The 121,896-nt window shown below is 37.7% G+C and overlaps 5 protein-coding genes across 10 annotated transcripts in view; 2 read left to right on the forward strand and 3 right to left on the reverse strand.

The window, feature by feature from the left end:
- Positions 1–2,701, reverse strand: part of LOC113058403 (delta-like protein C) — a 4,880-nt gene extending 2,179 nt beyond the window's left edge. Inside the window, exons 1-6 of the mRNA XM_026226270.1 lie at positions 2,407–2,701; positions 2,063–2,293; positions 1,909–1,966; positions 1,568–1,825; positions 900–1,261; positions 588–804 (exon numbers count right to left, since the gene is read on the reverse strand). Of these exons, the coding sequence (XP_026082055.1) occupies positions 588–804; positions 900–1,261; positions 1,568–1,825; positions 1,909–1,966; positions 2,063–2,293; positions 2,407–2,457 (1,177 nt within the window). The 5' untranslated portion in view covers positions 2,458–2,701. The remainder of the gene's footprint in view (positions 1–587; positions 805–899; positions 1,262–1,567; positions 1,826–1,908; positions 1,967–2,062; positions 2,294–2,406) is intronic.
- Positions 2,702–7,023: 4,322 nt separating this feature from the next.
- timm50 (translocase of inner mitochondrial membrane 50 homolog (S. cerevisiae)) lies at positions 7,024–33,166 on the reverse strand. The gene is made up of 11 exons (XM_026226271.1): positions 32,963–33,166; positions 31,812–31,971; positions 31,137–31,168; positions 23,777–23,798; positions 15,704–15,762; positions 15,490–15,609; positions 13,058–13,162; positions 12,090–12,188; positions 8,106–8,262; positions 7,899–8,005; positions 7,024–7,815 (listed from the first exon to the last, which is right to left on the reverse strand). Exons 1-11 carry the CDS (start codon positions 33,164–33,166, stop codon positions 7,717–7,719), a joined length of 1,164 nt encoding a protein of 387 aa, XP_026082056.1. The 3' UTR covers positions 7,024–7,716.
- Positions 33,167–33,801: 635 nt separating this feature from the next.
- On the forward strand, positions 33,802–38,167 carry LOC113058405 (BTB/POZ domain-containing adapter for CUL3-mediated RhoA degradation protein 2-like). 3 transcript variants are annotated; one of them, XM_026226274.1, is made up of 8 exons: positions 33,907–33,929; positions 34,044–34,074; positions 34,906–35,248; positions 35,335–35,504; positions 36,839–36,922; positions 37,041–37,093; positions 37,206–37,401; positions 37,475–38,167. In XM_026226274.1, exons 3-8 carry the CDS (start codon positions 35,008–35,010, stop codon positions 37,691–37,693), a joined length of 963 nt encoding a protein of 320 aa, XP_026082059.1. In that variant the 5' UTR covers positions 33,907–33,929; positions 34,044–34,074; positions 34,906–35,007; the 3' UTR covers positions 37,694–38,167. The 3 variants fall into 3 exon arrangements, with proteins under 3 accessions (XP_026082058.1, XP_026082057.1, XP_026082059.1); XM_026226273.1 differs by lacking the exon at positions 34,044–34,074 and having other exon boundaries at positions 33,802–33,929; XM_026226272.1 differs by having other exon boundaries at positions 33,870–34,074.
- A 698-nt stretch (positions 38,168–38,865) lies between these two features.
- Positions 38,866–86,063, forward strand: LOC113058406 (small G protein signaling modulator 2-like). Of its 3 annotated transcripts, none has more exons than XM_026226275.1 (24): positions 38,866–39,556; positions 43,592–43,667; positions 59,781–59,949; positions 69,004–69,168; positions 69,703–69,770; positions 69,986–70,134; positions 70,249–70,383; positions 71,161–71,285; positions 71,675–71,742; positions 71,947–72,110; positions 72,537–72,669; positions 73,752–73,889; positions 78,540–78,702; positions 79,708–79,772; positions 79,878–80,023; positions 80,138–80,266; positions 80,983–81,165; positions 81,421–81,786; positions 81,943–82,067; positions 82,264–82,346; positions 82,978–83,087; positions 83,177–83,273; positions 83,376–83,543; positions 84,959–86,063. In XM_026226275.1, exons 1-24 carry the CDS (start codon positions 39,497–39,499, stop codon positions 85,045–85,047), a joined length of 3,174 nt encoding a protein of 1,057 aa, XP_026082060.1. In that variant the 5' UTR covers positions 38,866–39,496; the 3' UTR covers positions 85,048–86,063. The 3 variants fall into 3 exon arrangements, with proteins under 3 accessions (XP_026082060.1, XP_026082061.1, XP_026082062.1); XM_026226276.1 differs by having other exon boundaries at positions 38,867–39,556; positions 73,755–73,889; XM_026226277.1 differs by lacking the exon at positions 73,752–73,889 and having other exon boundaries at positions 38,868–39,556.
- A 3,020-nt stretch (positions 86,064–89,083) lies between these two features.
- LOC113058407 (protein-tyrosine sulfotransferase 1) lies at positions 89,084–121,071 on the reverse strand. 2 transcript variants are annotated; one of them, XM_026226279.1, is made up of 6 exons: positions 120,695–121,071; positions 110,921–111,933; positions 101,600–101,798; positions 90,749–90,799; positions 89,990–90,055; positions 89,084–89,796 (listed from the first exon to the last, which is right to left on the reverse strand). In XM_026226279.1, the coding sequence occupies exons 2-5, from the start codon at positions 111,751–111,753 to the stop codon at positions 90,020–90,022; spliced, it is 1,119 nt and encodes a 372-aa protein (XP_026082064.1). In that variant the 5' UTR covers positions 111,754–111,933; positions 120,695–121,071; the 3' UTR covers positions 89,084–89,796; positions 89,990–90,019. The 2 variants fall into 2 exon arrangements, with proteins under 2 accessions (XP_026082064.1, XP_026082065.1); XM_026226280.1 differs by lacking the exon at positions 90,749–90,799 and having other exon boundaries at positions 120,695–121,068.
- Positions 121,072–121,896: the final 825 nt, after the last annotated feature.

Raw genomic sequence — 121,896 nt, forward strand, 5'->3', positions numbered from 1 at the left:
ACTGTGTGTCATTCCAGACACTCACTGATGTCTGAAGGTTCATTTTGAAATGGTTTTAAAAAAATATGACTCTTTTAAATGCTGATTTTAGCTGGTAGCTTGATATGAAAACCATCTCCTAACTTGGATAAACTCCACCTTTGAGCATAACCACTCCTCTAGACCCAGTTGGCCCGCTTAGGCCCAAGGTGGGCCAAAAATCCCTGGCTGTTGGCCCCGAGGAAGCAACGATGAGGCACGATCAAGCCCCGGAAGTGACAGTGGAAGCACAACTGGCCCTAGCATGCACTGGGACCCTCACTTTTGGTCTGACTGTGGAAACACAGCTAATAATGGCAAGGGTGTAAACCAGGGCTAGTAATCATAACCCATGGGAAAGCAAGTCCATTGCTTTATGACAGTTCTATCTCGCCATTCATATCAGTGTAAAAGCCTCTCTGGCGTCTGTTATATCATGCAAGAGTAGTATGTCACGCACAGTGGATGCATCTCAAAACAACAAAACTGAAGGTTCAGCATTTTGATGGTGGGGATGACACTGGAATGTTTTGCATTTATGGGTAAAGATAAGGGAAAAATATGCTTACCATTAGCACAGGGGTTGCTGCTGCATCGGTCGTTTTTCTTGTCACAGTTGGAGCCCATGTAACCAGGAAGGCAGAGGCAGGAGTAGCCAGAAGATCCCTTCACCGTGCAGGTCCCTCCATTGAAGCAGGGCCCGTTGGCACAGGTCATACCGCTGACCTCGCAGTTTTTCCCATAGAATCCTTGAGGGCACGTGCAGGTGTAATCATTCACCAGATCCTAAGAAGAAGAAAAAGCACAAGCCATTAAAATTCCTGCTCCAAGGACAAGAAAGAACAAGACTGTAGATAGTAGTGTCACAACCGGTTGCTTACATTGCAACTGCCTCCGTTCTTGCATGGGTTGCTGTCACACTCGTTGGTCTCGAACTCGCATTTTTCGCCATTGAAGCCAGGCTTGCAGATGCAGGTGTAGCTGCCCTGGCCGGTGTTGGTACAGGTGGCGTTGTTCTTGCAAGGCTTGTGATTGGTGCAAAAATTCAGATCCTCATTGCAGAACAGACCCCCCCAGCCTTCCTTGCAAGTGCACTGAAAGGGCTGGTTGCAGGTGCCATGCAGGCATCCTGGGTATCGCTGGCACTCGTCACAGAGGGGGCCCTGCCACCCAAGGCGGCATTTGCACTCACCAGGGGCCTCACAAGAAGCATGCTCCTCTATACAGCCAGACAAGCAGATGGCTGTTTAAAAAGAAGAGGGAGAGAAAGGGGGACATTAGAATGGGCATTATAAAACAACCCCCCTTATGGAGGCTCAGGCAAATCAAGTATTAATTACTAAACTAAGCAGCTGGGACGCACACAAAAGAAACATAGGTTTTAGCGCGTGCTTATTAAATTGTGCTCTTTGCTTCTATTATTACAGTAAACAAAAGCAAAGTTTTATGAGCCCGCAAGGAGCCTTTGAACTTGCCCGCGTTATTTATTTACTTATTTTCCCGCGATTGTTCTTTTATGCAAGCGCCAACAACATTCAAATACACTTACGTTTCATGCAAAAGTCGCCTTCCCATCCAGGCAGGCAAATTATGTTACCAGCGGCGTCACAGTTGTAGTGGCCGAATGCGTCGTTCCGTGGGCGGCAGAAAACCGAGCATTCCTCGCCATGGTAGAATTCATCGCACACAACACGATAAGAAAAGCGCAGCTGGCTTTGCTCTGCGACGTGCACGTCCTGGGACCAGTCCTCGCTGATGGCGAGTCTTCTTTTGGTGGCCAAACGGCTGACCATGTTGTTGATGTTTTCTGGATTAAATAAAACATTAGTAAACATATTGATCTAGAGGTAACAAATACTGTTGTGGATGAAGCAACAGTAGGGCGCATACTTGTTGACTGATCAGGGGACTCTGCGTTCCAGGCTTCGATTATCAACGAGACGATTGCCTGTAATGTCAGAAAATTCTGTTTAATATTACATGCATTATATGTGCATACATACTTAAATGTGAACTGATAATGAGTAGTATTTGTGTTACTCACCGGCCACTTGAAATTATAAGGCAAACGGATATGCGCACTGCTGGAGACGGAGTCTGCGTTGAACAGTCCTGTCTTTCCAGTGCCGTAATGGCACTGTGGCTCTGGTAGTATGTCTTGTGGGTGATTCAGACAAACGCGGAAAAAGATCTGGCAGTCCCTGGACCGTTTACATACACTGCTTGCACTAGTGAAAGAGTGCACTTTCAACTCAAACACTCCGGATGATTCCGCCTTTGGGAATAAAACAGGACTAATATTAGGACGCTGGGAATCAACCACTTTTCAAAGACGCGGCTTACAAAAGCCTTACAATAAGTGTGTCATAACAGGTGTGAAATACTCACCACATGCGCTGATGACACAATTAATAAACACGTTACTAAAACACGAGCCATTGTGGATCTTCCTGTCTGCTACTCAACGATAGCAGACTGCGAGAGTAGTCCGATATGAATGTTTGTAGTGGTGCCCAAGATTTAAGAAAAAAGAAAAGCAGTTAAAAATATCAGATTTCAAAGCAAAAAAAACGACTTAACTATTTTTAAACCAAAAGAAAAAAATTCTTAATGTCGTCTATGTTGGAGCATACAGAGCAAAGAGAAACAGATTTCTAGCTCCAGGGGACTTCGGACCTGTTACCTTTTGTGGAATATTGCCTGCGTTTAAATAGCAGCCAAGAGGAGGCGTGGCCAATGCGAAACTCATAAATGTGCTTTGATGGATTTATCTGATGAGTGCCTGAACATTATGACACTTATAAAGTCAATTTTATAGTAAAAGAGATATTAAACCACAACATAAACTCTACATACTAACACGGGCATTTGGAAACCTCATAAAAGTAGGTTATATGTTGACAACAGCCAGCATTTAATTAAATTTAAACATTATTACATTCGTTTTTAAATTAATAATAATAATAAAAATCAGATCACAATATTGGACATTGCTCCACGTTGTGTTCCTAAACATTATAGGAATAAATGCTAAAATATATTTAGATATGTCTGGGGCGTAATTAAACGTGCCTCTTGTCATAGGCTAGCTATTTAAGGATGTGCAGAGGGTTTATATCAATTTGTTCTAATTATTCTTACCAACTACGCACACTTGGTGTTTCCTATGTCCCGTGCCATGTAATATTCTAAAAAAAGGTGTTTTTCGTCTTGAATGGTCGTCACCGATCGTGGAAAGGGATTTGTACATCCCCTTTAATTCAGCCCTAAAATCTGTAATTGTTCTGACGCGTGTGAGTCGATGTACCGGCAAGCGCTTTATTGTGCCCTGGAAAGATCCGGAGGGCTCTTTTGTTATTTTGGGTTTGGATTGTGGGTCTTTGGTAAAGATGATGAAATGGTGGGGGTTGCGCAGGGCATTAGATTGCATATAATTGCTTTCTGTAGTAAGAGTGTGTGCAGTACGTGTTCGTGGAGGGGGCTCTCGATACAGCTGTATGATGATTACACCTGCGCACTTCTTGATCTACTATGTGTAGCTAAACACACCTTGTCACCAGGTCATGATAATATGCATACAGTACAATATTCCTCATCATCTTCACTAATTTCATTATTTTAATTAAGTTTTAATAACCCCTTTTTATATAAATTACATGCCATTTTATTAATAGGCTGAAATTAGAGCATGCAGCAGCAATTGCTGAAATGTTATTACACGCGAGTAGAAACTCAAAATTAGGAACTGTAGGTAAAAATTATTTTGAGTTCACTTAAGTTTTAAAGAAAGTTTCTGTCTCATTATACTGGGCCATGTTAAGGGTAAACAAAGGAGACACGCGCGAACAATGCGAGGCGATCCAAACTGTTGCTCGCGCTTTAGTGATTTTCTATTGTGATTCTAATGAGAGCAGCGCGTGCCTCCGCTGGCCCCATCTTTACCCCAGGCACGCTTTGCCCACTGGAAGGCACCATATTTAGGGGGGTTAGAAAGGGCTGCTATTGTTAATTTGTTGTCGGGCAATTATTTAGACAATCTGGTTTCTTGGCTTCTGGTGAACACAAGGATGAATATATAAACAAGAGTTATTATCTGTGTAAACAATCAGCAAATAAACAACTGGAATCTGGCGTTTGGTTGAATTCATCCATTTATCCACTTTAAATTAAATAAGTTATGTGGTTTAAACAATATAACAGGTAGAGATAATATGTCATTCAGTTATATAATGTTGATATGGGCTACCAACCGATTAGAGATATTAAAATCTGATTAGTGAAAACATATTGATAACAGGTGGAAGGCGCACAAAAAAAGACTTTCCAGCTATAAATAACATAAAATTATAACAATGATAAATTAAAAGATAAACAAGTGTATAACATTTTAATAAGCTATGTTCTCCATAAATAAGTCATATGCGGCCTTACATATCATATCATATCATAGGGCCTATATAAAATTTGAAATGTATATTTTTTGACCTGTCCCAGTCCCATGTTGCGCGCCCACGCTCGTTGATGCGCGCTATGCATGGGGTAGGCCTACATGTTCAGCAAAATAGGTGTCGTGTGCTCATTGTGTCCATTCGACAAAGAGAGTGATGAGGGGAAAGCGGGGGAAAGTCACAAAATCAATAGCCATCTGCCTCAATCAAATACGCGCATGGTGGCATCTCTGATGTTTCCTCAAATAGGTGAATGATTGAGAAAACTTACACGAACCCCCTCTCCCCCGGGACGTTAATAAGTGTAATAAAGTTAATAAGTGTAATAAAGTCTCCACTGCAGTTGTTTCATTGCCTGCTTTTGCGGTTTACACAATTAAGCACTAGATGTTTTGCTTTGCGCGCCAGTGCTTATCACTTTCCCATCCACGTGTCTAACATCCAAACGGTGTGAGAGCCGTCACTTTGGCTGGGATACAGCGTGTGGGGGGAGAATTGGCACATGGGAGAGAAAAGACACATGGCGACAGTTATGGTGAGGTGTTAACCAGTGGCAGAAGGCGCGCCCATAAATGTGAATTGGTGTCCCTCTGCCAAGGTGTGAAGCGCGACACGCTGTGCCCCACACGCGGTTCCCGGTGTTCCTGCGCGTGCTTGATGCTCCGAGGCGTCACTTTATTCGCTGCCAATTGTTCATACCTTCGGGAATCAAGTCTGTTGGGGTCAAGCTGTGGAACTGGCGAATTCATTTAAAGGGTCAGCGAAAACAGTTCCAACAGTTGTATATATTTTCTATCCGACAGTGTTGCCAAGTCCGCGGTTTTCCTGTGGAATTGAGGTACTTTATTACTGTTGCCGCGGGTTTTTCCTTGTCCGCGTTTTTTAGCGACCAGTAACGTGCTTGTTAGCCCCCGAACGCGATTTTTACCGGGGGACCATCTCGTCTGGACTAGTTCACTCAGTAACACGGTTTGGTTTTGCTGAGAGCAGTCAGAGGTTCGTGCTACTCAAAGGTTACATGAGGCCATAATGGCACTTGTCAAACGCAAAGGTGTGACATTGACAAAAGTTTAACACCGTGCATTTTGTGACTCTGTGGCACTAAATGAACGACCCACCCTCCTGTAAGTGTATATGCGCCCCCTGAACGCATATACACTCACAGACCAGATGAAACAAGATTACTACATCAAATGTAACTAACCAGTGAGAAAACTTTATATCCCAGTTAGTAAATTTACAATAACATGAAGGAAGGTGAGGTTGTTGAGGTTTGCCTGCAATTCTCGCTCAGTCTGCACAGCGTAAATGGTTTGTCTGCGCAAATGGTGCGCAGAGGTATGGAAATAATACATACATTGATAGGCAGGTAGGAAAGCCAATCAATATTGGACGTACCTGATCATATGCCTTCCACAGAACATGTAAATACATATAAATTCATTTAAAGCACTTAACTGAATGATTGCTATTGGGATATGAAGAGACATTCAATTAGCATAAATCAATAAATATTTCTTAAGACAATCACCTATTGCACAAAGCTCAAGTTAGACTGCTGAAGTAAATGATACAAATAAATTGGATTAAGTGCTGGATTCTAATTCACACGAGACAAACGGAGGAACACAAACATTTACAAACAAACAGCTTTGAAAGTTTTGTTTAAATGGTTCCAATTGAGTATGTTATGATTTCAAACTCAGATTTATTATATTTGTTAAATGACACAATAGAAATAGCAGTAGTAAAATTCAACCATTTAATTCCTATTATATTATTAAAGCAATGTGAAATATTTAAGCTAAAGCCGGAATACCATTGTTACATCAAAACCCTTTGCACAGAACATTATTTGCAAATGGAAGGAAATTACAATTTTGTCTTAACTGAGCATTTTAATTTGTTCTCTGAAACAAGTACCACAGCCCCCCCAAAAAATTATAACAATAATTCATCAGCTTTACATAAAACAACTGGGCCATAATAATGCGCTGGTGAAAAAAACAAAAACACACACACACACAAAAAAAAAAACTTTGGTATTAACGATTTATACAACTAAAAATGCATAGTATTTTAAGAAAAAGAAGAAGAAAAAAAAGAATTCAAGTTAACATATTAACATTTCACAATTTAGACCGTTTTTCCTCAAAATTCACAGAATTGCAAAACATCAGACTATATTATAGTCAGAACTAAGAGATAAATATAAATAACAAAATTCTAAGAAAAAAGTCTGAATTGTAAAATATAAAAAAGAGCAGCTAGATGTAAACTCAGAAAAGCAAGTTTCTATCTCATAATGGATCCCCCCCCCCTTAGAATTGCAAAACAGGGTTCCATAATCTACCATGTTGCACTTAATCTACAGTTTCTTCTTCTATAACTATCCTCCGCCATATAACAAATTATGATTAATAATAATAATAATAATAATAAACAACTACAAGTTCATAATTTAAAGCATCATAATTCAAGTTGATTTGCTCTGGATGACACCTTTAAGCATAGAAAAATAAAAAAATAAAAACCATGGCAAAACATTACACACACATTATGTTATAGTTTGTTTATTGGGGATATTCTGGGTGTTTCACAACAAAAGCAATACAAAGAACGTTCCACGAGCACATCCTCAGACATGATGGGCCATTTCGACCATGAAGAGAAAAAATAACCAAATTGACCTCGTTGTTTGATAAGTTCTCTTCAACACTGCAACAGTATCACCATGACAGTCTCACTGGCAGCATGAACATAAATCCAAGGTTTTGTGTCATGCACCGTGTCTGTTGAGCAGACATTTTTGTAGTCTAATATCAGGCTATTGCCTACAGCAACAGTTATGGGTTTGACATAGGATCTACTTGCTGGAAACAGCATCAGTGATTCAGTTCACATGGTGCTATGCAGTTCTTTGTTCTTGCAGAGATAAGGGAGTCTAGAAGTTGACAGGAACTGGTCCAACCACCCTAAAACATTTTCAAATCAGTAAGATCACATGTTATGGCATCATATCTGCATGTATGCTGTTCACAAAGTTATTTCCACAGGAATGGGACGTCTTTTGGAAGGTAGCATCTTCTCAGTGCAGCTGACTGAATGTTTTTTGCACAAATGCCTTTCTGCTCCCATTCTTCCCTCCCTAACACATATACTGTCCACCTGATTGACTATGAGCCTCATCTCAGTGGCTGGTCACAGTCAAGGTGGGACCGTTTCAGGTGGGTGTGAGCAGGACGAGTCCTCACTGCTGCTTCCGGGACCAGAAACGACTTGTGATGGTACCTAAAGAAAATCCCTGTTTCTTCTGTTGCGCAAGCTCTGAAAGTCTCTGTTCTTCTTCCTGTATGTGCGAAACATTCATGCAGTATTAGTAAACACCACTAAATATGGCATCTGACAGGGAAAAAGAAATGTCATGAGTACCTGTGCAAGCTGTGCTTGTCTTCTTTTGAAGGCTTCAATGGGGTCTTCCTCATGGGCATAGTTCTCTAGCACTGAACGTACATCCTCCACTCCGCTGATGGCTATAGCTACACAACATATACAAGAGGTCAAATGATTTGTACAAATGAACAATAATCCATCAACTCTCATTTTCCCAGAACTCCTTTCCCACACATGCACACTCACTTTTAAGGAAAGCAGCCAAGTCATAGAGTGTGCGATCTTCTGAGTTGCCATCCCACTTGCGCAGTGCCAGACCATTGAAAGGCTGCAGACCGAAGGCCTCTCGCTTGCAGTCCACCACAATGACTTTAGAGGAGTCTCTGTTCAAACAAGACACGTCCTGCAGGACAAACAATTAGTGTCATTAGTGAATATCATTTAAGCACATGCACCATATACAGATTTTTACCAGCAAGGTTAAGAAAAAAAAACTTGATTAGAAAAAAAAGTTTTAAATGTACAAGATGATCTGACAAGTAAAAATATCCCAGATTTAAACCTTTAAACCTAAAACTAAATAAAAAAAAAGTTACAATAAAATATCAAATTAAACTAAACCAATGGTTTAATACATAATTTCTTAAAATATTAGATATATAATATAATGTACAAAAATATACATGATTAAATTAATATATCATTTGTATTATTATAGAGGTTTATTTATATATATATATATATAGTTTTTTTGTTTATAACTTAGTACCATGCCAGAAACCACAGCTTTATTCAAGGCAAGAAAAACAGACAAAGCACAAACTAAGATGTTTCTTTTTTCTTAAGAATCAACCAAAAAGGAGTTGATCAAATTATGCTTCAAAGATAATGTACTCGAAAAACTGATTTTTTTTTTTTATGATTTAAATGATAAAAACTAACACAATTAAGAATATAAAAATATAAATATATATGAAACCATACAAATTATATTATATATCTAATTTATTTGAATTCTTTATAATCATATTACATATGGTAGAGCACTGCGTTATCAAGCGCAAGGTTGGGGGTTCGATTCCCCGGGAACACATGATATGTAAAAATTGATAGCCTGAATGCACTGTAAGTCGCTTTGGATAAAAGTATCTGCTAAATGCATAAATTTAAATGTAATTTACATTTTACTTTACATTTTTAGACTTGTTCTATCTGTATATGTGATGAACATAGCAGAATTTTTTTTCTTATTAAAACGAATGTTAACAACAACAACAACAACAACATGATAAAAGTCACTCTAGGTTGTGTGGTACAGTAATTTTACTATGGTTAAATCTCCAAAACACCCTTTACCCGTGGCAAGATCACCACTCGGCCTACTGCTTCAATAGCTAGTAAACAAGTTCCTGCCTATACTTATCACAGCTATGCATACAAATTGAGGTTAAATGTGACCTCTCACACCCCAAACGTTTCTGTGACACTGATGCAAACCATATTTACACCTAGACATTTGTGGAGGGGTGCAAAGACTTAACACCAGCCCATTGGCCCCGGCGTTCACCCGCTTGCTTGCTCACACACACACACACACACACACACACACACACACACACACACACACACACACTCTCTCTGGGACAGCTGTCTCAGTGGTGTCCTACAGAGCAGATGGACAGGGACGCTGCACTCTCTCGTTCACGGAGGTCATCAGCATCCCCCAGAGAGACCGAAAGAAAAAAAAAATGCAAAATTGTATGTGTGAGAGATGGAGGGGCCCCAAAAAGAAAGCCCTCTTGATGGTGGCACACTCTGTAGCATTTACAATAAATAACCCACATCTGCCTTCCCTATGAGGGACGCCCACCGGGAATGAGAGTGTGTTTCACTGTATTTGTTATTGAGTGTATGAGCGTGCATGTTTAAAATTATGCGATTTTTATTAATTATTGCATCACGTGACCTTAAATGGCATCTCAATCAGAATGTGAAACCTAATGATAATTAGTATGTTTATGCAGCTAGCGTGTATTTGATCTTAAATGTGTGTGTGTGACCAGAGCCATGTAAGCCAGCTGGGCGTAAGAGTGTCATATTGCCGAGTCAAACAGTCTCTCCAATTCCCAGGTGAAACATTGGAGCACGAGCCGGAGGAAGCGTGCCGCTAACTATAAACACGTGCCACGCTGCGCACCTGTCAATCAAATCCGTCCCGCCCCCCTTTCTGTGTTGGGGGTTGGGAGCAGCATCTACTGGCGTCATAACTATCCCAAACGATTCACAGAAAGGCCATCTTGGGAAACTGAGCACAGTTGTGAATGTTACATAAACACCAGGGAACCTTTCCGTCATGCTTCGCTCAAAGCGATCAAGTTCATGCTAGTCCAAAACGCATTATGCTGCTCTAGCGTTCACTTTTAGTATCAATCTTGTCATCGCACCAGTTTTCTTCACACTTCTCATTGCTTTCCCTAAGCGTATGAGTTTTTCTTTCAAAGTTCTTTAGAAGAGACACTTATCCGACTTGTTTGCTCCTTCCCCCACCCGCTTCTGAGAGCCAGATGGGAGGTGAGGGAGGGAGAGAAGAGTGAAGCCGAGTGAAATAAACGTGGGTTGGCAGAAGGTGGATGGAGAGAGAGTGCTGATGGGGGTCTGGTGGACAAGGCCAGACAGGCAGTGGTAAAATATGTGACCCAAGCGAAGACCTATTGCGCAAATACACACACATATTCTCATGTCTGCTTCCGCACGATCCGAAGCAGCTATGAAGTAGCGTGAGTGTATTAACTGGAAATCATTTCAATTCAGCACATTAAATTAAAAAACGCTGTTAAATGTATTCTTTAGCAAATCTCAAAATGAATATATATTTTTCATACTATGCACTATAAGACTGTGTAAATTTACTTTGATTTTTGGCTGATTTTTAATTTTAAGTTCTGTTTTTTTTTTTTTTTTATGTTGACAAAAAACTATATACTTTCATTAATATCAGTTATCCACCATAAAATAAAATGTATTTATATTATAATTATTTTATAAAACACAAAAAAACTAATTGAGATCAAAAGACGTTTGCTCTAATATGTTACTAGCAAACATGTTCTACAAATTTAGCTAATATTAATAGTAATATCAAGTAATATATTGAGATCGATAATAGTACTTTAACATGCTTTTTTTTTTTTAAAGATGCCTTGTATTCTCATCATTCGTCATAATTTCTCCTGTCTTTAGTGTCACGTGATCAGAAATCATTCTAATATGCAGATTTGGTGCTCAAGAAACATTTCACATTATTATCAAATACCGAAAACAGCTGTACTACAGTTTCTACAAAAATATTAAATTGAATCTATTTTTTGAGAAATAGAAAGTTCAAAAGAATTGAAAAGAAGTGGATGCATCCTTGTTGAATAAAAGTATTAATTTCTTTAAAAAAAAATGTAACTCCAAACTTTTGAAACCTAATGAGAAGAAAGTTTAGGTAATGACGGACCGCCTAACGAAGGAAAAAGGAGGGGGCAGAAAGCTAATGAGGCCTGAGAAGAAAGATGGGAGGAGGAGGAGGAGGAGAGGAGGGAAAGAAACTACTATTGTCTTGGGCTGTTGAGAAAAGAAGAAGAAAAAAAGAATAAGGCATAGCAGTGGGGAAATCAATGGGTGAACAGAAGGACTGCATGCAGAAGAGACACAGGGGGCATCGTGCCATAATGTTGCCCGGGTCAATCAGGAGAGGGGGTTCATGGGGCGGGGGCTATCTTGAGCAATAAGATCAGACCATACTGCATTACATACACATAGAGAAGCTTTACTCATAGCCATCTGTAAGAAATTAGGAACTTAAGAATGGTGCGTCTGTGAATCAGGATTGTAGCATGAGAATGAACATTTCGAAACTTCACAGTTCTACGGAACACTTGTAATTTGGTGAAACCAAACTATCAACATCTGTACAAGTAAGCATTACAATTTTGGTTAAATGAGCGGCACCTATCTATAAGCCCTGTGAAATATTTCAGTGTTCTGCGACTTATGGCTTATCTCAAAAGACTCGTGACCATGTAGGGGTGAAATACCAGACAGCTGAGTTTTTAGGGTAAGTGGCGGACACAGTTTACAGGAACAGAGAAGTGTTTTAAATACTGAGAGCGAGTTTGCACACACATCAACAAAGCATGATATCAAGAAGCAGATGTAAAGACAAGCAGATTGTGAAGTTTTTACCTTAACATGGTGGCCCTCCATGTAGCGTGTGGCATCTCTGAAGAGCCGGTACATCACAAATCCTTGAGGGTCTATACTGTCAATCAGGGGGTATGCAGTCTGCTCACACACAAACATACAATATTATGTGTTCAGCAATCACTTTTATGCACATTACCCAGCCTTAGGTCATCCAAGACGTAAATAAGTTTGTTTCTTCCTCTAAGCAGATCTGGAAAAAAAAGGCTCTTGCTCACCAATGGATCCTCTGCAGTGAATGGCTACCGTCAGAATGAGAGTTCAAAATAGCTGATGAAAACATCAGCATCCATTGATAAGCAAGGGATGTAATGCTAAATTTCTCTAAATCTCAAAATGATGAAACAAACTCATCTACATCTTGGATGGCCTGAGCGTTGAGTAGATTTTCAACAATTTTTAATTTGGGCGAACTATTCCTTTAAGTAAAGTAAAACATAATATAGTGGAATCAAGACTAAAATCTAAAATGACTCATAACATATTTAGCCTAAAATATTGTCAAAAGCATAAATTACAAATGGTACCAAGACATTTTTACACAGCTAAAATGGTGAATTGACATTTGCATGCATTAGAATAAAACAAAGCCGCCGCAGCAGCAGCAAAAGGCTGTTCAATCAAAACAAGGCTCATTTGCATGACTTTACAAGTGTGCCACTCCAACAAAACAACAACAGACACACACAAACACTAGCAGACTAAAGGTCTCACTGATGGCATTCTTTAGGAAACTTTATATTTAAGCACAAGAATGTGTGTTTGTTGGATCAACAGACAATTAGGTGTGCCACTGTACCCAAAATAGCATCTATTGTATGCATGTTCAATGCTAAGCAGGGTTCAAGAAATGTTTCCTTTCAACTGCAACTGAAACTGTGTATGCAAAAACAAATAACAAGCGCTCTGCACTTGCATTATTGTGCTAAATAGTCAGTGTGGCTCCTCACCATGCCCGTCTCTGATGTGAAGATGACTATCTCATAGAGCGGGGCCAGTTGCTGAAACAGGAAGTCAATGCCAGGCCTCTTCTTAAAACGCCAACCTGTGGCCAACTAGAGGGGCAGAGGAGATCCAGAAAACATTCAAATACAGCATAAACACATTTCATGCAAATTATTTTAATAGATCATTTTTTTATAATATTTATTGTAATTCATATTTTTTATATTTGCTATTTTTGTTTTTAACTGATCAATCTGCAGGTAAATACACATTACCGTTCAAAAGTTTGGGGTCAGTAGCATTTTTTGAAAGAAATATATTTTATTCAGCAAGGGTCAAAAGTGAAGTGAAGTGAAGACATTTATCATTTCAAATAAATTCTGTTCTTCTGAACCTTCTATAAGAATCCTGGAAAAAAAATTGTTTTCAACATTGATATAATAGTAAGAAATGTTCCTTGAGCAGCAAATGATGTCCGAGGGATCATTTGACACTGAAGACTAAAGTAATGGCTGCTGGAAATCTGGCTAAATTACATTTTTATATTAAAATAGAAAACATTATTACAGTTAAAAATAACTATTTCACAATATTACTGTTTTTCCTGTATTTTTTAGCAAATAAATACAGCCCTTGCAAACAAAAGAAATCTTTCTGACTGTAAACTTTCGAAAGGTAATGCATTTTTGCATTTATTTTTACGCATTCAGGAAAAAAAAGGAAATAATAAGTAACAGATTTTTGCCATTAGCAGCCCACTCCTGGTCTTCTTATGCAATCCATGACGTGTTTTGCTCATGTGTGGTGTTTCAGATTTCCTGTGCTATTTAATCTCAAACATCTTTAGACGTCCCATCTGGAATGCATTTTTAATCAAACATGCTGTTGGACAGCCTTTCTCGATCATTTACTGGAAAACTAGAGCTTGACTATTGCAGTCATCAGTCTGTAGAATAAAGGCAGAGCAAAGAACCATTTTTCACGTCAACTGATTGTTTTAAATATATGTCAAGTAAGTTGCATTTAAGCAATCAAACTCAACAAACTCTTCTGTACTTTGAGACAGAACATGTACTGTTGTATAGTTTAGAGTAACAGATACTTTAACCAGGCTTTTATGTGACACCGAACACCTAGACCCGGGTATACATGTCAGACAAAACCAAAAAGTAAGAGTACAGTCTCCAACAAAAATCACTGTGCCATGCGCTACGGTAACAGTCTGCTGAGGTGTGTCAGGTTACAGGTCGGCTATGCTCCACCTGTCACCTGTGTGTGGCCCTTCCCTCACAGCTGGCCAGGTGGAGGGAACAAATAGGCGGAGGGAGCAGGTAAGGGAGTTGACAGGTGGTTGGCCCATAACAGTGTTCCAGATGGCCTCATATGATCAACAGAAATTGATAAGGATAGTTCGTAATAAACTGATAAGCTAAGGGTTGTTTAATAGCAATTCAAACCGCTCAAATGGAGACATTTTATTGCAGTCTGGATCGGAGTGTACAAACATACACATTATACAGCACTGCATGTAGAGTGCATATACAAAATATACAAGAGCAGATGCAGCTGGGTTTAGTTTGGAACAGCACAGGGCATGTAATTAGGAACTAAACGCCCATGAAAAGTTGACCAGGGGAATCAATCTAACCAATCATGTTAGATCTATTTATATATTGGTCTGAGAATGTGAACCGTATGTTCTGCAGCACTTAGATGGGTAGTTGACATGGCCTGTGGTGTGATCCACTTCAAACTATATTAAATAGCATTTTATAATTAGAATACATGCAGTATGCAACCCTTTTCCAGATAAAAGGTCTTTGAAATGACAAAAAGTAATTTCATTACAAGAAATAAAAAAAAAAAATTCAATTGGAAAATTACTTCCATTGAGTTTATTTCCTCATATAAATTGTACTTCTCACACTGAATTTCCATAAAAATTGAATAAGCAATAAAATCTTATGCTCACCAAGGCTGTATTTATTTGATTTAAAATGACAGAAAACGGCGGTAATGATGTGAAATATTATTTTCTATTTTAATGGTAAAGGTATATGGTGATAAAGCTGCAGTTCCAGCATCATTACTTCAGTGTCACATGATCCTTCAGAAATCATTCTAATATGCTTTTTGCTGCTCAAGAGAAATTTCTATTATTAATGTTGAAAGCAGATGTGCTACTTTCTATTTTTGGAAACCTTGATGCATTCTTTTTCCTGGATTCCTTGATGAATAGGAAGTTCATAAATACGGCATTTAAAACGAATCTTCTTAACTGTCAGTTCTGATAAACATGTAAATAAAATTATTTCCTAAAAAAAATATCTTGCTGACCCCTTTTGAAACTTTTGAACAGTAGTGTGCATTGGGGTTTCCTCGGTTCTCAAATACAGGTGCTCTCGTGATCGGTTATTTTGGTTGAGCTGACACCTACCGACCACTCTGGATGGAGGAGGACATCGGTGAGCTCCAGCACGAGAGTGTATGGAGGCTGGTAGTAGGGTTCTCTCAGAGGGTCTGGGAGAAGCTTTGGGCTTGTGGGCTCGATGATCATCTAACAGAGAAACAGTAAGAGAAAATTGTTATTTTATATCTTCAGTTCTTTCTTATGCATGAATAAATGGGGAACGTTTTCTGTATGCTCTAACCTGTCGGTAATCTTTGAAATATCTGAAGGTTCTTCTGAGCTGCTGGATGACAGGAACATCTAGAGAAAAGAGAAATCATAGACTGGTCAAGCCAGATGCATAAAATATTACTTGGATGTCTTCAGCTTACTCTATACAGTCATTTTAAGCCTTTAACAACTTGCTGATAATATCTACATCACCACATCCTACAATAATGGCCACTTCAAGACAATTTACAACATCCCCACATCATTCAAACTGAAGTTATTAGCCCCATTTCATGGCCTCAGCTCTTTCCAGGCACCACATGCCATATGCCACCTCAAGCAGCAGAAAGGACAGATAAAGTGGCAGCACAGGTTCCACGCGCCTCCTGCCTGGCTCGCTGTGCATCTGTTAAGGCATCCAGCCCGCCAACAGGCCCCATCAACAACATCAGGGCAAGAGGAAGCATGTTGATTGGGAGACACTGGGGGAGGGACAGTATAAACTGCTTAAACACCCTCTCCTCTGGCAGCTTGAGTCCTTTCCCTCCTTTTCTCCCATTTGATTAGTTCGGAGGGGGAGTTTTTGTGCTCTATGAGGGAGTATGTGCGTGTTTGGCAGCCTCCAAATGGAAAAAGCTTTCCCTTGAGACTAATGAGTGAGATGAGATTGACGTCCCGTCAGTAAACTCATACTGAAGAGAGACAGTGGTGGTGTTAGTAGGTGACACATATATGGTATCAGCAACTCATTTGTTTCAAGTAATGAATTGAAGCTGTGTCAGACCAAACACTTGTTGAACAATAAATAGTTCTCCCTAAATGTTGTCACTTCCTCACCAATATTTTGCTACAAAGACAAAGAAAGATCTTCAAGAACCCTCAAGCAGTTTTTCCCCTCAAATGAAAAACAATAAAATGACTTAATGTATACAAACCCGATTCCCAAAAAGTTGGGACACTGTACAAATTGTGAATAAAAAAAAAGAATGCAATGATGTGGAAATTTCAAATTTTCTATATTTTATTCAGAATAAAATAGTGTGCGTATGTGGTCGGCATTGTCATGTTGGAAAATACAAGGTCTTCCCTGAAAGAGACGACGTCTGGATGGGAGCATATGTTGTTCTATAACTTGGATATACCCTTCAGCATTGATGGTGCCTTTCCAGATGTGAAAGCTGCGCATGACACATGCAGTCATGCAACCCCATACCATCAGAGATGTAGGCTTCTGAACTGAGCGCTGATAACAACTTGGGTTGTCCTTGTCCTCTTTAGTCCGGATGACATGGTGTCCCAGTTTTTCCAAAAAGAACTTCAAATTTTGATACGTCTGACCACAGAACAGTTTTCCACTTTGCCACAGTCCATTTTAAATGAGCCTTGGCCCAGAGAAAACGTCTGCGCTTCTGGATCATGTTTAGATATGGCTTCTTTTTTGACCAATAGACCTTTAGCCAGCAACGGCGAATGGCACGGTGGATTGTGTTCACCGACAATGTTTTCTGAAAGTATTCCTGAGCCCATGTTGTGATTTCCATTACAGTAGCATTCCTGTATGTGATGCAGTGCTGTCTAAGGGCCCGAAGATCACGGGCATCCAGGATGGTTTTCCGGCCTTGACCCTTATGCACAGAAATTGTTCCAGATTCTCTGAATCTTTTTGATGATATTATGCACTGTAGATGATGATAACTTCAAACCCTTCTCTGAGAAACTCCTTCATTGTTCCACTATTTTTCACTGCAGCATTGGGGGAATTGGTGATCCTCTGCCCATCTTGACTTCTTAGAGACACTGCCACTCTGAGAGGCTCTTTTTATACCCAATCATGGTGCCAATTGACCTAATAAGTTACAAATTGGTCCTCCAGCTGTTCCATATGTACATTTAACTTTTCCGGCTTCTTATTGCTACCTGTCCCAACTTTTTTGGAATGTGTAGCTCTTATGAAATCCAAAATGAGCCAATATTTAGCATGACATTTAAAAATATATCACTTTCAACATTTTGATATGTTATCTATATTCTATTTCAAATAAATTATAAGTTTATGAGATTTGTAAATTATTAAATTCCTTTTTTACTCACAATCTGTACAGTGTTCCAACTTTTTTGGAATCCGGTTTGTACAAAGCAAATATATATCTTTAGAAGACTTATATGGACTTATGGTGTTTTGTGACATACCATAATTGGGAGCTGGAAAATCTCTTTTTGGAAGAAAAAAAACTAAAAGTACATGCTTTTTGAACAACATAAGGGTGAGTTAATAATGACAGTTGGTTTGTTTTCACACTTTTTTATGATTATCAATGTTGAAAACGGTTATGCTGATACACTTTTGTTTTTTCAGGATTAGTCTTTAAATGGTATTGTAGGGTAACCATTTCTTTTATTTTCTGTATGATATCCAAAGAAGTGTTCAGAGAAAGTTTATCCTCTTCACATCGATCTTAGTCATCTGTTTAACTCCATCCAAACTGGCACATCTGTCCCGGCATAAGTCCTTCCTTCTCCACTCGGCAAAGATCAATACCTGGGGATGAACAGTTGCTAGAACCGTTACCAAGACTGATTCAAGGCGACACTGGAAAAGTGCAAAACAACTGGGTGCGCTTTGAAGAGTCTCTTGTGCTAACATTGTTTGTCAGTGTAAACGCGAGGAGTCCCATTGTTGCTTCACAGAGGGCCTGTGGCTTTCTGGAGGGATGTCCATTGAGTCTCAGGCAAGGTGGTAGGGACAGGAAGATCGATGGCTAGGCCTCTGGATACAACAAAGGCCCCCTTTAATCCTGCACTGGGTTAGCATATGCTTCGCTAGTTTGCCAAGGGCCATTACTCAATTGCCTTTATTCCATCCCTTTCTTTGGGAGCCTCTTGCTTTTTTCCTCCCTGTCAATTGCTCCTTTCTCCAGCTGTGAAAAGTGGTCTTTATTTGCAACCTCTTTTTTGTTGTTGTCACATGGGGATCTAACGGTCCCATGGATAGCGTACCAGGCCCCTGCTCGTGTTTTCCTGGGTCATTTTCAGCTCACTGTTTGTTTTCTTTGAGTATTGGAGGCGTTTTTTGCTTGAGGATGAAATCACAAATCTGACCCACTAATCTGTTACTCCCTATAACCAGGACAACTCTACAGTCTAATTATGTTGCTTGAATTCTGTGCTTTTCTCCAAAATGATATAATTAGTGGCTGACCAATATATCTTTAAAGCATTCCATAAATGTGTAAACACCCATATACTGTGTGTATTAGACCACTCTTCAAATATAAATTCAGTAAATGCTTAAAGAAAAAAAATTTGGTTGAGCACACAAAATGATTTAAGAAACTGATACTAGTACATTTGTTAAACAAAGATGCATTAAATTGATCAAAAGTAACCGTAATCACATTTCTAATGTTAAAGATTTGAAATGGAAATCTTTACAATAAGATACATTTTTTTCCCTTGAAGATTTACACAATTTCCACATTTTCCTCAAAATATTGAACAGCACAAAGTTGATAACAAGAAATAACACATTACAATGGTTTCTGAAGAAGCATGTGACACTGAAGACTTGAGTAATGACTGCTGATAATTCAGCTTTGCTATCAGAGGAATAAACTACATTTTAACATATATTCAACCGAAAAAATAGTTATTTTAAATTTTAATATTTCACAGTATTACTATTTTTACTGCATTTCTGAACAAATAAATGCAGCCTTGTTTACCATAAGTTTTAATAATTATTCTAATTATATAGGAATAGCAGAGTCCCCTTCGCAATTATAATGATTTTGACACGGAGGAACAATAAAGTTTAATAAAAACTATTTCAGAATGATTTATTTATTTATTTATTTATTTTTTTTTACAGCTGATTACTGATAAAATCATCGACAGCCAATCAGAATTTGAGAGTTTTAAGAACTTGCCTGATGACAAAACCACAGCACACTCTTATAATAAACCGAAAGTTATCAACTATTGGTCTGGACGCTAATATAGTTATTGTTACAGATGTGAATGGGCTGTAAGATTATATACTTTTTTAATTTCTTTTCTCTGAATTTTCAGGTTTCTGAGATAAATTCCTGGCAGACTAAAAAGGGTTTATTAGAGATAACAATAAGCATAATGCCTTAAAAGAAAGTGAGCTTTCACACCTGAGCATTACACAAACCCTCCTCTTTTTATTTCCTGATTATTGTTGTTATATGTTGTTTCTATCAGTTGGTGATGAAATCTCTGTGTGTTTAAGCCCAAGCTAAAAAAACAACCCCTCCTTCTGACACATTTGCATCCACGCGTTACCACTGCAAACAAGACTACACTTGTCATTTCAGAAATTAGACCCAGGTGATTGGTAAACCAGTCCTTGAATTTCACTCCACATACCAGTAACACAAGTACGAAACCATGTGTTTTCCAAGTTTTTAAACAAACAGACATAAAGAACTATTCTTTGTTGTTTCAGTGACCCGATCTAATTAAAACAACAGTTTTGTGACTCCATAAATTATACCACTGGCCAGCTGCCATCTCGTACAAATTAAGAGATGCAGGTTTTGATAGAGGGCGGGTTGGCCCAGGATGTGTATACTAACGTCTTCCATTGAATGCCGTCACTTGGCAAGGCAGAAAAGGTTTTTTTGAGGCACACCGGTTTGCCTTGTCCCCTCTCCCTGAGGATGGCGCCTATCAAGGGTCCGCTCTTCATCCCCACGCTGGCCTTCTGCTGTGTTAGGGAGGGTTAGCATGGGTCCAGGAGGCAGAAAACCCTCTTCTCCACTCCCTTGAGGGAGTAGGTGTTTCACCTCGGTCCCTAAAGTAATCATTGCCCCTCGTTATAGCATTAAAAGCTATAAGAGCATTAGTGTTGGACAGCAGCACTCTGGGCTCAGAGGTAATAAATCGAGGTTGGGGTGGGGGAAGGACACTTCAGGGAATGTGTGGAATTAATTACATAATTATGACAAGTGTGTGCTGTGCGATCACGTAGAGGAAGAAAAAGCAGCCTGCTATCTCCATTGACATCAACAGTGAATAAAAAGCGCAAGCGGTCTGTGTTTACCACTTTTAAAGTCCCCGTGAAACGGAAGTGGCAAACGGCTTTTCTCCAGTGTTGTGACGTATTTCCGAGAGAAACGGAATAATAAATGATGAAAAATAGTGGGCGTGGCTTATTTTCCAACTAGCACCTGATTGGATCTAGATAAGTAGGTGTGTTCAGTTGCATAAGACATGGTTAATTTGAACTCACCGTCGTCTAACTTTGTGAGGTACCAACGGTGTACACTGACGGGACAGCGTTATCTGTTAATGACAGATATCTCACAAACCCCATTTCGTGTTCGGTCCAAATTTTGAAGTATTCGCACGTGAAGTGCTTCGAGCACATCCGTGATTGTGAACACTCTGTTATCCCTCCTTCCTCGAAATGTAATAAAATCGATCCATCTGGACCGTAACGAGGGAATTTTAGGGAAAGGGAAAAGAGTTCCGTGAGTTCCACAACCAAAAATGCACCTCCTCGCCATTTCTCCTTTCACGCGCTATCAATGCTCGCGAACACACAGGCAGCCTGTCTACTGTCAGTTGGAGGGGCGTGGTTACGGATTAAGCAGACACCCAATTCCTCAAGCCTACGTCATCAGTGAAGGTCCTCCAATGCAGAGGGGAGGGGCATTTTCAGATTTTGATTAAAGATTATGAAGCCAAATTTTTTTTTGTGTGGATTGACTCGCATGGATGAATTGTTCAGCACAAAACGATCAATGTAGGCGAACAAAGTAAATATAGTCAATTTTGATTTCATGTGTACTTTAAGTGGCGTCTCTACTATGGGTGTGGGTTATGACAATTTTTTTTTATCATTGACGATAAAAATGTCTCCACGATCTGCTTTTGAAGAAATGTCGTAGTATTGTGCTACAGCTGCAGTTCTGGTGCCGCCGTCATATACTGTACAACACCACATGCATTCACAGCAGTGTTAGCTCAGCGCTAGAGTTACTCTCTCATTATTTGCATGTGCTTTTAAATGTTTCCTTTGCGCGCTGGTCTAACCTGTGCTTTTTCTGAGTGCTGCATACAACCAAAGCGTGCACACTAAAACCTGTCAAACAGTGCCTGATTAATGAACTAAGTTATCTTTTGCAATAATACTGTCAAAACACACAAGGTTTACATGTACACTCAGTTGGTTTTGTATAAATTAAAGTAAACAGCTGAGATAAATATGTATACGTGTCTGTATATTAGATGCATGCAGGTCTTAAAGGGACAGTAGGCCTATTAAACATGCAGCCTGCTGTCATTACTGTCAAGGGATAGATCACCCTAAAATTTAATTTCTCTCATTATTATGTACTCACGTTGTCCCAAACCTGTATTTTATTTGTTATTTTTTTTGTGTTGAACACTAAAGGAGATATTTTGAAGAATGATGGCAACCAAACAGTTGCTGGTCCACACTGAATTTGGTAGCAAAACATACTATGGAAGACACCGTGGATGAGCAACTGTTTGGTTTTCCACATTCCTCCAAATAGCATTTATGTTCAGAAGAAGATAGAAACTCATTCAGGTTTAAAACCACTTTTGAGTGAAATAATTTTATTAAATAATTTTTTTTTTTGTTTTTTTGGGGGTGAACTATTCCTTTAACATTAATAAAACAACAAAAAAAGAAAAATCACTCACTGCTCTTGACTGTAGAAATTCAATACAGTTGCTTTAGGAAACAGTTTATATAGTGTTTTATTTTTATATTTGTTCATTCAATTTCTTGAACGCTCCTACTAAATACACCTATTGTACCTGAAAATAAATTTGTTTTATTTGTATATGATGTGTAGCAGTAATTTGTATCTTTGTCATTCTTATCTTTTTTTTAATAAGATTTTTATCTTCACACTCTTTGGCCTTAATATCTGCCATTCTACAGTTATATATTTTTTTCCATATTGCCCACCCCTAGTCTCTACCTTTATTATATTAAAGGCAATGCTCTGAAGATGGCATATCTGTACAAATAAAAACATAAAATCTTTATAAAACCGAAGCGATTTTACTAATAGTTTCTTTATTTTTATTTGCATTAATATTTTGCCAAATTTTTTAAATAAATGTCAGTAAAACAATAATAAAAAATAAAAAAACTTCCTGACCACAAGCTTTTTAAAGGTAGTCAATTAAGTGAAACAGGACAGAGTTTCAAAGTCCCCCAAAAATATTACATTTAAAAAAAAAAAAAAAAAAAAAATGTACGTGTTAAATTGAAATTCACAATGTGTGTTTCACATGTAAAAACAAAGGCTGGAAATACTGGTCTGGAACAACATAGTGGTTATTAAATAGAGACTGATTTTCCATTTTTGTGTGAACTATCCCTTTAAACCTGAAAAAAGAGGCACAAGCCTCATACTTCAACAACCCACAATTAAGAGTCAATGTAGCGTGAATGAAAGCAATGAAACAACTGCCAATACGAACTTGCACATGTGCTACATGCCACTGGTTAAAGGGCGATCCGGGTATGTGATAGCCTGATGCTTGTAGGGGCCATGAGCGGGGGCTCAGTCCCATGAATCATTGAACCATGATTTGGTTGTGAAGTGGGCGACACCCACTGGCACTTGGTAAAAGGTGCTGCATGCCACCAGACATCCATCATGTGCCATGCTAACCTGACAGATGAACAAACACACAACATGCAGGCCAAAAGGGTCCTCATCTGCTAAAAAGGGCCATATGAGGGGTGAACAATACTCTGCATTCAAAAGGTCGGGAATGACAGCATTTCACACTTGTAGACTGAAGGTCTACAAATAATGGAGTTCTCTATTTTTGTCATGTCAACTTCCTCCTGAGATTTGAGCTATGCATTCAGTGCCTTTAAACCCACTTAAAGTGAAACTAAGCTGTCTTATCAATTAGATGAACATCTGTATGTAGGAATACAATTCCCACCAAGACAAACCCTCAGCAAAGCTTATTACAGTTACAGTTACCTTTTAATACAGCGTGAAAATATTAAGCGCATTAAATTTCAGATCATTTCAAAACTGCCTCAGGGCCTTACATGCGTTCAGATGAGGGGAGGACTTACCATTATCAAACTCATCTGGAATCTGAAAAAAAAAAGAAGAAGAGAGGTGAGATACAAGTAAACATGTTTTCAATGCACACTGGCACATCAAGTCATCACATGTGGGTATGAGGAGAGTTCCTGCAAACAAACTAGAAATACTACAACGACAACAACAAAAAAGTAATAAAAAGTTTTTAAATTTTTTTTTTCTTCTAATGACAGGTTATTTAATAACATTGCAGTAATCTTGCTTTGCATTTTTGTTATTTTGCTTCTTTTCTGTGTCTATGTTTTTTATATTAAAAAATAATTTATATTTTAGTTTTAGTTGTAGTGCATCACATTAAACTAAATGAAAATGAGAAATGTGGCTTTGGCAGCTAGCTAAAAATGGTTTTCGTTTAAGTTTTAGTTTAGTTAGCTATAGTAACCCTGCTCCACAGGACCACAGATCTATAACTGAAAATGGCACACCAGTCACAGTTAAAACACCTTTTGGCATATTACTGTCAGAGATTAAATGTTTTAATGTATTTATTTATGTTAGGAAGACGAACAAAGGTGTTATGGGTTTGGAACAACATGAGGGTGAGTAATTCATGACAGGACCCCATCCTCTTGGGGTCTAGGACCACCACATGCTGCCTGCTGAGAATGGTTCACAGTACAAGGTGGGCAAAGGGGCTGTTTCTAACTCTGTCATTCTCCTAATGCGTTCAATAATTGTGCAGGAACAGCTCTGACGCCCTCCACTGGACAAAACTGCACACAGTGCAGTTCAGCGTTCAGAAACAAAGGGCTAAGTGCTTTTTTTGGGCTGAAGGGGAAAAACTCAGACTCAAGCCTCAATTTTCTGGTTCACCACATGCAAACCTCGCTCAGTTATGAATGTTTATAAATAAATGTTTTCACAATTATAAATGTGAAAACAGAAAGTCTAAATAAATTTAATTAAGAACAAGTTCAAAATGAAGAACTACATTCCAAATGTCTTTGACTTTCTTCTACGAAACTTTCTTCTCTGAAAAGGAAATTTGAGAAATGTCTGTGTATTTGTTTGTTTTTTTTTCCTCCATGCACGTTAAATCAATGGTTACCAGAACTATTTGGTTCCTGTAAATGTTGTAAAGTGTCCCACAGAAGAAAGAAATTCAATCAGGTTTGGAGTGAAATGAGGATGAGTAAAGGAGTTTAGAGTTTACATTTTGGGCTGAACTATCACTTTATGTTTCAGTCATTGCTTGCAAAGACATAATGACGACAAATAAAACAAGAAGTTATTGTTTATATTAATAAAGCCATATAAAAATAATGGATAAACTACATGGTGTATGCAAGTGTGCTTCTATCAAATGAGGATGCACGCAAAAATATTTTATTAATTCGCTATGACTAAGTTATTTATATTACAAGCGAATCAACAACCACTTCTGTAACCTGCAGAATGCACGTTGTTTTTCATATCTATCTATCTATCTATCTATCTATCTATCTATCTATCTATCTATCTATCTATCTATCTATCTATCTATCTATCTATCTATCGACTGCACAGATTTGAACAGTTATTTAAATAGCATAGCATACAGCCATTGTGGTCCACAAAAAAAGATTCAATGCTGTTCTATGAGAAGAGGATTCAGCCTTTGGTCTCACGCTTTCACCTCTCTTAAGTGCCCTTCAATTAAGAACATTGGTTGTAAAAAAAGGCACCTTAAAGCCTGGCACACTCCATCATATCTCCAACAAGGTCTTAACTACATGTGAAGTATGCCCAGTTAGATCACTTGTCCAAAAGGCAGGCGAGCCAAAAGGGTCATTAAATCAAAGAAGTGTAGACACCTGTGTTACGTGTGTCCTTTAAGTCACTTGTACCTATAGCACATTATTAAAAAGGTTTAGTTCACATGACAAATGCTGGATAAACAGTCTGTTTGAAGGTTATGGCTTCGATGAAGGTTTCGGTTTTCAAAATAGTCCTTGAGCTAAACTTTAGCATACAATCTGTTACTGCCCACTGGAAATTACAACAGCCAACCACTTGTTTTGTAAACATAGAAACAAAGTAACGTGTGCTAATGTCAAACGTGTTACCGTGGTAGATGACAAACAATCTATTCACAGCGGGCTTTCCCACACTTTACCGGTACAGGCTGAACTGGTTGAATGTTCTTTTGAAAACTTTCAATAACTAAAAGACTGCGGTGCGAACAAAATCCAAAACACAGTCTGGCAATGTGACAAGACCTTCTGGCATTAAGTCTAATTAGCAAAGTCTCGCCGTTGTCTTTTACATGATAAGCGTGATTCAGCTTTGAAAGGCCTGGCACACTCCATTCACAACTCTTGCGAAATCTCAACTGCCTGAGAAGTCTGCCCATTCAAAGTGATTCGCAGCCTACAGGGTCTCCAGTGACAGACGTGTGTGGAACTCAAGCAATCTTTCCGAGGAAATGCGTGGGATTTCCCCCTTTCTGGTCAATGTACCCCTGCCTCTGCTTAACTATTTTTATCCCCGGTGCACTCAAAAAAGTCAACTAGCCACTTGTTTGATTTGCAAAATACAAATATGTCTGATTAATAAGAATATAACACGTTTACTTATGTTAAATGATTCATTCTTGTTATTTGTAACTAAATTATTATTCGAAGCAGTGCAAGTTTACTTGATTTGATTAGATGCATAATGGGTGCTACGAATAAATCATGTTCATTCAACAATTAATTTTTTTGAGTGTGGGGATAAATTTATCCACCCCTCAAAGTGATCAGTGCTATTACACTAGTGGCGAGACGGATCACAACAGTAATCATGGATCCGTGGTTTGATTAAAGTCAATTTTATTTAAAAATGCGTTACTTATAGCTGTTGCGCAGCCTCTCTTGTATTCACCACTCTGCAGACTTTCTCAATGTCCCGCCCACGGCGCTATCTGATTGGTTACACCTCACGAGTAATAGCCTATCAACACTTCCGAGACGGTTGAAGCTGGGTCCGCTGGGCACAATGGAGTTGCCAACTTGGTGACTTTGTCCCTAGATTTAGCGACTTTTTTCCAACAAAGAGACTAGTGACAAATCTAGCGACTTTTTGGACAATCGTTAAATGACTAACACAGATAATGCATCTGTCTTTTTTTTTTTTTCATTTCACTGATTTAATTCTTGCATGTTTTTTCATTTTGCATGATCACAGTTCACATATGTGGGGAAAGATAAGCTATTAGAGTAAAAATATTGCGTTAGGCTGTTTCATGAGTTAATAAAAAAAAAAGATTTTACAATTCCTGCAAATGCAGTGATGAAGTTCATGATCTCATGATTTATTTTTATGAATTAAAATGTTTCAACCCCCCCCCTCCCCCTTCTGTTTTATTTTCACAAATCACACTCTGCCCCTTTAGAGAAAACCCCACCAAAGCAAATCAGTAAAAAAATGAGCTCAAAAGCAATTTACACCATGAGTCAAAGAACAAACAATAAATAAAAAGGTCTTCAATGCGGTCGCATGCACATTTTAAAGTGTGCCCTTTGAAATAAGAGAAAGAAAACAGACCAGCAGATGTGGACCCAGCAAACAAGATGGTTTTCCCGTGCACACACTTTAGCAGCTGTTTAGAGAGTGTCTGAAAGCTGTGTAGTTTATAGAGCACAACGGCAATGAGGTGACACCTGTGATATCCCCCAGCATGCTGTGAGAAGTGTGTCTTTCCAGTCGACACTAAACCAAATAGGTCCGAAAATGAACACCTTAACAGTCGGGTCCAAATTCCATGGTTAACAGAGCTGGCAATCTCTTTAGCCTCTTTCATACAGTAATTCGCACAGAAGGTACTCCGGTATTTTTCCGGGACCAACATGCAGTGTGAAAGGGGCTTTTGTAACCCAATTTTTATGTACTTATAGAAGCTCACAATACTGAATAATTATTTGAGAAATTGCTTTAATATTTTGCAAGGAAGACTATACATAAAAAATATCTGCATAAGATGCAGATTCACTCTCTGCCAGCAGGTGGCGCTTAAAGCGCTTGCTTGGTTTCCGCTGTAAACAAAACAGTGCTGCAGTTATGAACTTCTAATATGCATTATACAGAGGCAAGATGAAAAGAAAAAATACCATCTAAACTTTTCTAAAGACAGTAAGTTCTCCCTATAAACTCTGACCCATAACTGAATCGCAATTTGTTTTGCTTCTTAACCGATTTTAATCATCACATATTATCAACCGGCTCGCAGTTATTCGTTAGATCCCTAAAAGAGAGTAAATTTTATCATTTACTTAAACAAGCATTTTAATTTATTTTTTCACCTGCATATCGGTTTGTTCATCCAAGCATGCATTTACATATGTCAACTATTTTATTAGCTACTTTGAGTGGTAACTAAAAACAGTTATGTGCTTTACATGAGAGTTAAAATTAAGACCGTAAATAAAACAGGTTTTTGGTCTGTTTGTTTAAAGTTGCAGTGTGTAAATTTTAGAGGCATCTAGCGGTGACGTTGTGAATTGCAGCCAACATCTCAGTCCCCCGCTCACCCCTCCCTTTAGAGAAACTACGGTGGCTGACACAGGTAAAGGTGTCATAGGTAAAGACAGCAGAGAAACATGAGATTTCTTAAAGGTAAATCAAGGAATTATGTTTACTTAATTATTCAATAAATCAATGTTATTGTGAATCTTAATGTACTTGTTCATCATTGTGTAATGTACTTGTTCATCATTGTGTAATGTACTTGTTCATCTTCATTGATTTATTCGCAAAAACAACAAAGTGTTGAAACGCGCTCTGTAGAGCAGTTTGTCCGTTCAGGGCTACTGTACAAACATGGTGGAGACTTCCATGTAAGGGGACCCGCGGTGTACTGTATGTAGAACTAGCTCAATCCAAGGTAATAAAAACATAATGGTTCATTAAGAAAGGTTACATCTGAAAAAACAAACATGAATTTACAACTGAACAATGGTATATGCAGTATGAATAATAGTAACTGAAATTAACCTAATAAATGCTGTCAAAAAAGATGTTCATTACTAGTTGAACTGGGTAAACATGATACCCAGTGCATTAAAATAATGTTAACTAATTTAATCTTATTTAAATAATCTCAGCACTAAATTTAGGTTAATGTAATGTTGCTCATAATTTGTCTATCCACAACAATTTTGCAGTCCATTAACAGGTGTAAATAAGAGCTAACATATCTTTATGACAGAGACTGAGGCATATAATTATATATAAAAACACATAGTAATAAACCACAGTTCGGAGTAATTTTTTTTATTTAATTTTCTTAAAACCCCTTAACAGTCACTCATATTTTTGAACAATGACTTTGTAGTGCACGATCCAAACTTAAATTTGTATTATTCATGAATGAAAACATTTTGTAACATGATATTGATGTACCATTTACATGGTCATGCAATGTCTGATTTTAAAATTAGTTTTAAAGGATGAATTTTGAGATTTTAAGTTTTCAGTTATATAATTTCTCATGATTTCTAAAATGTGATAGAGAAAAAGGCAACAAAGTTGTCTTGTTTTTTCAACAAAGGTCAAAATTCCTGTTATAATGTAGATTTTTGAGGGTGCACGCTTGTCATAAATTAATCTATTACTTTTCCTACATATTTTTTAACAAAAAACATTGATAAAATATATATTTGGGAGTCTTAGACCTTTCCAACGATATATAGTTTGTCAAGATTAGATTAGATTTAATTGTAATATAGTGAAGTAAATGTAGGCGTCCCACAGAGCGGACGGGTGACAGTTAACAGGTTCAAATTAATACTTTTATTAAATAAGGATGCATTAATATACTAACATTCATCAAAAGTGACACTTATAATGTCTCAAAAGATTTCTTTTTTTTTTATAATTATTATTTTTTAACTTTTTATTTATCAAATATTCCTGAAAAACTAAATATATATTTACACAAAAATATAAAGCAGCACAACAGTTTTCTTGGCTGCTGAAAATTCAGCTTTACCCACACATGAATAAAGTACATTTTAAAATTTCTTAACATTTTAATAAAAAAAAAAAGCTGTTTTACTGTATTTTTGATCTGCTTTGGTGAGCTTTTCGATCTTTCCGATCACAAACGTTTGAATGGTATGTATATAAATGTACAACTGTTTATGCTATAAAGGTTTACTCACATTCTCCATTAATCATTTCCAGAAAGATAGAAAAAAACATGTCAGACTGATCATAAAGCCAGACCCTTAGATAAAGGTAAAATTTACAGTACAGGTCACAAAAAGATCACAAGTGCTGAGATCAGTGAAACCCAACCAATATATTGGATGAGGTGTGTGATCAGACACCAACGGCCCTCTGAACTCCAGTGAGATCACACTGACCTGTGAAGTGTGCCCTTACAAGTGAGCTCGAACTTCAGCAGGTAACACAACAAAGGTGGAGGTGCGCTCTCTAAAGTGACCACCTTCTTAAATTCACACCTCTGGCACATGCCTCCAGACTAGGTGCATCTGGCATCTACTTGTGAAGTGTGCCTCTTTAAAGGTGGGTGGCTTCCAGAAACATTACACAACCTTGCTATTTTGAGCTTTCAAACAAGATTAAATGCTCATTTACAAGCTCCAAGGCCTTTAACAGCTTAAAAAGATACGGGTTTGGAAAGGTAAGTGAAAAAATCATGACAGAATTTTCTTTTTTGGATGAAGACATTGTGATAAATAACAATATATAATACTAATTCATTATGAATTGATATAATATATAATACTACTTCACTATTTAGACATTTAAAACTAAATGTTGGTTCTGGTCACAACATCATGGTCTAGCTACGGTTAAAGTAGCACAGGTCTGTCGCATAGAAAAGAGAGGTACAAAACGCAGCACCAACAATCAAAGCACATTTCACTCCAGCTTCCTGTGAGACTGTCTTTGGAAAGAGAGTTGTTTGAAGTGGGCCACCTCGAGAGGTGCTAGAAATCTGCATGCTAAAGAAAGGAAATTCACAGCACTTTGAGAAGTATGCCCTACAGAGTGAAAATATTCACACGGACACCTGAATGAACTGTGCCAGGTAAAAGAGCCTGATGGGGAAGTGCAGGTGAGAAAGTGTGCCATAGGAAATAGTGCGGCTTAGAGCGTGTTAAAAATACCATTTTAGAAAAAATGGAGGGAAAAGACCAACAGCTGGGAAGCGTTATGGTATAAACCATCACCATTAATATACTTTTAGACTGCTTACTAAATCTATTCAGCTAATTTCTCTTTCTTTCTTGATAGATGATGAAATGCATAGCTCATTAGAATATGTATTGGTCATTTCAAAACATTTAAGTGTTAAACTATTAAGTCTTAAAACCTGATTTTGTGAAAGTTCATGCTTACCTTATTTCCTTGTTCATCCACAGAATTACTACCTAGAGACCAGAAACAAAGCAGAACATTTGTCATGATTTCAAACATTAAATGAAATATAAAATATCTAATAGATGTTACAAGCTTATCTTAGCTTATCTTAGCTTTTTTTATTATTTTTTTTACACATATTCGTCTTTAATTGAAAATATTGCAACTCATAAACACGTCAATATTTTACACATACATTTTTAAATAAATATCAATTAATTATTTTATCTAAATAAAGACAGTTTTTAAGTGAAATAGTTTGAATTGAAATGCAAAAACATGTTAAATTGTTGGTTATACATAAAACCACATAAATTAATATAAATAAATGATATGAAAATAAGAAAGTTAATAAATATTTACCATTACCACAACGTAATCCTACAAAGAGTATTACATTTTTTTTTTAGCAGAGTAGAATTTTTTTATACAAAATACAGTAACAATTGACATCCAAAAACCCTCATAATTCAGAACAATCCAAAGTGTAATCGAACAATGCCAGTTAAATATATGTTTTGTATAATCCAAACACGACGCCAGTCACAAAAGTTTCAAATAATCCAACAATGTTCAAAGAAAACCTTCAAACGTATAACATCCCAATGCACTGGTGCCCAGCCCTAAGTGAAAGATAGCACCAGGCAAACTCACCGAATATGTACATGATGCCGACTGTGCCTCCAAGACCCATAATTCCTGCTAACCGAAGGACCATCTTCTTAGCATATGCCGTGTTCTCTTTCTGTTTCTTTTCTTCACCCTGTTCATTTTTCTTGTGATCAGAGTCTTCTCCGTCAGGAGGAGGTTGGTCCTGTGAATGAAGTGTCAAAAGCATCCTAGTTTACAGCTGTCTGGGATCATGAGCATTAACTGAAAAACCACGAGTTTTAAGCCAATTGTTTCTCAACAAGTGTCCCAAATCTTACACTTGGAATGCTACACAGCAGCAAGTTTGAATATTTATTTCTGTTAATATGCACCAATTCCTTTATTTTTAATGTTCTTTGGAGCTGTCCCATTATCCTTTTACAGACATTCATCCTTCAGCCCTTCTCTGCATTCAACGGTCAAAAGTGAGCCCTGACCTTTCATTACACAGCTCCAATGTGAAGGTCATAGAAAAAAATACATTAAAACCACTCTCACTTGAAATGTTGCATTTTTGTTGCATCATTATTATTATTTGCATTATTAAAAATAAATCAGTTTAACCCTATAAAGCATGCATCATATTTGAAACATGAATTCTGAAGGCCTCTAAATTATCAACATGACAAACACAAAAGCCTGATGTATCAAATATGATAAAACACGTATACCTTTTAGATTTCTTACAAATATAATGTCTAAAGCATAAATAAACTGTTCTATTCAATAATTAATTAATAATTTATTTAGTCATAAATGTTTCTGACTATTATTTTAAATGGCAAGCTTTACATAAACTCAGAATCTCTATATATAATTATCATTTGTAAATCCGATTTGTCCTTTTCAACCATTTATAATGCTAGATATTCAAGAATAAATGTTATATAACGCACTGATGATGTGAGAAAACTATAATCAATGTTATTGCTGTCATACATAACACAGACTGCCTGTCTGTCTTCATTCAAACCACTACCTGTCAAACTTCACTAACCAGAACGAACCATTTGACAATTTGCTCTTTTTTTTATTCATCAACATAGTCAATGCCTAAGTAATGACATGTAAGAATGTAAATATTTGTCTATAACACGATAACTGGCTGTCTAACACCCTGTCATGTGTGAATGTCAGGCGGTCATAGCTCTCACCTGGCTTTTCTGCTGCTGCTGAAGCCTTTCTTGCAGAATTGCCTGGGCCAGTCCTCCTGTGCCACTGCTACTAGATGTGTCAGTGGAGAGAGACCTGACAACATCCAACGCAGCAGGGGCCGTGGAGCCGCTGGTCCCCTGCCTCAGTCTGAGGAGGCCCCGGCTCGCCCGCACACACATGGGATACACAGACACCGCCGACATCTTGAATATGATGCAGCTAGTACACGGAGCACGAGTGGAAAGGACAAACGATTTCGATTGGTTACGTCTATTGTGATTGGCAGGCAGAGAGAGCCAATCGGATCTATGAACTGCAGCGCGGAGGCTGGTCTTGGAATGTCGTCACTGTCAGCTTAAAAGGCTGTTAAAAGTTCCAAATATTTTAACTACAAATATCATAGTTAAATCCAATACTTGGTTTCTTAATAAAAGCATATCGTGTATAATGACTACCGTATACAAAATAATACAAGGATGGCATCTTATTAAATCTAGAACATTCACTGTGATATTGGTACACATTTCAAAATAAAAGTCTTGATACTTTAGAAATTTTATTATTATTTTGCTTGTTTTGTAGGAATACACAAAAGAAAAAATAAATACATTATTGAATATCTATTAAATAAAAAATAATATCTATAAAATATTGAGTAAAACACGAAGATATGTACAGCATTTAAAAAATAAGTGGTTAAATTGACTGAGAGTCTGGGTATGTAACGGTTAAAAAGCCTGTTATAAATCATTAATAAACATGATTTCAGGACATGGACATAGATATAATCATAGACATCATGATGTCTATGGATATAATGATAAGATGTAAATGTAATGTAAGAGTAAAGCACGTTGACAATCCCTGATCTAGCCAATAGGTGCCAGTAGATCTTAAACACGGTTTAACCTGTTGCTGTTGTTCTTTCCAAGAAGAAGAACAAGCAACACCCTGTTATCTCCGAAGGTACAAGTAAAAAGTGATTTTGCTTTTTTATATCTTCAGATAGACCTGTTTGTTTTCTTATTATCAAAAATGATTGAAGTAGAACTGTCGAACTGACCAAGCCCTCGGTTTCAGTTAAACGCACACAAGGGAATGCAGCAGAGGGGTGAGTTTTCTAGCTGGGAAAAGTTTCTTCACGATAAACATACAGGTGCATCTCAATAAATTAGAATGTCGTGGAAAAGTTAATTTCAGTAATTCAACTAAAATTGTGAGACTCGTGTATTTAATAAACTTAATGCACACAGACTGAAGTAGCTTAAGTCTTGGTTCTTTTTTTTTTTTATTGGTCTTATGAAGTATTCTAATTATTTGTTGAGATGAGTGAATTGGTGGGTTTTTGTTAAATGTGAGCCAAAATCAACACCATTAAAAAAAAACTAAGACTTAAATATCTTCAGTCTGTGTGCATTGAATTTATTTAATACACGAGTTTCACAATTTGAGTTGAATTACTGAAATAAATTAACTTTTCCACCACATTCTAATTTGAGACGCACCTGTAGTTTAACTTATGACCAAATTAAACTAAATTAAATTATACTAACAAATTAAACCAATTTCTAGCTTACCATTAAACTTAACTAAAGTCCAGAAATGTTTCGTCATGGGGCTTTTTGCGACATATTTTAACATATGAGCAGACTAGACACGTTTGTTTGATAGCATTGCCTTTTTGTAAATGCAAGTAGATACCTCTACGTTAGTTTAGTAATATTTCAAATAACATCATCTATTAATTGTCAAGAAATATCAATATCACTTTAGATAGTCTTTCAATCAAGTATAAGGCCATATTTGCTGTTATTATGGGTATTCAGTCCATATTTTCCATAATATTCCATATTTTTTAAACATCTTGTATATGTTTGTTTGTGTGTGTTTGTGTATATATATATATATATATATAAGTAATTAATAGTTTTGTGTTGTGTAGCATGTAGGTTTTGCATCACTTGCAGCCTGCTCCGCAGCAATCACCACGGCGGGGAGAATCAGACCCATCGTGTTCAAGGTGGTTATCTACCTACAGCGGGACATGTCAGGAGAGAGCTGCTTGCACCAGCTTCATCCACAAACAAGGCCCAATGTGTCTGTCTCTTCATTGGCCTGCTCCAAGACGAACACCAGCCCTTACCATGGTGTCACCGGCAACAAGTATGTGCAGCTCAATGTTGGTGGCAATCTTTACTATTCCACACTGCAAGTGCTCACGCGACAGGACACCCTACTGAGATCCATGTTCAGTGGCAAGACGGAGGTGCTCACTGATAAGGAAGGCAAGTTATTCAGACAGTGCAGAGATGCAATGTAAACACTTGATTCAAGGTGCTGATGTGGTTAATGTGAATTCTTTTTTTTTAAGGTCGGATTTTAATAGATCGCTGTGGGAAACACTTTGGTTTGATTCTCAGCTATCTCCGTGATGGATTTGTGACCTTGCCCAAGAGCAGACAGGTTATCATGGAGCTCCTAGCAGAAGCCAAGTATTACCAGATCCAGGGGTTGATAGACTTGTGCCAGAGAGCCCTGCAGGTTGGTTAAGACTTGTACTCTTGATTGTGTGTTTCTTGTTTATGTGTCATTCTCATGAAATCTGTCAGATATCCAGGTTATATTTCATTCCAAAATTAAAAGAAAGAAATTAGATATTTAATCAGAACCAAAAAGAGCTTTATTGCTAAGTATGTTTGCACATACAAGGAATTTGTTCTGGTGACAAGCTTCCAGACAACAACAACAGACTCAGCCACAGTGATCTTTGGGTTCTTCTTTACCTCTCTCACCAAGGCTCTTCTCCCCTGATAGCTCAGTTTGGCCGGACTGCCAGCTCTAGGAAGGGTTCTGGTCATCCCAAACATCTTCCATTTAAGGATTATGGAGGCCAATGTGCTCTTAGGAACCTTAAGTGCAGCAGAAATGTTTTTGTAACCTTGGCCAGATCTGTGCCTTGTCCCAATTCTGACTCTGAGCTCTTCAGGCAGTTCCTTTGACCTCATGATTCTCATTTGCTCTGACATGCACTGTGAGCTGTAAGGTCTTACTGTATATAGATGGGTTTGGCTTTCCTAATCAAGTCCAGTCAGTATAATCAAACACAGCTGGACTCAATAGAAGGTGTAGAACAATCTCAAAGATGATCAGAAGAAATGGACAGCACCTGAGTTAAATATAAGAGTGTCACAGCAAAGGGACTGAATACTTAGGACCATGTGATATTTAAGTTTTTCTTTTTTAATAAAAATGCAAAAATGTCAACAATTCTGTTTTTTTCTGTCAATATGGGGTGCTGTGTGTACATTGAGGAACAAAAAATGAACTTAAATGATTTTAGCAAATATCTACAATATAACAAGGAGTGAAAACATTTAAGGGGGTCTGAATACTTTCTGTACACTTATATGCGCGAAATTAGTATGTACAGTTGTGATTTATAGATGGAATATAATTTACAAGAAATAGAATAAGATGTAGGGTAGTGTTAAATAATTAAAGTGGTATTGCACATTTTTTTTATTGAACAGTAGGGGAGAGCATTTAACTTTTAATAGCTAAACTCTTGATTTGAAATATAAATCTTTTGTAACATTATTAAAGTCTTTACTGTAACTTTTGAACAATTTAATAAATATAAGTTCACTTAATAAAAGCATTAATTTCTTAGTCTACATACTAATGTAGACCTTTGAAAATCTAGTGTATGTAAAAGAACCATGCAAAATATTTAAATATTCTTAAAAGCAAGCATTTTTTTATGTCCAAAATAAAATACTAATAATAATAATTTGGGGGAAAATATGACCCGGATATATATTGGCAGGCTTTGTGAGATCCACTTTTTAAAATGTTGTTTGTTTGTTTTTTGGTAGGAAAATGAAGAAAAGGCTTTGTGTGTTATCCCGGTCATAACATCTCCTAAAGAGGAGGAGAGACTGATAAAAGGCTGTGTAAAGGTGAGACTCTCCTAAAGTGCAAATATTCTGTCTTTTGGGGTTTATTTTATGTTCACATAAAAACAAGAAAATCTGCAACTCTGAATGTGTTTTGGCATTATTATTTTTCCACTTATAGCCTGCTGTAAAACTGCTTTACAACCGAGGTAACAACAAATATTCCTATACAAGGTAAACACGAGTGCTATAACATTCAACACGATTTACCTTTTTGAGAGATTCACTTGGCTTCTAGTGTCAATACTTATTTTCTTTGTGACTGGTCTTTGATTTCCCTCAAAAGCAACTCGGATGACCACCTACTCAAGAATATCGAGCTGTTTGAGAAGCTGTCTCTGAGCTACAGCCGTCGTGTGCTCTTCATTAAAGATGTCATTGGAGATGAGATCTGCTGCTGGTCCTTTTACGGACAGAGGCGCAAGCTAGCAGAAGTCTGCTGCACATCCATTGTGTATGCTACTGAGAAAAAGCAGACAAAAGTAAGTCATCTTTGAAAAGGTATTTCTTATAGCCTGTTTAAATATGACAGAAGAACTCTGGCAATGTGCTCAGGTTGAGTTTCCAGAAGCACGGATCTACGAGGAGATGCTAAATGCCCTGCTGTATGAGACTCTCCCAGTCCCAGATAACTCTCTGTTGGAGGCCACTCGCAGACGGAACAATTGTTGCTCACACAGTGAAGAGGAGGAAGCCGTGGAGCTGAGGGAGCGTGTGCGGCGCATCCACATTAAAAGATACAGCACTTATGACGACAGACCACTTGGACATTAGCCTAACTGTGAATTCCAGGACATTTTATATATATCCTTCCAACTAGTGCTTCTGTTTTCACATTGTCTGTGGAGAACACTAATCTACCAGCAGCGTTTAACCACTTTGTAGTTCGCTGCCCGAACCGATTGCTACTCTGTGATTTTTATTTTTTTGTAGTTGGCTTGACAATCGATGTTTTGGATGAAATGCTGCTTGAAAATTGTTGTCAACATCACACAGAAAGCTGATAATGAATTAGCATTAGTGCTTTTAATTTTTAAATTATTGACCTTATTATTTTGTTGTTTTTATTTAATTTTTTTTTAGAATACACTTTTTAAAAATAGTAGTTACTAATCTAATCATAGCATGTTTTGATAACATCTTCGCCAAGATGAATTTGCCAAATACATCACTGCTACATACAGGATTATATACCCCGGTACAATCCTGCCTTATGCCTACATCATCTGATACTGTGATTAAAAAAAATAATAATAATTATATATATTCTATCTATCTAATGAATGTTTATATTTATGAAAATCAGGTGGTAGTGTTTGATTTTTGTTTTAATGCGGTGCTTGAATGAATGAATGAATGTGAACTAAAATGTTCCTGCTCCAGTTATTTGACACACACAAAATATTTTCTTTCAAAAATGAAAACTCTTTGCAGATCTTAACAATAATTCAGACTGGTCCGTAAGCTCCAAAACAACATTGGACTCCTTTGACTCAAATTGTGTCAATGTATGGACAAAAAAAGAGAGAGATTTGTCTTCTTTTCTTTGTTCTTTGAGTTCTATCTCTAGTCATTTTAACAGTATGAATTTTAAATAGTTGTCCACCCCCCCCCCCCCCCCAAAATGTAAATGACTTGGCGAAATGTAATATTACATCACTTGTTCATCACCAATGGATCCTCTGCAGTGAATGGGTGCCGTCTGAATGAGAGTCCAAATAGCTGTTAAAAACATCACAACAAAACATACGTTGGTGGATTTTTTGATGTAAAATAGTTATAGATGTGGTTTAGAGCCAAACTACCTTAGTAATGGAATTGTGTTTTACAAACACAGCTTTTCATTTCACAAGACTTTAATCTGTTTGAACTCAATCCGACGGCACCCATTCACTGCATAGGATCCATTGGTGAGCAAATGATGTAATGCTAAATTTCTTCAAATATCTTGCTATCAAGAAGAAAAAAAACTAATCTACATTAATTACATTTCATTTTGGGGTTAACTAATTCCTTTAAAGGCAAATAATAAATTGTTCCACAAACCCCTTAAACAGCTGTGAAATATTTAGTCGTTAGAATTTGTGCGAGTTATTTTTTCCAGTTGAATGCACCTGTGCCATTTCTAGGTAATATCCAGCTGTCCCTTCCATAATAGGATGTGAGACTATCATGCATCATCATTTCATCCAGTAGATCATATGAACATCATGTCTTGATGCCTGATTAGTTGAACCACCACGGTCGCCTCTGTCTGAGCTGTCAAATGTGGAGGGGAGCTAAAAATAAATCGCCGTCACTGCCTGAACGGCGTACGGCGCGTGAAGAGATTTATCCCATTGATCTACAATAGCAAGGGGGCGGGGCCAGCGGTGATTGCGTCATAAAGGAACCGAAGATGGCTTCACGATGCGCTTCGGCAGTGCTTAGATGCGTCAACGCTCAGCTGTCAGTACACACATTTATATGAAAAGGAAGGAAGGGGAAAGAAATACTGGGAGGAAGGCAGGCGAGCCGTTCAGATTTATGTCTCCAGCCAGTTTATGCTGCACTTGGGTTGTTTAACAGTCAGGGACAATGGGTTCGACTACAGATGAAGAATTTAAAGAGAAATTGCTATGGAACGTCAAAAGAGAAGTAAGTGCAATTAATGCATTTCTTGTCTTAGTTTTGATTGAATTCTAAAACATGCTTTAGCTCACATCCTTTGCATCCGATTTAGTGCATGCATATGGAAGTTTTGGATGCGCTTATGTTTACAGTGATGCATTCATGTATAACGAGTTGCATTTACAAGTTATAGGTTCAAATTCAAACCCTTTCACCTGTAGCGCTGGAGGGGTCGGCTGTTTCCTTCCTCATCCGCCTGTAACTTAATGTTGCTATGGGAGACAGTGATTTAATCAGTGGTTTCTGTGGTGATCAATATATTCTGTCTTCTGCAAATGACTAGTCTTAACTGAATACGTATTTAGTGTCGAATATGCTATTAGCCTGTTGCAGTGTGAATAGAAACGCCATCGAATTTCCATTGACAGATACATTTGAGGAGCCGAGCGCTCAGAGCACGCGAGGTTTATTTATAACGCGACTGTAAGAGAAAGCACGCGACTTTTATTATTTGACTAGATTAGAAAAGATCGGTTGCACTGATGGCTCTGCGTTTAATAGCCCCAGCTTAGATTGTTTTGATCTGGGCTTGTTTTCTTTTTATCGCATGCAGAGAAAACTTTCTCATGTGGAAATACAACAGTAACCTCATTTTTGAGCTGTTACACGTTAATTTCAAGTTCTATCATGCAGTCAAATTCATATACCATTATAGAAGACCAGTATAGCCATTGTTGGTTCACGCTACAGGTTGAACTGGCTACAAACTCATTATTATAATTAGTTTAATTTGACTAGTAGGCGACATTAAGTCAAGTAAGGGATAATGTATGTAAAGTGAAATGTAATATTTTTGCTATAATAACTGGTGCATTGCACTTACTACATTGTTATTGACAAAATAAATCAAAACAAGACATATTTGATTTGAAATTAATATATTATTTTTTCTACAAATTAGCTTAAAGCTTCCACTAAGAATAATAGTCAAATACAGTGTAGAAAACAATTCAAGAACATCTTAACTTCTGGACAGTGATGAAATATATAGTTTAGTTCAAATACAAATATATTGGCCCACTCTGTGTTATGATTCGATTTAAGGATTTAAAAGAGGCTTCTAATAATATTGGAAAATAGATTCATTGATGGTAAAATTTGAAGCTAAAAAAAGAAGTAAAAACATGTATTAAAAAAATCTGTACTAACAGTTTTATGCCAATTCAACATAAGTAGGCTGAGATAATATGAATGAACTGTTCTTGGGCGTATTTTGTAATAATTATTTGATAAGACTTCAAATTCACAGAGTTTCCAATGTACAGTGGGAGAAGCTGTTACATTCTTTCATATCAGTGTAATTAATTCTTATCTTTCCCTCACAGTGCAGCGAATGCTAGTTTTAAATCCAACCCTCGTGAATAATAGAAATCTTGAATGAATTGCTGCGAAGAATAGATGTCCTAAATTGGTACCAGCATGTCTCATGTGTCAGAACAGACTGTGTCCACGTAGCTGCTTCAGCCTCTTGAACTTAATGCACAGTCCTGGCAGACATCATTTTTCATGATAGCATGTCTAATAGAGGCCAAAAATTCATGGATATAAAGAGCTGGAATATTTCTTAGGGTATCTGGCCTCAGCTGGCCCAGTGGCATGGGTTAATAAGGAATTCAATTTTTAACATCATCTCGTTTATCAAGTTTTAACAAGCTTTTGTGCGTCATATTCATTTAAATCCCCTATTTTTACTTCTAAAATGAGTCACTTCCTCCACAGAGATGTCCTGGACTCTTTAGTTAACATAGTTAAAATTGAGTAGCATTGATTTCTATTGATTGATATTGTTTCTCCTGTCTTTGGGAAATATGTATGATATGTAAAATGAAAGATATATATAAATATATATATATATATATATATATATATATATATATATATATATATATAGAACTAGAACTGTTTTAAGCATCATATGTAAAGTGAGGAAACACAGTATCAGAATGAAATAGACCTGAAAATAACGTTCAATCCTGTGTCCTGCAATTCACATAGGATTCGATTTTTATTACCCCATTGACTTTCTTTGTGTAACATCCCATGTCTCTGTCACTTTAAGCCGCAGTCAGCCGCCTTCTGGTTGCCTAGGAACTGAAAGCATCAGCAGCTACCTAAGAAGTTAAATTGCATCAGTGGACGATTAATACAGCTGCACGAAGCAGGGATCGTCACAAATGCCTCCCACAAGAGCAAAACAACTTAGTTTCATTTTCCTCTTCTCTGCCTTTTCCCCCCCATCAATATTTATTGGCTGCATTGAGTAACGTTACACCATTTTGCAATGATGTATTTAATATTTGCTACATATTTTTTCATCTGCAGAAATGCATCCTCTATTTGATACTATTTTTATTGGGGTTTGTGCATGCAACTGGCCGCATCTGCAACCCTTTGTAGGTGTTTACTATATCCTTTTAAATTGGGAAGAGGATGCCAAAGCTTTTTGTATTTGTAGATGTTAGATTGTGAATTACTAGTGTGGACCGGCAAGCTCTGATTGCTCCTTATTTCAACTGTACAAATCCTTGAGTGATGACTTCATTAACGCCGTAGTTGCTGCTGTCAGCTCGGCTGGAAATGGGTTTTAATGCCATTGTGTTCTTTTGAATCACTATGTGAAGCATTTGCACTACACGAGCGTCCAAACAATCTTGTGTCTTTTGAGATATGTTATGTAATGCAACAGGCTGCTGTAATGAACTGGTTTTAAATCTTTTTCATTATTTTCATTTTCATTTTGTCCCAAGGACAACAGCAATGGCCAAACACTTAATATTACAATTTAAAAAAATTGTATGCCCAAAAGTTAAATTTTGATTAATATTTACTCAACCTCAGTTCATTTAAGATGTAGTTGAGATTTGTTTCTTTCTCAGATTTGGAGAAATTTAGCATTACATCACTTGCTCACTAATGGATCATCTGCAGTGAATGGGTGCCGTCAGAATGAGAGTCCAAACAGCTGATAAAAACAGCATAATAATCCACAAGTAATCCACATGACTCCAGTCCAAACCATCAATTAATGTTTTGTGAAAATCTGCATGTTTGTAAGAAACAAATAAATCATTAGACATTTTAACTTTAAAACATCTGGCCAAAATATAAGTCTATAATCCATAATAACGCTTTTTCTCCTTTGTCCTCTCATATCAAAATTCACAGGGATATTTGTTTAAGACTGTTTTGGGCTGTTTATACTTTTCATAAACAGTGCTTGATCAGTGCGTATTTCTCACCTGATTCATGACTTTTTTTTATTTTTACTGGAAAAAGCAGTATTATAGATGAAGGAATCTTCTTTTAGCCAGAAGCAGGGGTCTTAATGATGAATTATCCATTACAAACATGCAGTTTTTCACTTCACAAGACATTCATTGATGGATTGGATTTTGTGTGGATTACCTGTGGATTATTGTGATGTTTTTATCAGCTGTTTGGACTTCTGACGGCACCCATTCACTGCAGAGGATACATTGATGAGCCACATTTCTATGTTTCTCCAAGTCTTTGATAAAAAAAAAAAAAAACATACTTATCTACATCTTGAATGGTCTGAAGCTGAGTACAAATGAACCATTCCTTTGAATTGTCCTACTTTTACTGCCTTGTGGCAAATCTCATACCATAGGGCGCGCACAAGTCATGCCCGTAATCAACAGATGCCCATAATTTGCTCCTTCTCAATGCTACAATTACCCTTCTGCTGTTCTTCAAATTACACAAACAGTATAAAGCTGCCTGCAAGGATTGTGATTAATTAGTTTGGGATTTGCTGTAGAACTGACAGTTGGAAGAGAAAATGTGACAGAGACTCATTCTACATAGTTCCTTGCTCTCCCAGGGAAACTTATCAGTTGAATGATGCTAATTAAAGCTTTTGTGGTTACGCCGTCATTATTAATTAGTTGCTTTTGTGCACCCAATTCCAAGAATTCTGACTTGCCATTATTGTTTTTGCCAGTCTTTGCCATTTCTAATGACATGTCTTTCCATGTCTAGGTGAAGCAGATGATGGAGGAGGCCGTGACCAAGAAGTTTGTACATGAAGACAGCAGCCACATTATTGCACTTTGCAGTGAGTACAGTTTGAGAGAAGAGGTGCTTTGTATCAAATAGGCCAATGATGCTGATGTTTTTATGCCTTGCAAAAATAAGCATTTACTTTTCTGTGACATAAAATTTGTTGATTGTGCTGATTTTAACGTCACCAAGTTATTGTGCTGGTTAACATAAATATGGTTTGAATTTGTGAGAATAGTTTGTGATAATCTTCCGTGCATCTTTTTGGTTGAAAATCATTAAGAAATGATCACACTGTAGAAAAAGTGAGTTAAGAGCTGTCGTGGAGTTACATTTTAGAATCACAATTTCCTAACGGTTTTTGTGAAAGCATATTAATTAATTAAAATAACTAATAATTAACAAACATGTATATAACTTTTAATAAAGAAATGCTCTATAAAAGTAAAAAAATAATAATAATTATAAAAAATATGTGGATTTCAATTAAACTAAAAAGTGTATTTCTTTCTGACACAAATTCATATTGTGAATTGAAATGATAAATTGACTAATAATTAATGTAGATAAATATATGTTTTTTGTAAAGAAATATACAATATATAAAATATATAGAAATAAATAAAAGTAAAAATGAATTTATTTCTGACAATTCTGCACAATTTCCCATCTCTTATTGCAAATGAAATCGTTTCAAATTATTTAAATGAACTAATAATTAATATGCATGAATGTAACCTAATAATCACATGGATATAAATAAATAGAAAAAAAAAAATATTGTTTCTGACCCATAAAAATAGATGCACAATTTCCCAGTCATTGTTGCAAGACTTCAGAGGGGAAGGCTGGGGCTCGGTGGCATGATTATAGTTCCGGAGCTTTGGATCACTGCCAGTAAAAAGGTTGATTTGTCCGGTGCAGATGACTGGGACTGTGTGTGACTCAGACTCTTTACTCCAGTGACACAGAGACAGGCCGGGACATTAACCCAGGCTCAGCCTCATTACGTCAGTGACACACCAGTGCTGCGTGGCACCACAGATATTGCTTAGTCAAGTTTCATCAATGTACAAGCATAAATGCTGTTTTTATATGAAGGGGGAAAAATGTATTTACTGCATTATTACTTAGCTTTGTTAACATTTACAACCTCATTTTGCCTTTGTCCATATTTGCCTGAGTAGCCTGAACTCTTTTTGCAGGTATGCAGGTCTGCCACGTTTATACAGAGTGCTTGATTTAGCCAAACACCTGCTATTTTCCATTACTCCTCTCGTTTAGAAGACTAAACCGTGAATCAAGGTTAAAGGTCACATGATAACAAGCAGTGATGTCAGCCCTCGGCTACTCTGTGACTCATCTCTGTTCTTCCGTTAGTCGGTTAGCGCTGTTTAATTGTGGAACATCCGTTAATAAATTTGAATTATTACTTTTGTTACTCAGGCACTTTTTTATGGAGACTGTAATGAGGACATCTTCATTCGACACTCCTTTTCATTAGCTTTAAATGACAAGGTTTTGGAATATGAGATTTGCTATGTAAATGCTATTGCAATAGCTGTTGAACTCCATGACTACAGCAGATCTAGCCTTCTAATGTTATAATAGCGACACCAAGCTCAGCTGTGCAGATGTATGCACTTTGGGGAAATGTGTTTGCACACACACACACACACACACACACACATTTATAGACAGACATCAGTAGACAGATAGATAGATTTTATACATGCACACATACACAAAAGACAAAAGTATCATCATATGCAAAAGATTATACACTTCAGCTTATATTATTGTTATAAGTCTATTCAGTGTTGGTTAGTTTTGTCTCTGCTGATGATCTTCATAGTCTTGAAAGGAGTATTTTGATCTATTTTGATTTATTGAGAAGGTGTTTAGGACTGTTATGTCACACATTTGTGTAGTTTTTTTTACATATCCATCATTTGTATTCTTTTGTGGCAAAGGAAATGACTGAAAGGAACTGTAATTTTAGTGCTTGCTTCAGAGTTGTTCTTCCACTCATGCTGGTTATCACACTCTCTCACGCATCGCAGGCATTTTGCATGATGATTTGGAGCATTTTTGGGTGTCTGAGGGAAAGAGCGTCTGAGTCGTGACCGTAAGCAGGGTGATGGTTTCAGTATAAATGCTGTTCAGCACTGGTGTGTGTGTGTGGGTGGCTGGGGAGGGCTGGTCTGGGAGCACTGCCAGTCTGTCGTCACCACCAAAAAGCAGAGCAATTCCCCTGTTTTCCAGTCAGTCACTGGGCATGGATTCCCCACGCAGTCATCCACCCCCTCACTTCATGCTGGAGCACGCACTCACCCACGTCACAGCAATGTATGACAATGCACTTCCCAGCTAAATTATGTTTCAGGGGAATACATCAAAAGGAACTGAGTCTGTGCATTGTGGGTTGGTTGAACGTGGTGCGTGTTATGAGGGTGGCAGAGTGCATCTGAGCACCAACATAAAGGCTTGGTTCTGACCTCGAAGAAGAAGCTTTCCATTAGCATCCCTGTTCATCTCAATGGCAGTTGGCTGGACTGTGCCGTGCTGACCAACCAAACCTTGGTCGGTTCAGAAAGTAATTTATTTTGGCATATTTGACTCATTTAGTTTAGTCTGTACTGAAACAAAAAGTAAGAGAAAAAGAGTATAAGAAATTTGCTATTCACAAACCTTATCTAAAACACTATACTATTAAAAGGTTTTGTATGAATTCTCATCAATTCTGCATTTATTTGTTTTAAAAAAAGTAATATTTTAAATAATTTAGATTTTTTATTATTATTATTATTATTATTATTATCATCAAAGTTAACATTTCTGAGGAAACCATGGTATATTTTTTTCAGGGTTCTTTGATGACTAGAAAGTTTCCTTGAAATAGAAATCATTCTAATCTCATTCAATTATTATAAATGTTTTTACTGTCACGTTTGATCAGTTTAATACATCTTTCTGAATAGAAGTATATATATTTAAATGGTCGTGTATGTCTTTTGTCTGTTGGCATTGTTTGGGCGATGAATAAATGGACCCAGTTTTAATATTTGCAAAATAATGGATACAATCAGTCATAAAGATGGCATTTAAAAAACTAAAATGTGTTCATGTGCAAAAAGAGTGTAGAGTTAATGTCTAAGCTGAAATTTTATGCTGATATTTATTTCCTAAATTGGTCATTTTTCTGGCTTCCCTTCAGAAATGAGATGAGTCAAAGCCTAAAACCAGATTTCCCAGAAAGCATCTGTCAGATGCTTTGATCCCACTAATGTCCTTTCCTACAGTATGTGTTTGATATTGGTGTTGCTGTCGGATCATGTGTGTGTGTGCCCTGCTGCCTGCCCATAATGCAGAGCCCACACTGTACAGACATGCCCTCATGATGCAGAGCCATTAGGCACAGCAGAGCTGCATAATAGCACCTGTCCTGATGCTGCCACTGCTAATGCCTGTTTGAGAATTACATGGGTGAGTGTACACACAGATCTCTCTGTATATTTAGTGTAAAAAAAAAAAAAAAACCACACTTCAGACATCTCTTTCTTAAACATGAAAAATCTTGCTTATTCAGGGTACAAATCATACAATGTTTTTTAAGGAGGCTGACCTTTTAAAAGGAATTCCACTAAGACTTCATAACAAAATGTTCTTTGTTAATGCATTTGGTATCATTAATTATGTTTTTTTTTTCTTTTTATCATTTTTGCATATTCAAACTTTCAGAAATTTGTGATTTGGTAAGAATTATTATAATTGCTTTTAAAAGTAATCACTGATGCTCATTCTAAGTCAGAACCTATTTAATAAAAAAATAAAAAATAATAATAATATTTATTACATAAATGAATGTTAAGAAATTAGACCTTATTGTGTTACCGGAATTTCTGTAGTAATAGTTCTTGGTAAATAAATTGACAGAAATGACAAATAATCACAAATAATATATTATGATTATTAATATAGATAAAGTGCTAGAGTCGGTTACTGTTGCTATGGTCCCATCTTCAGATGAATATAACTTTTGTTTCTTAATGTGATGTGATATCTGACAAATTTGTAACTTTTGAGGTTACTGGTATTCATATTCAGGCAAGTTCTATAGCTGTTTTTTCACCTACGCTACATAAAACATACAAAGATACATACGGTCAACATTCAATATTGCAACTTAATTATCAACAATATCATTGTATCTTCCTACATGACGTATCAATATAACTTCCTACATTCAGCATTTATTTACTCACTTCCAGGATGAAAAGAATATCCCACTGGTTTCCCATGGGTAGTTTTGACAGAGTGCTGACGTTCATGTGCACTCATTTTGCAAATATGTTGACTTGTTGACAATGTTGACTTAAATACTTGAAGGTAGCATATGTTTAAATGTGTGCTGATTTTGTCATTTAGAAGATTTTTGGCCAGCAAGTTCTAAAAGTTTTTGTCCTCCATGCATATTCAGAGTTAACAATCAGTGTGTTGTGTGGGGGTCAGCTGGCTCCAGGCTGTGTAGCTCACTGGCTGATCAATAGAAAGAAAAACACAGAGCTTGTAAATCCTTTAGGTTGTGTTTCAAACCAAAACTGATTGTGGGCGGGGTCAGGGGGCACCAGAAGAGGGTGGGAGCACAAATTGCTATTTAATATATATGAAAAACTATTAGAATTCTGTAGGGAATCTATTACTTCTGTGCTGTAATTTGGTGCCATTCATAAATAATACAGGGATTAGTCAAATCCTGTTAGATGCTGATTTTCTGCTGTTGTGTGCATTAGCAAAATCAGTTAGCTAAAATCAATGCAACATCTGTGGTGTTGCTGTTTTATATTGATTAACAGTTTACGCATTAAATTACAAAATATTATGCATTAAAACCCCTTAAGCAGTTCAAATCTGATTATTGCCTATTATAATGACCCTTAAAGGAATAGTCCACCCAAAAATTTAAATTCACATTGTTCCATACCTGTGCGACTTTTTCCTTTTCTTCTGCAGAGCACAAAACAACATTCAAGAGACATTTCTAAATATCTTCTTTTTATGTTCAGAGATGCCATACAAGATTATTTTGTTTTTTAGATAAAAAAAAAAGAGCTTACATCACTTGCCCACCAATGGCTCCTCTGCTGTGAATGTATGCCATCAGAATGAGAGTCCAAACAGCTGGAGAAAGCAATATTATGGAGCTCTCAGATTTTACAATGAAGTTAAAATCATTTTAATTATGAATTTGTTTATTTAAAAAAAGACTAGCTTTTGCTTCAAGATTTTATTTGATGGACTGGAGTTGTGGATTGTTATGATGTTTTAATTAGCTGTTTAGACTCTCATTCTGACGGCACCCATTCACTGCAGAGCATCCATTGGTGAGCAAGTGATGTAATGCTACATTTCTCTAAATCTGTTCAGATGGACAAACAAACTCATCTATATCTTGAATAGCCTGAGGGTAAATTTTCATCAAAAAATTTGTTTTTGGGTGAACTATTCCTTTAAATCAGAGACTTCAAAGGAATGACTGCAAAGCATGAGATAACATCATGTGACATCCGATACTTCCTGATTTGTGAAAGGCAAACAATACTAGAAGGCTAGTCAAGGAAGTAAAGCACTGTGTTGTTGTTTCCTTCTTTCCTGTAAAAAAACCACCCAAATGTTTCACTTCACCCAGTTCCACTTTTTGTGTGCTGCAGTTTTAAATCCCTAAACGTCATAAGGAGCTAAGAAGGAAGTTTGCTGATACTCTCTCGAACACCTGTGCCACTGTGAGATAATTGGATGTAAATGAGTGAATGAATAGAGTTGTGAGTCATGTCTGTTTACCCAGCATCCCTCAGCTGATGCTCACGATGAAGCATCTTGCAAATGAGTCTTTCTCGAGGCCAAGATTCAAATTAGACTGAGCAGGCTTTATTTGTGAAGCACACAGCTGTTCGCTCAGATATGTCCAAGTCAAATGTAGAACAGGTAGTAACTCTTCCAGATTGGTTGCTACTGTATTGACTCGAAATCAACAGTTAAATTCAGTGGGAAAAGTCATATTATAATTTAAGAAACAGATGGAGCAGAGCTATTTTCTGAATGGGCATGAGTTTTGAATATAGAACACCATTGATTAAGAGAAACTAATAGCATCTGTATCTAAAACAGCTTCTGTGTCCATGTTTGAATCACAGGGGGTATGTGGGTAGATGAAACTGTTAATTTAGTTATCAACGATATGATCCATTTTTTTAGATGTGGCATGTCACATTCCAAAACAAGACATTTTAAGTCTTTTTTTTTAACCATGTATTGTGGATAAAGAGTGTTGCATTTTAGGCATGGCATATAACAACATGTGTTATGTAACTATATTTATGTGTTTTAATTAGGAATACACAATGTAATGCTACTATATTGGTTACTGGTCGATATTAGGGATTTTTTAATTAATTTATATTAGATATTTAATTATACAATTAGCCTATTTGTATACCTTTTGAAATTCTTGAAAACATATGTCTGTTTTTCATCAGCAAAATAATTATAATAATTTTAATGTTGATTTTGGTATTTTAATATTAGTTATTAGTGCATCCCTAATTTACATACACTACAGTTCAAAAGTATAAGGTTGGTAAGATTTTTAAACTTGTTTTTGTAAGAAGTCTCTAATGCTCACCAAAGGCTTTTATATGGTAAAGTGTTGTTATAACAATAGCAGTTTTTATTTTTATATATTTGCAATTTCAAAGCCACTGAAAAAGTAACTTTTTCTATTTTTAATGAATTAATTTTATTGTTGGAGGGACAATGAAACCATTTTCTCCACAAAAATTTGTTGGTGGACCACATATAATACTGCAAAAAGAGTATTGTGCCTGACTGCACTGAAAAATTGTTGCTGGCTTTGTAAAATGATCACAAATTATTAAACTTCTGTCACAAAAAGTACTGATGTTTCTGGAATGTTTGGTTTTTAAGGTTTCATATATTGTTTAATACGAATGTGTGACCGTGACAACTAGGTATTCAATATGAGGTCATGCACTCTCAGAAAAAAAAATGTGCAAAACTTGTACCTTTACGGTTACAACAGCTTGTTACACTCAAAGGGACAACTTTGTATTATACATCCTTCAGGAATAAAGAAGGTACAAAGTGACTCTTCAAAAGTGCTGTCCCAGTGAAAAACTGTTGTACCCCTAAAGGTACAACAATGGCAAAATGGTTAAATATTGCCTGACACTACACTAATCTAGCTTTCATTTTGGCAGCCAGTCCTTTATTTCCACATATGTGGTTGTGGGCTTCATTTAGGGGACCACAGATGCTGCTGGAGACTCTAGTATTCCACTAATTACAGTCTATCTCTATGACAACACAGTTTCTATACAGGGATTTGGCCATGTCAGAGGCTATTACGCACAAATTGGCTGAAACAAACACACATGGTTATGTAACCCCCCTCAGCTGGTGGTATTCTTTTAGGGTTATTTCTGAAGACAATGTGCTGTAGCCTGAAGTGACTGTGAAGGAGACCACAGCAGGTGATTTGGCCAGTGATTGCCCTCCAGATTTGTGGCAAAAGTGCATCCTGGAATATCTTCATGCTCCATCCCTGCTTCCTGACAGCAATACAGGTGCCAGGCTGATAAATAACATCAGGGGTGCTGACAATCTATGAGATTATCCCTGCCACGGTGCTGAGGGGCTCACAAGCCCCCTCCTTGCTCTGGTTTTGATGCTGTCTGCAGGGGACGGCGCTCCGGGGAACCAGATGCCATCTGACCTTCACAGCTTGAACTACACTGAGGTTGTACAGTTCGCTTTGCTCAGGAGGACAGGACCAGCGTCATATTCCCAAGGCTGCACTAAGAGATGCTTGATGTTGTATGACATGGATTCATACGAGCCGTTCACTGGGGTTGATGGGAAGACCTGTCTCGCGTGGCTCTGATGGAGGTGTTTTGGTTGTTGATGACTGGCAGTCAAGATGGGATGTTATTTATGTGTTGCCTTTTGGGCTTTGTGGCTGATTTTCACCAGTGGACGTTAAGTTATGATCAGTGTACCTGTTGGAGATAGTATCTATCTATCGATCTATCTATCTATCTATCTAAAAAGATAATAATAAATCAAATAAAAAGATTTCGATAAAAGCCTGGTTTTTACTTTGTGGTAAACAAAATGTCTTTGTTACATATGTTTACCCTCATTCCCTGAAGGTGGGAATGGAAACATCACATCGGATGACAGATGAATTGGGATATCGCTTAGCTAGACCAATCTACTTTGAGTGCAAACTAAATGAGCCAATGCACATTAGCATCCGATTATTGCATCCAGCTGCCGCTGATCACAGCATGATTTTTGAGTAGGCAACAGGTGCACCGCATATTCAGGTTTTTGCAGAGGAGCGAAGGTTACATACATAACTGAGACGTTCCCTTTCAGTTGTTTACTCTCATCGGAAGATCGAAAAATCGGGATCCCCTACCATAGGGACACAGTGACTGCCCCTTCTGGAGTCCTGTGAAAGCCACCTGCGCCCTATTTTCTCATAAAATGAGAAATGGTCAGGGCTCAGCACAACAAGTCTACTTGTGTAGCACAAGCTACTATGGCACTACTTACTCGGTAAGACTGGATAACACTGGGAAAACCTACACGCTCCACTTGGAACAGGAATGCTGCAGAAGACCCAGCCTTCCCAAAGGAGGTTTCGGAAGCACTTACACAGGTGGAGGTGATTTTAAATCCTCTTAAAATTGGCTGAAGTCTGAGGGGGAAACACGGACTCTGAGGCTATACCATGGATTTTACACATATGGGATCCACTTAAATCTCTACATATGGAAGCCAGCCCTCTTGCGGATTCATCGAGTGAGGGCCTGGCATCGGACGCTCCACCGAGTCTGGCTGCCAAGGGGATGGAGGAGCTCAACAGGGTCTACTGTATGGAATCTCTGGAGCAGTTATAGCAAGCTGATCCGAAGCTGGGGCCACTCGGCGCTTCTACCAATTTGAGGTGAGATCACAGGAGGATACCAGCTCCACACGAAGGCTATCAAATCTAGCGATCATGTTCGGGGTCACCCAGCCCGCAGCTCTACAGATATCTGCCATTGAGGCGCCACAAGCCATCGCCAAGGAGGGCGCAACACTTCTAGTTGAGTGAGCTTGCAGCCTGAATAGGCTGGGCACACCCTGTGTCTGATAAGCCAGGGTGATGGCATCCACAATCCAGTGTGCCATCCTCTGCTTGGAGACAGCATTCCCCTTCTGCCGGCTTCTGTGACAGACAAAGAGCTGGTCTGAGGTCCTGAATCTTTTGTGTCTGGTCCACGTAGCCTGCTCTCTAATAGAGATTTTCCAGATTCTCCATCCGGCCAACCCCCAAGAGCAGCTTCTTCCTTCCCTGGCTTGCCCGTTCTGGGGCCTCTTGGTCACCTGCTCACCGCCAGGTTTGACGGAGGCCCAGATGGGTGGGGTGTGATGCTATAGACCCGAGAGGGGAGGCACGGTTTACGACATGACGTAAAGAGTGACCGACTGAAAGGGAACTTGGTTCTCACAAGACTAGCATATTCTCACGGGAGCTTATGCTACGCCCTACGTCTTCCACTGAAACACCACTCTCTTGTGAACAAAGGCATATGACAGATAGCGGAAGCTAGGGATTACAGTTTATAAAGTTGTTTAAGTGCCTGTGGTGAAAATGAAAAGATAAAAACTTTCAGAACTCATAATTCTTATACTTCCCAACAACTGAAAAGTAACACACACAAAACAAAGAACATAATACACACCACTTTACCAAAAACATACTCATTACATACAATCATGTCCTCAAATGGCCTGGATCCATTACATCTAATAATTTGTTAGCCTGAGATGTTCCACTGTTTTTCCTTACCCTCATCAGATCCCTCGATCCCTGACATGACTCCTGATGCTCCTCAACATCCTTTAAGATGTTAATCTTTGGCTGTATTGTTCTTGTTCTCTCAGTGTCTCTGTGCTGGGACTGGACTAGTTGATGTTGTTTCATTAATTAGAGCTGGGTGTTAGAGAGGTAATGCGTAGGAGTGACTCCCCAGTGGGAAAGGCCATTTTTGGGATTGAGAAAAGCTAGGGCCTAGCACATGTCCATTTCCTGTGGAGCGTGAAAACCAAAGTGCACGAAAATCGTCTCTTGTTCTTGTTCATTTTTCCCTTATTCCATCACCACATTTTATGGGGTGCACTGAAATATTTGCCTAAAATGCTTTAGATTTAATTTTGGGAGCATGTAGAGGTATATTCCACTTCAAAGGCTGTTGACTGTGAATCGTTATCACATACTGTAGAATATACTTTGAAAATTTGAAAGTCAATATGGGCCCTCGTTGATCTGAATCGTCAACCCATCATGCTTTTCATGGTGTTTATCTATGAAATGCTGTTCTGAATAAAAGGTTGAAGAGAAGAGATGAGGACAAGTGTGAGTTTGTTATGACTGAAGCAAGCACAGCAGTGTCACTGAATAATGTAGTGAAAGGAAGTGTGCTTATATCTTACTCTATAATGGAGAGGTTCCACTTATTTTGGAAAACTCTCTCATCATATTGTTAATCCCTGTCTAAAAATGTATATTGAGTGTCAGTTTCCGTGAGTAACAAAAAGTCTACTTGCACTTGTTTTTTAATATTTACCCTAAACCACATCGCTATCTCTGACAGCAGAATCGAAATGCTCTCTCTATGTGTCTCTGTGGGTGTTTCTGTCAAGTGAATACCAGCATTGTCATGTTTTCTCGTCTCTGGGACAGGTGTTTGGTGACCGCTCTGCTCTTCTCCATGGTGTCAGCAGCTGCGGCTGAGTGCTGCGCATCCCTCAGCTGAGTGAAGGTGCTTAGACAAAGAGAGTGTTGATGAAGTAAACTCTCTCTTTCACTCAGTGCATGGAGGGAGGTGCAAGCAGATTGATTTCTGTTCAGAGATAGAGATTAGATCAAACTCAAGCTTCTGATCACCACCATACGTCTCATAGATGAGATTGCTGGACTGATGGACTGTTAGAGTAAATCAATATTTAATCACCTGGTGTGAGTGTCTGACCTCATAGGCCATTGGAAATTGAGGCACATTTGAATAGTATCACTGTCAGATTTAAGGTGTTAGCGTGTTTATTTATACATCAGTAATCTATTACATTTATGTAAGCATGCATGCAAATGTCTGTGACCACAAAATATATATATACTTAAATATATATATATATATATATATATATATATATATATATATATATATATATATATATATATATATATATATATATATATATATATATATATATATATATATATATAGATAGATAGATAGATGATAGATAGATATAGATATATACATTGCACAGTATATATTAGCAGCAACATAACAATTTTGATTAAAAGTTTAAGAAAAAACAAAAACTATTTTAATATTTTAGCATTTGGTTCATCAATTTTTTTAAGCATTATTAAGCAGCATGATTCCTACAAATTTATGTCAAACCTGATGATTATTTTTTCCAGCATGATTTGAGATCCAAAGAACATCTTGAGTGTCACTGGAAAGATATCTGACGTCAGATGATTTGTTTTAACAAATTTGTTTATTCAAGGACCAAGAAACAGTGCCAAATTGAAATTATTTCTTGAAAGCAGGAATGGGGTGAATGTATCTTAAACATGTGTGTGCATCATATATAGGTGTGTGATTCTTTCATTTTCATGCTGGGTTGTTGTAGTGTGTGTGTGTGTGTGTGTGTGTGGACTGCCATCTTGTGAGGCTTCCTTGTGACAGGAAAGAGCTGTGTTCACACTTGACTCCTTTCACAAAAACTATGGATTGCATCTATTAATAATAGAGGTGTCTAACTGTTTAAACTCAGCTCATTCTCACTTCACTGAAATAGCAGGGCACTTCTCTGGGTGCTGGTGGTGCCAGTTTTACTTAAAAAATAAAACTAAAAAATATTCTTTGAGTACAACATCTGTAGAGCATGATGGTTTGTCATCATGAAGAAGATTCTGTCTTTACCTTCTTTTTGAAACAACAACAGTTCCAAAGCTGTCAAGATCCAGAAAGGACCAAAAATCTCCACACATCATCCGAGCTGTCTATATAACCAGAAGTGTCCTGAAGCCATACAAGAGCTTTGAATGATAAACAGACTGAAATGTATATTATATATTTATATTTCCCCTTTGGAGAAAATTCTCCTCTACAATGTCGTTTAATTGAAAGTGTGACTTGTCATTAAAGCTAGAACACCATAAACCTTAACCAGACACCATAGTGAATTTAATCTGGATGAGAATGATGCTAAGGGATAGACACGCAGCCTTTACAGTGGCACATATATAAAAGTCCTAGATCACATAATTCTCACAACTTTCAAAGCTGTTTTATGACATCAGAAAGATGTTTCATCAGCTTAACAATCGGTATGTTATTCCCTGAACACACTGCATTGCTATCTCTTCTAGCCTCGTTGTCATTCCTGTCAGAAACAAATAACAGCAAATGGATTTTGAACAACATAAGGATGAGTAAATACGTGTTTTTTTTTAAATATCATTTATATCCTGTTGTAGTTATTCATATTTTTCAGTTTTCATTTAAATTGTAATTTAGGTTTTAGTAACTTTCTGATGTGCTTTTGTCATTTTTATTAGTTTTTTCAATTTCTAGCTAGCTAATTTATTTGTATTTAAATTTTAGTTTTAGTACATCAACTAAAACTACTTTTATTTTTGATAGTTACCAATGCAAAATTTTGAATTCTCATTTTTTAAATTTATGTTTTTTAATATAATATTTATATTTTATCTCATTTCCGTTTTATTTAAATTACTGATTTTTTTAAATAGTTTTGGTTAACAATAACAACACAAATATTTCACTCAATAATTCATCCTAATTAATTGAATTGAAACAAAGTAATTGAACATAATCGTATTGAATTGCATACTCTTACACTCTTTCTAAACCAACACTTTCCTATGGAAATGATCAGTACTATATAGTGCCGTCCAGTGGAAAATCTCATCTTCTCCGGTTGTCATTAGTATGGTCTCTGTGAACATGCTTTTTTCCGTAAGGCCGGTTCTTGAGGACACAGCCTGAGTCCAGACTGAGGGACAAAGATCAGGCTGATTAATAAGTATAGCAGTGCTAAACCCTCTTTATGCCAGAGACCGATGAGTCACCGAGCCTCTGCCATTGTCTTTCTCCCCTTTTATTCCACTTTATTAATCTCTTTTTTTGGGTCTGTAGTTTCTCTCACGCTCTCTCCCCTCTCGTTTTCTTACTCTTCATCACTTTAACTCTGGCTTTCTCCTGGCCTGCCCTTGTCTAATCTTTTTTTTTCCTATGGTCATCCAACTCTTTCTCAAGCCCCCCGCTTCCCCCTGTCGCCCACGCTCTGTGTAGCTGCCGAGTACCTCAGTAATGCAGTTCATTACTGTCTGTTACTGTGACTCACAGCTTGACTGCACAGTCACAGGTGTGTTTCCCTACGGACGGCAGCGATCGCACCCAGCTGCCGGCATCCAGCCCCCCACCTCTCACAGAGATGATAGTAGCTCAGATTACAGCCATCGATCAATGTACATAGTCGCTTGTGAGCGCGTTCACGTGTGTGATGTCATAACATCTCAAAAGCTGAACTCAATACTGTGATGTGCATCAATACTATGGCTTTTTGATGATGTGCTCTGCTGTATTCTATTGACATGCTCTGTCTTATGGTTAATTGTGCTTCTAGCCTAATTAGATCTTCTTCTCTAACATGCCAATGTTGATCTATGAACTAACTGCTTTGTAATTTGTCTTGAAGAAAAGGAACCTATCAATAGCTTACATGTACCGTAGTTGTATAAACTGGGATGGAAGTAAGTATTTAAAAATTACATACTTCAGCTTCCATGACTAAAAGAACACAGGAGGCTTTTGGTCATTAATGTCCCATTAAGACAAGGAAAGATGTAAAACAGCGTTATTTATAGGGGTTATATGTCTAATTCCTTTGCTTATTAAATCCAAATGTGGTTTGTCAGATGCTGTTCTCAGTGCTGTTCTTATTGGACAGAGGATGTTATAGTTGAATCATATGAAGCCTTTTAATGAATCTGTCATTAAATCTGCCGTTTGCATTGTTTTTAGGAATCAATGCATCCATCCACAATCTATTTGGATGTTTCTTCAACTTTTGGTTGATTTGTTATATTTTATATACTCTACCATTCAAAAGTGTGGGGTCAGTAATTCATCAACATATGGTCAAAAACACAGTAATTTAAAATGACTTAAAAATAAAAAATTTAACTTATTCTTTTGATAGCAAAGCTGTATTTTGCAGCAGTACTCCAGGCTTCATTGTCACATGATCCTTCAGAAATAATTTTAATATGCCAATTTAGTACTCAAGATACATTTCTTATTACAATCATTGCATTTATGTTTGAATTTAATCATTTAGCATATGCTTTTATCCAAAGTGTCTTACAAATGAGGACAATAAAATCAATCAAGCCGACAAAGAGCAACAATATAAGTCAATTTACAATACTTATAATATGAGATAAGCATTAGGAAGACAAAGCAGTATGACATTTTTTGGAGCCGGACATAAGTAAAGGAAAAAACTGAATAGTGAAAATGTGTAAAGTGTGTTTTAAGAGTTTATTTATATGCATGTATGCATTTTCCCTGATACAGTGGTATGCATTCAAATGTGTGTCGTGAGCTTGAGACCAGAGCAGCTTGTGGGTGTATGGATGCATGCAGGAGGCGCTTAAAGCAGCAGGGACCGAGAGATTATGTAAATACATCTTCAGGAGCATTCAGCACTTTGTCTGCACGTTTGTTGCTCAATGGATGATGGTTCCAAGAAACACAGGAAGTGCCATTTCTGTTAGTGGCTATCAGGGCATTACTGTTCAAATCAGAGCTGCTTTTGGGAGAAGACAGTTATCGTGCTGGGTTCTCAAGGGGGAAGCACTCAGCAGCCACTTAGATGATTCATCTTCTTGTATGTTCTGAAATTAGAGGTGTAGATTAGCAACATATTTGCAGCTTGTTGATCAGGTCTCCTTCTGCAGGGCTGCACAACTTCGGCTCTCTTATACGTTAAACGTCTTATTCAAAAAACATCTACTACCAATGGAATAGTGGTTGAATTGCACCAGGCTCTCAATGCCTCTGGATGTCAACTACTGTAGTCCAATGCAATACCCATTTCCCCATCATCAATGTGCAATTTAACTTTCTAAATTTATCAAACAGGCACTTAACAGGAAAAACTTGAAGCTGAGAACGTTTAAGCCGCTGCCCCGGGTGGCACAAACCAAGCAATAAAAATGCTATTACCACCATAAACATCTGATTGCTTTCGCAAATGCAGTAGATAATGTGACATGCTCAGATATTGATAGCATCAATCATGCGGCGAGGCGACAGGTAGACTTAGTTGTCATGGCAAATGCAAATCTCATAACTAGCCTTTCATTGCAATCATGTAAAGAATAATCTTGATTTCATTTGCCGTGAAGGTTTCTTCATTTATCTTAATTTTTGTTGTTCTTGGCGCATGTGCACTTGGCTACTTGTCAAGAAAGATGGACGAACGCATTAGTCGTTTACAGCAATATGAACATCTGCTCTATTCTTCATTGGTGAGATTAGGGGACTGGGGAACTGTTGTCGTTGTTTATTTATTTTTGAAGTGAGCACACAGTGCTTGAGGGGACTAAATCCTAGCAGAAGCAGGAGCAGTAACAGGTAGCTCGCCCTGACTCTGAGTTACTGAAATATTTAGCTGTGCTTCAGGAACCAGCGGTAAATCTTTTTCCCAGTTGCATTTGCGCTTCTGTCATGGCTGTTTACCTCACGAAAGGAAAATGAGAAGTATGAGGCAGAACACAATTACTTCTGCAATAAGATTTTCCCTTGCATCGTGCAAGTTCATCTATAGTAAAGCCTCCTGCGAAAGAAATGGAATTGAAAATTTGACATGTGAGAACAAATGGCTGTTATTAAAGGGATTCATAAAGCAGTTGAAAATAATGAGATGCAAATTGCTTAAGTTTATTCAGTGTTTGATCTTTGCTTGTCAACTCCTCCCTCTGTTTCTGCAGGCTCCATTGAGGCTTGCTTAAGCCACCTGTTGAAGCGAAGAGCGGCGGGATTCCTCCGCAGCGATAAGATTGCCGCCCTCTTCACCAAGATTGGCAAGGTGAACACCACGGCGAGTGAGATCTGCCGCAAGGTTCAAGAACAGCTACAGCAGCAGGCTGAAATCACCAGGTCTGACTTTTTGTTGTGCACAAATGATGCGCATTATTCCATAAAAATTATTCATCTCTTTTTTTTTTTTTATCTTTAGTAAACTACACTTGTGAAATTACTTTCTTTTCAACTGACATCATCTAGGCCATTTGGGCTATTGGCTAATCTTAGTCAAAAGCAATATAGCTTATGTTTTTGACTGTTTTAGATAGTTATGTAACACACTCTGATACAGATGATGCCAGTGTCGCCTTGCCACCCGCTGTTCTCTTGTCTGATAGTTTGGTTGTTTGTTTGGTAATCAAACTGTGGCTCCCTTGTGGTTTATGATTTCTAGTCTCTTTTGATTTTCGGTCAGCATTTTTCAGAGTTATTTTACATTGGACATTCTGGCGTGCATTCACCGCTGGTTTCTTAATAATCCATGGAGGAAGTGCAGGAGGAGATGCGTGTCTCGGGGAGGACTTGCAGTCAAGCTGAAAGACCGTCTGCATGCCTTTTCTCAAAATGCTCTTGGATCAGGCTCACTGGTGGCTTCGACCTGTTCTTCCCCTGTTCCCGCCCTCCGTCCTTGGGTTGGCCTTCCTCGGATTGGCTACTATCTCCGGAGAATTGGAACAGCTCATGGTGTGCTATGTCCGCTGTGCAAAGTGTCACTCTCCCCTGGCACTGTTGGTCCACCCAATATGGTTTTAATCAATGCTCCTTCAGTGGTGAATAAGATTTTTCTAGTGAATGACTTCTTTGCAAAATTAGGATTTTATGTTTATAACTGAAGCCTGTATTAAGGATGGCGATCTTATCCCTTTTCTGAATTGGTCCCGGTTGGCTGTACATTTTTAACTCCCCTCGCCAAAATTGAAGAGGGGGTGGGTTAGTGTCTTATGGAAAAATCTCACCGTGCACAATGTCGCTCCATCCCTGTGGATATCTGTACCAGCTATGAAGCCTCTAGACTTCTTCATCTACACTGGAACGGTCCTGCCTGCTTTGGGGTGATCTACCATTCTCCACATTCACTTAAGGACTTTCTACAGCAATTCACAGACTTCATTGTCACTAAATTTTATCACTTTTAATTGGTAGTGGGTGATACAGTGGGCCACTCTCATATCCATGGTCATACTCTGGACATTGTTCCTTCTTATGGGGTTGATATTACTGATATTACTGTTTCTGATTATATGCTGTCTGATCATAAGCATATTTTATTTTCCATGTCTCTTCCTAGTCTATCTCATGTTTCTACTAAAGCACCATCACTGTTTTGGGTTTACTCTCCTCATTTAGGTGTAATTTTCATCAATGCTTTACTAAGTCCTGCTCTCATTTAATCCTGGACTCAGATCGGACTTGGATGTGGACAAACTCAAAGCTCAGTCTGGTAAATAGTGCCTGGCTCGATGTAAAGAATGTGACTGCTCCTTTAAAGCCTCTAAGGCTACGTTCAGACTGCAGGGCTTAATGCTCTATTCCGATTTTTTGAAAAAATTCGATTTTTTTGCAAGGTCGTTCACATTTCCAATTAAATGCGACCTTTTGTGATCTCCTGTGTGAACGTGAAATGACCCAGAAGTGACCCACATGCGCAGAAGAGTACTCAACGGTGAACGACGTCACTCGTTGTTTGCGGAAGTAGCTAACGTTAAACATGGGCTGCATCCGAAAACTTAGGCAGGTGACTTGCTGCCTCGCTGTCTTATCAGGCAATGACTTTGCAGGCAGCGTTTTTGCATGAAGGCACCTCACGAAACTGATTTTGGACAGGCTTCTGAGGCAATGGTTTAATGATCTACAGCAAAACATAGAGAGCTTTGGTGATAACTAAGTGAATATTTCATTACTGCAATATTGATTTCTCGCTAGAAATGACATCAAAAGTGGAAAACGTTGATCAGAAACATACATTTACTCACAAACTGACCACCGACCGCAACTTTCAGACGCTATCTTTCTTTTGTTTGCTTAACTCTCACAGAATGTAACGCACAAGAATGTGGGATATCAAAGGCAGCGAAGGATACATCAATGCTGCCTTCAAAAATCGGCCAGATGAAGGCATCTCAGGAGACAGGAAGTGAAGCTAACAATGAATTTGGACGTGCCTTGATGCCTCACGACCTTAAAATGCGTCCTCCGAAGGCAGCATTTTTCAGTTTTCGGATGCATCCACGGATGTTTGTATTTGGCTCGGAGGCTTTTTATTTTTCGCTGGCATTGGAGCCAGGATCGTCTGTAACCACGCTCGGCTCTTTCACTGGAAATGTTTTCATAAACCACCTGGTTCCGATAAGAGCCCTCGAGTTTGGCCTGAATAAAGCAGTCACCCCAAATATTAATTAAATCTGTGACCTCGCTTCCCTTCCATTGACTAGTCTCAGCAGCATCGTGCGCCATGGTTGTCGTTTATCTTCTCGTTCCCACCTACTTCAACGCAGAATTATGACGTTTGTAGCGTATCAATGACGTGCGGGTCGGATACATGTGGCCTTGCCGTTCAGACGGAGGTCGCATTTCAAAAGATCGGATACGTATCGGATTCAGGACCACATACCCAAGTGGCCTGGGTCACATTTGAAAAGATAGGATCTGTGTCGTTCAGACTGTCATGAAAAGATCAGATATAGGTCGCATAGGTGCAAAAAAAACGGAATTGGGTCGTTTCAGCCTGCAGTGTGAACGTAGCCTAAGCCTAAATCTGAATTGTGGCATACTGCTGAGACTCGGCTGCTAATGCAAACATGTAGAAAGGCTGAGCGTAAGTGGTAAAAGGACAATTTACACATTTCACAACAGTTGTTCAAAGACAGTTTATTGGCTTATCATAGTGTCGCCAAATTGGATAAAGCAACCTATTTTTCTAATTTACCAGTCCAGACCTAAGATTTAGTTTTCTGTTATCAGTTCTGCTATTAGTCCCCTGGTAAATACTGTGTCTGTTCCCTATGCCAATCTTTTTGAAAGCTTGTCAAGGTTTTTTAAGTACAAAGTAATTAGAACCGGTTGCTTATATTTCTCCTATTGAGTTGCCTCTCCCCTCGCCGTTGTCTGCCTCTTGGGATATTTTTGATCCTGTTTCCCTTCAGTCACTTAAAGATAAAGATAAACATTTTATTGAGTTGAAACCATCCTCTCCTTCATATGATGCCATCCATCCTAGATTTTTTAAACAAATTGTCGATTCGGTTGGACTGGGCCTAGTGTCCTTTTTATTAAGTGTCTCTCAACTGGGGTGGTTCTTGCTCATCTGAAAGTGGTTACTGTCACACCTCTCCTCAAGAAGCCTTCACTCAACATTTCGGTTTAAAAAAATGATCGCCCTACCTCTGTTTTACCATTTAATTCTAAGGTTTTGGAATAGATTGTGTTTTTCCCTACTTCAATTTTTCTGCTTTAAATAGTCTGTTTGAGCACTTTCAATATGGTTTTAAGGCTGCCCACAGCACTGAATCTGCCCTTCTGACAGTACTGATACGAATTATTCTGTTATCCTCATTTTTTATTTATTTATCAGCAGCCTTTGAAATTATTAACCATTCTATATTAATCAATAGACTAGAATCTTGGGTGGATCTCTCCAGCAAAGTTCTAAAGTGGTTCCAGTCATTTTTATCTGACAGGAAATATGTGGTTAGGCTAGGAGAATTTTTCTCTCCCCTGTGGCGTTCTGCAAGGCTCTATTTTGGCCTCCACTTCATTTTCGTTGTATATGACCTTTGGGCTCCATTTCAGAAAACACAGGGTGTCGTTTTATTTTTATGCTGACGACATGCAAATCGATTTACCTTTTAAGAAGAATGATCGACTGGCCAGGTCTGCTCTCTCATCTTGCTTAGACGAGGCTAAATCCTGACTATCTCAAAATGTATTATCCTTAAATGAAGAAAAAAAGGAAGTGATAATTTTCGGTCCATCAGAAAATATGAAGGACTTCAATCTTTACCTACGACCTTTATCAGCTTTTAGATCCTTGCAGGTACAGAATCTGGATGTTCTTTTAGATGATAATCTTGCTAAAATTCCGTAAACAAATTTAGGCTGTGATTGGATCTAGTTTTAATCAGCTCCGTATACTTGCAAAAATTAAGCACTTTCTCACTGATAAGACTTTGGAATTTGCTGTTCATGTTTTTATTACATCACATCTTGATTATTGTAACTCTTCATGCTGTGGCATCTCCAAAGCTCAAATTGCCCATCTTCAATTGGTCCAGAACGCTGCCTCTAGATTCCTTTAAAAAAGAAAAAAAGCGATCACGTCACCCCGCCCTTCACTGGCTGCCTGTTCAATTTATAATATATTTTAAAGTTTTATTATTTGTTTTTAAATCTCTGCACAATTAACCACCCATGTATTTATCTGAATTGCTGCATCAGTATACCCCTTTGAGAAGATTTTGTGACCAGAACCTTCTTTTAATTCTGCATTCCAGTCTCAAGCGTAGAGGTGACCGTGCCTTCTCAGGAATTGGGTTGCCGGTTGGGATCAGAATGGCCCCCATCCTGACTATTTTTAAGTCTCTTTTAAAAACAAAGTCTCTTTTTGTTTTCATTGGCCTATAAGGAATATATATTTGCATTTTGTATTTCCTATTTTGTTTTTCCTTTCTGGTTGCAGTTTTGTATTTTTCTAATTTTATGACGTTGTTTCTTAGTCTAAAGCACTTTTGTCAGTCTTGTGGCTGTTTTAAATGTGCTATATAAATAATAATGTGCTATATAAAAAAAGTAAACTTGAAACTTTATAAAATCTGATGAATTAATTTCACATGGAGTTTGCAGAATTACAATTTACAAAGTTTACAAAACAAATCTGAACGTGATTACAACGGTATAGTTCCTCTGTGTTGTTATAGTCATACAGTAGCTGGGGTTTTGGAATTCTATTAGAATTCTATTAGAATGATTTTTGAATCTTTATATAGTTATAGTTAGGCCGGTGACACACTGGCTGCTTGGCGTGAGCGCCGCGTGTCTGAAGCGTCCCAGAAGCGTCCCAGAAGCGTGGTGGATTCTGTGTCTTTACACACCAGAAGCGTGCCTGACGCGGCGCTGGCGCGCTGCTGCTGTAGAGGAAGACCGTTGACAGACCAGGCTCATGTCTTCATTACAACAATATATACTTTTTTCTACACAGCTACACCTACGCCTACTGATAAAGGACACCGTCAAAAGTATTGACGGCGAAATAGATTATGTTTGACAGGTGCAATATTTGAAAATCGATCATTATTATTATTATTATTTTATTACATTTATATATGAATTTATGTCAACCTATAGACTTTCAAATAACAAAATATCAGGAATTCATATGTATTTGTGTACAAAATGACATTTAAACACATTTTCCTATTATATTTAGCCTGGAAAAGCTTCCAACACGCGCGCGTGTCGCGGTAAAAATAGGCGTCGGTTCTATTTCTAGCAAGCAAGCGTTTGCCGCGCGGCTTGAGCCGCGCCTGAGACGCGCGTCTCACGCAGGCGGTCTGTAAGCTCTAACCTGTTAACATGGGAGCCGAATTAAAAACCGACACGCCACGCGGCTGAGACGCTTGCGCCACGCATCCAGTGTGTCACCGGCCTTATAGTTATCATTCTCTTCGTGAACAACACTTAACAGTACAAACTGCAAAACTCACACTCTAAATTTATGACATTAGTTTAACTAAAAGTCAATATATATCACGATTCACTCTCAGACCACTTTAAAGTCAATGTTTTGTCTGTGTATTTTAAACTACAACAGGAGAAAACATTTTAACATTGAAAAATTACATTCTTTTAACTGCCTCTTATTCTGCCTATTAATATGAACTGTAAGTAGAGATGCTAAAAGACAGAGAGCCATAAACTGGATCTGATAATATTAGTGATATAAGCAATGCTTTATGACTGATAAGCTGTTCAGACGATGATGAAAGCAGGAAGCAGATCTCATCTGGTGTGTGGAGAGGCATGATTTGCTGCTTCGTTGGGCTTTAAACAGAAGCCTGGCTCTGTAGCACTCTAAATGAGGAATGGTTTGGGCGGATGCTTTGGGGCTTCGGTCAGCTTCTTATTTTCCCATTAACTCTCCATTAGCAGAGCCACATGGCCAATGTGCCACTAAAGAGTGGACCGCTCTGGCCTAATAGCCACAATCTCCAGGTGACTCAACATCTCTGTTGTGGTCAGAGATTAGTTGAAGCCACTTTGGTGTGTCTGTACAGTAGCCGCTCTCACACCCATTTAAAGCATTAATGTAGAGTGCTGCAGGTCACATGTTCTGTGGTGTTCCCTGCCTGTCCATTTTAAGCATCCCTCCCCCACCGCACTCGCTCGGTTACTCACGTTACCACAGCAACACCATGGTGTCACCATTGCTAGAGCAACAAGATGCTCGCTGGTTATGGAATACCTCTACCGCAGCAATTCAGGGCTCAGAATCAGGTCTAAAAAAGCAACTCCATGTCATTACTTTCTTATGCAAGAGAGTTAAATTGCACCCAAAACACATTTGTACTTCATTGTTTAAATGATTTCATCATTTACTCACCAAGGCTATACTTATTTTTTATAAAAAAAAATACAGTAAATACAGTAAAAACGTGAAATACAATTACAATTTAAAATAACTGTTTTATATTTTTAGATATTATAAAAAAAAAAAATCAGTGTAGCATGATTCTACATAAATCACTCTTATTTGCTGATTGTTGCTCAGTTATTATAAAAAAATATATATTTTTAATGCTCAATAATTTTTAATGGTAAGCATATTAGAGATTTCTTTAAAAAAAATCATAATTATATACAGTATTAGTAATCTGTTATTAAAGCTGACAAATAAACATGGATGCGAAGGTAAAATGATTGTATTATGTGTAAATAAGCTCAAAGCTAGTCAGCCAAGCAAAAGACAAACAGTGCAACAATATTACAGTTGTGATTTATGTAGTGTAATTTGCAATTCAAGTTGAAAATTGGCAGTGGAAAGTAGCTTCTGTATGTTGCCAACTTGCCATGAACAGTTAAATGTGCAGTTTAGCGCCATTATAGAAAAATATGTGCTATTTGTGGATTCATTAGGGACTCAATGGACCCTTTCCCACTGCATCCTTATTAATGGGCCTCTGAAGCTGCACTGGATGCTCTACATTATTGCTCTTGGAGCAGAAATGCAGTTTCATCTCCATAGCATCTGCATAGCTCATCTCAGGTGCAGGGATTTATTTGCTTGTTTATACTGAATGTCCACTGCTGCGGCCAGCACTCACACACACCGTGTAAGTGGTAGGCCGTTACGCGATCAATGCTTATGTAAATCAGAGAAGATGAGGGCGCTGTGGCGCAGACAGCAGACTCATCCATCTCTGGTGTGCCTGCAGCTGTGGTGTAGTGTGATATCCGAGCTGGAGGGAGATTGATGGCTGTGGGGTGTTATTGGCTTACGCCCATGATGGACTCTCTCATCGGTGGACTCAACATTACAGCAGTCCTCCCAGCTCTCCACAGACTCTGAATGGATCTCAGATGGGCTCAGTCACAGAAACTGGATTAAAGGAATATTCCAGGTTTATTTTGAGCCTAAAACTGGGATTGTTAACCCCAAGACAATTTATTTACTCATTCTCGTGTCATTGTCTGCCTTTTGTTAAACATACAATAATTGAAGAACAATAATTGTTTTCATTCTTACAGTCAGTGGGGTCCAAAATAACAATAAAGAAAAAAAAACTACCTAGAAAAATAAAATACTTTCTTTTGTCTTCCACAGAATAAAGAAAATCATACAGGTTTGAAATGACATGAGGATGAGTGAATGATGAGTGAATTTTCATTTTTGGGTGAACTGTTGCTTTAAGTCATTTTTAAGTCACACCCCCCAGCTCTATTCAATCTTGGCTTTCTACACTAGCTTGTGACAGTGCCCTAAAGCTATTTTTTTTTTTATCTTCTGTGATTTCTTCTTTTCCTTGAGCAGAGTGACGAGTCTCTGTCACCCTGGAGCTGGAGTCTGGCTTTCAGCTTCGCGTGTCGCTGTCGCAGCTGGTTAGGACAAAAACTCTGATAAACATAGGAAAAAAAAACTTTTATCACGTCACAGCATAGTGGCACATGTAGTTAGGACAGGGTAAGTCTCTTATGTTCACCAAGTCTGCATTTATTTGCTCAGAAATACTTAAAAAGTTTAATATTTTGTAATAGTATTACAATTTAAAAGAACTCTTTTCTATTTTAAATCACGATACATTTCTCTCAGGATTCTTTGATGAATAGAAGGTTCAAAAGCACAGCATCTATTTTGAAATCGAAAATGCATAGAAATTTATAGAAATTAAATTTAGCCTTACTTTTTGTCAATTTTTAATGCATCCTCGCTGAACAAAAGCATTAAACTCACTTACTGATCCCAAACTTTTGAATATTAGCATAATGGTGGTTTTCTATGACCTATGATGCAACTCTAATTTTAGATGTTCCGGCTCTTAGTCTTTTATCTGTGGGATTTATCTCTTTTAATGCTCTTAGGTGAGTCTTTAGAGATGACACATGCTCTGTCCCTGTCATTGTGTGAATATGTGTGTTGTATCCCCTGGGTGAATGGCTCAAGGGGTTCGAGTGGGCTTTGTGACTTCTGCTGGCCCTCCTGCACTGTTGTAGATGAGCAGCCAGGTCATCCTGTCGAGATGCTGTATGGACAAGTATATGGACTCACAAACACTTCGAAACACCCACTGGCAGGCACAGTCAGAATCCCTTTTGTGTCTCTTGCTTCTTTCATGAGGCCAGACAATGTAACTATGGGATTTTAGCAGGTTATACAAGGACAACTATAAACACAGAATGATTGAAGGAAGGCCTGGTCATAGCAAAAAGCAAACTTTTTTTACTTTACTTTCTTAAATTCATGTAATTTCTTGGAAGAATGTCCAAGAAAAATTGTAAATCGATATAAATATCAAGTGATGAAAAAATGTGACGTAAGACTTGGTTTGTGATGACTCTATTTGCTTATGTTTTGTGTGCATTTTTGTCATATACACTTGAATTCTTGTGCATGAATGCATTATTGATGTTTTTTCTCAGGAGAACCCCGAGCACCGGACAGGAGCCCCTCCGGAGGCAAGGCTCCTCCGTTGGCCAAGGGCCTCAGCCACTCTCTGCACAGGCCATCAAGCACATATGGGTCCGCACGGCCCTCTTTGATAAAGTCCTGGACACAATTGTGCAGTATATTGTGGATAATGCAAGGTAATTAGCATCAGTACTTCATTTCGTTTCATGCAAATTTGTATGATTTAGTTTTTAGGATAAAAAGAAATGAAACACTGTAATCTTTATCAAGTCTACAAATGAAAATCATAACATTATAATGTCGCAATGCCTATAGCATATTTAAAATGATTGATTTATGACTTATGATTTTACATTTATTTATTGGGTCACAATAATAAAGAATTTTAATACCACACATTCATCTGTTTTCAGCATAACATGGAAACATTTTCAAATAATCAACTTATTGATATCAGATGGAATTTTAATATCCGTGTATGCCTATTTTTTTCTTAAATAATAGTGACTGCATAACATGCGTTGCTCATCTCTCTTATGCAAAGTGTTATTTGCCAAGATTAAGGCTTGAACTATATCATTTGTCCATGGTGATTGTTTGAACTGTCACATGGAGCTTGTGAAATAATGCAGTTATTTGTTCAGCCTTTGAAAGAGGTCTCTGGTTATTGACATACACGTTGTGTGTTTGCTGTTTGTGTGTGTCTGTAGTAAGTATTATGAAAAGGAGGCCCTCATGCATGACTCAGTGTTTGGCCCTATACTGGCGGCACTCCTGGGTGAGTCGATCTAAAGCATAAAAACACACTCTGTCTACTCACAATGCAGCTAATAGAGAATTATAGATCACTGAAGAACATTAAATTGCAAAAAATTGTGTTCAAATATTAGCTTTCAGTATTTTATTATAATTCTCTCTGGTATGTTTTTTCATCACAATATGTTAACCCATTACAATTTGTTTAATGTGAAATTAATATTTTTTCATCCATAGCTGGGCCTTGCGCTCTGGAGTACACTAAGCTCAAGACATTGGATCATTTCTGGACAGACCCTTCAGCCAATGAGCTGGTCCAGCGGCATCGCATTCACGGGGCCCATAGGGGCCAAGAAGTGTCGCCGGGCCGCAGACCAGCACTTGGGGTGAGAATATCATACACATTGTATAGGGGTGATTGTGCAGTATATTTGTTTTAGTTAATAATTAATTTTAATTTAAACTGCATAAATATCTCATATTCATTTGTTGTTCCTCAGATCCGAAAGCGTCAGTCCTCAGGAAGCATGTCTGAAGACAAGTTTGCAGCCTCGGCCAGAGAGTATGTTGAATCCCTGCACCAAAACTCACGCGTTCACTTGCTCTACGGAAAAAACAATGTGCTCGTTCAACCGGTAAGACAGTACACAGACACACAGATGCAAATGCACTTGATTTGATTTGCATCTACAGATCTTTCGATGGCTGTAAAAAAAGAGATTGATTGTAGATCAGTGAATCTCATCTAATCAATATAATGGATCTCAAGGTCTGCTGGTTATGGGAATTGAGCCTCTTTGTACTGTAAGTAGGTAGAACTATTCAAAATGTCATCTTCCCTTGTGCAATGAATGGTCAGATGGCTTTCCCTGACATTTTTAGCTCTGCGGCCCATGCTGACTTCCCAGCTGCTAGTTGGCTACTCTTGTGAACTGGAAAAGGCAGACTGGATTAGCCATTACACCACATTAGATTTGTCATCAAATGAGTCAGGCATGGACTGGATGTGTGCATGAAAGTGTTTGTGAGATTTGCAACGGTGACTGATGCAACTGGGCACAGAGAGTGCTGGGTCTGGCAAAGACTTGCTGAAATCAATAGTGTAAACGACCCTTGCCAAAAGGATTGCAGTGATTCAGGTTTAATTGGATTTTAATTGGAAACCTGATGCGTTTCACAGCTCTAATCATCACAGTGAATCGTCATAGACGTTTTATTTATGGCACTCAGTTGCTTATAACACTCACTTTTCTTTCATTCTTTTAATCTGACACCTTTTTCTCCTTTTTGTTGCTCTTTTCCTTGTATGTTAACTTATAAACAAAGAAAAGCGTGTAAGGCTGCTGATTATGGCAGTTATTTTAGAGGGGTTGGGGAAGCCGCTGTGTTGAATCGACTTTGAATCTCTGCAGAAGAAGGACATGGAGGTGCTGCGTGGTTACCTGTCCCTTCATCAGACGGCTGAAACACTCACGCTGAAGTGGACGCCCAATCAGCTAATCAATGGAACTCTGGGAGACTGTGACCTGGAGAAGAGGTGAAATATCCTGTACACACACAGGGGGAAATCCCAGACGAGTTTGGTGTGATTTTTGATGACCAATCACTGCGGTTCATTTTGCCAAAACTGGACTTGACATGTAGGAACTGAATTGATTGGTCCGAGATTGGTATGTAGGATAAAGTAATTACTTTTACAGAGGATGGACAGGAAAGACATAAGTTGAGTGTCCTGATGTGCTGATTGCTGGTTTGTAATGATAAGATAGATACGTTTGTAAGGGGAAACAAATAGACATCTAAATGTGAGCAAAACAACACTGATTATTTCACTGAAAATATTGTTAGGTTGCTGATCTGTTTTAACAGAAAATATTTCACTCTCTTTCTCAATGTTTTTATTATCACCCTCTTGTCACACTTTAGTATCTACTGGGACTACGCTTTGACTGTGCCTTTAAGACAGATCGTCTGCATTCATTGTCACCAGCGCCGTGAGTCTACATCTTTGACAAAATTGTTAGCTTTTTTTTTAAACAAATTTAATTTAATTTTAAATTATTATTTTTATTTGTCTTTTAACGTTTAACTTTTCAGATTTTTAGCTTCAATGTATTGATATTGAAATAAATAAATTCCCAATTTTTTTACATAAAATTATTAATCTGTTATATTATATATTATATATTTTCTCTCAGTGGACTGTGGGGGTTCGCTGGTGTTAGTAAGTCAGGATGGGATCCAGCGGCCTCCTCTGCATTTCCCTCCTGGGGGTCACCTGCTGGCTTTCCTGTCCTGTTTGGAGACGGGTCTACTGCCCCGGGGTCAGCTTGAACCCCCACTCTGGTCCCAGAAGGGCAAGGTGAGTGTTTTGCTGCAGAATGTATTTAGATCTATCATGTAACATAATGTTTAGATGTGTCAGCAGCATTTCAAACATCTAATTCGTTAAAGAAATAGTTCACCCAAAAATTTAAATTTGCAGAACGTTTACTCACCCTCAGGCCATCCAAGATGTAGAATAGTTTGTTTCTTCATTGGAACTGATTTGGAGAAATGTTATCATTACATCACTTGCTCACCAGTGGATCCTCTGCAGCGAATGGGTGCCGTCAGAATGAGAGTCCAAACAGCTGATTAATGCATCATAATAATCCACAAGCAATCCACATGACTCCAGTCCACCAGTTAATGATTAAACACATTGCAAATGAATAACAAAATGTTCCTTATTTGAAGTGAGAAGCTAAGTTTAGTTTGATTATGACTCTCTGTGTTTGCCTAACAGGGCAAAGTCTTCCCTAAGCTCCGTAAGAGGAACAGTGTGGCCCGTTTAGTGGATCAGGATGGAGATGGAGAGGAACAGGTCGCTGCAGACTATGTGTTTCGCATCGTCTATCCGGGGCACCATCACGACTCAAGTGAGTTTTAGCAGAAATGTGCCTGTCCTCTTCACATCTCTGTCTCTGTCTTTCTTCACACACACAATATCTGTCCATCCATCCATCCACAGTGACCCCAAAAGCATTAAACACTTCAAAACCAACATAAAATGCATGAAACTTGCATTATGAGTAAATTCATATTATTTTAAGTGTGACTTTAAGAAAAGTACTTTTTGGGGGGCCATTCTACATCTTAAACGCCCTAAATACTCATATAGCCATCTTGAATCATTTGTCACTCATAGCCACTGTTCAGCCAGACCTGATTTCCCGGATGTGTGAATGCTGAACAGGGCTGCATCAGACACCATCCCCGCATATCATTGTTGTCTGTGTGTTTTGTTCTCACTTTTCTGTGGAACATAACAGCCGTTACGGAGGCTGCTGGGAGGTATGTGGGTATTAGATGAAGCCTTTAGATTTTCTGACTGGGATGACTGGGATGTCAGTGCTCCTTTTTATATCTGTGTATGTATGCACTGCAAAAAAATTATATAAAAAATTAATTTCTTTTCTGTCTTGTTTTCCAGTTCAAATATTTAAACATTCTTAAAAACACCATTTACTTGAGAAATTAAATCACTTAAGATTTAAAGCCTTGTTTTCAAATAAAATATCTTGAATTAAATTTTTAATTCAATAAATACTAATTATAAAATGAAATGGTTTGAATTCCTTATTTATTAATTTATAATACATTTTAAGATTTTAATTAAAAATTTAAGATGACGTTTTTCCTGTTTTGATCATAAATCTTAAAAAAAAAAAAAAATTACTTTTAAATTAACCATTTAACAATGACCGGTTTAATAAATTTAAATTTAATAAGGCTTAAAATAAGAAAAAAAAACTGTTAAAATAAATCCTAAGTCAAGATGAATTCTCTAAAACAAGTATTAATATGTTTTGTAATTTTGCTAATTTTAAGCATGTTTATATATTTTACAACAGAACAAGACAAAAGTACTGATTTAAAAATGAATTTTTTTGCAGTGTGTGAGTGGAACGTGACTTTGCTTCAGAGGCAGGTGCTAAACTGTGTTCTTTTATTGCCCAAGCAGTCACTATAAACTACCACCACACCACGGGCAGTCGTGCGCCCTCTCTGGATGACGATGAGGAGGAGGAAGATAGACTTCATGCTATGATCTCTATGATCTGCTCACGGAACCTCACAGATCCTAATGTCATGAAAGGTTTTTATCACCACTGGCCCACTTCATTCTCCCTCCCTCCCTCCTTTCATCCTTCCCCTCCTCCCTCTTTCTTTCCATCCCAAATGTTACCTGGTTCCCACAAGCAGCGACCCAGCAGTGTGGCCGGTTGTCAGTCAGTGAGGGCAGATTGAGACACAATATGCGCCTCAGGCGTCATGGCTCACTTGTCACTCTTAAAGTTGTTGACCTGATCTGTATGCATGGTAACTATGGTAATATTTGCTGCTAGGTCAAGTGGCACAAGACCGTGAGTGAGTGGGGAACATACACATACATTCCACTGCACAATAGAAAAAAGGAATACAAATATACTTTTGAGTATGCAGAAAATGTACATTTAGTACGTAAAACAGATGTTGCCCCAATGAAAAGCCACTAAACAACACAAGATTTAGACATTAAGCCAGTGTTGGCTCAGATTGCTACATAAATTTGACTTAAATGCCACCCACTCCTATGTTGGGTATTATAAGCATTTAAAATTTAGCCTACAACAGCTTAATTTATATAAATCACAATATTTATAACAAGTATATTTTCCTGAAATGTGTATAGTTCTAACCCAAAATAACCAAGTCAAAGTTATTATTATTATTACATAATTTGAATGTAAATATATTATATAATCTTTTATTTAATGTAATAAAATAGTTATAAGCACTATTTTTATCTGTGTAACAAATATATTTAGCTAAAATGTATAGTTTTAACCTTAAATAACCTTAAATAATTATTAATTTAATTCACATAATTTCACGATACGCTGCCCGAAGGAACAAAGGAACTGTGGATAAATGAAATTTTAATTTATTAAATCCAACACACCGTGTAAATAAAGACTTGGAAGGGAAGACACACGTACAAAACTGGTAGACCCAAAGGAGGAATGCACAAACTGGAACTAAATAACCTGTGTTTCTCCCAATTGCCTCGTTAAGTTAAAAGAATGACTAATTAGACAAAACTAGACCAGGAACAGGAAAACCATGGGCAGGAAACATGGGAAGAACTGGGTAAAGAGCACATGTGGACAAACACAGATAGTCCAATCCTGACATTTTTCCACCCCTCCCGGAAGATGCGACCTCATGCCGTAGAACCAACAGAAGAATGATTGGGAACTGGAAGGAGGCCTCAGGAGTAGGTTGGATACCCAGGAGAAGGCTGGCAGACAGAGTCCAGAGAGGTGACGATGGAGGGAGGAGCCAAGGAGGAAACCAGAGGAGCCAGGGCGGATCAGATGGAGTAAGAAGCCAGGGAGATGACAGGAGGGACCCAGGCTACAGCCATAATGGCGACCCAAGGTGGAGCAGACAGAGGGAGGAGCCATTGAGGAAGAAGAGCTGACTACTCCAGGGTGCCAACCAATGACGGCGGCGCATTTGGCGAAAGAGCCCAAGACGGAAACGAAGAGCCGATGAGCCAGAGCAAGGGAATGAACCGGCTGGACATGGAAACAGGAGACCTTACTGGGTTTGATTTGACAACTGGAACTTAGGCTTGAGCTCCATGCAGGGGGAATATGGTGGGCTGGGCTCTGGGTCTGGCAGTGTTCTGAATGGGGGGTAGACGCTCTCCAGACACCAGATGATTGTTTCCCTCCAGCTCAGTCCAGTGGTGTCTGGGAGGTCGATGGTAATTTCCCATGATCCAGAACAGTGAGTTCAGCGTAGCCTCGAACGCTGTTAAAACAGCGAGCTGGCTGTACTCAGCCACATACTTCAATAGGAAAGATCCTTTCGCGTAAACAAATCCATGAAGGAAACACAACGGAAACAAAAAACACTGAATGGAAAACAGAAAACTAACAGAGGGGAAACACGCAGAATTAACTGTTTAGGTCGGGTCCTCTGACACGATACAATGCCAGAAGGAACGAAGGACTGTCATTTATTAAATCCAACACACAGTGTAAATCCACACTTGGAAGGGAAGGAAGACATACGTACACAACTGGTGGACCCAACAAAGGAAGAACGCATAAACTGGAACTAAATACATGACTTAACAAGGAACACAGGTGAACAGAATGACTAATCAGAGAACTGAGACCAGGAACAGGAAAACCATATATGGGCAGGAAACACATAACGAGCATGTGGGTAGGGAAAACACAACAAAGACAGTCCGATCCTGATAATATAAACATTTTATTTAATTTACAAAATATGAATTTTAAAACATATTATATTATATTGCATATCATTACATTACATTATTTGTTTATGCACACACAACCTGAACACCCCTTTTTACATTTGGGTTCGTAACTGAAGTATGTGTGTGAGTGTCTGTGTGTAAGGTCAGTACGATGCACATCTCTCTCTCTCCTCCCTGACTCACTCTCCTCCTCTGTCGTCACTCTTTATCCTCCACGCCTCCGTTGCCGGGGGTTACCTACACTAACCTTTCTCACAGTCGGTAGAGCTTCCACTGCCCTGCCACGTTGTCACACTTTGTCACACTACTGCTCTGCCTTAGTCCTTTTTCCTTTTTCTCACACACATAAACCAACACCACTACCTGACTGACCTAGGAGGTATGATGTATGGGACTGAATAGTGTTCAGACTCTCCTCCTCTCCGCACTGTTGGGCCTGACTGTGGTGGCCAGGCAGCAATGCTTCCGATGATTTGCTGTTTTCCTTTTGCACTCTTTGGTTGACATGAGTAAATCCTTAGAGAAGTCCTGGTTATTTTTAGGTTCTATGTCTTTATATGGTTTCACTGCCAAATGCTCGAGGGCTTTGCATGTCTATTCTGCACGTTATGTGTTATATTTCTTTTTTGTTTGAATCTTTGCAGCGAATGTGCTCCACTGCTTACTTGTCACAACTGTGTCTTCTTCCTTTTATGAATTCCCTCTTTTCCTCTTTGGTTTGAGTTGCTGTTGTTGTTTTGGTGTTCCTCCTGTGTTGAGCCAGTTTTCTGCAATGCTGTTCACTGTAATTCTTCACTAACTGCAGTCACCTTTCATTATATCAGTAAGGTCCTGTGGGGTTCTGGTGTAGTAGAGACATGAATTGTTCCGTGAACGCGTCGCCCATTCGATCATAGCCTCACCAAAGTCCCATAGCCTACGTCAGACTTTTAGGGACAGATAGTTGAATACATGCTCTCCGTCCACCTTGTTATTTTGGTTACAACCAGTGTTTAGCAGGTCACCAGCTCCAACCTGAAGAATTAAGGTGAAGAGCATTTACGTTTACTATTGACTCTTTTGGTTGAGTTCATTCAATCTCTTCACATTTTATATACACACAGTATACATTCCTCTTCTTTATTTGTTTTGATTTTTGTCATGGTTTAATCTGATGCATCCAGCATGGTAGGAATGGTTACTGTCTGTCCTTTTATACTCCTCTCCAAGCTCTGCCAGTGCCTGGCTTGATTTGTGACACTGTGATTGACTGATCGATTGATTGGCAGGGCTCCTGGCATGGCATCCCCGCATCGTTTTATACCTTTTCCTTCTCTTCACTCATAGATGCATGTTTTTGATATCCTTATTCTTCAGGTTTGCTTGGATTTTATTATGTGTGTTTAATGCCATTTCTGACATCAAGTAATATCTAGAAAGAAAATTACATCTAAATTAGGGCTGTCAATTTATCTTGTTTAATTTAGTTGTACTATTTTAAATAGAACAAAATATACAGTTAATTATGCCCAACACCTAAACGTTAAACAGAGCACTTCAAGCTTAAAGTAGATAAACCACACTTATGGATTGCAGGCAATGTGTTCTTACTAAACAGAATTGAACAGAAGAAAGGGATATCAAGATACATTTATGAAGCCAAACTACTTTAAACTTTAGATATGGTGTATTAAAACCACAGTGCTGATGGTGAGAGATGCTTAAAAACAGCAAGACTTGACTCTGCTGATGCACATTTGTACATGGACTAATGCATAAGCAAGCGGTGTGTAAACAGCTCCTATGGATAAAAGGATAGTTTTATGTAAAAAAAAAAAAAAAAAAAAAAAAGGAAGTAAAACGCATATATCACATCTAGAGACACTTTTCTTAATGTCAGTTAAGCGATTTATATCTACCACAATAATGTCTTTAAATGATTCTAAATTAGATGTTTTTTTACTCTTAAGTATCTCATTTTAATTAATTAATTTATTGATATATCATTTAATTAATGTAATTAATTTCTTACATTGACTGACAGCCCTAATCTGAATATCATTCAGAATTAACAAACTGCTAAAAATCAGATATATTTAAATGCAGGTTAGGATTCAATTTACTCTTCCTTAATTATCTCATGGTTGAGCTGAGGCCTGAAATTCAGTGAATCTGAAGCTCCGAGCTGAATCTGATGCTTTATGGCCGTTCAAGTCCAGCTGTGAGAGCCTAATTTCCAGTAGAGATGTTTTATGGTGTCTGGGATGTGCAGTGAATCCCAGGATGGTAGCTTTCCACTGTACAACAGCTTCTTATTGTAGAGTAGCTTTGAGAGGATCCTAGTAATAAAAATAGTGGTATATCTCAAATATGTTCTTCAAATGCCAGGTTACTAGAGCAGGTTTCATGTTTGCTTATTCATCTCTTATTTCCTCTCTCTTTCTCTCGCTCTGCCTCTTTTCTGTGTATTCCACTCCCACGCCCTAACAGACCACGGGGACATGATGCAGGAGATGCAGGGTTTTGGCGGCAGCCCGTTGTCATGGCAGCAGGGCGAGTGCACCAGTCATATGTCATCTTGTCTGTCCTGCTCCACTGGGGGCAGCAACGCTTCCGTCGAGCTTCCAGCGAGCTGTACCTGCATGCATGACCGGTGAGAGAGCTGTACTTTTACATTTCTGGTCCTGAGGAGATTTATTTGTCAAAAAATACAATAAAAACAGTAATATTGTTAAATAACTGAATACAACTGTTTTGTATTTTAATACAAATTTCTAATGCAATTTAATTATTTTAAATGATTTTTCAGCATTCATTAACTCCAGTCTTCAGTGTCACATGATCCTTCAGAAATCATTCTAATATCTTGATTTGCTACTTAAGAAACTAAACATTTTTTTTTTTTTGTGAGCACCATGATTAATTATTTTACAGGATTCTTTGACGAATAGAACGTTTTAAAAACAGCAATTTAATGTATTTCATACATACCAGCTTACTCTTTTAATCATATTTATTATATAATTGTATATAATATTGTAATTTCCACTATGTATTGTTTTTGTTATTATGTGGTGGAAAATACATTTTCAACATTTTTGGAATAAAATGGAAGACAACTTTGTCTTGCTTAGCCTTTAATGCGTCCTAAATATGTACAATTAAATCATATTTTCACACATACACATTATTATTTCAATATTTTCATATTTGTCTTTCTTTCATCTCAAAGTCTTTACTTACTCTGACACTAACCATAGTGAAAACTTTATTAGTGGTAATATTTTTGGTTATAGTGAAAATGACGCCACATCTGACAGTGTGTTTGTGTGTATGTGAAGATATAAGATGAAGATTGTATAAATCATTATCACACAATAAATTTTTTATGTTTTGGATGTCAGATGTAAAAATGTAAAGCCTGACATTAAAACTGATACATAAACAGCTTTGAGTAGCAAAAACATAAAGAATTTCCAAGTCACTTTCCCTGGGATATAAAGGTCCCCAAATTAAAAACAAACACACCATATGTAAAATATTTGAATGAGTGCAATACATTTGCAGTTTGGCTGTAGTTTGTATATATTTTAGCAAAAGCATCTGGCTAGTCTTCTTGTATTGAAAGATGTAACGGATGTTTCCCTTCTGTGTCCAGTATTCCACTGAAGATGCTGTGCCAAAATATGAAGAGACAGATTGTGTCTAGAGCATTTTATGGCTGTAAGTCCAAATAAAATCTGTGTAACTATTCATAACAGTAAGTATAAACTCCCTCAGCTGTGCATACAGTACTGTAATGCCCTTTTGCCCCTTTTCCATCTGTAGGGCTGGCCTACTGTCGGCACCTGTCCACTGTGAGGACGCACCTTTCAGCACTGGTCAACCACAACACTATCCCTCCGGACAAGCCCTGTGAAGCCTCTGGAGGGCTCAGCAAAGATGTGTGGAGTAAATATCAGAAAGACTGTAAGGTTAGCCTAGTACTCTTCAGCTCCGGTCACTAGAGGGTACTAGCGGTCAGTGACACGTACCGTAGGTTGCAGTAGTCCCGCTGTCTCCATCTGTCCCTTTTTCTCTCTTGGCAGAATTATAAGGAGCTGGAGCTGCTGAGGTTGGTTTACTATGGAGGGGTGGAGCATGAGATCAGAAAGGAAGTGTGGCCGTTTCTTCTGGGCCACTACAAGTTTGGGATGGACAAGAAAGACATGACTCAGGTAAAGATTTATAGGAAGTGTACTTAGGTTTGTTAAAAAAACTGTGTATTCTCTTGAAGTACACTTAAAGCTGCACTTGGTAACTTTTGATGCTCTAGCGGTTAATAAACAGAACTGCTTGCGTCTTGCGGAAAAACATCGTAGCCGGAACTACTTCTCTCTGTTTATGTCTATGAAGAATCACAACGGTACTGGGTTACTCCGCCGCGGTACCCCCAAAGCAAAATAGTCCGAATATAAACACTTATTATAGGTGTACCCTAGTGATTCAGGACAAGCTAAAAACACGGTTTGGAAAATGGATTCATGGTGTACTCGCTTATTATATACATTTTTCTACATTTTGAACACAAACAAAGTTACATACCGCAGCTCTGATTGGTTGATTTCTTAGCGGGAGCGGTCTGTAACTGCAAATGGCAATAGGAGCACTGGGAGGAGCCAGAGGAGCTTGATTTTTTCACAGATTATCTGTCTCATATTCTCCTGTCAGGACATAACGACAGGTTTAACAAATATGTAAAAAATATATTTTTACAAAAGTTACCTACTGCAGCTTTAAGTGGCCTTTTATTTTCTTAATATTGAATACAGTTACATACTTTTAAGATTAATGTTCAATGCAATTAAGCACGCTTCTTTTTCACAAGGGTAAATATTTTGTCCTGGTGCGATGAACGTTCTGATTGTCTGCTGTGCCCTTGTGTGTTTCACAGATCGATGAGAAGATCACAGCAAGGTATCAGCAGGTCATGCGGGAGTGGAAGGCATGTGAGGTCATAGTGAAGCAGCGGGAGAAGGAGATGCAGTCAGTCATCTTTGCCAAGTTGTCGTCAGGGAGCAGTATAGACAGCCACGTCCTCCGACTCATCCACAGGGACTCCACTATTAGCAACGAGGTCAGTCGCAAGCTCTGTTTAAGCATGTGAAGGCAAACCTAGCAAGCTGCATTACTGCCTACATAGGCACCATCCTAAGTGAATTCTTGGAAACTTCCTCTTACTATGCAGAAGCACTATACAAGAGTTCCTTGCTTGCTTGCAGTTAACTTCAGTCTGTTTTTGGATTACACGTTTCAGCACTTGGATTCTAGATAGACTGAGGTATTTAGTGTCTTATTGAATCGTCATATCTCATTTCTTTTCTCTCTTTAGGTATTCATGTCCGTGGATGAGCCTGACGCGGGGGGTCACAACACCTCATGTGACGGCGAAAGTACTCCCACCTTAACCACTGTGGTTACCCCGGCCATGCTAGCCCCAGACGAGAGGCCGCTGGTGGAGTTTGACTCTCCAGATTCAGGCCTGCCCTCCTCCAGGAACTACTCCGTAGCGTCTGGACATTCCCAAATCATGTCCAGCATCGATGACGGACAGAGCATGGAAGAGGACACAACACCCACTGGGGTAATGGAGGAGCGGGGAGGACGGGACTCTCTGAGTGAGGACAAACTCTGCAGTCAGCTGGACAAACTCACAACCACCACAGAGGACACTGCACCATCCTTCTCCTCTTATACGGTACAGTAATGCACTGTTTAAGCTGACACGCCATAGTTTATTACAGAGCTACGTTTATCACGTTATACACAAAATGTGACGTGTAAATGTCAATGATTTATTAACCTTTGAACTAGAGATTTAACAAATCTGTTCAAATGTTTTATCAATGAGCAGATTGAGTTATTGGACACGGTGGCGCTGAACTTGCACAGAATAGACAAAGACGTCCAGCGTTGCGATCGCAACTACTATTACTTCACTACCAGCAACCTGGAGAAACTGCGCAACATCATGTGCAGGTCAGTAGAGGACCGTGTTGATCTCTGTGGTCTGTTTGTGTTCTCACTTGCCTGTGTGTTTCTCAGAAAATAGCAGCTCATTGAATTTCAAATCAGTCGGTCTGTTAGACTAATTGAAACATTAATCAGAAATAAGCTGAGCTGAGGCTCTGTCTACCTCAGTCTCTCATGTTTTTGTCCCTGCATCATGATCCAGTTACGTGTGGGAACATCTGGAGACTGGCTATGTGCAAGGCATGTGTGACCTCCTAGCCCCACTGATGGTCATTCTGGATGATGGTAAGACAGACACTTAAACATAAAAGACAGACAGACAAACATAGGCACGTCTTAATGTTATACATCCTCGACTTGTATATATATTTTATATATAAAAAAAATGATAAGCTCCGCATGAACTGCTGAGACCATCACAACTTTCAAGAAGCAGCTGAAGACATGCCTCTTCTGCTTAATCACTTCACAACTATAAACCAAACCACACACACACACACACACACACACAAATACAATTTTCTTCTCTCATTTCTTAAAGGGTTAGTTCACCCAAAAATGAAAATTAGTCTATAAATTAGTCACCCTCAAGTTATCCTAGGTGAATAGGACTTTCAGACGAATCCAGTCGGAGTTATATTAAAAATGTCTTTGATCTTTCAAGCTCTTTCATGGCACTCAGTGGGTGTTGCAGTGCATCAGTCCAAAAGAAGTGAAATAAATAGCGCCCATCTATTAAATAAAGTCTTTCAAATGGCTCCAGGGGGTTAAAAAAGCATTCGATGCATTTTTGTTAGAAAAATAGCCATGTATAAACCTTAATAATCAATTTAATCTTGTAAACGGAAGCAGTTCGAATGACGTACAGTATGAGGTCAGGACTATAATTATATTCTCTCTTTTTAACCCCCTAAAGAGTGCCTGGCCTACAGCTGTTTCAATCAGCTAATGAAAAGGATGGGCCAGAATTTCCCTACCGGAGGAGCCATGGACACTCATTTTGCCAATATGAGGTCACTAATACAGGTACCGTGACATGTGACTCTTCCCTCTCCCTCTCTGATTGGTCTGTACTTCTGATGCCATCTGTGACATCATGAGTTCTCTCCCCTCAGATCCTTGACTCAGAGTTGTTTGAGCTCATGCATCAGAATGGAGACTACACCCATTTCTACTTCTGTTACCGCTGGTTCCTCCTGGACTTCAAAAGAGGTAACAGCACTGAAACAGAGCCTGTGTATGTTTTCAAACACAGCGAGGATACTGTATCTCAGATTTGCTGAACTTACTGTGTATCTTGTGTGTCTGCGTCAGAGCTGCTCTATGAGGATGTGTTTGCAGTGTGGGAGGTCATCTGGGTCGCCCCTCGCATCTCCTCCAAGCACTTTGTCCTGTTCATTGCACTGGCCTTGGTGGAGGTGTACAGGGACATTATCCTGGACAACAACATGGACTTCACTGACATCATCAAGTTCTTTAATGGTGAGTGAACTGAACAGAGCTGAAACGAGTCAGATGTCTGACTGTTTTCAAACAGGTTTTCCATTTCCACTTCCATTGATTAACCACAGCAAATAGATCCCCAAACTAACACCATTGCTTTAGCCAACTTTCTCATTTGGCTGTTGTTCAATGTTAGTAAAGTGTTATAACAAAATGTTTTTATGAAAGCAACAAAAATAAAAACAAATATTCAGTAATAACAGGAGTATTGTGAAACGTTATTACAATTTAAAAGTTTTCTGTTTTAATCTATTTAAAATGTAATTTATTCCTGTGATGACAAAACTCAATTTTTAACAGCCATTACTCCAGTCTTCAGTGTCACATGATCCTTCAGAAATCATTCTGATATTGCTGCTTATTATTTTTGTGGAAACTGTGATTTTTTTTTTTTTTTTTAGGATTAATTAATTAATTTGTTACTGATTATTCACACTTATAATTTTTCAACACTGATCATGTCCTAAATCACGAAAAAGAACTACCGGTACTTGAATCTGATAATTTAATGAATGGGAAGTTCAAAAGAGCAGTATTTAAGAGAATATTTATTGCAAGTATTTTAGAATTTACTTTTTAAAAATATAATAAAACAATATAAATTACTATAATTACTATACGATACTATAATTATTGTTTCCTAAATTCAAAGATTTTTATTTTGTCATTCTGAAGATAATAAAAGAAAATACTTTAAATTATACAAAAATGCCAATCAATTTTCATAGCACCTTACTTCCAACTTTAGTCCTTAGAAAGCAGAATGAAACTGTAATATTATCAAAAACTGTAAATGTGTTAAAAATGCATTAAAATATATATATTTTTAAATGAACATCTTATGTTAAAATGCTAGCTTTAATATTCCTTAAAATAAAATAAAAAAAGTAAAAAAATATTTCTTAATTTTTTTCTCCACCTAGCATTTCCTTGCAGCCCCCCACAGGCGATCCCTGAACCCTTGATTATGGACCGTTTATAATAGTTGTTTAACTATTATATAAAGAATTTTTTTAATATATGTATGTATATATAAATAAATAAATATATATATATATATATATATATATATATATATATATATACACACACATAATAAAGGACAAACTCCAGCTTTAAAATATCACAGCACAACAGTTTTGAGTTTTAAACCGGAAATGCAGCATGTGTCCATGTGAAAGTAAGGTTGAGGTACACTTTATTGTCCCTAAGGGAACAATAAAACTCCCACATAAAACATATAACATAAAAAAAGAAAAAAAAATCCATAAATAAATAACCTTACGTAATGTTATTTAATAACTTAATTGCAGAAGGAATAAATGAGTTCCATCTCGGAAGTCTTAAGTATCAGTCTATTTAGTAATTGTATTCTTTGTGTTCCTCTCTAACAGAGATGGCCGAGCGCCACGACGTGCAGCACATCCTCCGAATAGCGCGGGAGCTGGTACACAAGGTGCAGACCCTTATCGAGAACAAGTGAGAATAAGAGTAGGCTGCCGCCCACCGAGTCCTGCCTGGCCCAATCTCCTTCTCTCGTTCCCAACAGCCCAAGGCTTGAGACTGTCCGGGATCTGCCTCGACGTCTTGACTCTTAATATCGTTTGCCTGCCACAGAATGCCGTTGTGCCAGACCCTGGCGTTGTCTGCATGCTCGTGGTGTTTGAGCACACTGTGACTGAGGTTTTTTCCTTTCTTGCTGCACACGCCTCCAGCACACACACCGCGCCGATCAGGTCCTTTCAGATCTGCTTTTATAAGAAATGGGAAGCCTCATACAGGGCTGACAACCGTTTCCTTTCCCTAAGGGCCACTACATATACAGGAAGTATTCCACTCTTAACGGTGACGATGGTGTTTCTGAAAAAAAGAAGATACAAACCGGTGCCGAGCAGAGTTTTGAATCCTCAAACGAGGCTGCGTTACGTCAGCTCCCTTAAATAATATCTAAGCCACGAAGAAGTCGTCCAAACAGTGTGTGACCAAAAGGACTGTGCCAATAACCTTGTACTAGTATTTATACGCCTTGTTTTATTGTTTAGCGTCTCTATTGCCCCTATTCTTCCGTATGATTCCCTCGATGTTTCGGTTGATGGTGATGATGATGGTCTTGGAATAAAATTAGTTGACGTTGCCTTTGTAACACGTTTCCCGATCTGCGTCCATGCTTTTGCACTTTGAATCTGTCGCTCTGTGACACCCGTGATGCTTCGGAGTAATTATCAGGGGTCACTTTACTTCCCATATTGTCCGGAAAAAGTCTGGAAAGGGTCCAGGCTCTTCCACGGGTCAGAAAACTGCTTCCACGCGATGAGACCATGTGATGAAATTAATTTAGCTTGTCACATTTTAGATGCTAGTTGGCTTTGTTCACACTGAATTTTCTGTACACTACTGTTCAGAAAGTTTGGGGTCAGTACAATCTTTTCAGATTTATTCAGCAGTGATGCATTCAATTAATCAAAAGTTTATAATGTTACAAAAGATTTCTATCTCCAATTGATGCTGTTCTTCTGAACTTTCTATTATTTGAAAGATTCCTGAAAAAAAAAGGTGCTTTCGACTTTAATAATAAAACTAGAACAGTAAATCAGTATATTAGGAAGATTTCTGAAGGATCATGTGACACTGAAGACTGGAGTAATGAAAGTCATGGGGATTAATTCATTTTTTAAAACATATTCAAATAGAATACGGTTATTTTAAATTATAATAATATTTAACAATATTACTTTTTAGAATTTTACTGTAATATTCTAAACATTAAAACATGTGTTACTGACTTCAATCTTTTCAACAGTAGTATACATCAATCTCTGTCATTTTTCCTCATCCAGTCTTTATTATTGATTATTCACACGTATCATTTTGCAACTCTGATTATGTCCCAAAGAACTATTAGAAACTGATCTGACATTTCAAAAATGTGATTTTCAATGAGAAATGTCACTAAATTAGCTTTTAGCACGTTATGGCTGCATATCATCAAACGTGTCTCACTGCCCTTGTTAAAGAATCATTGCATGCTAGTTGCACATTTTTATTCACTTCCATACAGTCTTCCTAATCTTCCAAGTACACTACTGCTCAAAAGTTTGGGATCAGAACGATTTTTCTTATGCTCATCAACGCTGCATTTATTTGATCAAAAATACAGGGAAAAAACGGAATATTGTGTAATGTTATGATGTAAAATAATGTTTTCTCTATTTTATAGAAATATACATTCAAATCTAATTTATTGCTGTGATGCAGAGCTGAATTTTCAGCATCATTACTCCAGTCTTCAGTGTCACATGATCTTCAGAAATCATTCTGATATACTGATTTATTATCAGTGCTGGAAACTGTTGTGCTGCCTAATGTTTTTTTGGAAACTGTGATACTTTTTCTCAGGATCCATTGATGAATAAAAAGAGCAAAGAAGAGCATTTATTTAAAATAAGAATCTTTCCTAACAATATACAGTACAGTTGAAAAGTTTGGGGTCAGTACATTTTTATTCTTTCTTTTAAAAAAAATAAATAAAACTTATCTTCAGCTAAGAACTGTGAAATTGTTATGAAGTGATAGCAAAGGATAATATCACGAGATTATATTTCGAATAAATGCTGTTCTTTCTGACTTTTTATTCATTGAAGAATACTAAAAAAAGTATTGCAATTTTCAATATATATATATATATATATATATATATATATATATATATATATATTTGGCATCACAACTGTTGCTAACATTGATAATTCTAATAATAAATCATCATATTAGAATGATTTCTCATTTAACACTTTATACTGCAGTAATGGCTGAGCTGTGCATCACAGAAATACATTATTTTTTAAAGGATATTAAAATAGAAACCATTATTTTACATTTAGCAAGATTACTATTTTGTATTTATTTATTTTTCTGATCAAATAAATTCAGCCTTAATGAGCATGAGAGACTTCTTTAAAAAAAAGAAAAAGAAAGAAAAAGAAAAAAAAAGCATGAGAAGTCTTACTGATCCCAAACAACGGCAGTGTAATTGATGCCTAAGGCTGTTCAGAATGGAATACTAGCAAACAGAATGCTTTTTTTTTTTCACATGAATCAATGTTATATTGGAAATGGACTAAGTCAAGCACATTGCACTGTGGGATATTATAATTCCATGCAGTTTGCTGATATAAGCTACACATTTGGTCATCAAGGTATTTCACGCATACAGACAATTCACACATTAGTATGCATAACATATACTGCAAAAGTAGTATGCTAGTATCCTATTCCAAACAGCCTAAAATCCCCCAAAACAAAAACCAACTGTATTTTATTCTAACAGTTGACAGAGATGATGAGAGAAGTGGTCTTATGATGTGACTATTGGTCAAATCTTGCCAATTCCTTTTGTTCTTGGTTCTGATTGAATGTGTGCGAGGGATGTTTTAGCCCTTATGACAGGAGCTCGTGTACCAAAGCCTCTAAAACATCTTCATCCTTGACATTCAGATGTTCAGCGTTAATCCATTTCTCGAAGACTGTTGATTAGGTGTATAAAAGACAAATCATTTCTTTCCATTTCTACTGTGAGACATTAATTCTCTTTCCATGTGCATTATTGCACTGTAAATAAAGAGAAAAGCCCTGGATTTCTACGAGGACATTACTGTCAGCTGTATTTTTTACTTTGGTTTTAGAGACTGTGCTTGGAGAGCTGTACAAACTGAATGTGGGAAACCTTTATGTGTTATGTCCTTTATCAACGTTGTGCACTGATTTCTAATCCTTTCAAACATATATGTATAGTTTTGTTTGGACGCCAACATCAGAATGAAGTATGCATTGTAATGGATGTATCATTGAATGTACATGTATTATGGAAAAAAAAGTTGTTACTAAAGATTAAAACATTTTCATATGCAGAATGATTTTTATTTTTTGCCGTCTGTGCCACTTAATGTATTTTTTTCTTGGAAGTTTAAACAGCAGATCAACAAATATATATTATTAAAATTATAAAATATTTAAATATTAAGTTTGGGGACAGTGAGATTTCAAATTTAGCTTCAAATCAATTTATACATTACATTGTCAGCAAATAAATTCTTTTTTTTTTTTTACATTCTATTCAACCAATAATCCTGAAAAAAAAAAAACTTTACAGATTCCACAAAAATGTTAAGCATCACAAGTGTTTTCATAAATGTTTCTGAGCACCAATTCAGCATATTAGCATGATTTCTGAAGGATCATGTGACACTGAAGACTGCCGTAATGATGCCAAAAATTCAGCTTTACCATCACAGAAATAAATTACATTTTAAAATATATTCAAATAGAAACGTTTTACTGAATTTTTGATCATTGTAAACGATATAAAATATAAAAGAAAGGCACAGACAAAGTATGCAGTGTATCAAAATAACCACTAGGGGGCAACTGGTTTAGAGAGACACATGTCCTTAGATGAGAGTAAATGAACGAGGCACCTGGTTTCCTTCTGCTGATATAAAAATCTGACTAATATTAGCACATTGGCTGCCAACGGCGCTCAGGGGTTTATTTCATTGAAAGAAATTAAAGAGTACATAATTATGATTTACACAAGTACAAAAATAGCAATCGTAAAAACAACATCGAACATCACCGATGTCCGATGTGTGCTCCCCTGCCAATGGAGAAAATGTCAGTGAGCCTCTTCTGTTCAACACTGGCAGCTCATTTATTACAGCTCTCGATGTACATCAGGTCACTCCGTTGTGAACGCAGAGAACAAAATGCATGTCTATCTCTACACAAGACTGAAGTCTTGCACATCATCCAGTATCAAAGGAATTGCACGTTACAAAGGCATGGAAATAAAAAATAAAAAACAACATTAAGATTGCGTCTCCTAAAGCTAACGCTCCTCCATAAATATTTCCTCGCTGCTAATTAAATCCACTGTATTTTCTTATAACAGAATCACAGGTTTGTGTAGCCAGGAAAATGAATGAAAACTAGAGTACAGTGTGGAAAAAAATTATGTAAAAAGAAAAGAAGAAAACACAAAATTCAGAACAGAACCGACATTCTTAGGCCACAATTGTTACAGTACAACATCAAAGGCCAAAACTGTCCTCCAAAGAGCGGTCCGGGGTCCAGAGGCCTGTCTCTCTGTGTGTGTGTGTGTGTGTGTGTCTGTGTAAGTGCATGGAGGTCCCAGCACAGCGGGGGTGACGCAATTCCATCATGGTCCCATGGTATCCTGAAACACAGCAAGCGCACAGCAGCTGAGTTAAAGAGCATGTGACAGAATGTACGCAAATGAAGGCCTATGTGCCATATAATGATGCTTTCAAAGCATAATAATATAAAATATTGTAAAATAACACATACAGCATTACTGGTTCAAAACAAAGAGAGAGTACAGTTTGCAAGTTAAGATGATAATAGCTCACTTCTATTGATAAAGCTCTCGTCTTCTCCTCCTAACTCGGGTTTGGCTTTTCCGGGGACTTCTGAAGCTGTGATGTGAGAAACATGTGTTACACATGTGTGGACACAATAGTGTACTGCGTGAATTACCAATTTGTATTGCTCCGAGCATTCCTTCTGCGATTTTAGGTTTAATTTCTTCTTGAGAACATTTTTTTTTTACTCGTTTTGACACCAAAGACCCCCAAATATGACAATCATCTTGCAAACCATGCCCTTCCCTAAACGATAGAGGCGGCTAAATATGCGCAATATGAAAAATATTAAACATGATGTAATAAAAACAACGTATTGTTTGCACAATTTGTTTGTGTTCTTATAAAATCAGTTACATATTTAATCGCATTTTGAAGATCAAAAATAATGCTATGAAATCACCCCAAAAACATGCTGCTGTCCCATCATCTGTCCACGAGGGGGCAGTATAGGACTTGTAGTTAGCACACCAGCCTGAGCTTATGGAAAAGTGTTTGAAATGAGGCCACAGATCTACAGCTAATGTGATCAGATCACAAAATGAAAGCGTGAGAACAGAGGAGACCACAGGACACCTTATTAAATAGCGTTATGATCAGAGATCACATGAAGAGCAAAGAATCAGGATGAGTGGAAACAGATGGGAATTAAATGACCACCATTTGATTTACTGAAGAAAAACTCTCATCATTTTAAAAAGCCATTTGTTATGAAGAGCTTAAGGACAGGCAGAGTATCTACCATACCTGTGTTTTTTCTTTAAGATAATCGGGTAGCTGAAATTCACCCTTAAAGACCTGGAAAAACAGAGAGCTGGTTTTACTATTGCAAACACAGGAGCTACAGTCTTCCCACAGAAATCAGGGCACTGATCATTCATTTCACATTTCAAAGCTCAGATTCTTCTCTTTTCTGGTTTGATTTCTCCACCTGAAGCCGTTTTTAATCTCTAAAAACATCCTCACATCAATACAAACGGTTTTATATGTCTCTAGAAAGCAGTTATGTCCAAATGAAAAGTCTGGCGCTGAACGGGAAACGGAGTCCTCTTATGTGAACCGCTCTCTCGCGCTGCTATGATGGGGATTGTGTCAATTGCCGGGGTGTCTAACTTCACAAAATACACGAGCTCTATCCAGGGATGAAAGAAAGAGTGAAAGGCTGTGCGATTGAACGAGAGGCAGGATGAATGTTTGGTATGAGAAGCAGCCAGTACGTCTGCTCCAGAGAGGATGACAGTCTCCAATTAAGACGCATCCAGCTGATCTCATTTCCTGGCTTTCTAAGCTTAGGAAATTGCGAGTTGCAAGTTTTTAGGTATGTTTGTGTGCCACAGGAAAGAAACGCTGACCTGATGAGAAGCCAGACAACTTGGCGATTGATCCACGGTTTTAAAACCCTTTCTGCTGTGGCAGGTCTAGACTGCAAGAAACCTGAAGCTCTCTATCCACTGCTGCTGGAGCTGTCAGTTATTGGAGCTCTGTGTAGGCGTTTTTCTTTTTAACGTCTCAATTCATTGGTCCAGGATCTCTTGTTCAGCCAAATCATGAATAAATAAACTCTTAAGAACCAGTTCTTTTCAGTGAATCAAAAACATTCAGAATGACCAAGGTAGTCTGATTCATGATCAATGACTCTTACATACCAGCTCTGCATTTCCCAAAAAACATCGTAAACCTAAATTGATTGCAACTCCATTGGTGAAAATGCTTTTGGGAAACGCAGCGCAGTTCTTTTAAGTGAATCAAAAACATTGAGTACAATTGTGTAGTCTGATTCATAAATAAATGACTCTTACAAGCCAGTTATTTTTAGTGAAAAAAATAAATAAATACAGTACAAACTATATACTCTACATTACCTAAACTATGTACCTTCCTAAACTATAAATGCAGCTAAATATGAGTTTGTTTTGCAAATTTTGTTTGCAAATTTTCATTTTTATATTGACTACTGTGTAGTCTGATTTTGAAGCAAAAAAGCTACATTATAATAGAAAAATACCTAAATGAATCAGAATCTGAGCTGAATGAAGAGCCTGTGAATCAGAATGAAAGCAGGAAATGTATGGATAGTCAGCCTTATTACACAATCAGAAAAAAACGCATGTTTGGGGTAAAGAAAATCTGAAGCAGTTTATCTACAGTAGTTATAAATGGCTTCCATACACAAATCATTGATTTTGGAAATATGTTGGTTTTTTGGATTTCTTTTGTAAAGGGGAACTGAGTGATTTTGGCTCATTCTCTCCATCTAAGCCAGCTGAACCATGGGATATGTTACGCAAGCCTTCAAACCCAATTACCAAGAGCAGTCTCCAGGGCAGGCTGCTGGTTACAGAGAGCTGGTTTTCACTGTTGGGTCAAGATGTGGGGGTTCAGGCGTTGGGTCAAGATGTGGGGGTTCAGGCGTTGGGTCTAGAAGGAAGCTAGACAAACTTGCGGTTCAGAGCCTGTGTGGAATTAATTTGCAATGAGAAAGGCATGCATTTTTCCCGTTTCCCATTTCGACACATCTATCACTCGTCCAAGACTGTTAGCCACACTAAGTCCTGTGAATGTTGCATTAGAGGGGAGGACTCGGAAGTCTTATGTATCACCATGGCTGGAGAACCAACAATAGTTAGAAGGACAGACTCTTGCTCACATATTTTGGCTGTGACTAGATTTGATTCATTCATTTTGTACAATGAATGAGTAGGACATGTAGAACACAGAAGTAAAAAAAAAAAAAGTATATTTGATCTTATCCTGCCCCCAAACACTCCTTCATATCCCCATTAAAACAAGCGTCTGACGAGCAGGTCTGTGTTTGCTGCAGTGACGTATCTGCTTCTCTATGATGGATTTAACAGCAGTGACACACATACCGAGACAGCCAAGACCTCGTATGACATTAGTTTGGCTCGCTTCCATCGTGAAGTGAATTTTCCAGCGCTGATGTAATAGGACACATTTACTCTTCAAGCAAGAGTTGTAAGTATAGAGAATAATCGGACAAAAGCTGTGGGTAACTGAGGTCGTGTGCGAATGAGACCGTCATACAGGCACAGTCCTTCAGATCCTTTCAGCTCTGGAGCTCCAGGGAGGCGGCGGGGGAAAAACTGAGTGTGCAGCCCAGCAGGAGGATTCTCTACTGGAGCGTTTGCATTCAGCCTCCTGCAGCTATCAGTACCGGCTGCTCACTGAACAGTAGGGTTGACTTCTAGAAATGCATGGAGCAAGAAAATCAATCATCCAAAAGAAGCAATAATTGGCAAAATGTGAAAGGAAAAAAATATTATGTAAAGAAAAACTCATGCTGGGATTAAAATAAATAAAAAAGGACTCATGTTGTTTCAAGACCCATATGTCTTTGGGTAAAATGTGGGGGAAAAAAAGTATAAATTCCATAAAAGCAGTCCATATGATTTGTTCACTATATTACAACCCTCCTGAAGCCGTTCAATAGCTTAACACATTATGCACATTAACACTTTTTTGTTCTACAGATTTAAGTTAAAGGTATAAAACCATTCAACATTTTGAAAGCAGTAAAATTTTCTTTCTTTCTTTTTCTTTTTTTTTTAAATAATACTTTTACTCAGCAAAGATGCATTGATCAAAAGTGACGGAAAAGTCATTTAAAATGTAACAGAAACTGCTAAATGCTGTTCTTTTAAACCGGACAAAATGGTTTTGTTTTGCAATGTTAACTACATTAAATGATAAGAAATGTTTCTTGAGCACAAACCAGCATATTAGAATGATTTCTGAAGGATCATGTGACACTGAGAGGTAATCATGCTGAAAATTCAGCTCTACATCACAGGGATGTATTACATTTGAAAGTATATTAACATAGGAAACAATTATTGTAAATGGTAATATTATTTAACAGTATTACTGTTTTGACTTTACGTTTGATCAAATAATTGTAGAAAAGGTGAGCATAACAGTACTTTTTTTTCCATTTATAGTTTCTTCAACTTTTCTATAATAGGCCTACCTTTGTTTTCATCTAACGCTCACTTAAAGCTAATCTTTAAAACTTTAATAACAGTTATCCTCATAACATGCAAATAATCATTGGCTTACCAATATTAATATAACTGCATCCTTACAACAACTAAATGAACATCCCTAAATTAAACAACCACCAAATCTCTTTCTGTTCTCTTGAATTTTTAATTTGAGGATCAGCAATAGAGGTGGAGATAGCAAGGGAAATCATCATTATGTACTGACATGCATAAAGAGCTTATAGTGTAATGGCTAGGACACAGCAGGGTGGTCTGATGGTAGCTCAGAGAGCAATGAGCGGTGGCGAGCAGACGGGGATATGACAGATCTGTGCAGCACCACTACATCCAGAATCACCTGTTGTAGAGACGCAGCCGAGCGAGGAAGAATCCGCTGAAGAGCTGGTGCTCACTGTTCCATACCACACAAATGGCAGAAGCTATTCATCAAAGATGAATGAAACTGTGGTAGGACAGTCATATAACAACAGCTCCTCTAATGCAGGAAGACACTGCTGACTCAATGTGTTAACACACACATCAGACGCTTTACCATGACTCCTGACTCTTCTCTTACCCCATTAGCCTCCAATACAGTAATACTAATACTCCAATACTAGCAGCACTGTTGAGACCGACTTATTGATCTTAATGTCAATTTCCCAACATAAATCATAACGAAGCTGCAAAATCACTTAATAGGCAACGATTGTGGCTTTGGACAGGATTCAATATGTACTTATTCACAGGAGACCGATGAAAGACAATTAAAGGGTGGAAAAACAAGACTGACACTTGCTCTCTGCATCCTGCGATGTATAGAAGCTTTGGTTTGGGCAGGAAGAGTCAATCTAAACACTGAAACTCACAGATGCCTTGATAAGATAATGTCACTGAAACTTGGCCAACTACAGTATATACATCTGTCTTCATGTTACTGCTGCCCTACGTAGTTTAGCTGAATCATGTTTTATCTGCAAACAAACCAGACAGAAGTTAATATAAGCAAAGGAAACCATCAAAGCGTTTACAGCAGAGAGTATGAGATGTCCTTTAGTCCATGCATATCAGCATAAAGCCATTTATAGAGAGTTTAACAGCTGTTTTTAATGTTTTCTTGTTTGCTCTTGGCATGACTAAATAGATTACTGTGACCTGGTAAAAATAGAATTACGCTAATCTGTTTATTTTTCACTAAATGGTAAGACAATGGACATGTGATAGTGCTACCTTCATTACACCAAATGAGTCTGGAGTGCTCAGATCGATATTATCATCTCAATACTTATTGAGGCTTTACACACTTGAGTTCCCTCAATACTAATGGTGCATTACTGTCACAAGAAATTAGGTCCAAGTTTAATTACCACAAGACACAAGCATTAAAAAGTGCAATGAAATTGAGAATGGGTTACATTACTTTTGTAAAAACAGTGTTTAATGGCAGGAAAAGGGCTCTTAAAGGGACAGTTCTCACAAAAGGAAAAGTCTGTCATCATTTACTTACCCTCTTGTTGTTTCAAACCTTTAATACTTTATGAATTCTGAAGAATCACAGAAGATTGTGTTTTTCTTTTGTCTATAAAATGGACCCCACTAAATTCCAATGATATTTTGGACCCCACTGACTTTTATTGAATAGACGAAAACTCTACGATATCTTCTTGTGTGTTCCATAGAAGGAATACAGGTTTGAAATGACACTATGGGTAAATTATATTTTTTATTTGGGGTGAACTGATTTCACTTAAACAGGAAAGTTGGACCTTGTCAATTTTATTGAAAAATATTAAATGCAAAAGTTTTTTTTTAATGAGTACATTAGCATTTAGACACCCTCAAAGCTAAAAGACATCAAAGCTGCAAAACTCTCATTGTGATTTTATTGGGTCTTAACTAGGACTTTATGAAAGCAATAAAGTGGTAGTAAAAGTGCTTCGAAAGTTAGTCCGTCTCAGGTATTTGATACTTTACCTGATGCAACATTGAGTAATCAAACACAAATACTTGGTTTTCTTCTAATCGGTCTCAAAACAAAGAGGACTAAACCATGACATGTTAAGGCAGAGCAGCTGCAAAAGTCATCAGATCTTACAGTCCTCAGCTGTAACCCTTCATGAGGTCTCTTCTCCATGCACGGTGACTCTGCAACATCGCAGCTTTTTCTCCGATGAGCTGGAGTCTTGCAGTTCGCCTCTGTTTCCAAGGAAACCTCGCTATTGAGAGGCTTGCGACTTCAAAGCCATTTCCACAGCTATCCAGATACTTTACAAAAATATCAGGAAGACTTGCATTCAGAGTGTATTACAAAAAGCTGCAACGGCCTGCTTACAGCAAAGGACATCATTTGAAGGAGACCAAAGAAAATCTAGAGCTGAATTAATCAAAAACGCGGACGGTCGCTGTGGGAATATGAAGTATTCAAGTAAATGTACAAGCCTAAACGCTCCTCTTACACTGAAGGTCTTCTCGTTTTAGAAACACTTCAGGCAGTTGTTTCTTATGCAAATGTTTGCAGTAGCAAGAGCATTTTGAATAATTTCGAGAGCTCTAACTTAAAATGAGCAATCAATTTCTTGAAAAATAAAAATTGTACATTAAACTAACTGTTTATTTAGCATTTCGCATTATGCATGACAGCGATCTGACAAGCGACAGAATTCCTTGTGCACTTCTCACTTTCGCACCACAACATAAGCAGATCCTCATCCGGTGGGATGCACTACTCTAACAAGAAGCAAATATACCAATACCAACCACAATAATGCTACATTTGGATGCTCCTGTAGGAATAAACCATCTCATCTGCATTCAGTTATTGAATTAAATAATCAATTTAATAAATCAATTTCAGCAATCCGAGGCCTGAAGATGCACCACGAGCAAATTAAAGACCGGCTGACCTACTGTGACAGCACTGCAATACTTAAAGCACAGAGAAACCCTGTATTTAATGGATGTCAAAACCAGTCGAATTAAAACGGCTCATATTCTTCACCTTCTGAAGCTCAGCTTGCTTCTCAGACTTCAAAAACAGTCACGGCACAGTTCACCAATTTTACTGCATATGCTCTGTGTTACGGCCTGTCTGCATCACACACACCTTGTGAGCAGATCTTAGATCTTCGCTGTAGTGTGTGTGTTGTACTTCATGTAGAAGGAGGGGGGGGGAGCTTAATGACTGATCCATGCAGCTGTGTTTGATCCAGGGGAAATACACATTAATACGCAGCAGATGTGCTTCTCCATATGTCTCTCTTCCTCGCTCACACATATACACACACACAGCCTCAGGTCAAAAGATTGATCTGCCTGTTAAAGGAAAGGCACTACAACAATAGCTTTTTAATATGGAGCCAGAAGAGTCTCAATAAAGATAAATGCACACACTACATTCACATATGCACACACAGGATTCATACATGCACACACATGATTCATAAATACACACACAAGATGCACAAATGCGCACAAAATTTAAAAAGCACAGAAGATTCACAAATGCATACAAAATTCAGAAATGCACACAAAAATCAGAAATACACACACAATTCAGAAATGCAAACAACATTTACAAATGCACTCAAGATTCACAAATGCACAGAACAAGATTCACAAATGCACAGAACAAGATTCAGAAATGTATTTCTGATGCACACACACATATATCTTGATTCACAAACTGCTTGCGGTCTGTGAACTTCACTGCATTTGTGTGTGAATTTTGAGACTCCCCTGACTTGGCTCAACACACAAATGCTTTTTTTTAAACAGGGAATGATCTGCAACCAATCAGATATCTCCCTTCTTTTAGCCAATCACAAGAATGCACCCCACGTGGGGGATTGTTTACTTATAAGCCAATCACATGAACGTGTTCACACAGCAATTGTATTAAATTGTATGAAAATACAGATGTTTAGATTACAATTCAGGTTTATTTTTTATTATTTTTTTTACAAAATATAAATTTAAAAATGTCTCAATACATATAGCCCAGTGACTGCAGAAAAAAAGTTAACCATGGATTCATAAATTTGCAATAGGCAATTATTTCATTTTATTGAAATATTTTAATGAAAGTAAAAAAAAAAAATGTTTAAACCTTTTTGAATATTTAAATATATCTAAATATTCTTTTGGATGCAATATAGAAGTCACTTAAATTATAATATTCAGTCCCTACATGAAGAGAGAGTCAGTGGTCGGCTGCAAGAGGAAAGTGGCTCTCTGGCTGTCCTTCGCTTAGGAAAGTGAGTTGATCGCTGCGTGAGGAAAGTGAATCGTTCGCTCAACTTCGCTGCTTGAGGAAAGTGAATCGTTCGCTGAGGAAAGTGAGTCGCTCGCTGGGTGAGGAAAGTGAGTCGTTCGCTGCGTGACTCGTGAGGAAAGTGAATCGTTCCCTGCTGACTCGTGAGGAAAGTGAGTCGCTCGCTGGGTGAGGAAAGTGAGTCGTTCGCTGTGTGACTCGTGAGGAAAGTGAATCGTTCGCTGCGTGACTCGTGAGGAAAGTGAGTTGATCGCTGCGTGAGGAAAGTGAATCGTTCGCTCAACTTCGCTGCTTGAGGAAAGTGATTCGTTCGCTGAGGAAAGTGAGTCGCTCACTGGGTGAGGAAAGTGAGTCGTTCGCTGCGTGACTCGTGAGGAAAGTGAATCGTTCGCTGCGTGACTCGTGAGGAAAGTGAGTCGCTCGCTGGGTGAGGAGAGTGAGTCGTTCGCTGCATGACTCGTGAGGAAAGTGAGTCGTTCGCTGCGCAAAGTGGGTCGCTGGCTGCGCAAAGTGAGTCGCTGGCTGCGTGAGGTAAGTGAGTCGTTCGCTGCGTGAGGAAAGTGAGTCGTTCGCTGATTGGCTTATAAGTAAACAATCCCCCACGTGGGGTGCATTCTTTTGATTGGCTAAAACAAGGGAGATATCTGATTGGTTGCAGATCATTCCCTGTTTAAAAAAAAGGCATTTGTGTGTCGAGCCAAGTCAGGGGAGTCTCAAAATTCACACACAAATGCAGTGAAGTTCACAGACCGCAAGCAGTTTGTAAATCAAGATATATGTGTGTGTGCATCAGAAATACATTTCTGAATCTTGTCCTGTGCATTTGTGAATCTTGAGTGCATTTGTAAATGTTGTTTGCATTTCTAAATTGTGTGTGTATTTCTGAATTTTGTGTGCATTTCTGAATTTTGTATGCATTTGTGAATCTTCTGTGCTTTTTAAATTTTGTGTGTGCATTTGTGAATTTTGTGTGCATTTGTGTATCCTGTGTGTGTATTTATGAATTATGTGTGTGCATGTATGAATCCTATGTGTGCATATGTGACTGTAGTGTGTGCATTTATCTTTATTGAGACTCTTCTGGCTCCATATTTTAAGAGCTGCGCAGCACACAAAGCATGTAAAAAACTGGCCAAAATATGCAGAAACACAAACAAATGCATTAAAGATGAAATACAAAACAAACAGCATGCTCCTGCACCCAGTATTAAAAGTTCCATCCTTCATTTTGGAACAAAACAACGTTCATGCTTTACCCATGTGTGTTAAAAACATTTACAGCATTGCAGAATTTGCTAGTTGAAAAACAACTCATTCTCATGTTGTTCCAAAGCTGTACAACTTTCTTCTGTGGAACACAAACGAAGATATTTTGAAGAATGTTTTAATTGGATTTCAAGATATTCCGACCACAAATACATTCCTAGAGTTGAGAAAGGGGCAGCCGGGACAAAGATATGGCCAGAAAGCTTTGCCCGGCCGTGTCAATGCCACTGATAGTTTTCCAAGGCTAGGAATCTGACACAGCTTTTCCCATAAACCCTTGGAGCCGGACTGACACATTGATAGAGATTGACAGGCCTCATCCCAACCTATGAGGAAAAACACCACACTCTTCACCATGACTGTGGTTCACTGGTTCGCTCAAGTAGCATAAAAATGCTTTCCACCACAGTCAGCACTCCATCAAGTCATGCAGTTTTCCAAAGTTCTGTGTCATTTCAACATGGAAAAACACTAATAGAGTGAAGATTTATATCTGGCCTTTCATTGTGAATGACAAGACCACCTAGCACACCTTGAATGGCGTGGTATTCATTATTTAGCAACGCAAGGAGACACCGCTACAACCAGAACTGTTTCCCTGTAACTAAAAGTCTGCTTGAGGAACACAAAAATACTGGAGCTATTCTGATCAATTTAAAAAAAAAACAAAAAAAAAGCATATTAAAAACATTTTATATTCTTTTTTTCTCTCCATAGTTTAGCTTATGATTTCGTCATTAACTGTTACAAATGGGTAGCAGCTGTGAGCAAGCATGGAGTAATACTGCTGATGTAAGAACTGAGCCTAAATCCTCTTTATTAAAACAAGACTTCCAGTCTAAACGAGAAGAAAGGGACACTCTAAGGTAACATTTCAGTCAGGTGATCATTATTTTGAGCTATCGAATTGAGCAAGCAGCAACTTTTCTTGAACTATCATCATAGACTGAATTATCATCCAAATTGTCTTGATCTTTAGCTTAATAAACAAGGGAGAGAAAGGAATTACACGAAGAATTTAGATTAATGGAAAATAAATGGTTGGTCAATTGACAAGCTCGGCTCATAATAGAACGTACATTTATTGAGACAGTGGTAAGCTGGCTTTATATCCACCAGTGAACCATGAATCATTAGCAATCAAAATGATGATGGAAACATGGATTCAATAAAGTGTCAATCAATGTTTGGTTCTAAATAAAGAACACCCTCTTCATCTAAATAATGTGGGACTCTGAGAGAACGAAATTAAATGATGGATGAGTGAAGTGAAGTGAGATTTCTATTGTCTACCTAGGAGTAGATCTATAATAATAATAATAATAATAATAATAATGCAAAACATAAAAATATATATATATATATGTATATATATATATATATATATATATATATATATATATATATATATATATATATATATATATATATATATATAATATATATATATATATAATTTTTTTTTTTTTTTTTTTTTTTGTGAAACAAACTTGGGCCTTGTTTATAAAACATTCGTCACTCAAATGACCAGAAACTTGCACCAACCCGGAAGTAAGATTTTCAGAACAGAAATTCTCTGACAATCTTCTAAATTATTTTTTTAAACTTTGGCCATTTTAGCATGAGAATCCATCTCTTTAACACTCTGAACAACTCTGAATACATAAAACACCATTGTACCCCCCCTTTATACACCATAAAATGCAGAGATTAATATGAACATTTTTGTTTTGAGTCACATCCATCCATCTATCTATTTTTATATATCAATAAATGTCAACAAATACAGTCTATTGTAACTATTTTGTATATTGCAGTCCTGTCCCTCAGTCTCGATATAAGCCTTTCAAAACCAATAAACAGAAGTTCTTTCAATTAGCATTGCTTCACAATCTAAAGACAAACACGAGAGAACCCAGTAGAGCTGTAACAGCTCACATAACAATTCTTTGATCTGCATAACCCTCCTGTGCTAGTCCCAGAGGTGCAACTCACAAGTACCCATTTTTACAAATGAAATGAATAAAGTCACCACAAAAGATATTTAATGGCGATGCTCACCCTTCTAGTGTTATCCAGGACAAGGGGGTCGGGCCGGCCGTAGTTGGGAGGGTTGGCGTGGGGATCATAGCCGAGCTTGGCCAGCATGGGGGCGATGACGGGCATGTCCCGCAGCACATCTGGGGGGATCTTACCCACCCATTTGGATAAGGCCTCCACGTTGACAGGCTTGATCACCTGATCTGTAGATCTCTCTACCCTGTGGAGCAAAAGAAGTGTGTCAATGGAGCAGAAACGTGCAAATTCTTAACACAGTGAACTTATTGGGTCTAATTAGATCAAGTAATGCAATTAAAGAAAGCTGTAGGCTATGATATTTAAAAAAACTGCCTTTCATTTGGATGATCTTGGAGAGAATGAATCACATTTCATATATCACTCTTATCTTTGTATTTGATTGAGGTACAATGACACTGATGGATGTTTCTAGATTTGCTAGTCTGGCAGAGTTTCAATGGCTTTATGCTGATATAAATGAACTTACCGGTTTTATTGAACTCCAATAAATAATTAAAGTCTGGTTTTTACTGTTTAAGGTAGTGCATTTTCCACTTTCTAACTTGCTAAATAAGCTGCTTCCATCAACGTGTGTGGATTCAAATTCGCAGAGATATTAAAAATGAATCAGGCATTATGTCACACCCTAGGCAAAATATTCAAATGTCTGAAATGAAATATTTATAAAGCTATAAAAAAAAAAAGTAGAAGTCAGGTTTTGTTGAGAGAAAACACATAGGAGTGGCTTACTTGTTAGGAGAGTATATTTTACCTATCACTGATATTTGCATAGGGATCAACCTTTTTTCCAAGAAAATTGGAAAATCTACTGGACGCCCATCATTGCTCTCTTACGACAGCATATGGGAACTACAAATATTGGGTCAATCCCATAAAGCCAAAGAAGAAAGTCAAGAACATATACAGGTTATACTACCCTTGAAAGTCAAAAGAAAATAAATTATATTTTGCATTGATATTGTTTTCTTGAAAATTAAGCAAATTATCACATTCCGTCCCCTTGGAATTATAAGGTTCTATCTGCATTCCGAGTAGTTTTAAGATATTGAGCTCCAAAGTTTTTGCATTCCATTCGACTGCGTAGACAGAACCTTATTGTTTTTTAAATAAAAATCCCATAATGTATACAACATAAAAAATATATATCACATAATGTAAATAAGTTGTCACAGAATAACAATATGGGAATAAGTACTAAATTTGGACAAAAATGTCAGACAGAACCTTATAATTCCAAGGGGACGATATAGTGATACTCATGCTGGCATGCATGGGAGTGTGTCTGCATGTGCACGTGTTAAAAAAAGTGAACGGCCAGCAGTCAGTGTGACAACTTGACTCATCATGCCTTCTCAAACATCTCACAGAACTGTGACAGGAAGTGATGTGAAGTCCAATCCTGTTCCACCAACTGTTTTTTCAGACAGCTTGTTTCAATGAACACGCTTCACCAGTTTGTTTACATAATCACGCCATGACATCACGTACAAACAATGTTATAATTAAAGCACTTAATGATGTGAGATGATGATGATGATTACAAATGATGCTCATATCAAGAGCTCATCAATTTCAGCCATGTCTGAGTCTGAACTGTTTCCAGTGACTCCAGAACTGTTGAAACCATTAAATGACTCTTGACTCGAGAGAGAAGCGCTGTTAGTATACTACAGTTGACACAAGAACTACCACCATTGGATCTTTGGGAATATATAGGAAACATTTCCTATGTTTTTGTATGTTTTTTTTTTTTTTTAAAAAGATGTTCAGCAAAAGACACCCAAAACATACATTCTGCCCCACCTTAAAGAAACCTTCGTCAGTCGTGAAACAGTTTGCATGTTGGAACTGTTCAAATGACTGTTCTTGTCAGTTCAGTGTGCTTTTGGACAAACTGGAGCACTGAATGAGTTTGCAAAAACTAGCATCATTGGACACAGGCTCATTTAGAGTCTGAAGACATATGCTCTTCTTCATAAATACAAACTTAAGGTCTAATACTTTGTAGTGTGTGTATTTGGCAATCTAAAAGTCTTGAAATGAAGGACATCTAATCCTCATCTCCTCTTATTCCTGGAATGTAGGAAGACCGCGGTCTATGAGTTATTGAATGCACCTTCCCATCACACCCTCAGCGTTAGAGACCTGCCTTTCTCCCCAGGCACCACAAGCTCAATTTATACTGGCAAGCTGCTCCGCTGTACATTTCATTGTTCAAGTCCCTGGCCGACGCAGTCCTTCACTTCTATAATCCATTTACATTGGAATTGCACGTCGGCTGCAATGTGATTAATAGATTTACTGTTTCCCAGGACAGTGAGCACTGTTTTCTTTCTTCGCTGCAGTTATTTTCCTCAGCGGAAAACTCAAAATCATTCCTTGAAAAACAGAAAAAGCAGGCACACATAAGCGTGGACAGGAGGAAAAGCAATTTCTGACAGCCTGGCAGTGGATGCGTCATGCCATTCTCTAGAAAATAACATCCTCTGTTCAGCAGTTGCTATGGCCCACACATGCCAAACACAGTCTGCCTGCGCTGACACTAATTGGTATGAATCTCTTTATGATACACAGCTGACACCCTCTGAGGTGAGATTTGCATCTGTAAGCTTTGGAAAAGCACAAATGCTGTATAAGATGAATGAGAAAAGCGGGGATTGTGTTGTTGCAGTAGCCACAGAACAATGATGCGGATAAGCTGTTTGATTTAACCAGAGGTGCTTAAGCTAATATCCCAGATTTCAAGACGAGAGAGGAATTACAAATTACAGCAGTGAATACCGCATGAAAATGATGACAAGATGGCAATGCTTTATTTTAAACTTCAAGCTAATGCATTAGTATTATGTTTAACACGGCTTGTCCTGCCAGGCGTTTTGACAGACGCATGAGTTATTTAATGTGGGAGATATTTTTCTCCAGCATATAAACCGCATTTTATGGTAATATCCTTTTCTGTAAATGTTACATATTGACGTGAATGTTTCTATTTTTGCATTAAGGCTCGTCCTGACAGTCTGTGTTAAGCTTCAGACTCCACTGAATGAGAACGGAATTCAAATTCAGCGTAAAAATATTAATTTTGCTGATATATCTGTTATACAGTATATCTATATCTATGATAGTAACTGTAAAGGGATAACAGAGTGTGATTAAATATAAATGTAAGACATTACTTATATTTACAGAATAAAGAAACGACAGTAACAGGTAACTGTGCTCAAGAGTGAATGTGTGTTCCTGCAGAACATTCTTCTTATCTCTTAACACTGAGATTGTTTTTCTTTACTATCTTCATCATTATTTCCATTTTATGACAGGGAATTAAACTGTCCTTTGTCCATTTGTCCGTTTAAACTGTCCATTTAAACTGTGCTTTATAACTCTTTTACACAATGTATAGAACATAAATATATTTACCATACAGTAGGTTTTCATAGCATTCAGTTGGCAAGTTTGTTTGAAGGACAGCATTTTGCAGGATGTGGAACAGTGTGTTTTGTCAACCAAAAAAAGAGGGTTTTGATCCAATTAATTGAAAAATAGTTAGTTGCAGCCCTAAATTTAATCATGAAAATCTTATACTCCCATATATCCCAGAGAAGGTGAGTACCTTCAGTGTGTGTTCACCACCCACGGCCCATATGTACAGTAACTGCTCCAACAGCAACACAAATCACCATGCTGTCTATAAACGGCCGGGTTTGAGAGATGGAAGAGATGATTTAACTCTGCTACTGCAACATCCATTACTCCACAGCAGGAGCTATATGAAAGCAGACACTGCATATGTCATAATATGATGACGAGGAGGGTGGCAATCCACTAGATGTTTTGCCGCACTCACTCAATACAAACACGCTGCTCTTTTCTCGCCATATTGAGAGTACAAAAACACACACATATGCATTTGTAAGGTCATGCAGAGCTCCCTTCTGGAAGAGTGGCTTAATGGTCTTAATGGCTGTTTGTCAATTATTCATGGAGGGCGCTAGAGGTTTCTAGCATGGCGGTGTAGTACTAAAGCCAAATAACTGAGCTACATGGGCTGCTCGTACTAATGGCCAGTTCTCCAGTCACTTAAATCATGCATTCAGAATTTATGTTTATGGGCAGGTCCATGTCTGGTGGAACATCTGTAGGTGGTGAGCTGCTGATCAATAGCAAAAAAACGAACAGATAGAGACCCCGTGCTAACAAATCTAAGTGCAGAGAGCCGCATCGGAAAGGTGTTGTGTGCCAAATTTAATGGACTTTTATTTGTACGTACCCTCTGGGATAAAGGGCGGTTTCAGTGTTTATTACGAGCCATTAGGACCCTAAAGGCTTCCCTCTGCCTAAAATCATATCAGTGCCTTCTCTAAAATGAGCAATGGTGGTTTAGTTCCCCTCAAGGATTGCAGAACCATGAAGGCTTGAGCTGGCATACTTTTTCTGATGCATGCAAGGAGAGCAAAGACGCCTCTTTGGCCGAGTCCTACAGAGGAGCTGCTCTGCTGGGCTGCACCATCATGCTTGAGAGGTGTTCTTGCATCTGAGTGATGAAAAATGTATGCATGTGTGCCCAATGCTAATTTATATGAGGCCTTTAGAATGAATGTTACACAACAGGCCAAACAGCTTTGTCATTGATCCATTTAGACTTAACTACATAGAATAGAATTTCCCTGCTCTGATATGCCATTTCGTTTACAAATTATGAAAGTATATAACTGCTTATCGTAGTAACAAGTGGCAGTAACATTTGTAGTGGACTTCTTTTATATTATATTCAACAGTCTGAAAAGGGTACAATAAATTTACCTTTATCCATTAGTAAAAACTATTTATGAAATCTTATTAAGAAATAAGTCTCTCAAAATAAGTCTCTCTCTTGAAAAATCATGCTGTACATGTGTATGTACACACATACACATAATCCACAAAATATACTTTGGTCTTTATTCAGAAATGCAAATATACCCCCACCCCCTTCCCCTTAAAATGCATCCATATGCAAGTTTGAGACCTTCCGTTATTTGAGTTGAATTTTACTAAAGGATCAGTTGATCCAGTTCACGAAACAGGTGTGAATAACCCATTCACAAACCAGTTTATCTCTAGTTTATCTCAGCTGACTGAATTAATAATCTAGTCACAGTTTTTCAAGTGACTGAAACAGTTTTAGAACAACTTAGTGTAGATAACAATAATTCATTTTTAGGAAAACTATCCCTTGACATCTCACTGGAGGCAAAGACGGTCAATGAATATTAACTTTAAACTCTCTTCATTTCTAATAGAACAAAACGCATATAAATGCATATATGATCATTTTATGTTTTTCAAAACTTGACAGCCAGAGTTACAATTATACTTGGGAAAAAAAAAATGTCAAGGATACTATAACTATGCTAAACAAACTTTAAAGAAACACATATCTATAATGCATCTGCAGTGAGCTGCAATATAATGCTCCCTTTTATAATGAGCATTTGTTTCTTATCAATGTAGACAGCGTGCTGAAGTATGCATGTGTTACTGTCTGGACGCAATCAGACAAGCTCCATCCATCCCTCCTCCATCTCTCTCCTGAGGGCTAGGTTAAGATCTCAGTCTCTCAAGTTCACTGTCACTGAGACGTGACAAACAGCAGTACTGCTCACTTAGCGTTCATTAAGGATTTTTATGGATATCCAAATCAGTCAGCCAATCCTTCACAGAGCCCACTGAAGGACAGGAACAGGGATCTTGTCACTGGAAGGGCTCTAGTTAATCTAACAGAGCCTGGTTTGGACTCACTGGAGCAGACACAAGAAGCACTCAAGTCTTGCCTCAGGACACATGGGATATGGGTGCAGAATAACAACAACAGTACAATACCTGTTGAAGTCACCACAGATCCTCCTGTGAGAGTCTTCCTACAGAGCCGCATAAATCTCCAGAAATTCAATTCTGATCAAGCAACAGAAAGAGGCATTAAGGATGCTGCAATGGTAATAATACAGAGGCTGCCAGAAAGGAGAGTTGGGAAGCGAGTCCACAGGAAAGGAGTAATGAATGGCCGTATTTCACATGACAAACCAAGGTGGATGTCGTATGTCCAGATTACTGTACATTCACACTACACTAATTCATACTATAAAGAACAAACTTTTTTTAATGGATGCAAAGTTCATTTCTTAAATAAATGTAGCATCTACTCTAATAGCACACCTGACCTCAGCAAACCACATTATTCATAATTTAAACTGAAGTATAATAGCTACGCTTTGAAATTTTAGAAAATCTCTAACAAAGCAATAACACAATGGCGTAAAACAGTTTTCTGATGATAATATCATGATAATATCAGAAGCTTTTCTAGGAAAAGGGGAGTCGAGTTCTGAGTGATTTACTCTTTTCATTGAATGTGAAAATTGGAAATAAATCATTGATTCAGGAAAGGTTGAATCTGTCAGTGTCATCGCACAAGCGTCCACTTGTCCATTCAGTGGCTAATGATACTGTGTGTCACTGAGCCCTTCATTATGTGGTTTTGGAAGAATAACACGAGTGTTCAGCAGCTGAGGTGTATTTAACTCATCCCTTTCCTGTTCCACAACAGACCTTATTCACTGCTTTTATTGACAGCACTCTTTTCTATTAAACACTTTTAATTGTGTGCCCTTCAGCTTTCCTCGAACTGTTAATCGAACCTCGAACCAATAACACACTGAATGCTCAAATCTCAATCCCTGCTTTAATACACAGACAAGGAGATTGTGACCTCACAACTTGATGTAGTTTGCTTTATAGTCTTGACTTAGCTTACAATACAAAAAAAGATTTAAAAGGTACCTGCTTAAAGAAAAGCAGTGATGATACAATGACCCATTGAGATCTTAACTCTGTGCTGTCTTATCTAAAGTAAGACCGTACCATGTATTTAAAACTATTTTGTTTGCAATCTAAAGTTAAGCAAGATTCACAAGTGTGAACACAAATTAGGTTTTCGTAAGCCAAGCCAGTACACCAGTTTCACACCACCTCCTTGTGTCATGACGTGAGAATGGTTGTCTCCAATTTAAAAATGAAAAATGTAAAAAAAGAATTTTGCACCATTTCTCAATTTTCACTGATGTCAAATTTCTTTTGCATTAAAAATCTAAAAATGTTGATTATATTTCTAAATATTTTACAAATTTCCCAGTTAAAACATTGGGAGGTAAAAATTATTGTTTATCGCTGTACTGAACATAAAAAATGATAACATGTCATTGTTTAGTGAAAAAAGTTCTCACTTCTAATTTACTTGCAACTACATTAACTTTGTACTTTGAATCATCATTTTAAACTATTTAAGAGCAAATACTGTATATAAAAAACAAACAACCTATATAAAATAGTCAAAAGGCCAAAAAAAAAAAAATTCTTGTTGTTATATTCCCCAACTCTTATCTAAAGGAAGTAATGAGGACTGAAATAGGAAAGAGAGAGGATGGATATCTTGGAAGGTCAGAAGAAGTATGCAGTTCACCCAGCTCACGGATATTTGACAGACCACAGATGAAAGACAGACCAGAGATGCTTTGAGAACAAAGAGGGGAAAGAAGTGATATGCTACTGCATCCAAATAATGTGGGCCCCCTCTGACCAGAAGCTTTTTATTTAAAAAAATGGACACCAGATAGAGGCCAAATTTCTTCAAGGTACATAAAGAGGCTGATTCATGGGTTAATGATGGTGGCCCTTTGTGCTTCAATGACTTGTAGCAGTCCATGTGTACATCTAATACACATCCACACCACATGGCCAAAACACTGTAAATGTTTATTTTTTATTTTTTTGTGTAGTGATTAATGAAACAGTGTCTAACCTTGTTTTGTTCTTGAATATGTAACTCCCTGAAGTGCAGAAACAAATTACCTCTGATAAGCATTTGACAACGAGGTTGCATTTACAAAAACAGCTCAATTTAACAAACTATGTTCACACGTGGCATCTTTTTTGAGCTGCTAAGACAGTCCTTTCATTATACATAATTTTTTCCTATATTGAAAAAAAATAAAAAATCATCAGGACTCATGTTCCAACACGCAACAACAGGGTTTTTTTTTGCTGCAGGAATGTTGGCGGAGAACTACACCCTTCATTTAGTCTATTCAGGGCATGAACTGTGCTCATAGAAGCTGCAACACAACACATTGTGGTCAAACAGGACGTGTACACAACTGCACCCTAGGAATTATCAACATCTTTTCAGCCACAACAGAAAATAATGCATCACTGGTCAGTGAGAATTTTAACACATCTACAGTTCTAGTCTGACAGAGAGAAACGCCCACACACATCTGCACATACACATAAATGAACACAAAGTGTTGTTTATGTTTGGAATAGCAGACTACCGTACAAATCTGACTATTTCTGCAGTATTCAGGATGTGTGAAGAACACATAATGACTTTGTGATTTTAACTAGTTTAAAGCTGATGAAACCGCAATGACAAACAGAAGAAACACTGTGTGCAACGAGACAGTCGGAAGGCTTTTTAATCTACAAATCATCATCATTTACCACAGATTAGCTGTAGTAAAATTAATTTAACCGTGGTATTGTGGCAGGAATTTGGGATATTCATATTGATTTGTATTATATTATTAATGAAGACATTAAATACATGTATTAAAGAAGTAATATATTATAAATACATGTATTTAGACTACCTAGAAAGCAGTTAAATTTTTACAATGCTATATGTGTGATTTTTACTGTGGTTATCATGATCTAAATTTATGCTACTATCGAAGACCAATGGTTAATTTGAATAAAACCCAAACATTTGAATGATTACATTTGACCATATAAAAATGAGGTTGTTACAATTTTTAGAGATTTTACTGCTTTTGATACTTAAGTTTATATCTGCATCCTGACTCAAGCTACTGTCAAATGTGCACTATTTATAAAAAATGCTAAAAACCTGTATTCCTGTATTAAAATAAAATAAATACGCAGGTCATGTGAAAGCAATGTAGTATACGTCTGTTTGAAACAACATTACACGTGCTGTTTCACACACTTTTTTTGGAAAAACAAAAAAATTGACGCCCGTAAGCTTTCCTAGTGTGACACAAATGGCTGGTGACATAAATTAGATAAGATAACTGAAGCAAGCTTAAATAATCCAGATGGCTCATAAACATAAGATACTCATGCTGAATGTTGGGCTCAAAATCCTGCTTTGGCTTTTGCAAGAAAACAATTATAGCTCATTTAAATCCGAAAGAAAGACCCTGACCCAGCACAAAGTAAACTAGTCCACAAGTCAACGGCACTTACTTGGAGAGTGAAACGCCTCCTGCTTTCCCAATCAGCTCCTCGTGGTGTAGAACTGCATCATTCCAAGGAATGTTCAGGAATTTCAAAAGCGTTCTCATCCACTTTTCCGGATGCAGGACGAGCTGTTCGTAGTGCATGGGCAGGCACTTGTCCGCTGCCTCCAGACACTGAGAGTACATTGTCTCTATGGCCCGGTTCCACTTTGTCAGACAGTCCCGGTAGCTGCTCAAGTCAAACCCAGCGATTGTGACTTTACGGGAGATCATGGAGTGGACGGACGCCCTGCCGTCACGGATCATGAGGATGAACTTAGCATGGGGAAAGATCTTAGCCAGATAAGCGAGTGATTTAAGAGCAAACGGGTCTTTATTACACAGGAAGTTGGCCGGTTCGCCATGTTTTACGATGATCTCCAATAGGAAAGCTTGCATGGCTGAGTCCAAGACCTCGTCTGTTACTCCAGCTTCGTCTAGTCGCATTTTCTCCCGGTTGGAGCGGCTCCACATCTGCTTCATGGCCAGAATGCGTGGGATGACACGGGTCTCTTCTCCACAGCGCACTTCGGGGTGAGCGTCCATCATGGCCCGCATAAGAGTGGTGCCGCTGCGAGGGACGCCACCGATAAATATAAGAGGCATGTCTTTATTGTAGATGAAGGGGGTGCTGAGGTTCTGGCCCGTGCGGAGGGTGGTGCGCAGGCTGCTCACCAGCAGCGGGCTGCGCTCCTCTATCCGGTGGTGGCACTCCATGGCGTGCCGACCCAGGTAGAAGACCGTGACGGAGCTGATGACCAGGCAGGCCACCAGTAAATTCTGTTTCAGCTTGCCAATCATCTTGGGGGTGAGCTGGAGGGCTGGTCGAGGAGCCAGGGGTGAAGTGAGACGGGAAAAAAATAGAAAAAGAAATGGTGAGGTTGAGGTGAAAGCCCGATACTCAGGACTGGCCGCGACGGAGCGAGTGGAGGCTGGGATCTGCTGTACGCAGCTCTCGTGGAGTACCTGAATCCATCAGGCCTGAAACACAACAGAACAGATCATTCACTCAGCCTCATATGAATAAAGCATGTGTGGGTCAATGACAAACAAGAGTGTCTATTATAAACACACACATTTCCTTACACCTTCAACATATGTGACCCTGGGCCCTGGTCTTAAGTCGCAGGAGTATTTTTTTAGCAATAGTCAAAAAAACATTGTATGGGTCAAAATTATCGATTTTTCTTTTATGCCAAAAATCATTAGGATATTAAGTAAAGATCATGTTCCATTAAGGTATTTTGTACATTTTCTACCATAACTATATCAAAACGTAATGTTTGATTAGTGATATGCATTGTTAAGAATTCATTTGGACAACTTCAGGCGATTTTCTCAGTATTTAGATTTTTTTGCACCCTATGATTCCAGATTTTAAAAAATTGTATCTCAGCCAAATATTGTCTGATCCTAATAAATGAGTGCACACATCCATTAACAATTTGTGTTGTTTTGGTATTTTTTTTTCAAGGTCAAATTATTTTATTTCATATACATTTTATATATTAAATGTATCTAAAATTCAAATTTATATACTGACCTTGAGCTAATATATTGACCTTCAGCACAGTCATAAGAGTCTACTCAGATTTGGTTTTTAAATAATAAGTAATAATAAGTTGAAAGTAAGTTTCAACAACAAAAAAAAAGCCAGAAGGACATAAAAATTTAAAACAAGATAATCATATGAGAAACATATTCAAGTCATTGTTTTCATGAATTGCATTAAAAAAAAAAAAAAAAAAATTATATATATATATATATATATATATATATATATATATTCAGACAAAAAAAAGATATTATCCTTAAATCTTGTCAATCAACTGATTTATTGATCACAAACAAATATTGCAATCATACACTGCATTAAAATCTAAATTAAAACTAGCTGCCCTGTTCATCTCAAAAATGTTTCAAATGAAAGTAAAATAATAAAAAAAAAGCTTTTAACAAAGCAAACGGACTGAAAAAAAAATGCTACAGATGACAAAAAGTATCCGACTTCAACATATTGGATGATAAGCACAATTGGATTTTGGAGAGCGACACTTGCGAGATATAGTAGTCTGAAATAAGAGACAGATCTGATCTTCAGATTGACTCATATTTCCTCCCACTCTCAAGGTACAGAGAACACATCTCCACCAGCTTCAAGATGTATGACCCTGCAGTCTTTAATTTGAACTGTGCGCTACACAACCTTAAGCAGTGGGTGGCCAACTCAACAGAAGCAGTGCGCATAAAACCACATTGTTCTGGCTCTGGCACGTCGGGTTTGTTACAAGGATTTTCCTGTGCTATTATGTGACCAAAGCGCCGATCAGTGTAGCACAAGTCCGTCTGTGTCATGTACTGTGCTGAAACACACTAGTAGAGGAGAAACAGCAAGGAAGACTCCCTGGAGTCCATGATGCAAACTCTATTTTTAGATTTCTTAAGTAAATCGGAGCATTGAAGGCCTGTGCACGATACTGTTAGCCATCGCCAATGTCGTTACTAAGGTGTTCTGAATATGTTGCTATGCAGTTGATAAGGTTAAAAAATAAATAAATTACACAGAATAAATTGATAACTAAAAAGATCAAATCTAATCTAAAATAACAGCATACAAATAATAATAAAATAACATCCCTTTGATATCTTAGCTGATATGATATATTCATAGTCTAATCGCAAGTTCAAACAGCAATCATAATATTTCTAAAAATAATCGTGGTGTGATTTTATTAGGCCAAATTGTGCATGTCTTAACAAGTTGCAATTATGTATTGGCACTGCTTTGATAACTTCCAAGTGCAAGTGAAACATTGGCCTGGTGTTTTTTTTGTGCAAATTTTCAGCTTTTTTCTTCAAGCTCTTTGAAATTCTGGCTGTCAAATATATGTACACAAATGGACTCCAATATGATAATTTGCTCCTTTCAAAAACTACTATTTAAAACAAGGTCACCTGTAGTGTTCATTCCATTACTTACAGGTCTCATGGATTAAGGGAACTAAAGATTTATGAAGGCATTACGACACTTGGCCCATGAGACCCTCTCAATCTTTCCCGTGAAGGAGGTTTCCCACAATGACCCATCTGGGAACCCATCCAATAAACTCTCTTGTGGCACTGGGAATCTGTTCCAAGATGCAGGTGATGGTAAAGTGACCATTAATTCACACAGCTCTGTCCACATAAAAGAGATTATATGCGATCACCATTATTCATTACCGTAAAGAATTTCTTAAAGGGCCAATACTGCATTACCTTCACACCATATGACGAGAATCCCCTACACTGAGGGACTCAAATACCCACATACAGAAACTTATGTACACACACAGATTCAGACGGCTAAGGGTATCTATTAAGGCTGCAGGGAACAAATTATGATCACCAAAGGTTGTGGTTTCCCTTATAAAATGGATGATTCCCATCCTGGATGCTGATTGGTCAATATAGAATTCCACTGTGTAGCTTAAACACAGTATATAGTCACAACTGATGCAAAAACACCTTTTAATGCTGTGTTTCTATCACTGTGTAACCACAGAGGCCAACTACATCAGGAAAGGATGGCATGTGAACTGGATGGCAAAATAATTTGTTTAATAATACAACATTTCAATGATAGTTCTTGTGGTCCCAGAATAAAAAGAGAGACAGAGATTGAGTGATTCGTATTCACTAAGTTGATAGCTTCAGGGAGGAGTTCGTGCATAGGATAGGATTTGTGTGAAGGATGACACAATTCTTGAGCAAACGGATTTTAGAAAATAAACTCTCACCAGTATAATTTGTCTAATAAGAGGCCATTCACAGAGAACATATTTTTGCATTAAAAACCGTAAAACACATGGCAGCGAATTAAAAAAAAAAACATAGAAATTTTAGAGAAAGTTGAACCCTTTTTTAACATGAGTGCCACATTTTTCAAATGCTGTGTCATGCACGAGACACTGCACCTGACACTGAGAAAGTGCAATGGTCAGAAACATTAATATAGTGCATGTTTTCATAGCAATACAATGGAAAAACAGCACAGTGAAATGAAAAAAAAACAAGGTACAGAGACACTTTTTTTCTCATTTTATCTTAAGTGCCACTTTTATGGAAGTGTCATACATGAGATGTTGCAAACGTGACAAGCCCACAGTCAGAAGTGTCAATCAAGCGCATATTTATGCGTAAAAACAGCACAGTGAATTAAAATGATTAAGACAATACACTCATTATTACTTTAATCCAGCTAAAGTCATACTCTAAGTAACACATATCGAATTAAGATATGTGGAGTATTTCTCTTTTAGTTGCGTTACTAAAGTGCAGTATAGACATGTACACATCTTAATCACACTTATACGTGTAGGACTTTTCACTCTGTGACAGGATACACACATGGCAGTTGTCAACCATCTGACAGCAAACAAAAGAGCATGGCTTCAAGCAAGAAGGCACATTATATCGGTCGACATCTGTTTGCACGTACAGCATGACATATACTTAACTGCACTGGAAGCTTTTGTAAAATTACAAATCAAACACCCAAAACTGTATAGTAACGAAGATGAACTGTGTGCTGATATGTGAAATTCTGGAGGGAACGTCAAAGGAATACTCTAAAAGCAACTCATGTAAACACCTTAATCATAATATTGTCTTATTCGGAATAAGGTAAATAATACAATTACTGATGTCCATGTAAACGCTCACTATAAAAGATTTTGAAGGTCAAAACTCAAATTTATGCTGGCTTGCGGCACTGAAATTATTTAGTTCATTCAACTAAAGTACCAATGCCAAAAGACATTAACTTTATAGAATTTAATTGAGCCAACGGAACGTTTTTAATGCAACAAGTCAACATCACGTTCTGTGTGCAATTTGAACGTTACTGCACTATTCGGTTTGCATATAAATTAATACTGTACATTCAAACGGTTTTTCATAGTTTATATTTCTATATTCCTACTATATACTCGCATATACAGATATACATAGACTATATTTAAATTTTTTCATAGTCTACATTTCTATTTTTTCAAAGTCTATATTCCTTCTATATGCTCGCATATATAGACATAGACTATATTTCTATTTTTTCATAGTCTATATTCCTACTCCTGCAGCATAGTTTTTATTATTATGATTATTATGTTTCTATGTATGTTAGGGCTGCACGATTATGACAAAAATCATAATTGCGATTATTAATTACGATCATCACAATTTACATTGAATGATGTTTATACCATTGATTGATGCAACTACACATCGTATTTTTAAATGAAAATAAACAAGCTGAAAAACACTCTCATGTCAACTATACTTCGGATTGGTTTCTTCTTTAAATTATAAAAAAGTTAAAATATGAATGGTTTATAGTGTTATACTAAAAATAAAATTAAAACAATCATGGGAAAAAAAACCTTAAGATAAGCATCTTAAGCACACAGAATAACATAAGTAGACTTTAAACGATTAATTGCCGCTTTGAACAATTACATAATTGCAGCATCCATAATTGTAAACGCGATTAGAAATTTGATCAATTGTGCAGCACTAATGTATTTTGTGTCTATAGTCATGTATGTGTGTAAATAGTTTTGGACTTGTCTTATTTATTGTGGAGAGCAAAGTAAGAATTTAATTGCTTGGGGAAACTTGCTTTCCTCACAGGGCATATTACAATAAACGCTTTGAATCCTTTGGATCCTTGAATCTTTAAATTAAACCGTGACATCCTATGAACATCAGCCGCCTCTGATAAGTGCAAGGAACTTAAAGCTCTCTTTGATGGAGAGGGGCCTTGCTCCTGATGGATTTCGTGGCCGCAGGCTGTTAGTGCTGACAGATGGTAAAGAGGAATTCCACACCCAGAATCCTCAGTGTAATGGATGAGGCTCTCCAAAGGAGGAACTGATGTTCTTCAGGAACATCTTCCCTGAAATGTGTCACAGGATGAGTCACAGTTGCATCATCTTCCCTGTCTGCTTTAGGTTCAAGCTCACTTATAAAATGTTCATATGCTAGAAACCCATTCCAGTTTATTCCACAGAGGAGAAACGGATCGCAGTTGTTGTGAACACACGAGCTGAAAGGGACTTTTAGACTAGTAAAGCTAATGAGAAGGCTACTGAACAAATGGAAGGAATGGGTGTTATACTCAGTCAGTGACAGACGTTTTAAAGCCAGCATCATCTGGATGTAAATCACTCCACACCACCGAGGATGTTGTGGTTAAGCGATGTTTGGTCTCGCGTTTCACATTTGTGAAAGAGAAATCAAGAAGGTGTTGGTATTAAATTAATAGAGCTTCCACACTTCTGTTACGGATATGCTCCGCTGGATTTGACATTGATCTGTTTGGGAATCCTCTACAGGCCTGTGCTGAAACCAGACCACAGCATCAATTAATAAAAAAGGAGAGCCCTAGAAGTGCTTCTTTAACAAGACATGAAGGGAGGCTGTATAATCTGGAATGAAGAATGCATCACTGCTTTCGTTTCATTGATGCCTTGGTTACTCCTAATTGATGTACTTCACACATCGGAGTTCTTCCAAAAATATTCGGAAACAATGTATAACAGTTTTACACAAAAATATTAAACAGCACAATTGTTTTCAAAACTGATAATAAGAAAATCAGTATATGAGAATAATTTCTAATATACTGACTGAATACTGAAGCCTGTTTTATTGTATTTTTGATCAAATAAATGTAGCCTTGGTTTTAATTTTTAATCTTACTGATCTCAAACTTTTGAATGATAGTGTATATCACTTACTAGCCATATTAGAGATTCATTTAAATGTAATTAGTTTAGTCTTTTTTATTTAATAGCAAGTTTATAATAGTGAGTTTAACAATAGTACATTTTTATACTACATAAAATGGTATATCATTTTAATGTTCTTTTTTTTACTTTACCACTCTTAGGAACACTTCAGTATTTATTATTAATTATTTATCCGTGCACATACTTTGTTTAAATTCATGTGTCCTCATAATTTTTTCAGACTAAAGACTGGCAACACAGAAAAAGACTAACAATTTAAACATGGGAAAAAGATCAAACTCCGTAATCTTGCCTTTCATACAACCCTGATCCTTCCTAAAGAGGTCCAATCTGGACCACTTGAACAAAACCCTTCAGAAAAGATATCTCAGAAAATGAAATCCAGCACCGGTGAAGGAGCAACAGACAAAGTGAGCAGGATACTTTTCATTTCAGATATGAGGGCTTCTATTCAAAGGGTGAAGAGAAAATGGGAATATTTGATGTAAAGCAGTTTGTGAGCAATCACTCCTGAGTTTGACAGTCATGTGTTGATGGCATTTCTGAACGATTACAAAAGCAGCGCTCATGTCATGTGTCAACCATTCCTTAACAATCACGCACAAGCACCCACTATCTACACACCGTCTCACCTGTTAAAGATTTTAGGTAACCTTAATAGAGTTAGAGTTGCACAACATATCTGTCCCATATTTGTAATATTAATCAGTTAATATTAGGGTTTTTAATGCAGTAGCTGGTACTGGTATTATTATTTTGATTACATTTTCCCTCACTTAGAGGGATAGTTCACCCAAAAATTTGTTTCTGTACCCAAAGACTTCTATTGTATTTTTCCCCATAATGGCGACCAACAGCTGTTTGGTTACACACATTCTTCAAAATATATTCTATGTTCAAGCGAAGAAAGAAATTCATACAGATTTACATCCTAGTATGTAAAATTATTACATTTCGTTCTAAATGCATTTTATTTGTTATTTCTGCTTGCACAAAACTGTATAAAGTTTAATTTAACCTGTAACATCAAATTATCCATGCACTGACTGGTATCAGAATTGTAATATTGATACAATCCCTAAAATACAGCAATGTCAAAAATGTTCCACTAAAACAGTAATCATCTATTGGCCGTTGGCTAAACCTGATTCTGCAATCAAGGCTGAAACAGACACTAGGATACAGAGTGGCTTTGAGGCACTAGCTAATCTGTGACGGTCTTACTTCTTGCGACCTCCAACCCCAATGCTTGCTATAGAAAGCCTTTTAAGATCACATTACTTCATATTAGCATACCACATTTTGACAGCGATATTCTACATTTTGAGAGAGGCTTTTAGGTTCTTGAATGAATCGTGCAATACTGAATACATTTTGCAGCACATTTAAAATGCTCTATGACAATGTGGATTTGAGAACCAAAGGGCCTAATCTAATATTCGGATGCACCGACTAAAGTGTTTCATCTAAGACGCTCAAAGTGCAGTGTTGCAGTACTAAAACTGATCTGAAGCAGCAATTCAATCAGCTCACAAGTACATAACCTCCAGAGTAATTTCTCCATAGTTCACATTCAGTACAAATGATTGTACAAAGAATTGGCTGACAATCTTGAAGTAAAAACATCTCAATCCCCACTGCCTTTTAGCGGCTGGGTCAGAACTACCTTCACCATTGGAAGAATCCTCAATGATCATGCAGAGAACCACACAAATGGATAAGGCTTAAAAACTTGAGTGAATGCCCGCTTTAGTCCATAAAGAAGAGACACAGCACCACAGTAAGGTCTTTGTTGAAAGTCCATCATTTCAGGTCTCTGTACACAATCATGATTGCGCAAAATGCAAAGGACAGATCAATATGCAAGTGTTGCACTTATGAGATGAAACCACAAGTGCAGTTAGTGTCACAGCAGATGTGTTAACAAATAGGATTGTTTATCAAATAGATTTTTAATTTTAAGCAGACATTGTAATGGTAATATGACACTAATCTAATGCTCAATATTTAATTCTTAATGAGCAACTAACTTAATGAAATGTTACGCCTTTTCTAAATGAAGCTAAATATACCAATGAAATAAATAAATAAATATAAAAATGTAATAAAATACAATAATTCAAATAAACCTTTTTACATTCATTTTCCCAGAAATGTCAACTTTTAAAAAGTCTATAAGTATAGTCAATTTCAGGGGTTAAAAAAATATTTACAGCTAGAACCCGGTCAAAACCCCAAGGAAATATCAAGAAAACACACACACACACACACAGAGACACAGACACACACACACACACACACACACACACACACAGAGAGAAATGAATTCCTGTGTCATACATCACGCCTACAGTAAATCAGTTTCTTTCTTAGATCAGACAAGAAAACCAGCGGACATTCTCGTTGGACTAATGCTTGGCCAAAGCACAACCTCATTACAGTGAAAGGTATTTCTATTGTCCTAAATAATCTTTTGAATCTCAAGGGGCTGTCTGGCCATAAATCCAACATTTGGCTGAAGTAACTGCCTGGCTACAGACGGGCACTATGCACAACTGCGAGGAATTCTTTTAATTTGGACACATTATTCGAGTTTACATAATCAGGATGAATAGAAGATGTTAAAGATAGTCTCTAACTATATAGCCTATTAGTGTTTTTATCTCATTTGGCATGCACACATCAGGGTTTGACAGACAAAGCAGATTGATGTCACTGACAGTTCGGCTGTCGTCCCATAGCCTACAGTTCAATTCAAAGGTTGGCACGTGCCAAGTCCGCATCATTTCCCCCCATTCAAAACATACGAGACGTTTTTACAATACTCCAAAACTTAAGGTGGAAAGGGGTTGTTTAGGTTCTCACCGAAGGAAAGTAGATTAAGTGCGGCTGGATGTTAATGTAAATACATTGTAACGCAGCAACACTTTTGGGTTATGTGTAAAACGTACCTTGTGCAGTAGATCCGTCAGGACAGACGATGAGTGGTTACATAAGAAATCTTTGTAGTCGACTACCAACACACAGCCGTGCCATTCGCTTAAGCTGTTCCATTCACCGCTTTAAATGCGACACTCTGAACGAATGGAGGCTGCGGTCACCACAACTGTATCACATCAAAGCGGGTCGCCTTCACTGGGTTGCCAGATGCCCGTCATATCGCCACAACTCCACATGTCTCAGTTTACTGTCTCAGACAAGCAAGACCTGGTTTTGGTGGATTGTAAAATTGCGCAGTTGCATTAAATTATTATTTTAACTATATTGTTTTAAATATTAGTTACTGAGTGGAAATCTCCACTGACTAAATCATAAACAACGGTCTTTCGTCAGGAGCTTTTAGCTCACACAGGCAACACGGTTACTGGTTCACAGTCTGAAGAAATATTTTAATTGCAACACTCCGATTGGTCCAGAGGCTGGTTGACGTTTTGTTTCGACGTATGCTATTGGTTCATATGCGCAGTGGGCTTTAACTCCGCCCTTTTTGGGTGTGTTTTGCGAGAGAGCACCGTGGGTGCACAGGGTCCTTAAAGGGAAAGCACATTGTACGGTTGCCTGAGAAACTACTCTGACTTACTTAATCTTACTTTTTTTCTGGAACAAATGTCTCTGATATGAACAAAGTGAAATATTAAACAAGTAAAATAATTTCTAGCTATATTAATGAGGGAATCATAAAAAAAATCTATTTATTTTATAAATAAATTCATGAAATGTTCAGTATTTTACTTTTTTTTATTTTATACACAAATATTGTTTGAACTGAATGTTAGAACTTTGACTAACTGATACATTTTATCTTCATTATTAACTGTGATTTAGTATTTCTGAGCAAGTTTGCAAGTTCCAAGGAAGTCCAGTCTTAGGTGACATTCTCTTCCACTGTTTCTTTTAGAAATTTGGACATTCCAACATCCCGAGCTGTGATGCATACAACATTACTGGCAAAATAATCCTTATGCAGAATAGGTTAAATTTGACAGCCATTACTGCACTAATAGACCATAACATGGAAACAGAGCACTCAGCTGCTTCAGAGCCAAGATATTTTTTGAAGCCATAAAAGCTCCCATCACCATAGTTTCTTAGCCGTACTGTGGTCAAACGCACTGGAGATGTGGAGCTTACATTCTTCAAAAACAGATTTATT

This window comes from Carassius auratus, chromosome 40, assembly GCF_003368295.1.
Source record: "Carassius auratus strain Wakin chromosome 40, ASM336829v1, whole genome shotgun sequence".
In the NCBI taxonomy this organism is placed as follows: domain Eukaryota; kingdom Metazoa; phylum Chordata; class Actinopteri; order Cypriniformes; family Cyprinidae; genus Carassius; species Carassius auratus.

Excerpts from the sequence above, each read along its gene's own strand:
- timm50 (XM_026226271.1), bottom strand. The coding sequence starts at position 33,166 with ATGTCGGCGGTGTCTGTGTATCCCATGTGTGTGCGGGCGAGCCGGGGC. Across the intron at positions 31,972-32,962 it reads AGCAGCAGCAGAAAAGCCAG|GACCAACCTCCTCCTGACGG; the intron begins GTGAGAGCTATG and ends CTTCATTCACAG. Across the intron at positions 8,006-8,105 it reads CTTGGCTGCTTTCCTTAAAA|CTATAGCCATCAGCGGAGTG; the intron begins GTGAGTGTGCAT and ends TATGTTGTGTAG.
- LOC113058405 (XM_026226273.1), top strand. The coding sequence starts at position 35,008 with ATGTCAGGAGAGAGCTGCTTGCACCAGCTTCATCCACAAACAAGGCCC. Across the intron at positions 35,249-35,334 it reads GGTGCTCACTGATAAGGAAG|GTCGGATTTTAATAGATCGC; the intron begins GCAAGTTATTCA and ends TTTTTTTTTAAG. Across the intron at positions 37,094-37,205 it reads AACAAATATTCCTATACAAG|CAACTCGGATGACCACCTAC; the intron begins GTAAACACGAGT and ends TTCCCTCAAAAG.
- LOC113058406 (XM_026226275.1), top strand. The coding sequence starts at position 39,497 with ATGGGTTCGACTACAGATGAAGAATTTAAAGAGAAATTGCTATGGAAC. Across the intron at positions 71,743-71,946 it reads CATTCATTGTCACCAGCGCC|TGGACTGTGGGGGTTCGCTG; the intron begins GTGAGTCTACAT and ends ATTTTCTCTCAG. Across the intron at positions 80,024-80,137 it reads AATATCAGAAAGACTGTAAG|AATTATAAGGAGCTGGAGCT; the intron begins GTTAGCCTAGTA and ends CTCTCTTGGCAG.
- LOC113058407 (XM_026226279.1), bottom strand. The coding sequence starts at position 111,753 with ATGATTGGCAAGCTGAAACAGAATTTACTGGTGGCCTGCCTGGTCATC. Across the intron at positions 101,799-110,920 it reads GGAGGCGTTTCACTCTCCAA|GGTAGAGAGATCTACAGATC; the intron begins GTAAGTGCCGTT and ends TTTGCTCCACAG. Across the intron at positions 90,056-90,748 it reads ATCTTAAAGAAAAAACACAG|CTTCAGAAGTCCCCGGAAAA; the intron begins GTATGGTAGATA and ends CTCACATCACAG.